The 142,998-nt window shown below is 44.9% G+C and overlaps 2 protein-coding genes across 2 annotated transcripts; one reads left to right on the top strand and one right to left on the bottom strand.

The window, feature by feature from the left end:
- Positions 1-38,566: 38,566 nt before the first annotated feature.
- On the bottom strand, positions 38,567-44,295 carry PTGS2 (prostaglandin-endoperoxide synthase 2). Its single transcript, XM_054286199.1, has 10 exons — positions 44,234-44,295; positions 43,759-43,875; positions 43,507-43,650; positions 42,937-43,080; positions 42,374-42,555; positions 41,501-41,584; positions 41,084-41,330; positions 39,896-40,182; positions 39,588-39,735; positions 38,567-39,444 (listed from the first exon to the last, which is right to left on the bottom strand). The coding sequence occupies exons 1-10, from the start codon at positions 44,286-44,288 to the stop codon at positions 39,038-39,040; spliced, it is 1,815 nt and encodes a 604-aa protein (XP_054142174.1). The 5' UTR covers positions 44,289-44,295; the 3' UTR covers positions 38,567-39,037.
- A 23,810-nt stretch (positions 44,296-68,105) lies between these two features.
- On the top strand, positions 68,106-135,400 carry PLA2G4A (phospholipase A2 group IVA). Its single transcript, XM_054286198.1, has 19 exons — positions 68,106-68,167; positions 83,742-83,844; positions 84,003-84,141; positions 90,429-90,510; positions 102,427-102,575; positions 104,978-105,091; positions 107,526-107,563; positions 109,345-109,483; positions 114,279-114,415; positions 117,647-117,869; positions 119,086-119,200; positions 121,608-121,745; positions 122,089-122,181; positions 123,551-123,622; positions 125,297-125,548; positions 130,422-130,606; positions 133,501-133,696; positions 133,903-134,060; positions 134,861-135,400. The coding sequence occupies exons 3-19, from the start codon at positions 84,109-84,111 to the stop codon at positions 134,993-134,995; spliced, it is 2,259 nt and encodes a 752-aa protein (XP_054142173.1). The 5' UTR covers positions 68,106-68,167; positions 83,742-83,844; positions 84,003-84,108; the 3' UTR covers positions 134,996-135,400.
- Positions 135,401-142,998: the final 7,598 nt, after the last annotated feature.

Raw genomic sequence — 142,998 nt, 5'->3', positions numbered from 1 at the left:
TATGTCTTGCCTTTATGCCTTAAGTTGCTGCAGAAAGAAAAGTGAAGTGAAAAAGAAAAAAGTGAAAATGTGAAAGATGAAAAGTGAAGATGACAGTGATGAATATTTTGCACAGTGGTTAAAGCCTGAAAGAGAATTATCTCCAAAGGGCAGTAGCATTTTCCAAATTGAAATTTTGAATGGTTTTAGCGAAATAGTGGTGCCATTTTCACCCCTTAAAATTATTTTTTAATAATTTTTCAATTTTAAATTTTAAGTTTTTCATATTAAATATTTTTTTCAGCTAGCTGGTAATGCCTGTGGACATGCCTGTGTGTTTCCAGCTATGGTTTCTGCAGTACTGAAATACCAAGGGAAAGTGTTTTCCTTTTGAAGTGGTGCTAGAAAATTCTCTCTTTGTGTAGCTTTATTCAGTCACTCCATCACCAGGGCTTCATTTGGCTTTGTTGTGAGGGGTTCTGTAGCATGTCTGGGTTGTAGAAGACATCCCAGGAGGTTTGGATGGTTTCTCCTATGGGAGAAGGCGGAAATGCACAGCCTCAGGGAAGGTTTTGTGAGGTGCAGAAATGCAGTGCACAGAGCTCAGTGAGTGTTTTGGCATCCATCCCTGTGTGTGCACATCCCATGCAGGGCTGGGGAGAACCCGCTGACCTGCTGTGAGGGAGGCTGTAAACACCAGCTTTGGTGTGTTTACAGATAGGTGGGCTGGATTTCCAGGGTGGTGCTGGGCCAGACTGGGTTTTTCCTTTCCCAAATTAGAGGCTGGATGTGTGGCTGGGAACTCAGCAGAGGCAGGGAGAGGCTCCCAGGCTCGGCACAGGCAGCACCTGGGGGGCAGGACAGGCTCTCCCCAGCCCTGCTCCTCACAAGTCCTGCCCTGAGAGGAACACTCCTCACCCTGAGCTCATGGTCTGGTTTTGGCACCTGCTGTTGGGGTGCTGGCTGTGCCCTGGCACTCAGTGAGCTTTGGAAAGAGACTTTCCCTCCTCACACAATGCTGCCCTGGAGAGGGGATCTTCTGCAGGGCTTGCTGAGAGGTGTGCAAGCAATGCACCCTGCTTGGGATTCAAAACAAGTGCAGTAATTCAATTCTCTGTGAGGAGGAAAGAGAAAGGTGTGAAATGGTGACACAATAAATTGGTGTAGCCACAGCTGTATGTGACTGAGTGCATGTATGAAATGCCTCTGTTGGTGATATGATCCAGCCACAGCCATTCCCTGAGCTGCTTTGCAAGCCAGAGTGGTCTGTGTCACCATTGTTTCTTCTGTGGCTGGAGAGAGTAAATCAACAGGAAATAGCATCATTCTGCTGCTTTTTCAAAGGTTTTCTTTCTAGAGTGTGGCAAGCTGCTCAGCGAGGAAGTTTACTCTGTAGTCACGCTAGCTCTCTCTCTGGACTTTCTTCATTTATGCAAGAGATTGTTTTGCCTCATCCAGAGTGATTCATGATTGGCATTCTGGTGTTTGACAGTCAGAGTGTTGGGAGGCTCTAAGCCAAAGGCTCCCTGCCTTCCAAGGGAATGGATCCCAGATTCTGCAGAGACACTTTGGAGCAAGGAGGGAAAGCAGAGAAAGCTCCAAACAGAAAGTATTTGTGTGTGCTTTCCTGTTTATTTGGGAGCATGAACATTGATGCAGGGAGGAGTCAGCTGGAGTCTGAGGCACAGTTAGCTTCTACACAGGCCTGCGAGACACGTGGATCTTCCTTCATCCACATTTCCTGCCCAGGTGGACTTCCAGCACCTACCTGGAGCGGGTCCTGGAAATCTGTTCCAAAGGCACAAGGGGGAGCAAATGCAGACCATAAAAGCAAGCCCCTCTTTTGCTATAGATTCTAGAATCATCTAGAAACAGGTATTTCTGAAGCTTCCTGGTCTGTTCCAAGGCTGGTTTTCCTGGTTTCATGGATGTGTGTTCAGGCTGCCCAGGGGAAAGATACTAGACAGTCCAAGAGCTGGTGTGTCCTCAGTGAGGGAAAGGCAAGAGATGAGGTAGAGATGGTGGTTTCTGAAGTGTGGACAAGAAGGAAGAAGAAGGGGCAGGTGGAACATGACACTCAGAATTGGGTAGTGTCTATGGAAAAATACACCTTTCCAGTTTCTCTCCAAAGCCTTATGGAACTGGTGCAGAGGCATTTTTCCCCTAAAAATTGTCTACACCACTTCTCTTCTGTATTCACTATATAAAAAGGATCCACCTTCACCTGATTTCTAGGAAACTGGCTTGAAGTTTCTGTCTCCTCTGATCAGTCTGTGCTACTTGGCAGAGTGTGAATGGCCCTACAGAGAAGTTAACAAAAAATAAAGTAGAAAACTTCCCATCCCATTGCCAGCCTTTCCAGGTCTCTAGACTGGTTAATGCATGGCAGCTGCTGGTTTGTCTGCTTGCCTTGGTCCTGCTGTGTCCTGCAGGCAACCTGAGGTCAAAACCATCTGGGTGGGATGAGGTAAACCATCCCAGGAATTATTCAGTCTGAGCCTCGAGTGCCAGGGGGAATGGGCTGTTTGGAAAATACACTTTCCCTGCTAAGAATGAGAAAATGTGGTTTTTCCTTCCCCACTTGGTATTCTGTAATGTGGGCTATTCCTGCCTGGGGCAGAGGTGCAGATGACAGAACGTTTTCCCAGCTGTCCCCTCAGAGTCCAGCCTGTGGTTTGAGGGAGCAGCCACTGCCCCATGTGGAGAAACCCACGGGCACCCAGCCCAGGGCACCACGGCACGTCCACCTGTCCTGCCCATTCCCACCTTCCCAAAGCGAGGTGTGGCCACAGGGATCCCAGGGAAGGTGCCTTCCTCGGGGGTGATGGTGTGCTGGGCACAGGGGGGGCACCAGTGCTGTCAGTGGGGCATAGTGGAGGCTTTGTTTCTCCTGCTGAATGTTTCTTATGCTGTTTCTCGTGAATTGCCCACACCCTGTGCCCACTTGGAATGGCATTAAACCATCTCAACCCCAAAAATAACCACTGAGATATTTCTTTTTTCCGTTCTCTTCTGCCTCTGTCTCATTTTCATTGCTAAAAACGTCTCCTCTGTGTGTGATTCCTATCTGCTGTACAAATGACTGTACAAATGCATGTTAATCATTGCTAAATTTCTGCACATAAAAGAAGAAGAAATGGGATAGATTTAAATGGCAGACTTCACCCAGAACATGATCTGAAACCAAAATATCTTTCCTGATGGCCTTATTTGCATTTTCCCAGGTCTCTTGTTGCTGGAGCACCTGGGTGGGATGATGTTTGTCCACTGAACATGGGAAATGCTGAACCCTGGCAGGGGATGGGTATTTCTGAACAGGATTTCCTGGTTGGTTCAGGTTGACCAGCAAGAACTGTGTAGGCTCAGAAAAGCACTAGAAATGGATCAAAATAGGGCAATGCATAAAACATCTTTTATATGTGGAAGTTAAGAAACTGATACTGATACACAAACCTGTTCCATCCCTCTGCCATCCCTTTCCAGAAAAGAGCCTTTTATGACTGAAATGTGGTGACAGATGCCTTTTCCCCTGTCCTATTATTTCAGACGAGGTACCAAAGTCCAGCTTAGACGTCTATTTATATCCTCTAAAGTCTGTCCTTGTGCTGCACATCCAAAAGGCTGCATCCCCCGGCCCTGTCTGGTCCAGGAGGTGTAACAAAACCAAGAAGCCTCAAGAAACACAAAGGTAAATGTAGGAAACTTAGTTACAAGTGTGATTGGCCTCACACTCTTCTGCAAAGCTGCCTTGCTTCATTTTTTACATTGCTTTATTTTTGGTGTTTTTTGGTGGTTTTTTGTTTTTTTGAGATTGCCCTTTGTCTGGGCATGAGAAGAGCTGCCAGTGTCTGTTCCAGTGCAGCTCAGCACATTTCTCTTGTCTCAGGCACTTTGGTCCTGGATTGCTGGAGGCTGGACCCTCACCCATCTGGGAGCAGGACGAGTCTCAGGGGTGCAGAGGGCTATGGGAAGGAGGGTGTTTGGACAAGCTCCTCAGGAAAAGGGGAGCAGGCACCCAGTGTAATGGGGGAATAGGAATTCATAGGGAAAGCGGTTTGGCACTGGTGACCATGGGCTCTCCTCACGTGGAGGTGTCAAAGCTTCCCTGGAAAGGCCCTCAGCAGCCTGACCCAGCTGTGGGGTGTTCAGAAACATCCCAGTGGGGCCCACCAGGGCCTCCTTCTCATTCAGGATGTCCCACCTGCCACGATGTTTCCATGGATGTCCCTTTGTGCCTCTGTAGTTGAGGAGAATGACCCTGATCATGGCTTTGCGTTACTCCAGGGAAATCCACTGCACCCATGGGATTTAGTGAGGTTCCTGGCAGAGCTGCAGCTCTCCTTTTACACCATCAATCAAGAGGAGTTTTTGGAGTACCTGTTCCAGCAGGATGCTGAGGATGGCAGCTGCCAGCCCGGGATATGAGCAGGTGAGGGATAAGGAAGACACGCTCCTGCAGAACTTCAAAGGCAGCTTGGTTTTCAGTGATTGTGAACCGGCTGCCTTGAACTTTTATGAGCCCATCAAAAGCACAGGGTGAGTTCAGGCTTTGAAGGCAAGTCATCTGGTAAAAATGCCTGTGAGACTAAGGCACAGTAAATAATCCTGCAGCAAAGCATATTATTAATCTATAATGAATTTTTTCTGCTCCTGGTGCTCTTTTTTTTAACATTTCTTAAATGGAAACATTTTGTCTCCTGGGAATTTTGTCTCAGCTGAAGTGCAGTTCTTTACTATTTTATGATTTAGGCATATCAGCATTGATGATTTTTAATAGACAGACCAAATAAAATTAAAAGTATGTTTGTCGGTGCAGCTGATACTTTCAGGAAAAGAAAGGTTTTATAGGTGCTGTGATGAATAATGCAGATGGGTATTTAAATTATAAACCCCAGATACTGAGATTGATGGAAATAACTTTAAAAAGTGAATTTAAGAACTAATAAATGTGCTCACAGGGAATGTGGAGTGGCCTCAGCTGGGCCTCCCTCACCCCTGCCCATGGCCCCAGGCTGCCATTTAAGCTCAGCCATGAAGCTCTTGGAGCTTGAGCTTGAGTCCCAGTTTGAGTTTGATCCCAGGTTTGCAAATTGATTGAGACCCAAAGATTCCTGGGTTTCTGGGAAATGGCTGGAGGGAAAGAAGGTATATGAAGGCCAGTTGTGGCACTGTCCAACCGCTTCCCTGGCACTGCTGGCTGATTTCCCACATTGCTCCCAAAGCGGCTCCTGGGCAGAGCCCTGGGGGTTGGCTGGTGGAAAAGGGCCTTTGTGTTTGGGGTGCTCTGGATGTGGTGGCTGGGGGATCCTAACGAGCTCTGGCTCTCTTAAAGTGGAGAGGAAGTTGGCAAGAATGAGCAATGTCTGGAGAACTTTGATCACTAAAGAAAAATGGAAAAACAGATGAGTTTATGCACAGCTTTTAAAGTTCTTTGAACCAAGAATGTTTTCAATGGATATGGGAGATCCCGAGTCCTGTAACTACAGTTCTGTTTCTCTACACTATATTTTACAGACTTTGTAGCTTTAGTTTTAAGTTGTGTTTTATGGGGGACAAACTTCTAGATCCTGGAGGAAAGAAAGGTCTCTGGGAGGGATTAAGGGAATGGTCTCTGGGAGGGATTAAGGGAATGAGCTGTTCCTTCCTGGCCACAGGCAACAGAGCGAGAAGCTGTGGGTTTAATTTCCAATAGGAAACTCCAGTGTCTGTCTCTGATGGAAGCAAAGCATGGGTCTGAGGGTGTGGTATCTCTGAGGTTTTTATGAATAGGTTGGACCCGCATCTGTCAAATTATTTGGGTCAAACTGATCATGGCTTGGGAGAGAGCACGTCGGGACTCCTTGGAGCTGGGCGTCACTGAAGGAATAAGCACCATTCCCTTTCCTTGGGTGTCTTTCCTCACTTCCAACCAGGACAGCTCTTGCCAGCTCCTTGCTCTCTTCCATGCATAAAAATTTGGCAGAGTCCACCCATCTTGGGTGTTTTATTTCATCTGTTCTTGTCCCTCATCAGAAACCCTTTTATTAGCAACCACAGACCCTAGAATAGAGCATTTCTCTATGATTATGGCTTCAATAGCATAAACTCCCTGGCTTCTAAAAGCAATTTTAAAAAAAATTTTAAAGTGCACAATGTGTTTTTTGAACACTTGAACCAAATCATGGGAATTTATGGGTATGGAGTTCATGGAGAACTCACGCTCCACAACTCCCTGACAGGAGGGTGCAGCCAAATGGGAGTTGGGATCTCGCAGGGAAAAGGGGACAGGATGAGAGGAAAGGGCCTCAAACTGTGCCACGTGACAGTCAGGTTGGACAGCAGGAGGAAATTTTTCATGGAAAGGATGGTCAGGCCTTGGAAGGGACTGCCCAGGGTGGTGTTGGAGTCCCCATCCCTAGAGGTGTCCAAGGAAGGCCTGGATGTGGCACTCAGTGCTCTGGGCTGGGGACATGGTGGGGATTGGGCACAGCTTGGATTCAGTGACCTGGAAAGCTTTTCCAGCCTTACTGATTTTATGGTCCTGTGACTCCCTCACCCTCGGCAAGCCCTAAGGATCTTTGTGAGAACAGAAGAGGCAGTGAACTTCAGAGCCCCCAGCCTGGGGGCCCCATCTGCGTTGAGGGAGTTAGCAAATACCTGCAGGCTCAGATGAGCTTTGTAGATCTGAACACCCTCAGCTTAGCACAAAACTGTTCTCTTAAGGGGAAATGTACCTAGGAGAAAGTTGTCATCCCTTTGGTTTGGGGAAGGCAGAGCAGGAGTGGTTTGGGGAAGGCAGAACAGGAATGTTGTACGTGCAGTGCTGCCTGTGCAGGAACCCTGTGACTGCAGCAGCTCTGGGCTGATGGAGGAAGCATCTGGGGCTGGCCAGTTCCACCCTACAGCTCACCCATGATGTGTTGGGTTGGTTGTGTTGGCAAGGGAGGTGATAAAATAGGGGTTGTCCCTGGATTCCTCTGGCTGAGGGTGCTTCGGTCATGTAGTCACATGTGAGCATCTGTGGGCAAAATGAGTAGGAGAAACTTCCTCTAAAGCTGGCAGCATCCAGCCCTCAGCAGAGAGGCTGAGCTCTAAAACTCATCCTAGAAAACCCATTTTTAAGTCTGCATGCATTCTTTTAAGGGGAAAAATAACTAAAAATTAAAGGAAGCTGAGGAAAGCCAGAAACAAAAGTGTGTCTCTTGGAGCTTGAGTCTGTGGAAAAATAAAGTGAAAAGGAGAAAGAAATAAATTACTTTGAAGAGGCACAGATGGAAGTATTGACACAAGAGTGCTTTGGTTTCAGCAGGGCTGTAACTTGAGCGAAGAACAGAGCTGGGAAAGTTGGACTAATCCTGAAGTTTGGAAGAGCAGCACCTTCCTGTGACTGCTTATTCTTATTGTCAAAGTGGACCCAAGACAAGCTGACTTTCCTCAGCTGACTTCTCCCCCAAACAGTGCTGGAATAGAGTTTTTCTGGCCATGGATAATTTCTCTTTTTTGGCTCTTTGTATGATACTTTAATTTCCTTTCTTTCCCTGGAGAGGAAAGCAGTGAAAGACTGTGAAATACAATACAGCTCTCAGCTGAACTGATGATCCCAACATGGATTGTAATGATTCAAGCATTAGCAATTAATTTTATACAATTAACCCATTTAGTTAATTATTCAGAGCAAAATTAGAACATGACTTTGCTGTCTGTTCAGTGACACAATTTCCCAGTTACTATCCAGAGCTTTGTACGTGCTCAGATGTGAAATCTCAGTCTTGGCCACCTGGCAGAGTGGAGCTGGCGCGGGCTGAGCACCTGAGTCAGCAGCACTTTGGGGGCTGATGTGCTAAATACAGACAAAACTGAGTGCAGTGGGCTTGCTCTCCATGTGGAGCTGTGTGTTTGCCCCAGCGGCACCCAGGGAGGGGCAGGAACTGCCAGTGCTCTCGCTGTGATTCCCAGAGTGATACATCCTGGATCCCATACATGGTTCTGCCTTTCTCGGTGTCGTGGCCTGGGCTCAGCTCTCAGCTGCTGCTTCCTGGTGACATCCAAAAATGTGAGGTGTCCTCACACCCAAAAATCCTGCTGGACAGCTCAGGAGGGAAGGGATAGTTGTAAGCCATGCAAGAAGAGCTTTAATCCTGGTTTTCTACACGTGGCACTGCAGTTCATCCCCTCACTGCTGGGAATCAGCCTTTAACAGGGGAAAACCACCCTCCTTTTGTGTCAGCATGCAGGACAGGCTCAGTGTGCTCAACAGGCCCCAGCAGCATTTCCTACCACAGACATGAAACTTGGCAGTGGGTCCCAAAGGAACTGAAAGAAGGAACTCTGTCACTTCTCACTGGAGACTTGCTTTCATCTCCTAGGAGGCCTCGTCTAAAGCAGGCAGTGGCTAAAACAAAAAACAAGCTCTAGTGTCTTCTTGGTGCTCTGTTAAATCCATTGCACAGAAGAAACTCAATTTCATAATGAAGTGAAGTGATCCCTCACATCTCCTCAAGCAGTGGTGCCAGAGGAGTCCCTGGCTGAGCTGGAGCTCCACATCCACTTGCACATCTAAGTGTCCATAAGATTAGAAACTCAGCCCTTCTCTCCCATGCAAACCTTGAGCCCTTTGGAAAATACATTATTTTCAAATACAGACTAAGAAATAATAAAACTTCCTCCCCAAGCTGTTCCTCTTCTTTTTAATTTTGAAGAGGATGCTCAGTTGTGGACCCTTGGAGCCCTGTGCTGGGCTTAGAGCAGTTCACTGAGAGTAACCCCTTACAGTTGGATTCAAAATAGGATGCTTTGATTACTGAGACAATGAGGAGAACACTGAACCCTTAACACTGTTGACTGGACCAGGAATTGAGAGGAAATTATTCAACCAGCTTTGGTCTTGAAAAACTCCTGCTTCTCCAGGAGCTTTTTGATCAGAGGAAAGTGATGGTGGGTCCTGTGTAGCCCAGTTTGCATATTTAGGTGATTTTAACAGATGTGATAATTGCAGAATTGAGTAAATTTTATGCATCCTAGAGATCTTAATCTGAACTCATTAAGATGGCCAATATTGCTGGAAATCAACCACACAGCTTGTGCATGCTTGTGCATTTGGTATTTGCCTCAGAAATCTTGAGGATGATTAATCCACCTCTGGTAACCAGCACGTGGCACAAATGGAATTAGCCCTGGATTTTGAACAGGCTATTCAGTGATGCTGGAATGCCAATATCTGTACATCAGCACATCTACTGCAGCCTTAAGAGGGGCAAGACTTCACAGGTTTGGGGTGAGATCATGATTGGAGAGAATGAATTTAGTCTATATTTAGCCATCTGAGAGTCTTGTCTAAACGGGGCTGGTACCACACATCACGAACATCTGTCAGTGTGTGGGGTGACTCACCTGGGAGCACATCCATCCCTCATTTACAGCCCAGGGATGGAGCCTGGCTGACCAAACTGCTGAACTTTGGCACTGATAAGGTCTGGAGAGCTGACTCACACCCACATTATTTGCTGAGTACGTTTCTTCCACATGTTTGGTACCTCCAGGTGCCACTTCTGCTGCCAGGGAGTTGATCTGAGGTCTCTGCAAAGCCTCTCTCAGGCAGTGGTTACAGAGCTGCACTTTTAATGATTTAAGGCAGCCTGGAATAACTAAACTTGGCTCACTGGAACAAAAACATCTGTTTTGACCAGGGCTTGTACTTCTCCTCTTTCTCCCTGCAGAAATCCCTCTCCCTGTCTGTGGGGCTCCTCCAGGAAAGGAGCTCAGTGCTTTTAATTCCAGACTGGTGGAAGTCCTGTGCTTTTTGCCTCTCTGGCCAGGGGACATGCAGGGGAGCAGCTGGCTTGGGATGGCTCTGTTTGAAACTGCAGGAAGAAAGGGAAAGGGACAGTAGGAAAAGCACATGTTGGATATCCAGGGAGATGGTGGGAATGCATTGCTCATGTGTCTGGGAAACAGGGACACAGACTTCTCTCATTTCATATGTGGGCTGGAACTCCAGAGTCAGGCTCAACATCTGACTCTGAGCCCTTCCTCCTCTGTGGGCTCAGGGCGACTCTGCGGTGGTTTAAATGATCTCTCTCTTCTCCCTACCACTTAAGCTGCTTTTTAATTAACTTTCTCAGCAGGAAGCTCTGCTTGAGGCACACAACTAGCCCAAGGTGCTTTGTGTTTAATGGTTTCAAGTGCAGACACATAAATTCATTATTAATTATTAATAATGAATTAATAGCTAATTAATGGTTTCCTGCTGCTCTGACCCTTCCTCATGCCAGCTGTGGCCAGTGGAAAGTGTCCCTCCACCAGTCTGGGATGATGTTCCTGTAAGATGCTGTAGGGAAGCCCCACATGCAGCTCATGCCACCAGTTCTGTCCCATTCTATGGCTCTGCATCCCCAGCTTGTGGATCACACCTCTGGAAGCTCCCTGGATGTGTGTTGTAGGTGGAGTCTGCAATCACAGGCTAGAAATAAAAATGGAAGGAGTTTTTATGGGGAAAAATATGGAGTTTCAGATGCTTTTGGTGGGGCTGTGGGAGTGAGGGAAGGTCCTTTTTCAATCTGACAGGGATGCAGGGAGTGTCTCACGTGACTCTGCAAATCCCTGGTAGCTGGGAAGCAAAGCCATTGAATTACCACCAAATCAGTAAATCTGAACTTTGTAAGGTTGGTACAGCTTGGGTTTCTATAGTGATTGTATTTTTGATAGGGTTTGGACAGGTTTTCCTGTGTTCTCAGACCCCAAAGCTTCTGCACCTATACAAGAAAAACAGTTTGTTTCCATAGCCCTGCTCTAGATCACATTGAGGCAGCCTCAACAGTTTGAAGCTTTTTGGTTTTTTACTTTTCCTTTGTGTGCTTTTTAAAGTCAGGTTGAGTGGGTTGGATTCATCTGTCCGGGTAGCTACAGAAAATAAAAGTAAAATCTATTTCTGGATCTACCCAGGTCAGCTCCTGTTGCACAAGCTTGTTTTGGTCCATAATTATATTTAAGTACTCACTTTAAAATTAACCCAAAACCACAAATAAAGCAGACTCCATAACTGCTAACTTCAGCTGGGGGGAAGGGGTGTAGAATCCCCCAAATAAAGCAGAAACTTTAAGTATAACAGTTTGAAGAACTAAAGTGCATTTCCAGCTCCCAAATTTCCTCTTCTGCGTATGTTATTAAGGTACTTAATTTGATGAGCATTGCAAAATAGTTTCCTCCTTCTGTGTGCTGCATATTTCATGAACTTTCATTTTTCTTTTGTCAGAACTCTTCTGTGTAAAGTTAGAGATGTCAGGGAAATATAAAATGGCAAATGGTGCTTGACCTCAGATTTTTCTAGGAGAGGAAGCTGATTTATTTGTCTGAAATTATTATTAGGCTAGCTGGAAATATTTAAGGAGAAATTGTGGATTTTTTTAAAAAATCCTCTTCCAATTATCTTAAATAATTGTAAATTTCTCATGTTCCTTGTGCCTGTTTCATCATCTTTCTTGCTCCTCTATCCCCCATTATTTTACCCCTTGGTTTAATTGCTAAAATCACTCTCAGAAAACAGAAGATGTCATCACTATAGTAGAAAAAAGTGGTTGCATTAAGAAAAAACCCAAACTTCTATTTTGCAACAAGACAATCCTAAAACTGTTACATGTGATGGAAAATTTTTAGAAGGAGATGACCTGTAATTTTCCTCCCTGTTGTTTTTTTATTGTCACATTGAAGTTGAACGAGACCTTAAATAATTTGTACATAATTTTATAATTACTGGTTTCCAGAGCTCTCTAAAATCCTGGGAAGAGGAAAGTAGAGATACAGCACTGACCAGGCTGCAAAATTGGGTTTTGATGTTGGCTTTTGGCGTGGTTTAGCTGTACTGGATTGAAGTTATGCTTGTGGGTGTAAAATGTAAGATCATCTATCAGCACAAATATTTTTTGACCTGGGTTACATCACTTCTTGGTCAGATTTGCATCCATCCAGCTTGTTAAATAAATACAGGTGAGAAGCTTAACCCTGCCCTGAGTTACAGAAGGAAAGGTGACAGGTAAATAAAGGAGGTTGTAGTTCACACTGGCTTGCTGCTTTCCCATGACAGATTTGAGGTCACATTAAGGAGCATTTTAGCCCCTGCTGGCACCTAGGGTTATTCCATATATGTATTTTTTATTCAAATACATGATGAACAGTGAAGCAAATCTTTCTCTTTCACTTTTCTGAGGGCAGGCAGATCTTAATGCTCCATAAATTTCAATGCCTGTGAGTCAGGCATAGTTAGATACAGCAGGAATGTTACACACAGCTTTCTAATCAATTGTTTCATTAAGAAAAAAGTTAATCCTTTGTCTGTTTGTTTCTTTGGGGTTTTCTTTAGATTTCCTGGGGCTTTTGCATGTTTTCCTTAGGGTCAGAGTTCTGGGTTATGTTTTAAAAAGTTTGTATCTTCTGAGAGGATTTGAGAAGAAACCACATCCTGTTTTCTCCTCTTTCTTATCCATCAGAAATACAAGTTGGACTGTTCCCAGCTGCTTTTCGCATTCTGCAGAGCTGTTCAACACAGATTTCCTATCGCAGGGCATGCAGCTCCCTCCTCTCTGATTTTGGTTTTCATTCAGCACAAGGCAGCTGTGGAAACAAACCCTTTTATCTAGATCTTCAGAAGTGGCGTGCTCACTTTCAGATTTGGAAGAAAACCTAGAAAATTTTTGAAGACTGCAGTTGAAGAAAGAAGGAAGGCATCCCAAGGATGATCCCAACCAAAGAAATCCATAATGGAGAAGGGAGACATGATGTTGAGCTCCTCATACCCAAAATAATTCAGGAAAATATGTCAATTCTGAGGGACTCATGGCTAAAGCAGCCAGGGTTTTGGTATAAAACCTGGTTACCTGCCCTTGGGAGGGGGAACCACTGGGAATCCCAGTGATCAGAGCAGGTTTTGGGAAAGCTGTCTTGGCGATGACTGGGAGGCTGGGAACCATCCTGCCTTCCAGTCTGACCACCTGGGTGTCCAGTTCTCAATAGAGCCTGAACTGGACAGGTTAGAGCATCCAGTTCTCAGAAGAGAGCCAGAACTGGGCCAATCAGGGTGTCCAGCTGCCAGAAGAAAGCTTGTGGTGGCGCCTGAAAATAATTGTGTGGTCTTGTTCCCATCTGTGGCTTTCCAAGACCAGGGATCAGACAGCCCCTGGAATTTTGGTTCAGGGAGCTTTGTATGGATGTGGACAATGAAGGTGTGACAGTGACAGTGCATGGAGCTTTGTATGGATTTGGAAGGTGTGCGACCAGTCAGTATTCATGCAGGTGTGACAGGAGTTTCATGTCCCATGAGCCTTTTCCATACTTTCCCCATGTGACCTTGTGGATTTGAGGCTTTTCCAGGCTGAGCCGCCAGGAAGGACCACTCAGGGGTGGGATCTTTTGACCATTCCCCTTTTGCATTTTCAGCATCCCAGAAGCCGTTTTGAGTCACTGTGTAAATCCAGGACAGGCTGAACAATGCAGGGCTGAGGAGGTACCCTTGGGACAGCTGGACAATCCTGTCTGGATTAACAGCTGGATGTCTCAGAAGCACTGTAGTCTTTCCCTCAGTACACACAACTCATGGAGAATGTGAATCAAATCACATAATTAGACAGGTCTGCAGGGTTCCATTGCTCTGGCCACTGAGAAATTGAGTCATCCTCCTGATATTTATGGTATCTCTTTCAAGCACAATGGGAGATGCTGGTGTCTGCAGCTGGAGGATGGGAGTTGCAGGGTAAACCTCAAGGGTGAGTGTGATCCCTGCACTTGATCATTGTAACCCCAAACCAACACTGTGAAAGGGAGGTCAGGATTTCAGCTGCTCAGTCTCATTGAGAAAAATTATTGGCCATGAATTCCACTCGGAGCAGTCTGGGTCTGCAAATACTTTTACTATAAATATTGGGGTTTTTCCATATGTGTCCATGCTTTCATGTTAGACCTTTACAATGAAGGACTGAATTGAAAAGATTCTTTTAAAATAATTACTAATAGCCAACTAGACCTATGTGCATAAAAATCCTTGCTCTACAAATAAGTGCAATGAAAGATAAATCTATTGGTAGCTGCCGGTTATAGAAGCATGAAAAAAAGAAGCTTTTTCTCTTCTCTGAGAGAGTAAAAATGAGTAGAAATAGGTTTGACTTGTAAGAGCACCTGCTTGAGGAGCTGAGGCTGTTTCAGATGTACAGTGATAAAAGCAGACAGCCCAGATTGCTGGTGGGTTTAGAAAGTAAAAGTTATGAAAATGTAACTTTCCTCCTCCCATGCTTCCAGTCCTGAAAGGAAGATGAATGTCTGGTCCAGGAGGTGCAAAAACCTGTGCTGCACTTGTCATGGAGGACTGGCAGTGCAACGGTTCCATTCCAGAGTTAAATTTCTTTCCATATTGTGCTTTATAAAGATGTAAATGCTCTTTTGTTTTGGCTGGTTCATATTCTCCAATTATGCCTTCAAGCTCCCTATTTCAAACTGTTTCAAACTGAAGAGGGAACCCAAATATCATTCATTTGTTTACTGACTTCCTTCCCCAGCCACTGTAGTGTCAGAAACAGGGAGCTGTTGATGGTTAAAATCCATATTTGGCTGTTAATTTTTGAACTCTTTAATGTGTTAAATTAATGTGTTTAATGAGTGATCACTTGTTGATGTGTGTGTGTATTTGAGTGCACTCCATGCTCAGATTGTAGGTTAAAATCCTACTTGTCAGAGATCACAGCCAAAAAACTCTAAAAACCCACAATGATTCAACATATCATAGCATCCAGACTAGTTTGAGTTGGAAAGGATCTAAAGACTCATAGAATGACACCTTCCACTATCCCAGGTTTCTCCAAGCTCTGTCCAACCTGGCCTTGGACACTGCCAGGGATCCAGGGGCAGCCGCAGCTTCTCTGCTCAGCTCTCTGCCCACCCTCACAGGGAACAATTCCCTCCCAGTAGCCCATCTAACCCTGCCCTCTGGCAGTGGGAAGCCATTTCTCCTTGTCCTGTCACTATGGTCTTCCTGGAGTCTTCTCTTCTCCTGCCTGGACACCCTCAGTTCTCCAGCCTAGCTTCAGAGCAGAGGGGCTCCAGCCCTCAGATCACATCTTGATTTTGAAAAGTTCTCAATCTACTTTTTAGTCTGAAGTTATCAGGAGGGCAGCAGCCCAAACAACACACCACAACATAATTTCTGTTTCAGAGTTCAGCCTCAGTGAAGGATTTTAAAGACCTTTCTTATAAAGGGATCTTCTTATTGGAAAAGATTTGCATGAACTGTGGCAGCTCCCAACAATTAGACAGTGGTTTTCCCCTTCTCCTTGACAACACGTCATCCAAGGTGTATCCATGCCCCCACCATGGTATTTACAGCAAACTTCCAGGAATTTTGGGGTTACACTTGAGGATTGTGACATCAGTATCCTACATGAGGTTTTCTGGTGACAGTCGTGTGCAAGAATTTTTCTCCTTGTGAAAACTGTTTGCCAATTAGGGAAAAACGGGTGGAACTTCATGTTCCCAGCAAGGGCTGTTCCTGTGCTGCCCATACAAGGGGATGAGCAGTTTGGAGATTTCCGTTCCCAGTGGGAGAGGAAGGGGATCAGCTCATCTCCTCTTGGTAACTTCCACTGAGCCAGTGCCAAAGGCTTCCTGTTGATTGATGCACAGAAAGCACCACTTCAGCTGAATCAGCCTTCAGGGTATGATTCTCCGAAGCATGGAAGATTTCCAGAATGCATCCAGGGTCTCAGCACAGCAGCTCCTGCTGTGGCCAGCAGGGCAATAGGGTCACTGCCTGTCCAGCTCAGCCATGCCAGAGGTGTCCAGCAGGTTTGTCCTTGGGACATGCTTTACCTTGGTGATCTCTCAACCACAAGGTAAAGGAGATTTTTCTGGGAAGTCTCACCCACCAAATAACCTTTGTAACATGTCTTGGTGTTCACTTTTCCAGGAAATATGTCATAATTTCAACTTTAAGAGTCCTGTGGGAGGTTGATCTGAGGATTTGTGAAAACCAGATCTCCAGGTGAGTCTCCCTTTGTCCCATGTTAGTCTGTGGCTTTTTCTGCCAGGATCCATCTAGGACACCCTTCCGGAGGCCTCTCTGTTTGTTAGACATGGATGCTGTGACATGGACCATATGTAAATCAGATTCACAGTCGTGGAATAACAGAATATCCTGAGAGGAAAGGGACCCACCAGGATCATGTATCCAGCTCCTGTCCCTGCCCAGACACCCCAACAGTCCCACCCTGTGCATCCCTGGCAGCATTGTCCAAACCCTCCTGGAGCTCTGGCAGCCTTGGGGCTGTGCCCATTCCCTGGAGAGCCTGGGCAGTGCCAGCACCCTCTGGGGAAGAGCCTTTCCCTGAGCTCCAGCCTGACCCTGCCCTGACACAGCTGCAGCCATTCCCTGGGTCCTGTCCCTGTCCCAGGGAGGAGCTGCAGCCCCCAGTGAACTCAGCCCTGTCTCCTCTCTCCAGTCTGATTGGTGTTGGTGACAGTGCTGCTCCCTCTGCCTCACCATGGTGCTCCCTGCCCAGCTAAACCTGACAGCCCCCACACTCCTGACCCCTCTTCCCACACAGCATGTTAAAGTGAATGTAAACAGCTGCTTTCTCTCCTCACTGGGAGTCAGCAAGGCTTGGAAGACCCAGGCAGCCCAGGAAGTGCCCCTGTGGGCGTGCAGGCACAGAGCAGTGCTTGGCAGATCAGTGATTGTGCACTGGCAGTGTGTGCAAGGTTCAGACGTCTTGCATCAGCCCCTTGGCTGGCTATAAAAACCCTCTCCAGGAAAGTCAGGGCTTCCCCTTTTTCCTGGTCACTGCTCTCATGCAGCCAGTCTGTCCAGGAACTGTTTATATTTCCCCGAAAAATAAAAATACTACCTTTAACTCCTGTTTGAAGAGAGCAGGGATGATGAGCTTCCACTCTTCTTCTAAAATCCCACTAAAATTTGCATCAGCTGGGTGGTTTGGGGAAGCTTTCCCTTGCCTGTCCCACAGCCCCAGACACGGGAAATGGGCAGATATTTGCTGTTGCTTCCCATAACCTGTTGGATTAAGAGAATATGTGAACTCTGTGCAATGGCAAAGGGGATATAACATAAGGGGAGGGCTGGTTGGCTCCTTTATATCAAACCCTCTTGGTCATCTAGCGATTTCCCTTCAGAGGGCTGGTTGGCTCCTTTATGTCCAGATTCAGTGGGGGATATTTAAAAGCTGGCCCTAACTTGCATTAAGTAACAGAGAAGATTTTCATAATAAAACCAGCCTATTCTGATTCTTTCTGTATCAAGTATTAGAAAAATTTAAGTGACACAGCCTTGGTCAAACATTACTGTATTTGTCGAGCACCAGCAAACAGGTACAAAAACTGCTCAAAAGATCCAAATCACTTGCATTTCCCTGCACTGACTGCTGTGGCTCAGGACAGAGCCAGAGGAAATGGTTTATTGTACTTTTACTGGTGTGTAGAACTCGCTGTGCAAGTTCAACACTTGATATGAATAACTTGATTGAAATGCAGATATTAGGGAAGGAGAACCTTTAATGCCTCTAGGAACAACCTTATCCACTGACCTTATTAAGTCATATGAAGGGAGAGATTTGGATGGAGTTTATGAAATCCTTCCATCTTATCAAAGTCTCAGAAAAGCCAAATAAGTGCAATTGCCGGGTTCAGAACAGTGAGTTCATCAACAAGGAAACACTTCCAGCACTTTATAGAAAGGATCTGAGTGGAAAGGCAAAGTGAGGGGTGTGATACAAACCAGTTCAGTGAATAGCTTGTTCTCCTGAGTAACTTGAGCTTGATAACAACCCCATGTGGGCTTGATATGAGAGCTCGTGAGCCGTGGTGGAGCTGGAATCAGGTTTCATCAAGTTCTGCTGGTCTGTCTGTTCTGAGCCTGCAACCTCACTCAAGGGAACTTTTCCTAGCAAAGAAAAAGGATGCAAGAGTTTCTGGGCCCCCACCATACTTGTGGGTGTAATGTGGGCAGCCCTTCATAAAATGTGTCTGCAGTGGGTGAGGGAGCTCAGTGAGTGCAAACACTTTTCCAATACCTGCTGGAGCCAACCTGATGTCTCAGAGACCCATGTCACTCTTTGGGGCAAATTTCTCCAGGCTTTTGCTTCTGTTGGTCAAAAATGCCTCTGCTATTGGCTGCTGATGTGGATCATATGAACTTTCCACATAGACATTGCTGCAGGAATCCAGTGACTGCAATTCCTTCCCTCTCTTGCTGCTGTCAGGGATCTACATACAGGTGCCAGAGTTTAGCATGGTGTGGAGAAAATGAGGATTCCTCAAGCATTGAAACAAAATATTTACTTTTCTCTCCATGGATTTAGCTATTGCAAAGCCAATATCTATCAGCAAATCATGAGGGCTAAAGGAGCAAAGCAACCTGGAAGTTATCATAGGACCTGTTGAGACCAGGTAATGTCCCTGCCATGAGACCTCTGGAAATGGTCAACATGGGGTTGCTCCTTCTACTCTTAGAGACCAGAGGAATTTTTTGGATTGCAGTTTCTTTTTTTTTTTCTCCATGGGCTTTAAGGGTTTCCCAGATCGTTGTTCATGTACAGAGCTAGTTATAGCAATGGAAATGTGGGTCACTGTTTGGATTGGAGATGAAAAGCAAGATCTGACCTTTTTACAGCTATTTTCCCTGAACTGCACAGAAAATGGATGCACAATTAACAGACCACTAATAACTGTGTGACCAGCACTGGGTATTGCAGCATAGGTTAACACATCCAACCAGTGACCACGTTTGGTCATGGGAGAGGGCTGTAAATCCACGAAAACTGGGGTTTCATTCGTGGAAGCTGAAAGGATGGACGGTGCGTAACTCCTCGTAACTCACCGGTTGTGTAAGTGTGAGGAAGCTGCTGATGTGATCAGCCTGAGGATCCTGCTCCTGGATCATATATCCTGCAGGGAAATGGCTTTGCATAAGTGCAGGAAGTCAGTTGTGTCAAAGATTGGTGACACACTGTGAGGACTGAGTGATGGATGCACACGGGGCACTGTCCGTGCCATGGGATCACAGGATCTCTTGGCCTGGAGGTGACCTCAGGAGGTCCCTGTCCAACCTCCCTCAAAGCAGGTCAGCTCTGGGTCAGACCAGGTCACTCAGGGCTGGCAGCAGCTGGGTCTTGAGAGTCTCCATGGATGGAACTGGCCCTGGGAGCACATTGTACCTTCCTCCTGCCTGGAATGAGCAGTGATGGTCAGCCCTATGGACACTGTAATGCCCGATCCTAATCAATTCCTGAGCTGATAATCCTGCTCAGCCTGGAGAGCCTCAAACCCATCTGAGGTCTGGACCACAAAGGCACTGCTGTTACTCTGCTTGTCTCTTAGGCAGAGTGAATAGATTTCAACAAAACTAAAACTACACTAAAATGTTCTGTGTTTGACCAGCAATAGCGAGAAACCCCCCAAAGACAATTCCAGCCAGGCACTGGTGAGATAGTTGGAAGTTGAGGTGAGAAGAGGATCTGCTTTATGGACGTGACTTCCCTCTCTGTGCCAGGCAGTAGGAATTATAGGAACTTTTCCTTCTTGAGACAACACTCCGTTTTCCCTCTATGTTTCTTTTCAAAACTCTGCACAGTTCGTTTTAAGGAGGCTGCACATTCATAGGCTGCATTGCATAATTCCTATTGTCCTTGCTAAAGCCTTAAAGGAAAATCACTTGAATTAAATATTTTTCCCCTTGCCCCAGGCAGGATGTAAATGAAAACAGATTCCTTAAACCACAGATGGCCAAAGTATTTTTATTTACTTTTTTTATGGCCAGTTTAATTGTCGTCAGTGACTGGTCAAGGGATTAAATGAAATCCACCTGTTTTCAATGCTGCTTGGGGAATTTTTATGTATGAAGAATGTTTTTAGGCACGTTATAAACAAAATAGGGTTGATTTACACCAGCTACTGTAACAGGAAGCATTGCAAAGTGAAATCAATTGCAACATAACACGCAATTGCTGAAGGCAACGAAATTAAAGTAAAATTCATTCTTCTCATTGCAACCTTTTACAGTGCTGTCATTGCTTAAGAAAATTGTGAAATAGTGGGAGAAGTTTCAGGTCTGTTTGAATATTTGAATGTGTTCAAATTGACTGAGGAGAAATTTAGGTTCAATACATGGAAGGAATCGTTCCCTGTGAGGGTGGTGAGGCCCTAGCACAGGGTGCCCAGAGAAGCTGTGGCTGTCCCTGGATCCCTGGAATTGTCCAAGGCCAGGCTGGATGGGGCTTGAAGCAACCTGGGATAGTGGGAGGTGTCCCTGCCCATGGCAGGGGTGGAACTACATGAGTTTCTTAAGGTCCCTTCCAACCCAAACAACTCTGGGACTCCATGATACTATTTACTTTCCTCACCCTCCTTTATCTTTTTGCAGGGAATAGACCCTGGGAATGACATTTGCCTTGTCCATCCCCTGGGTCCTTCCCAGATCTCCATGACCTTTCAGAGGTGATGGACAGGTCTTGCAAGGACACCAGCCAACACTCTGGTCACCACTGGATGCCACCCATCAGATCCCATGGACTTTAAGGGAGAAGGTTCCTTGAGAGACACTGAGTCAATTCCCTTCCAGCACTGGTGGATCCCCTCCTCCTTGAGCCCCATCTCTAAGCTCTGGAGCCTGGACCTTCCTGGTGAGCAGTGATGCAAAGTAGACAGAGTCCCTCATTCCCACCTGCATCAACAGTCGCTAAATCCTCTTCCCCACTCAGACACATTTTCCTTGTCCAGCTATACTGCCCATGTGGGTTTAGAAACTCTTCTTGCTGCCCTTGACCCAGTCCATTGAGCTGTGGCTTTCCTGATGGCACCCCAGCATGCCTGGGCCATGTGTCCCAGTCCCTTCCTTTGCAGACTGTCCCTGCTCCCAGCTCTGTGTCCTCCTTCCTCAGTCTGGACCTCAGTGTAGACCAGGCTGCCATGAACTTCCACATCCCCTGACCAGACTCCCTTTTTTTTGTAAGAACTTGCTTCCAGTTTTGAACAGAGAAAATGTCTCAAGGCAGAAATTTCCTTCTCTCTTTAAACCTCAAAGCACATTGTGACACTTGAATTTCTGCTTTCTCATTGTAGTGGGGGATCTTCAGCTCCAGCTACTGCTTCAGCTTCAGCTACTGTGTCTTCAGCTTCTCACCCGGCTATTAACCCTGTGAAATAATCAAGATGATATTTGGATGAATGTTCTCTTGTAAGTGGTGCTACTGAATCAGAAATTACCAGGTGAGAGTATTTAGAGCTGCCAGGAATGTTTATAGAAGTGAAGAAGCCTAAGAAACTTTGCTTACACATGAAAATAAATTTTAAAAGTGTTTATTCTAGAAGGCCAAGTTTAACTCTGATCTCACTATATGATGTTGTTGATATTCTGCAGGCCTGGGCAGTTCCCTGGACATTTTTGCTGTGACCATGGTGACATTTACACGCCAAGTTTAAGGGGAAATTAATGACATAGACTCATTTATTTGTATACATTCTAGTCTAATGGATTAATCCATGTTTACATACCTGCTGTGTGAGCCACCTGGTAAACACCGAAACCTGAGGAGAACACAAGATATTGGGCGATGGCTTTGCTGAGTTCCTTCTCAGGAAGTAACAGGCCTGTGCTGCTGCTTGGTGCCCAAGAGTTTGATTTCCATTGTAAGGAAATGAACCCTGGCTAAGAAGGAGGTGCTCAAGCACCAAATAGAGTAAAGATTAAAGAATTTCCTGTGCTTTGTTGCCTTCCCTCTCTAGAGGAAATAAATCTTTGGTTCTAGTTCCTACAGTTTTTGAGTATGTGGCCCTTGGACAGATGATTCATATGTTTTCATATACTTCTAGGCATATATTTATTAGCTTCTCAGATATAGAGAATTGAATTAGTTAATTAATTAATTAATTAAGAAGCTGTGGCTGCCCCATCTCTGGAAGCGTTCAAGGCCAGGTTGAAAAAGGCTTGGAGCAACCTAGTATCCCTGCTCAGAGCAGAGGGTGGAACCAGAAGAGCTTTAAGGAAATTCCAACTCAAACCAGTCTGGGATTCTGTGATTTGTGAGTGAGCACATGAGTGTGAATAGGTATTTAAATTGAGTCATTTTTTTTTTGTAACAAATCTTGTTATGAGAGAGTGTAGAGCTGCATCACTGGTATATGACCAAAGCAAGAAGATGATGAAATCTATCAGCAGCTGCTGAAATCCATCCCAGCTGCACTTATTTCATTATCCCTGATGTTGGCATTTATGAAAGCTCTTTTTAGAGAATTTCTAACCTATGAGAACTCTTTAAAGCCTATTTTTCTTTGAATTTCAACAAACCCATGCTGAAAATGTTGGAATTCCCTGCATATTGGAAGAGCTGTTGTTGACATGCCATGTGTGTGTAGTGGGTCTAGAATTATTTTCCCACTAGAATAATTTACTGACAACAGTCACCACAGGACAGTGTCCTATGTCATTTTCTTTACGTGTCTTCACCGTTTCCTTTCTCCTAATTCAGGAGAGAATTGGTGTTCGTAGGTTCATTTGTTCTCAAGCTTTATCAATTGAAACAGTTTTTACAGAGTTTTGCTGAAAGGTTGATCTCATCCAGGCTCTGCATTGGGGAAATCACTCGCCATGGTCTGCACCAACACTGTGAGAGTTGTGCTGGCTGCCAGCACCACCCAACCTTCTCTTCATGTGGCGTGCTGAAAAAATAAAAGCTGCTGCTGCCTTTACCCTTCTGTCCACAGCATGGCTGGCTAAAAGCAGCTGAGCAAAGTTCATTGTGAGCCATGCTGAGATAGCCACAACCACACGGTGCTGCCCCGGCTGCACCAATTTTGGCCAACAAGTCCAGGCCATGTGTCTGCTCCCAGCCTCAGGGCCACCTCCAGCGCCGGCTGTGGGGCCGCTCCCAGGGCTAGTCCCAGCTGCATGGTTGCTCCCAGCATTGGGATGGCTGCAGGCAGCATGGTCTGGTGGCATTGTCAGAAAAAAAAGGACCAGCAGGCTCTGCCGGGAAGAGGTCCCAGCCGCTCCACCAGGACAGGGCCTGGCAGGCTCCACTGGGAAGGGGCCCCAGCTGCTCCATGAGGACAGGGCCCAGCAGACTCTCTGGGAAGGGATCCCAGCCGCTCCACCAGGACAGGGCCCAGCAGGCTCTCTGGGAAGGGACCCCAGCTGCTCCACCAGGACAGGGCCCAGCGGGCTCTCTGGGAAGGGATCCCAGCTGCTCCACCAGGACAGGGCCCAGCGGGCTCTCTGGGAAGGGACCAGTGCCACAGCAGAGCTCGGCCCAGCCCCACCAGGCTGCACAGGCCATGCGGGGCCGGCCTGGCCAGTGCCCAGTTACCTGGTCAAAGGCTGGGAGCAAGAGAGAGCTTCCAGCTTTCTTAAGTGGTTTAACCATGTGTCAATATTCAGAACCAGTCAGCTGATTGGTTCTGTTGGATCTGAGGGAGTTGTTAGCAGTCCTCATGGAGAATCACTTCCTAACTGATGTATTTTCTCTTTAACTAAAAACCAAGCTATGTTAAACCACGACAGCGTGACAGGCTTTTTTTCTCGGCCATGCAACAGGAATGAGTCAGTAATGTGGACAACAACAGAGAAACAACAGCAAGTGATGTGAAAGATCTTACTTCACTGGTATGTGTGTGTGTGTGTGTGTGTGTGTGTGTGTGTGTGTGTGTGTGTGTGTGTGGTGAGGTGTCCAACTCAGGAACCAGTCATTTTTTCAAAGGTTTTCTCTATTTCATGCCCTTGATGGAGATGACTCAGATGAGAAATTTTCTGAAATTTCCCTTGGCAGGTTATTGCACCGTTTTATAGCCTACCAGCATGAACAATACTTTTGTGAAGATGCTAAACCCTTAAAAATATGGATTTATGAAAGTTTTGTATGAGCTAATGTGGGTTCTGCAATAACGTGGTGGCATAAACGGAATTTCCTTGGAATGTAGTCTTGGGGCTGCTCTCATCCAAGGAGGGGCTGTTTGGACAGAAGCAGAGGAGCGTCCTTGCAGAAGGAAAGCCCTGCATGGCACTGGTGTGGTGCTGGTGTCAGTGCTCAGGTCACTGCCTTGGAAAAAGCTTTTAGCAGGCCAGAGTAGCTGAGGCTGCAGACACTTAAATTTGTTGGTCCTCTATCTATGGCAGCAATTCTTATTTTCAGGGTTTTCCTTGTGCTTCCAGCCCAGGCCCATAGCATAAGGGTGACCATACTGACTTACATTTATTTATTGTTACTAATCAATGAATGTCCCTTCTTCCATTAATCCAACTAGTTATTACATGCTTTGGGCTTTGCCATTACACCAAAATGTCGTGTAGCTTTACAAGTTGTGTGGAAAATGTCAGCCTTTTGTTTTAGAATTGCATCAGGTCAGCTGAATGGGCCTCAAGCTGGGTCAGGAGAAGCAGTGACTACTCCAGTGCCAGTCACCTTCCAAATGCCACCTGCTCATGTCTACGTCATGGGTGAAGCTCTGGGCTGGCCCCAGAGGTGACCTGCTTTGAGCTACAGGTTGGACCAGGGACTTCCTGAGGTCCCTTCCAGACTGGGTTTTCCTAGAGGCCAGTTTCTTCCACCAGCTCTCTTCCAAAAATATAACATATAATAAATAGATAATAGATAATCACAGAGCGGCACATTTCCCACCAACTCTTATCACAAATATTCTGAGTTGGAAGGGACCCACAAGGATCATCAAGACCAACTCTTCAGTGAATGGCTGCACAGATCTGCTTCAAAACCTTGGTGTTATCTGCACCATGCTCTGACCAACTGAGTTAATCTAATCTAATCTAATCTAATCTAATCTACATATCCAAGTGTTTCAGGTCCTGGCATGACTTTGTCCATGGTACTTGTCTTCCACACAGATCTTTGTCTACCTCCGCAGGTTGGCCAGCAGCCAACATTGAGATTGGGTCTCCTCAGGTGACAACAGGAGTTTTTTGTCATATTTCTGCCAGACATGCAAGGTAAAACTGATTAGGAAAATTAATTCTGTTGCCAAAACTTTGCCCTGAAGGATTGTTCTATCCTGACAGCATTTCTTCATGTAGACAGTGCTCATGAAGGCAAGGAACCTGGAGAACTGCAGACGTGTCCTGGTGACTGGGAGTAAATTACCTCAGGTCTCTAATGACTTGTCCTGATGATCCTGAAAGGCATTTTTCTCCTTTATCATCAGTTTCAAAAGTTAGCCAGTCCTTGGTATTTCCTTTAGGGATTGAAGCTCATGGAGAAGCAGTTATAGATTATTTCATTTCAGCCTGTGAGATGAACACACAGATGCTGTGCTAATACCAGTGAAATAAGGTTTTCCATCAGGAATGAGAGAAGGAATGTTTGAACAGGCTTCAGGCTTTGGATCCAGGCTTGCCTCATTGTGCTAAACTTGCTTACGCACACCTAAGCTGTCTGCTGGACAGCCCTGCTGTCTGCTTCTGGTCAAAGCAAGATTTGGGGTTGATGATTCATAGCAGGCAGAGAAATCAGTCGTGAAGGTAAAGCTTCTCTTAATTCCGGCTATTGATGCATGCAGTCCATTGACTCAAAACAGGTCAGGAGCAATGGATGACATTTACATGTGTAATTACATTATACACATAATCCACTGCTCTCAGAAACCTTTCAGGTGGCATTGTTAGCAGTCTTTTGTTTGGATTTAAATTGAGTTTATAACATGCCCATACTCTCCATGTTACACAGCGTTACTGTGCTCCTCATTTACAGTACTTCAGGTGGGGTGGTAATTGGTAAAAGTAAAGCAGAAAAATCACATTTTGCCAGGCAGCCACGATCAGCTGGGGTCACTACAGGCTTTCATTTTCTTGGGCGGAAGGAAAATCCTTGTGTGGAGCGTGAGCTGAGTCTGGGTGTGCTGCGTTAGCACCACGTCACTGAGCAGAGCAGCGCATGGAAAACCCATCCGGCTGCATCCCTGCCTTTCCCAGGAACTCACACTTCTTCACCAACCAGCGCCAGGCGATGTCAGAGTCCAGGAATTGGAAAAAAAAAGGCAACAAAAGAAATCATTGGTGCTGTTCCAAAGTGCTGGAACAAGAGTGGAGTTACACCACTCCTCCAGAGCTGGACAAAGAGGGATGGGGCTGCGAGAAGCTTTCCAAGCACTGTGAAACAAATCCTGGCTCTTTAAACCTTTCACAAGGTCCTCCTAAACTCGCTCTCATAGCATTTTGGCTGCAAACTGCAGCGATTTCACTTTATTGGGATTCTCTCAGTACTTCTGGCTTGCAATGAGGTGATTATGCTATTCTTCTTTATTCACCCCATAAAGTATTTCACTCTGGGTACTTTCTCCTGGCATGAGTGACAGCATGAGAGCACATAAACAGTTTCTGCCTTCATAATATTTATCTTTTTTTGGTTATTTTATAAATTCAAATCTCTCTAAAAGCCAGGAAAGTTACAATTCCCCATTATGTAGAATCATAGAATCGCAGAATATCCTGAGTTGGAAGAGACCCAAAAAGCTCATAGAAGTCCAGCTTTGATGTAATTCAATGTAATGTAAGGAGGAACCATGAAATTTTCATTGTATTCTGTCACTACGAAGTGCTTCAGTCGATATTTCTCCCTCTGCTTTAGTGTAAGTCACAAATGATTTAGGCAGCCATAGGGAGCTTTACGATTTCAGACGATTTCAGAAAATTTTCCAAAAATTGCAAGGTTTTACACATCCAAGTGGTCTGAATCATCCTCTGTAGGTGCACAGCTCTGTCCACTGACTACACTGGGGAGAAAAGACTCTTTTTTTTTCTTCTGAGTCACAGCTCAGTTGTCTTTGCAAAGCAACCGGAGAAGGATCAGACAGGAGGTGGGCCGTGGGTTTGCCTCCTTCCTCAGGGGTAAGAAATTCCTGGGATTTGTCAAAAGGAGCCATGCTGGCCCTGACAGACAAATCTCTTTGGGAGAGCCACCAGAACCAAGGGCTGTTCCGTAAAAGGGAAAGTAAAAAAAAATAAGGAGCAAGGAAGAGCTGGAAAGCAGAGGCGGTGAAGCGAGGGTGGGAATGTCCACAGTGGCTCTGCAGATGTGCCGGGTGAGCCGGCCCAAGAGGGCTGTCCTTGGGGCAGCTGGAGATCATGGGGGGACAGTTGAATGTCCACATCATATCTGCCAGCCCTTTCTGCCCCTTTTCCTGATGACCTTGCCCAGCTGGCAGTGTACACATGGTGCGATGCCCACTGCTGACTGTTCCTGCTTGGTGACTGTTTGCCCACTCTCAAATGCCTCTGCTGTTTATTCCTTCCCAGAGCCTTCCCCTTCCTCCATTGCCCTTCCTCCTTTGCTGTCAGCATCTCCTTTTTTCTCTTCTTCCTATGCTTTCTCTTCATCACTCCTGTTCCTCTTCTTCATTTGCTCCATATTCGACTCTGTCTCCTTGTAATATTTTTTTTTTCCTTCACAAGGAAAGCCACCACACTTTGGATGCTTTATCTCTCTGCTGAGTTGTGTCTTTCTGAAAAGGATGCCCTTCACATGAAGGTCTGTGTCGCTACTTTTTGTTTCTGGACCACATGAGCTGCTGTCCATGGAGGCCTCTGGGCACCATGAGAATATGAACAGTGATAACTAATGGAGGACTGCATGCATGGAAGAGGTGGAAGAACTGATGACACAGGGCTGATGCTTGAGCCCCTTAAGGAAAGGATGCTGAGAGATGTTTCTCCAGCAGTTGTGGAGCAGTTCTCAATGCGATGCCCTTTCCCATATCCTGCTTCTAGAATATCCCCACCTCAGAGCTCTGGGATTCATCCCCACACTGTGGTGATGGGTCTTGAGCTCAACTAAGTGAGCTCGTGGAGCTCTTCCAAAGGCACTGAGCCAAGCAGTGAATGCTGGCCACTAAAATGTGTGTCTGATCAGCACAGCCTTTCCAGGAAACTTATACAGGTCTTTGTGCCTGCAGATAGCCCTGATAGAGGAGAGGGGAGTGAGGAACCACTGGAAAAGGCAGGAGGGAGCAGGGAGCTCTTCTGCCCTCATCCAGGAGGTGCCTCCTTTGTCCAGGCTCTTGGAGCAGTAGTCAATAATTCAAATAATTCAATTTAAAGCTCCACAGCAGTTGGACTGCCAGTCTTGCTGCCAGGACACCCGACGACAGCCCTGCTGACTTTAGGCATCTGCAGGGCTTTTATCTGTGCTTCTCCCCCACTTTGCTGTTGTTCATGAACCCCTGGTGATGTGCTTAACTAGGTGCCCTGTAGGGGTGATCTTTGAGAGGTGCACAGAAGGTGCCAGGGGTTTCCTCACACTTGGGATGTGCTGGGGTGACCCTCCCACTATGCTGTTCCCAGCACCCACTGCCCTGTGGTGGGAACCCCAGGGACCATGGCATCACACAAAGGGCTGGGTTTGGTTAATATTCCCAAGGGTCTCATAACTCTGAGATCTTTTCTGACCCCACAGGCAGCTCAAGTCTCCCTTTCCTGTCACACCACAGACTGCCCCGCTCCCTGTGCAGGGACCACTCTGTGACCAGGCTCTGCTTGGTGACTCCAGGGTTGGGCCCATGATTGGTTGCATCCCCCCAGCATTCCAGGGCTCTGGGAAGGAGGGGAGGAGGGAGCCGTGGTGCCATAGCAGAGCCTGCACCCCTCACGTCCTGCCCTCCTGGAGTGCGTCAGATGCGCCACGTAGGGCTCGAAAGTATGAACGGGTTGGTGTCTCTATCTACACACGCCTTCACAGGCTGACATCAGAGTCAGAACAAACAAATAGGTAGGGTTTTCCCTACCCAATTTAAATTAATTTAGGTTACTTCCCAGAGGCAGTTTTGCTGTGCTCTAGCATGACTTTTTGTGCTTGACAATGGTTCCACTTTGCATATAGGGGGAATTTTAAAACCTTTCTCCTTGTCCCAGTTCATTTGAGGGCAGCATTAAATATCTTAATTTTCCTTAGGCTTTCAAACCCCAAACAGCTTATACATACCATGTTAAACATCTTTTTTTTTCTATGATAATGGATGAAATATGATCCAAGTGGTGCAATCATAGTTTGGCCTTTTGTTTCCTTTTACAGCATCGTGGTGCTGGGAATACACTGCCCAGGTGATGTTTTCTCTGCCAACTGGGCCAAAGAACTCTGCTCCAGGACTAGTGGTAAGCAGAAGATCTGTCATCCTACAAAAATGTTCCTATTTTATGATGGAAGAGAAATGGAAACTTAAAGTCATGGGGTTTTTAAATGAAAGAAAGGAATTGATGGGGAAAGAGTGACCCTGCAACAGTGATTTTATTGGGAGTTAACGTACTTACCTGGAGGATTGAGGTGTCACAAAAGCTCATCCCAAGCACTGGCCCAGGAGTGGTTAAACCTCTCTGCTCTCTCTGGCAGATGGAGGGGAAGGGGAAGGCCTCAGCTGTGTTTTGACCAGCACATTCCTTGCTAGACCTGAGAAACACTTCCCAAGGACACTTTAGTTGAACTTGGCTTTTCTCCAAAGTATTACGTTCCAACAAAAGACAGATTTGTCTGAAAACTTCCATGGGCTCAAGCTGAGAGGTTTCCTTGCTTCCCAGGACACAAAGGAGATGGAAATGAGCTCCTGTTTGCTCTGGCGGGGCGGGGGCAAAAGGGGATTCCAGCTCTGGGTGAATGCGGCTCCACACGTCCACTCCTTACTCATCCTGAGGCCACTTGAGATGCGTAATGCCAGAGCAAAATAAACTTCACCTTAAAGATGCTTTTGTTGGAGCTCAGGAAAAGTCCAGGGCCCAGCTTGAGCCCTACGGAGTTTCCTCAGCACTGGCTGTGGCCTATGACATCTGAACAGAGAACAGAGCAATTCTGTCCTTGTGTCTGCAGACAGTGCAGGGGATGGAACAAGAAGATCCAAATCATTCCATGATCCTATGACTTTGTGTTTAGGGATGGGAAGGTTAAGATTTTGGCTGGACATGCAGGGACATTTTAAGGAGATAGTAAATATTTTTTTACACAAAGGAAAAAATTAATTTGAGAGTAAAATTCCACATTGCTTTTCTCAAAGCTGCACTCAGGCAGGGGAACCTCAGCACTGCCCTCCCATGGATTTTTCCTATTGTGTTCCCCCGTTATAATTTATGTATTTATTTATTTTAAAATTGGTTTCATTGCACCTCTTCTGATTTCTGATATCATTGTGAAGTATGGCTTAAGCTGTTTATTGCCTGACATGCAGTTCCTTGTCTCAGTAGGTCTGTATTTCCTTCAAACTTAACTTTCATTCATTGCAAGATCTCCATGTTATATCCTATTCTAAATAAAAAATGTTCTTTTTCTTATAATATAGTCCTACTTAAGTACTAAATATATGTTCTTGTTTAAATACTAAGCAAGAAGCCTAAAAGAGGTAATATCATAGTCTGCAGAGGAGTATTTTATATTATGACGATCAAAACTTGGAAGATGTTTATTATAACTTTTAATACTAGATTTGGAGACACGCTCCAGCTCTTACCTAAAAAAGCAATAAACACAAAGCAGCTCTCCCTTTCCCCTGGGAATGGTCCCCATATTCCTCCTTTAAGAATAGGTCTGAGGATAGAACTGGAAAAGTATTGTCTGGAAAAAAAAGAAAAAAGAGAGGCTCCAAGTCCAAATTTTCACATTTTCAAGCTTTTAGATAGATTTTAGATTGGTGAAAACTAACTCAATAAAATTAGAAAGCAAAATTTGCAGAAAATTTGACTTGTATGAACTTATTTTACAAGTAAATGCACTTTTCTTCTTATCCCCTTGGAGTCTGTGCCCTGTCAGGGTAATGAGAAGCAGGGAGGAGAAATGAGCAGGGGGCTTGTTAGGGGAATCAAAGTGTGCAGTCATAATTTTTGATTAAACATCACCAATGGAGTAAGAAGAGCTTGATTTGAGGAGAATTGAGCCTGGCTGTGAACTGGAAGGTGGGGCTGGCTTTGTGCAAGTCAGGCAATGATGGATTGCTCTGTCAAAGTGTGTGCATTTATGGTCCTTTAGTAATAAAGAACCTTAATCATAACCTCCCATGTTGCCTACCCATTCAGGTGCTGTTCATGAGTAATGTAGCTTCTTTTTTAAAGGATGGATCTTCCTGTGAAAATGGGGCTAGAGGCAAATAAATAAAAATTTTATTAGTCACTCAAGATGATTTACCTGACTTCCAGTTCCCCCAGTAAATTTTGTAGTTACTGAGGATGAGCAAACAGATTTAATGTGATGGGGAATGGCACATCCTTCTCTCAATGTATTTTTTTTGTCAGACAAACTATTATGAAATCATTCCTCCTTCTGTCTTCTGGTTCCTGGTTTCTAAATGAAGAGGACAAAAAAGTTTAAAAATAATTAAAATTCTATTTTGGAGTTTATTCTTGAGATATCTGTCTGAAATCAGAAGTGACAGAAATCTCATGGGAACCTTTTCTAGGGAGCTTCCCTGTTCATTTTTGCAATGTCAGGAGATGCAGACAAGCTCTTGAGTTTTTCAGAAGTCAGTTCTAAATCTGATACACAGCTGCAGAAGAGTTTTTCAGGTTGGTTCAGAGCACCGAGTGTCTCAAGGTGCTGGTTTGTGTCAAAACACAATGGCACATTTTCAGTCTATAACAAATTCCATAGGGAAAAGGCTTTGCATCTCTCTTGCCATTGCATTCGCTGAAGAAGGAGGGTGGGAAGTGCAAATTATGTTTACAACAGGCCAATGTCATGCAAATCATGTGCAGTTTCACCAATGCCACCTCGAACAGCAGAAGGCACTGGAGAGCTGGCTGTGGAATAAACAAATATTATGGAAAATGGTGGTAAATGTTCACTAATTTGCAGAGAAGTTTTAAAGGGATTTACGAGAAATATTTGCAACAAAGGGTGAATGAGGAAGTGACTTCAAAGAGGAAATCAACTTCCTAAAAAAAAAAAAAAAGGAACCCTGGGGATTTTTATTCTCGATTCACATGAGAAATGGTTTTATTTTTGCTGCTGCTTTTAAAAACATGGCTTGCTATGAACCATTGCCTGCCCTAATTTTTCTTCTATTTGAAGGGATATTTTAACTGAAAAGCCTTACACATTTGGCACCTCCTTCCTAAGTGATCCAGAAAACCTGCCTGTGCTCTGGGGGCGCTGTGGACTTCACTGTCAGACAGAAAATTTCCAGAGATGCTTTCAGGAGTTCCCTGGAGTTGCAGAAACCAAACCCCTGGGCTCTGCTGAAGCAGAGTCACTTTTCAAAGTCTCATGTCTCCTTGAGTGTTCTGATATTTGTTCTGCAGTTATGGGAGACATTAACTTCATGGATGGTGTTCATATGCCCCTCAAATTTTCCTGAAAATGAGATAAGGATATTTTTTTCTTTCTTCAGACTGAGGAAAAACACATGGAAATTTTGGATCAATGTTTTATCCATGTCCGCCTACTGAGCTGGAGATTCAATTTATAATAGAATGAAAATCATTCCTGATACAGAGTGGAGACTACGTAGAACATACAAGGTTTCTTACTAGACAATTATGTCATCTTCCCTTTGGAATGATGCTAAATCCTTTTTTTCTTTTGTAAATAGGTCTTCCTCTTCATGATTAGGTTGGGAAATCATTTTTCCCCATCCAGCCTGGGTCAGTTATGATGACTAATACTCAAACACTTGACCTAGCAAGCAGTGAAAAGATGGTTCACTGACCCACTGCCAGAAACACATCCTGAATTTGCCTGAAATTCTACCAATTCATTGGACACTCAGAAAACTCAGTCCGTTTCTAATTTTAAAATGTTTTCTTTTTTCATGCCTTCACTGAAATTCTCCATGCTATAAAAATCCCAGCCCTGATTTAGTTGGAATGGTCTCTCCCTCCCTGCCTCTCTGGACGTAATAGCTCTGGATGTGATGGCATCACCACATGGAATATCCCTGCCTTGTGTAAGAGCTGCTATTTCACCTCTGTGCCAGCTCAGCCACGATTTACTTTAATGAGTACCCACCACTGCTACTTAGAAACTCTGCCATTATTTGTTAGGCGGGATTAATTAATCTCGTCTAGGCAACAAGCTGGAAAGCCACAACTGCAAGGACACTGAGCTGTCTCAGCTCTCAGGGCAGGGTTTTGGAGCTGCTGGAGAACAGCTGTGTTTTGTTTCTCTGTCATGGCTCACTGGAGAGTTTCAGTGCTTAAAATCATATTAAAAAATTCTTTTACTGGGTTTTTACCACAAAGTCCTGGTGCTTCTTGTGGTATTGGCTTCTCCTCCCACCTCTAAGGATCTTCCAGCATAAATTTGGGGATATCCCTGTTAGCTGAAGCCTGTGTGGTTTGCACGGTGTTCCCTTGATGAATGCCTATGGAATAATTTCCTTGGGTAGATTTTCTAAAGGGAAAAGGAAGATGAGACCATTTGGGGAAAAGGCTTTCCCATCTCCACAGCTGCTCAATGTCCTGGGCATTGCTTTCAGTCTTTTAGCAATTTTGGAGTGCATGTGTGTGTGTGTTGCAAAGGTTTCAGGTGCTCTCAGAGGAAAATCAACCTCAAAAGCAGCGCTTTTGGGGCAAAAGAATGGGTGTTAAAGTTCCCTGTCAGCAGGGCAGGTTTGGACAGGGATGCTTGCACACACCTACATCCACCACGGAGTGAGCCTGGGCTACACCTGGTTACTGTGAGAAAATAAAATACAGAGCAGGAATGCAGCTCCCACAGTGCCTTGGAAGGACTGTGGGCTTTGTCCTGAGATGCAAGCATGAGCTGCTACTTTGATCTTGGATGTCTTTTCCAACCTTACTGATTCTGTGATTCTATTATGTAAAGAGGCACTTGCAAGCAAAGCAGGATGCTCCTGGTTGTGTGACACTTTGTGTTTTGTCAGTGGCCTTCTGGTAACTGTTAAGTAATTTACATTAAAAAAATTTATGCATATATATATATTAGGGTTGCAGTTGGTTAGAAGATGCAAAGTATTTTCAGGTTTTTGTAGATGTGCCCTGCTATGGGCTAGGCAGAATCATAGAAACTCAGACTGGCTGGGGTTGGAAGGGACATTAAAGATCATCTCTACCCCCTGCTGCTTCCAGGTGTCCAGGTTGTTCCAAATCTCATTCAGCCTGGCCTTGGAAACTTCCAGGGATGAGGCATTGATGCAGAGATCCTCAGTGGGTATGCAGTGGGTTAGTTTGAAAGCAGATGTTTTGAAAATTATTTGCCTTCTCCCCCCAGGTTTAGGGTTTCCCTGCCTTGCTTTCTCTCCAATGAGGAATGCCTGCTGGATGAAAAGTAACCAGCATGAGTCAAATTCAGAGTGCTCTGTACCCTGCCCTCTCCAATGGCAAACTGGTGAGATCTCACTAGCTTTAACAGGTTCCCTCTCCCAAAGCTGCTCAGCTCCCAACTTGCCCAGGCCACCTCTGGTTCTGCTTTCCTGAGCTTTAGCTGCACGTGATCGCTGAGATTTTCAGTGAGGACTCAGGATATTCAGACAAGAAAATCACAGAATGGAAAATTGGGTTGGGTTTGATTTTGGTTTTGATCTGTATCTTGCCAATATTAATAAAAATATCTAGACTTTTTCTGTAAGTAAGCACGGAACTCCCAGGTTTTATGCTAATAGGAAAAAAAAAAACCCCAGAGGATCAGAGGAAAGAATTACAAATTGAATCCAATTCTGCTGCTCCTCAGTATGTTATTTACAAACTGAAATCCTAGATTAAAGGAAGAGGAGCACTCAGCTCTTCCTAAGGAGGGCTTTTCCCCTATGATATTCCTTTGGGATATTGCTGCATTTCTGCCTTGTGTGGCCCTTTTCATGCATTTTAGCAAAGGGGGTAAGATGTCTCAGATCACCTCCTTTTCCACATTTAGAGCATAGAGCTACAGCCATCTCTTTTCTGTCCTATATGTACATTCCTACAACATTTTTGTGTTTTTCTTCCCAGTCTTCCAAAGGGAAGAGCACAGATTTGCAATTTCCAGAATTGTTCACTTATTTCATTGGCTGTGGACAGGCAGGGAACACATGACAGATCCATTCCCTCCCTCCAGCCAAGACATCTATTGACTTCTCTGGATTGATGCTGAAAATCAAAGGATTATTTTCTTGCAGCTCCTTGTTACAGGAAGATCCCCTGGAATCTGGAAATTGGAATCTGCAAAGGAATCTGCCTTGGGAGCTCAGCTCAGCTCAGGTGCAGAACCCAACCTGGTCAGGTGCCTGCAGGGCTCCAACTCAGCGCACGCAAGGAATTCCTACACAGTGGGCAGAGAGGGAGTGATGCTGGGGAAAGCCCTTGGCAGGGATGAGAGGTGACCTGCTCCCAAAGCACGGAGCTCTCCTGAGCCTGGATGGGCTTCCTGCTGAGCCCCGTTCCTTTATCACACTTCCTAGGGTGCAACAGTTCCCTCAACCCAGGCTGGGGAGCAAGAATTTGGCAGGACAGGGAGGGAATGTTCCTCTGGGGAACATTCTTGTCTTTTGTGTCATCAGGACATGCCCCTGCTCAGAGGGAAGGAGGAGCTCCTCCTTGATCAAACTATCTCAGCCATTGTGCTCGAATCCATTCAGGCTAACCCTTCCCTAATTAGGGCAGCAGTCACCCAAACCACCTTCTCCATGGATGATCCTGCAGCCTCCTGATTGCTGCTCGTCATCTCCCACTGAAACCACCGGCCTTGTCTTCCGTCCTCCCTTGCTCAGCTTCTCCCCAAACAAGGAAGTGGCAATTCACCTGTGGGGAAAATGAGCTGACTGGTGTCAAAGGAAAAGAGCCCCACATGTGGTCTGAACCTGTCCCCATTCACCCACAGCTTGGAGAGGCACTGAAGTGATGCTTTTGCAAGGGTCCTCAGGATATTTCGTTTCTGGGACTGAAGATGGTCACTGAAGTGATGAGGAGTGAGCGGTGAGGAGAATTGCTGGAAGAGTTTAGGTGCCTGGGTACAGGAGAAATGCAAAGGAACTGCACATCTGTGGAGATGGAAGCGAGCTCCAAAGCAGAGGTAGAACGGTCACACTCTCAGGGCTGGAGAGCTGTTGGGAATATTGAACTATGGGACACTGGGATGAGCCTGGACCAGAGAGGACTTTGGGTAGCTAGAAGGAAGGTGACTCTAGGTAAAGTACTGTGGCTCAGGGGTTGAGCTCTAGGCAGAGGCTGTGAGAGGAAAGGGCACCAGTACTGTGATGGGGGAGTACTGGGAACAGTCAGCAGTGGGATGATTGAGGGGGACTGAGGTGACATTTGCTCAGAGGCTGGTGCAGGTGGTGACTGACAGGGAGTACAGTGATCCTCTGGGATGTGTCCTTCTCAGCTTCCCCTCATTTCTCACCAGAGGTGAAAATGTAGGGAAGAGGCTGGGTGGCCCCAAAGGTGCTTTCACTTCAAGAGAGGGATACATTGTCCAAGCTCCTGCTCCACCTTTCAGGAAGCACAGCCTGCTCTGGTCTAGTGGTCACTTGCATCCCAAAGCAGTTTCCCCTTCTGGAGAATGCCAAGCATGAAAGGAAACAGCTCTAGGCCGTTCTAGCCTGGGAAAAGGGAAGAGAGGAAGGGAAGTCAGTTACACCAAAGTGGTGTTGTGCAACTCCAGTATTGTACTTTCCCTTTGAAGCTGCCAGGGCTGTGCTGGCATCTCGAATGTAGATAAGAGGAGCTGGCTACTCCAGGGATGGGATAGTGAAATCCCTTTTCATTGAGGCCAAAGAGAAAAAAATTACTGCATCTGGGTAATTTAAGCTACAGGCATCTTGGGTTTGACACATCAGAGCATTTAGTGCTGCTGGTAATACTTTGTAATTCTCCATGTAATCAATTAAAGAACTGTTCCACCCTAAATACTGCTGAAGGAAAACACAAACAAAGCAGCACATAAAGGTAAAGTTTTCAATTTATTTATATAAACAATTGCATTTTAACAACATTGTTGTCCTACAAAAATAAAGTGAAGAACAATTCACAGAATTTTAAATAAATAATCTCAAACATCCACATTTAGCGGCTGCAGAGTACAGAACACAGAGTGCACAGGAATCCTTGCTGAAGCAGCCTGTAACTTAACTCAAGTGAGATGGTCTGAGGAATTCCTCTGTGCCTACCCCAAAATAACTCAATCTGTCCAGACTTGTCTCCCTTTGACTCTGCCAAACCCTGCTCCTGGGTTGATGGCAGAAGGGTGCCCAGAGCTGGGTCTGATGGACAATTTGCATGAGGAACAAATGTCCAAGCAGTGTTCACTTGTTAGCACATACAGCACTGACCACCTTTGGATACAAGGGGAGAGAAGGTTTTCCCTTCTTCGTGCTTCCAACACAGAAAGGAAAACAAATGCCCTTCTTGCTCTCACAGCATCCATACCAAGGACCACTCCAGATGAGTCACTGGTATCGATGGCTGCAGGAGAACTCGGTTCTGCTGTTCATGGCCACAACTACAGCCCTACCCAGCACGAGGCATGGCTGCCTCTACACAAATCCATGGAAACAGAAGCCACAGACAAACTACTCTGCTGCCAGAGCTGGTACAATGCACAAGCCTCTACAAGTGCTTAAGAGTTCAGATGAAATAGAAAACTCAAGTCCTTTTCCACAAGTAGTCAAGTAATTTTGGGCAGGGGCACAGAATACCCGGTTGCTGCTCTATTCCAGTCTGAAGTGACATTTTCTTTTTCCCTATAGTTCCCCAGCTGCTTTTTTGGGAGGATCATCTTCTATATTTCCTCTCTAGAAATTAAAAAAAGATACCCTTACATGCAAAGTCTGAAGTCCTATACAAGATCCTGTGTAACCTATGTGCCCAGATGAGACTAGATATTTTACTGCTGGATTAGAACAAATATGTCTAGAAGATTTTGCGCTTGCCAGTTTTAAAGAAGCTTAAGACACGTAACTTAAAATAACTCTGTTTATAAATTATAAATAAAATATTATCCCTCCTTTCCCCCCCCCCCCCCCCCCAATAAATAGAAGTACAAATTATATGTACAGCTTGTGCACACAGGCAGAGCTACCTCCTGTGCCTGGAAGTGCTGCTGAAGCTCTTGTGTTCAGTTCTCTGTGTATTTACAGAGCTACTCAGTTTACAGCCCCCCTGGTTTTGGGAGCACAAAGCCACAACACACTCTAACTCCAGCTATACTGTCCTCCTGTCCTTGGAGTAACAGACATTAAAATTACATTTTCAAGTAGACCAGAGAACTATAGCTATGAAAAGAATCCCAGTGCCTTCGGCCAAGTTTAAGACCTCCCCAGAGTTACATAATAAAAACATCCCTATCCAAATGCAAACAGCCTTGTATTGCAGCCTGAGAGTCAGTTACTGCTAAGCTCAGTATCTCATTTTCACCCCCTTACACAACAAATACATCCGTCACACTTCCTTCAAAAAGAAGTAGAATCCAGGAAAAGTACTATTTTCTTAAATATTTAAAACATTATAAATATTTTTTAAAAAACTTGTAAAAAAATTTACTTTAAATACTTAAAACATTAAAAACATATTTGTAAAAAGCTGTAAAAAATTTACTTTCATCTAAATCCAGAAGTGGATTTGTACATAAAAGACAATAAGTTATGATACAAAGTGCCCTCTCTGCAGTGAGGGAGAGGTAGTATCAACAACAAATGCAATGCATTTTCTGACCTTATATAAAGAAGTGAATCTCAAGTATTTCTTTGTTAATTTTTGAGTGCTCATATGAAATCCATAATCTTTTCTGGCAGTTTTCATTAAGTCAGATTTTTTCTTGTACTTTTAGGTCAATAGCTACTTTCAACTTGCTGAGAAAAAAAGTTGCTTTTGTAGTGTTATGTGACCTATGAAAACTGCCAGACAGAATCACCACCAGCCCCCTTCATCAAGTATTAAAACAAAAAGAACTTGGAACCTTTATCCACTTTGGAATACATCATTCTGTTACAGAAGATTTTAAACAAGGGATTCACCACTGTCAAGCTGAAACACAGAAAATCCCTTTCGTAAATGGAAGCCTTACTTCAGTAAGGAATTTAAGGCAACCCCCACAATGAAGATGCTCAAGTTGTTTTTTTAAATACTAAGCCATAAATAGAATAAATAACACAGTTAAATAAATAAATAAATAGAGAGATAGCTGGATTCCTACAGCTCGGCAGAGCGCTCTTTCAGCAGGAGTGTGGGGTTGATATCTTCCATGGCAGTTTTTGAGGTACTAACGTTAATGGTGGCCTCGGTGGGCTCAGGAGGCAGGATATGGAAGGCGGTGAAGGGACAGCCCTTCACGTTGTTGCAGATGAGCTTCTGCAGGGAGGCCGTGTTGACGATGTCGAAGCCCACCTTGCCCCCGAAAGTGCTGGGCTTCCAGTACTCGGGGGAGCAGATGGCGTTGCCCATCAGGCCCTTCAGGGAGAATGGGGCCCCCATCTCCACCATGGTCTCGCCAAAGATGGCCCCGGGCCGGGGCTTCTCCACCAGCAGGCCTGGGTACAGCTCCATGGCATCGATGTCCCCGTACAGCTCCTCCAGCTCCGCTGCCATCTCTTTTTCTCCTGCAACGATTAAAAACTGTAAGTGGAAAATCCCCATTTTCTGTGCAAGACTGTCCTGCTCAAGCCCAGCAATGACACTGCAGGGCTCTGTGGGCATGTTAAGGCAATGTCTCTCATTTGCTGGGAAGGATGAGGACTGTTACCTGTAAGCTCTTCGAAGGATCGGAATGGTTTCAACATGAAGCGTTTCCTGTACTCGTTCAAGGACTGGTACCTCATCTGCCTGCTTTGGTCAATGGAGGCCTTAGCCACTTTCTGCACTGCCGCAGGAACATTCTTCCCACCAGCAACCTGTACATTAAAGAGGAAAATCTGTAAGATCTCCTGATATGAGTCACGAGGAAGTTGTGCCTTTCCAGTGATTAGTTTTGAATTGCTTTATCCCATTCCCTTGTCCCACCCACAGAGGCTCATGCCTGTCAGTTCACCATCAACTTGAGGAAGGACCTACCCTGCCAGCACTTTGCTTGGAGAAAGATTTGACCATATGGGAGAGTCCATGCTCCAGCATGATGGAGTTGTTGTAGAGGAACTGCTGGAAGGTGTACTCCTGGTCATGGATCTGGAAGGTGTCGGGCAGCAGCGGGTGCCAGTGGTACAGAGTGTTGAACTCGGCTGCAATGCGGTTCTGGTACTGGAACTTCTGGTTGAACAGCAGCTCAGGGTCAAACTTCAGCTTGAAGTGGTACCCACTCAGGTGCTGCACATAGTCCTCTATAACGATCTTGATTGTCTCTCCTGTTGGGCAAAGGAACAGGAGAGAATGTAGGCACTGTTTCTCCTCAGTGGCAGGGAAAACACCATTTCTGAACTGTTCTAAAATCTACTACAGTGATAAGGACAACAAACACTTTTCTGTAATCTCTCCTAGAAAGCAATTCGTGTATTTTACGTGACTAAGGGGTGGAATAGTACTTCAGATCCCAAGAGTTCCCGGCTGTGGGTAGTGAGGTATTTTCTACAGCCTGCTTTCCCCTCCCAAGACACAATTCCTTGCACCCTCCACAGAACAGCACACACCAGTATTTATACTGTGTTCAGCTATACAATATCTCTAGGACAGAGGGAAGGGATAATGATGAAAGTTGATGTCTTAAAACAGATCTCAGCTTCCGAACTACGTAATACAATTGTCTTGGTTTCTGGTTTCAGCTGGGGCAAGGTTTTTTCCAGCTTAGAGGACATCACCACTTACATAAGATGAAATATCACTGGGCATGCAATTAAGACTGGAGAACTATGCAGAGTTACATTTTACATAATCTTCTGAACTTTAGCCTTAATCACAGCCTTTCTTTTAAAGCATACCTGAGCTGACCCAACCCTAGGGGAAAAAAAACCAAAACCCCAGATCAGAGAGCCTGAGGTCATCCAGCCTCCCAGGCTTTCTCTGAGAAAGGAACCTGAGCTTCCTATCTTTTCACTGCTTTCAGTTCTGCTTCCCTCAGATGAGGGAACTGACTATCCCTGAGTTTTCTTCAGTTCCATCTTTAGCAGAGCTGGGGCAAGCTGCGCCTCAACACAACCCCAGCGACAGGCCACGAAGGAGCCACTCACACCCCAGTTTAGGGGATAGCTTCCCCCTCACTTCAGCCATGCAGGCTGGAGCTGGAGCTGCACCTAGCAGCAGGGCTCTCACCGATGAGAATGAGCCGGGCGGTCTGGAAGAGCTGCTCGTCGTCCCACTCGGGGTGCTGGTGCTTGAGCACGTCGCAGACACGGTTGTGCTCGCGCAGCCAGATCGTGGCGTACATCATGAGCCCCGGCACCAGGCCGAACACCTCCTGGCCCACGGAGAAGCGCAGGTGCTCGGGTACGTGGGGCGGGTACAGCATCTCTGCCTGCGTGTCCCGCACTGTTGGAGGGTACATTTCTCCATCGATCATCTGTGCCAGGGGGAAACAGCAGGAGCTGTGAGCTACGATGCTTTGGTTAAGCTCTGTCCACTCTCTCAGCTCTGACTCACACTTTAGATCACCTACACCATTCACACAGCACTAATTTAGGAAATCTATGCCATCCTGTAAGAAGGCAGGAATTCTGAGCTAAGACATACCTGGTATTTTAGCTTTCCATCCTTTCGAAGCCTCAGTTTAAGTTGTCTCTCCAGAGTCTCTCCATAAATGTGGTTCAAGTCAACCTATAAAATAAAAGCATTTGAGACATGAAGCCAACCTGCATTTTTTGCTATTTTAGGATAAGTCCCTGTTCTATGGATACCAACAGGAGTTCACCCCCTAGATGTTTACCTTTCAATTATATTACTGCTACCTTATAAGTATCATGCACCGATATTTAAGACGAAGCCAAATTATTTCCTGGCAACTGGAGCCATCTCTGCATAAGAGGAGGTTGTTACATCAGCAATATAAAAGGACTCTGTTTAAAGTGTCAGCAACTTTTTATTACGCAGACAGCTTTCTATATATAGACACACAATTTATAGCTTTGGTTTGGACATAAGAGTGACACTTACAGTAAAGGACTCTTTGTCCAAAGGATGCCAATCTTGTAGGTAAAGATCTTAAATCCAAGTCTGCTTGTGAAGTTCTTTGTAAACTAAGGCTATTGGCAGTACATAAGCAATACTTAAGTGCTGGATACAGCTCTTTGGAACTGACAGAGTCCAGAGAAGTTTTGGATACTCACTACACCTAACATGCTTTAGATGAAAGCATATTTTTGGGAACAATAAGAGATCACTGGGCAGGTATTTTAAACAGAACCACTTGTGCAGAGCATGTGGTTCCGACTTGGGAAGAGATGCTGCCGAACACTGGAATTTGGCCTGAGGAGCAGTTACAGGAGGGGTAATCCCATGGACTGTGGCACAGTATGTGCACAGGTGTCCCCTGGATACCATTCTGGCCATTCGAGGTGCTCAGCAGCTCCCGAAGAGCACGAGCCATGTCCCCAGCTGTGACCGTACCCCGTGGCCAAGCGCTCTGGTGAAGGCAGGGCCCCGCTTCTGGTCCGTCTTGAAGAACTGGTGGGTGAAGTGCTGGGCAAAGAAGGTGAACATCACATTTGTGCCTTGTGGGTCAGGAATAAACTTTCTCCTCAGCAAAAACTTCTCCACGATCAGCTTTGAATCTGGGAGCTCTTTCTTCCCTGTGGGAGAAACAAACAGTGTGATACTCAAGACAACTCTTTATGCAATACTGAAGTTTATTCCTAACAAAAAGGCATAAGAACTTTCAGTGGAATATAATGACAGCAGAACACAAACAAGGGGAATTACCTACTCATCTATGCTGACTTTCTTGATTTTATCAGAAATTTCTAAATTCCCTGCTTTTAGCATCTAACTCAATAGCAAGACCCAGAATAATATCTTTTAGATCTTTAAACAACATATCCAAAACACAGTTATTCCTAAAGTCAACTACACTGAAAAAAGGCTACAGACAAGCAGGTCTCATAGGAACTACTACTTATTTTTTCCTCTTAGAAAAGACCAAGCAATCATTACGTGTCTGGTTTATTCCTCACCTTTAACACCCATTGGTGTTGGGCAGTCAAGTCCTACTGGTGGAAGGCTTCTTGTGTAGTAGGAAAGATTGGAATAAGCTTCCCAGGTTTTGTAATTGTAGTCACTATTGTAAGTTGGTGGGCTGTCGACCAAATGTGATCTTGCTGAAAGACAAATAAATATTTGGTTATTTTTAACTGTACATATTAGGCTCAAAGAGTAAATCACAAAGCCAGATCTTTTGCATATATTTGGCAGCAGTTGTAAATTCCAAACATATCAGTTACTGATGGTAAATTTGATTACAGTAACTGAATAACAGGACTGGATCCTGGCTGATCAGCTGGATCTCACTATTAACACAAGCAATGGGGTGACAAGTTCATGCCAGCAAAATCCTGAATTCTTGCAGAAAGCAGAATCAAGCTGCACTTCAGCATGTTTCATACCAGCCTGCATCATGCAGAAGTCTTAAATTTTGATGTTTTAATTTCAGTGCAATTTAGGCTTCTTGGTTTGTCGACAGATCAGTTCATTGCAATATTCTGGAGTAAGCTTTAAGGGGACTGGAAGAGACAACTGACACTTACACGTTAGTACATATCTCATAATAGTGTCCCTTAAGAAGGGAATGTTGTTGATGATATTCCAGACTCCTTCGAAGTGGGTGAGGATGTAGTGGACAGTGTTTGGAGATGGTTTCAATGTTAGCTTCAGCCACGTGAAGAATTCCGCTGCAAACGACAATAGGAAGGTTGTTATCAATTTGCTTATGGAAGATAACCTGCAATGCTGGAACTGAACTATGTGTTTCATTTGGGAGAGGGGTGTGGGATACTCACGTGTGGTGCAGTTCTGCCCATAGAAGCCTGTCCTGGTGCAGTCGCACTCGTAGCTATCTGGCCCTGTGGTCATGCAGACGCCTCTGTTCTGGCAGGGGTTCGAGCAGCAAGGGTTGGCTGCGGGGGAACCAGAGCTGGGGTTAGCATCTCTGCCATACAGTCCCACCTTCCCAGGGCTTTAGACAACCAACGAGAACGCCCTGGAGTTTAGGGCCGATCAGGCATCACAGCGACCATCCATCCATGCATCCATCCATCCACAGAAACCCCTGGGCTACCAGGGAGCAGCTTGAAAAGCGCAGGAATTCACCTCTTGTCTGCTGCCAGCAATAACCCCCCTCAGAGGAGGAAATCATCCCTCACAGGCCGGCGGGGACCTGGCACCCACAGAGAGCAGAGAAATGCCAAGAGAGCGAGGAGCAGGAGAAGCAGAAAGGCAAAGCGCGCGTTAATCCGGAGCGCGGCGCGGACTCACCGGCGCGGCCGGCGGCCAGCAGCGCGGCCAGCAGGGCCAGGGGCAGCAGCGGCATGGCTGGGTTTGGCTGGGCTGTGCTGTGCTGTGCTGGGCTGGCGGTGCTGGCTCGGCAGCTCCAAGTGTGCCGGCCCCTGCCGCACATCCCGTATTTATGGCAGTGCGGAGCGGAGCCGGCTGAGTCACAGCCGGAAGCATGAACGGAGAGGGAATTTCTCCGCCCGTCCCGCCCACCCCGGGCTGGCCCCTCTCGGGCAGGTGCGAGGGACGGCTGAGGGCACGGCACGGGGCTGCTGGCAGCGCCGGGCTCCGCTGAGTGACGCCTCACTGTTGGTTTAATTCATTTAATTCATTCCGCGGCAGCTCGCAGGGCTGCGGCGCGCACGGGCTGCAGAGCACCGCGCTGCGGAGCGCCCCGCACAGCGGGAAGGAAGGAATGAATGCTGGAGGGAATTAAATTTTAGTTTAGTTTTAGGGAGTTTAATGTGTCTGATAAGACCAAATCCTGTTATTTGGCGTCTTTGGGACAAATAGTGGCTTTCCCCCCAGCACTTTTCTGTTAAATTCTCCATCACCATTCACCCCTAACACCCCCCCCCCCCACCCCTTTGGCTGCGCTGTAAACAGATTTTCCCTAATTTCTTTGAGAATACTTTATCTTTTGGTCATAGATTATTTATGCTTTGGTACTATTTTTAGTGCCTTAGTGCGTGAGGAGCGACAATGAAAACAGGAGGATGTCATGCGGTTGTGCAACCCAGTGTGGAGCTGCACTTTCGCCCTTGATGGATACCAGCATTAAACACCAAAACCCCATAGTGGCATTTGCTGATGTTTGAACTACAAATCTGTGACTTGACAGAAAGTGGATTCAGGCCGATTTAAAAATAATCTTATTTTTGGCCCCAAAGTGTATTGTAGTCAGTGAGTAACTAGTGTGCATCAGTGGTGGGTCTGCCTGGATGTTTTAAGACTGGTACACAAAAAGTTGCATAATCAAGAGAAGGCATATAATATTTCTTTATACATTTGCATGCAGAAACCACAGGCTGGATCATACAGTTCAGCAGAGGGTGTCTCCGTCAGCCCAGCTGAACCAGGGGCCTGTGGCCACAGCCACGTCTTGCTCAGTCTTATCAAGTGTAAAAAAGGTGATATTTTTTCTTCCATAAGCCAAATCAATTAAATATGGAATTTTGGTTATCCAGTGGATCAGGCTATGGCATGCATAGCACCAAGGGTCTACACACATGTTCATACATTTCATTTGTCCATCTCATGCTGATTTTGTTCAATCTCACAAAGCTTTCTTGGATGCTGTCACACAATAAGACTTTACTGCAAACAGCAGGCAAGTGAGACCTTGTGTTTCAATAACATGCATAGGAAAATGTTTCCAGAGTTGTTTCCAGCAACATTAAGAGGAAAACTGAATCGAGACAATTGCCCCTAAAATGATAATACAAAGATAACTGTGCTATGATGTAGAGGACCCTGGAGATAGAGATAACTGATGATGCCTAAAGTTTTCAATTATTATAATTAATCAATATGTAAACCAAGAAACAGGGCAGAACTCCAGGCTTTGGAGAGGATGTTTCCCCTTGAGAAGCAGTACTTCTGGAGCTGAAAAACCAGTCAGCACCCCTCACTTTCCACTCAATTCTGCAGTCAGTGTGACGTGAGCTCTCTCAAGTCTGATTTTGGCTGGGAAATGTCACTTGTGTCACTGTCAGCTGCAGTAGAATTGAAGAGGTCCTTCAGCTTTTCAAAATAATGAAAAGTCAGGGAGATACAATAGTGCTGCTTCTCAGAAGGCTGCCCTTCCGTACTTTTTCCTTTGGGATTATCTCAGGAAAAGAACTGGTTATATGTTGGAAAGGGAATTTTTCTCAGAAATGAAAGTTTGCTGTGGCAGGATTCACCACCAGGTGGAGATTTTATGCATCAACAAAGTGCTCTTTTCGTTTTTAGCACATAAACCATCTTTGCTAAGAATTAATGTTATTTTTCTTTCTGTTACTTGAAGTACCTTTTGGCCCAGGTCAGAGCAGCCGGTGGAACAGAGAACCTTCGTCAACCTCAGCCTTTTTGCATTTGCTGACATTTCTGCAGGAGGCAATTCCCCGAAGCTATTCCTGTTTCTATTTTAGGTTTAACTGCATAAATTCACGCTTTTCCAAGGCAAGGGTTCAGGACAGAGGATGCAGTGACCTGTAAGGATTGATATGCTTCAGTAATGCCAACAAAAGAAAGGGAGATGGAGTGGCAGCAGGGAAAACATTGTCTCTTGGCACTGATGCTGCTCTATTTTGCAGTGGGTCAGCTGAACTCAACTGAATTAGCGCTGAGTTTATCCTTGAGCCTTTTTAATCTGTTTGAAATATTTTCCCTCCCTTTGTGACTGTGGCAATCTCATGTTTTACAGCGCAATAGTTTCCTGGGATGTGAATCAGTTTCATTTGCCCTGTGCCTTTTTTGCTGCTCTTTCATGGCAGAAGGAGCTCAATCTGAAGGTTGCTGTCTGCTTGGATACGCTGCTCCCAATGCAAGCACACTCCGAGGCTGATCGGACACGGATAGGACAACAATCCTGATGTTCCAACAATGTTCTTCAGAACTGAAGGACCTCCAGGGGAAGTTGGTTTCTTTAAGCTCCCGTTCTGTGTCTTTTGCAGTATTAGAACTCTATTAACAGAAGGGTTTGATTATGAAATTCCTTTGTGCTTTCATGGGATCACCCTGGCTAGACAGCTAGTCTCTACTTTCCTGTGTCTTCCTGCTGTGTCCTTATGGAGCACTCTGAGCATTTGGCTCCCTGTTTCATTGGCACCCTGGGTTGTGCTGGAAAACAAAAGTACTCCTTACCTTGTTTGGAGACAAGGGAGGTTTGCTTCTTTTCCCCAGGAAAATTTCAGTAAAAAGGTGCCTTGTTTATGGGGTTTCCAGGCTACCACAATTTTGGAATTGTTTGGAACACAATTCCGGGCAAAACTACGTATGAAAATAGAGGGTGTGAGAGCTGGGAGCTGGACTGCCTTGCCCTCAGGAGAAATCCCAAGGACAGAGATTGGCAAGGAATGCTTGTGCATGGGCTGGGGCTGCTGGCACACACCTGTTGCAGGGGGACCAGGAGGGTGAGCTGGGAGCTCACCTCAGGGGGACATCAGTTATTGTTTAGGGAAATGGAGCATACCTTGTTATCCAAATCAGCTTCAGTTGGGGTTGTTTATATTCCTGGAATTATATTTTTAAAAAAATGTGTAAAAAAAAAGTGGGTGGCATAAAAATCTACATCTGACTTAGGCAAGACAGAAGCAAGTTTGAGTCTCCCTTTTTTTTTTTCCTTTTTAAGAGCAGCTTGCCTTTGGACTTCAGCTGCTAGAAAACCACATAAATCCACAGCTTGTGTTTTATTTGCAAGCCAGTAAGAGTTTTGAGGAATGCTTTCCAATATGATAGATTTTATTTTACCATTAACATCTGCGTAGAGTAAACCCTGCTCAACAAGCCCTTTCCAAGCCTCTGTTTTTAATAACATCTCTGAGTTCTTGTTTTAATTCCCTGGCATTCTTGACAGACTCAGTTACGAGTCAAAGGCTGTAATGAAACAGGTGAGAAGAGTGACTTTACATCAGATTTACCTGCAGAGATGAGATGTGAAATGAGATACCTGTGTAGTCATGTGTGGTGCCCAGGTTTCTCCCAGGTCTGTTTACTTTGCAAATTCTTTGCCAGGTACCTGTATGATATCATGACTACAGGGCATCTGCACACTGCCTGGGACACATCAGTTTGAGAGGAAAAGAACACAAAAATGACTCCCTTTTGCTCAGCCTAAATGCAGATCTCCACCTGATCCAAAGCAAGGCTGAGCACTTTCCTTGGGAGGTGCCCAGACACTGAATCCCCATGAATTTAAATGAAAGGGAATGAATGAAGCCCCTGCAGAAATGGCTTTCAGAACTGTGTTTTGTTTGTTCAGATGAAATGTATTAGATGATTCCTTTCCTCATTGGCACACTTGGTAGTCACAACTTCAGTCCTGCCTGACTAGTTCCTGACAAATAAGCCCTAAATGACTTAAACTCAGCTTGAAGCTCTCTAGGATGACCTTTTTCCAAGGAGTGTAGATGAATGGAGGATGAAGCATAACCTTTTTATCCTATATGGTGGTTTGAGGCAGAGACTGACCGAAAATTTCATCCCGGCTACAATCTGTCCCATTTTTAATTTTTTTTTTTTAGGTCACAAGACTTTAAATTCCTTTTTATGGTGAATTTAAAGGGGAAGGCCATAAACATGAACTATTGGATAAACATAACATTTTTGGCAGCCACACTCTGGATTAGAGTTGTATGTTTTTTAAAACTTTTTTTAAAATTTCAAATAATTTTTCAGAGACTTTGTTTGGATACACTAATCTATGGGTTTCTTTTTTTTCCTATATAAGCTGTACCTATTAAAATGGAAAATATTTTTCGTCATTTCTTGACTGAAGAAAAGGATGTTTTCTTTATTGGCAATTGTTATTGGTAATTGTTACCAAAGTTAAGCCATGAACCTCCCATGATCCTGTTTTTTTTTTTGCAGAGCCCATTTTTCCCCACGCAGCCTCCATGTGTTTCTGATGTGGACATTTGATCACAGGCAGATCTGAAATACGTCATGAGATTTTGTAACTGCCTTACATAAAGAAACGTCAGCTGACATTTTATCTGCTTTTGGTCACCAGCTGCAACTCACATTAAGGTAATTGCTTCTGCTGTTCCATTTTTAGTAAGCATTGTATATTGAAAGGCTATCTTTCTGTGGGAAACCTGCACAGAATAACCCGCCTTAGAGAGATTTCCAAATACTTCCCTCCTCAATGCAGATGCTTGAATTTTCTTTTAGCAACTTCCTGCTTAATGTTAGTGAAATCTGTCATCCAGCCTCATGCTCTTTTGTTGTGCAAATACAATCATGTGGAATTTTCCTTTGCTTCAAACATATGGACATTAAAGTGGATAAGGGAAATGGAGATAGGTTTTTTTGAGTGGAAAATTATTTCAGTGTAATGCTTTCTTATATAAAACATGCCTTTGGGTATTGAAATTTATTTAGCTTTATTCATTAAGATTTTTTTTTTTCCTACAAGAGCATTTACCAGACCAGTTTACAACAGTACAAAACCTGCTGTTCTACCAAGTAAGCTCTGCTCTGCAGGCTTTTGTAAGTTTGTCTGTGAATTCAAGGTTTCGTGGAATTACAAAATCGCAGAACGGTTTGGGTTGAAAGGGACCTTAAAGGCCATCCAGTGTCACCCTGTGCCATGGGTAGGGACACCTTCCACTGTCCCACGTTGCTCCTGTCCAGCCTGGCCTTGGACACTTCCAGGGATCCAGGGGCAGCCACAGCTTCTCTGGGCACCCTGTGCCAGGGCCTGCCCACCCTCACAGGGAACAATTCCTTCCCAATATCCCATCTAACCCATCTTGCTGTCTGGCAGTGGGAAGCCATTCCCTGTGTCCTGTCGCTCCCTCCCTTGTCCCAATTCCTCCTCCAACTCTCCTGGAGCCCCTTTAGGGACTGGAAGGGGCTCCAAGGTCTCCCCAGAACAAGGCCATCCAGTGCTTTGAGAAGGGGGACTCTGCAGCTCCTTGTTGTGACCCTTCCCTCAATGCCCACAGGGAAGGTGCCACCAAAGTACCCCATGGCCCAAAGGGGATTCAGCTATTGATACTGAGACACTGAGTTCCTTAAAACTGACTCTGTCTCTTCCCAGCTGGAGGCTGGAGGAGTCATCTGGTGTCAGCCAGAGAAGAATGTTCCATGACACAGCTCCTGTGGCAGCCCTTGGATGGACAGTGCCTGCACAAATTATGGCTTTGGCTTGAACCAGGGTGGGGAGGCTCCTGGAGCAGGCTCTGCCCACTGCAGCATACCCAAACTCCCAGGGCTCCTCTCTACTCATCTTCACTAACAGAATTAAATCAGGACTGTTTTCCAATGGCTTGTCAGTTTGCCACACTTCCGGCATACCCTTACAATTAAAAAAAAAAAATAGGAAGAAATTAAGAAGTAAAAGGGATGAAATTATTTTGAATGAGCTGGTTACTGGTGAGGGAAAAGGACTCAGCCATCAGATTAAAACTATGCCCCGTGATCCTTTTCCATAACAGCCCTCCAGAAGCTCAAATTATTTGTACTTACCAGTGGGAATTGAAAGCACCTGAAGAAATACTGTGAATTAAACTACTCAGGTCAGAACAAGATCAAGACAATGCACATCTCAGGAGATACAAACTGGAGAAATTCCTGCTTTATTCAAAATTAAATTAGATTACTGGGAAGGAGACATCACATCATATTTTGTCTTGCCAAGACATATGACTCTAAGCAAAAGCAAATAATCTGGAAGTTCTTCAAATACTTTTCTGCTTTTTGAGATGGCCAATTATTCAATGGCATAAAAACCTTGCCAGCTCACTGGGCTTAAAATCCAGCCTCCAAGGAAAACTGTACCCTGGGGATGCTCATCAGGAGATAAAGCCTTGCTGGCTTTGACTCCTCTCCCTAGAATATGCAGTTAGGGAAAATGTATAATGATCAAAATTACAGAAATAGAAAATAATTAGGGATCTACAAGCCCTGCAGTGGTTGTTAGAGGTCAGACTCACAGCCTGTGTTTTTCCTTATATCTGTAAGGAAAAACATCTCGTGTCTCTTTTTGCTGCTGGAGCTGTGTCAGTCATCCTTCTTCAGGAATGTAATCCATTTATCATTGCTATCTGGATGTCTTGGGGAACCTGAAGCCAGCCAGGTGCTACGTGTGCCTGCAGAAACAGCCCTTATGCAAAGAGCAGAACTGGCCATCACAGGATCCTTAAAACTGGAAAAGACCTTGGAGACCATCAACTCCAACCATGACTTGCAAGGGGATGTGTTCTCACACAAGAGTGTTTGTTCCTGGAGATGAAGTGTCCAGGTTAGGGACTAACTCATGGCTAGATGAATTACTGTTTTTACAAGTAAAGTGTGTGAATTTATGGTTGTTGTTACTGTCCTTCACACAACTCATATCATGAATTTTGATGGTGTTTCTTTGTGGAGCAGGTGTAAATTTGGTTTAATGTTGATGAGTCTCTCTTCTACTATTTTTCTGTTTATCCAGAGGCAGTCCTGAGTATACTTTGGGATTTATTTCTCATCCTGACCTCCGGTGCAGAAGAGATAAGTCATAAAAGCCCAACAGAAAAGATCAGCTTGTCTGGTTCTGTGGTTTCTCTGGAAACTCTGTGCTGGTTGCCTCTCTGTTCATTAAGTAAATGAGGGCTTTGCAGCGTTCTGGCCATGTGTTATTTTGGGGTTTCGTTCCAGGTGGCATTCTTCCAGGGATTGTTGTGGAGAGAGTTGCCAGCAACCTAGGGCCAGTGGGCTGGAGGCCAGGTTTAGGTGGAAATAGCAGGGTTTATATCACCAGCACAGAGCTCTATCTGGGCAGCTAATTTTGGGCTGGTGCTTCTTTGAGGCATCGGCAGTTCCTGCGTGTCTGGTTCCAGCCATCACAAAGGCTGCCACAGCCTTGGCCAGGCCAGCAGGGGTGCCCAGGCCAGCAGCCAGTGGCAGGGCTGGTGGGAATCGCAATTTCCTGCTGTTCCAGGGAGCTTTTCTGTGCCTGCAGCTCCGTGAGGGGTCCAGCTCTTCCTGGGGAAAGAACACCTGACTCTGTGCAATGCCTGTGTTTCATCTTGATTCGATTTCTGTGGGAAAGGCCTGAGCTGCCATGCAAACCACTCCCCGTGGCTCCTCTCACCACAAACACACTCCTCCACCCTCTCTCCTGGACTCCATGAACTGCGATCATCTGGGGTCGGGCCTGTGTGGGGTGGCTGGGAATAGAATGTGGATGTGGCAAGAGAGACCTTGTGAACTTCCACTGGCTGAACTCCTGTGAAAGGCTGGAGTTCTTGCCCAGATCAATGAAATATGGGTTGCTCCACACACTTCAGAATAATTCTGAAGTGTTGCAACTTAGTTCCTGGGGATTTTAAATGTTTATAGACTTTCCAGAGGGTAGGAAAGAGGGGAAATATTTACGTGTAGATAATTTTTGTTATACTTGAGGAATAAAAATGCTGGGCCCCTTGCCCAAGGCTCCTTGCTCCCTGCTCTGCAGCACTAATGAATGTAAATGAATAAAGGCAGGCCTGTGAGCAATGCTGAGTGGAGAAAAAGCCCCCAACAAATGCAAAGCACAGCAGGAATCACCAGATAACCACCTTACATCCTTTTCTGTGTGCTGCACCCACTGGGCGTGCAATATTTTCATATCAGGTGATTTGTTAGCTGCCCCAAAACAAGTCTCTGCAGCCCCGTGGAGATTTACATTGCAACGATTTGGATGCTCCATTTATCCTTGGGCTGGAGTATTTTAGTGATCGCCAATTACCTAGAAGTCCTCCTCAGCACAAGGCACTGCAAGATCAGTGTGAAATAAAGAACTTAGGCACAGCATCAGAATCTGGACAGTTAAAATGTTCATGGTGGGCAGGAGTGAGACAAGCCTGTCTGCAGAACTCCTCAGATCCAGTGGTTTCATACACTGCTGGATAACACTTACCTAGCTAACTTGGAACCACTTCCTATGCAAAAAACCATATACGACTTCAGGCTTGCAGCCATCAAAAATGGTGTTGATTGAGATAACGTGTTTCATTCCATACCCTAAGGCTTTTGGATTTCATACAGCTGAACATTTCAAAACATCTCCTTCCCAGGTGTTCTGGTTCAAACTTAATTAGGAGGGTGATTTTAATTTTACTCTTTCTCAGCTGTTCCATTTTGCTCTGATACATAACCAAAATATTCATAAAATCTTCACCTCCTCTGCATTAAAAATTGGCTTTTCCACCTGATACAGCTCTATCCTTGAGGTGAATCTTTTTCTCTCACTTTGAATTTCACATTTGATATAGCCATTTCTAACCTACTTTTTAAATTACCAGTATGTGGAATCAGTCCTGATTTTGGGATGGAGTGCTCATCCCTGAGCTCTAATGCCTGTTGTGCCTGGGATCAGGCATTCATGAGCAGGAGCACTACTAGAGAACATGTCTTTAAATACAGTCACCCCAGGCATATCCATATCCATTTCCAGGTGTGGAGTAGTGTATTTGAAGCTTGTGGCAAACAATGTATTCCATGTTTGCAGAATTTTTGTTTAAAACACAATGTTTTTTCCTGAGGATATGCAAAGTGCTTTGTTTTGACAAGAGCTGAAATTATTAGGGGACTCACCCCTCTGCCCTTCCCATGCACCTGGGGTGGGTTAGAAGTGTGGCTTCCTAGAGAGGTTTTAGAATCACAGAATCATTCAGGTTGGAAAATACCTCCAGGATCATCCAGTCCAACCTGTGACTGATCACCAGAGCACTCAGCCCAATGAACTTTTATCAGACAGACCACAGCCCTGAGTGCCACATCCAGTCATTCCTTGAACACTTCCAGGAATGGGGACTGGGCAGCTCCTTCCAATGCCTGCCCACACACAATTTTGAGTTAGTAAACTTGCTGGGTATTGTGGCTAGGGAGAGATGCAGATAAAAACCTCTGGGGAAAAAAAAAAAACACATGGAAAAAACCTTTATTTTGCTACCCTCAAAGCTGAAAGGTAATAATTAACATGAAGGTAACCAATGCTAACAGAAAAAAATAGTTTGTTTAGTTACTGAATAAAGTGTCATTAGGCAAATGAGATGACAAATTTGAATTGACGTGCATCCTAAAATAATCCATACAAATTTTGCAGGAGCGATAGCCACTGCTGTCGTTCTCTGAGGTCACACCTCCTCCTTTTATCCACATGACGTAACGTGGGCTGGGAGCTGTGTGAGCCTTGTTTGCCTTCCTGTTACAGGAGCTGTTCTGCTCCCTGAGTTCGTCATAAACCCCTGAAACCTCCTGAAAAGTTTTTTGGGGGATTTTGAGGAGCTGCAAGCTCTGGAGCGCCAAGCTATCCCTGTCTCACTGAGACTGTGTGTTCAGTTCAGAGACTGGTTTTAAGGAATAACGGCCATGGCTAGGTGATCATTTTTGGCTTCATGTTGTTCTTTTGTTTGACCAGAGAATAAAGGTGAAAATGTAGCAAGACCAAAAATAATCATCTGTCTTTAGTTTCTCACTCCCATTGTCCTCCCACTTTGTTATCAAAAAGGAAAAATGTTGGTTTTCAAAATAATTGCCGACTGAAAATGTCTGGCAAGTTGCTCTCAGCTGGGTGTGGACACTGATGTGATTCAGTCCATTTTCAGAACCCCAGAATCCCAGAATGTTTTAGCCTGGGAAGGAGGACCTTAAAGCCCATCCAGTTCCAGCCCCCGCCCTTTCCACTATCCCAGGCTGCTCCAAGCCCCATTCAGCCTGGCCCTGGACACCTCCACAGATGGGGAGTCCAAAACCTTTTCCTGATGATGGTGAGAGTGTGCAAGCCATGGATAGGGATGTGCATTATGTGCCCTGTTCTGTCTCCTCTCCCTGACTCTCACCTCAGCATTCTCCTGGCCAGGTTTCCAGTATTTTTGTTTTATGAACTTTACTAGATAAATATGTGTAAGGCATAATAAAATTCATTTAAACAGAAAATAATACTAAACAGATCAACATTTTGAAGACACAAAATTTATCCACATATCTGGTGAAATAGTGACTCTTTCTGGGCTGTCTTCTTACAACTTCAAAAATGGGAAAGGTGAAGCCAAAACAATGTTGGGCTTACCAAGGATTTTCATTTAATCCTGTCTGGTGAATATCTATATTGCAAGTGGCACAACCTTGTGCCCATCCTTTAAGGCACAGAATTATGATGAGGAAAAGTGGACTCTGATGTAGTCACCTCTAAAGAGCCATGCTGAGGAGGGGTCTTCAAGTGAATTATTTTTCACCTGTGGAAATATTGTACTCGTGTTTGTTCAGGTCTATCCATGCTCAGCCCCAGCTTATTGGGTTTCCAGACATGAATCCGTGACCCCCTTCTCCAGGATGAATCTTGCCCATGTGCTCTTAGTTGCTTGGCATGTTGTTGGCTGGCTATGACCTCAATTCTCTCAAAGCCAGCCTATTTCCAGCTGAAGTTTCAGGATCCTGATCCCATTCATTGATCCCTAACCATCCACCTAGCATGTTTTAGCTGTATCTTGTACCTCCTTTAGTAAAAACCACCACACAGTGGCATTTGTGTCTTATGTTTCTTTCTGTCACTACTCAGAAGATCAAATTTCCCAGTGTTTCCAGCAAGCAGAGACACAGGATTGGCTGAGCAGAATCACAACTGTGAGTTGTCAAGATAAATCAGCAGATAAATCATCTGAGAAGAGCAGAGAATTAGAGCTGATGATTTAGTCAAGTTGGTTTTTTTTTTTTTCACAGAGAGAAGACTTGGGCAGGTCCTGTGAAAATACCCAAGAATTACAGCTTTTGGTTAGCAAGGTGAAATTAAATCTGGAATCAACAGCGATGCAGGGACATTTTTGCTGCATAGAGGAGCATCTGGCTCTGGAGTCCTGCCACAGGGTGCCCAGAGAAGCTGTGGCTGCCCCTGGATCCCTGGCAGTGTCCAAGGCCAGGCTGGATGGGGCTCGGAGTGACATGGGATAGTGGGAGGTGTCCCTGACCATAGCAGAGGGTGGGACTGGATGGGCTTTGGGGACCCTTCCAACCCAAACCATTCTAGGATTCTGTGAATTTGTTAAACCTGAGCATGTCCAGTTGTATAGAGGAAACCTCAGTAGGTTGGTATTTCTGCTTTAGTTTCTTTTGCCTTTCTTGGTTGGCAGTAATGGATATTACCTCAGTGTGATGCTGGTTGTGTTTGCCTTGCTTTTTGTGCCTGTTTGTGGCTCATACCATCCTGGACTGATACATTTGTATAGATACAGAATGTGTGGAGGTATGCTTGCATACATGACACATCCAACCATATAAACCTTTATTCAAAGGGTTTTCTGAGAGCCCACTGTGAACAATTTATTTGAAGCTCTAGACTTAATTCCAATCAAGCTAAGAAATCTATAGCATGTGCATTTAGAGATAAAATGTAGATAACATTTTAGATAAAATGTAGATAAAACCTTACTTAACCAATATAAGAACTTGCAGACTTGCAGTCTTGATTTAGATGTAGATTATTTCAAGTGGATGGCATGTCTGCAGAGGCTTTGTGTGGTGCTGATAGGTTCAGAATTTCACCATGCTCTGTGCACCCTGTTTGCACCAGGGGCCTGTTGCACTCAAAGAAGATAAAAATAATAATTGCAGATGGAATTCCTGGTCTTCCTTCTCACCCTTTGCTCCTGCATTCCCATCCAATCACTTGGGGCTGTGGATGGGGAAAAGACAGGGATATTTCTCTAATATGGGAAGGGAGTTGTGGACTATTTGTGTGCCAGGCACAATCCTTGGGATTGCATAACTGCAGTAAAAACACAGAGCTGTTCTGGCACTGTCAGAGTTGGCATGGAGGAGGAGCAGAGTCCTTTGCTAGAACAAACAGTTCCCAAGTCAGCCTCAGTGCAGGGATCTCCTCCTTGGGATCCTTTCAATTTTGTGGAGATTTTTTAAACTGTGCTGAGTTGAAACTGGAAATCATTTCCATCAGGCAAGGAGCAGTTAGTTTTTTCTACCTAATCTTTCCTTGCTAATGGCCCTCTGTGTCTGCTGGACTACTTGGGATTTTCTGAGCACTATTAACCTGGATTTATGACCTGAGGTCAGTTAGAACTGCAAGCACTGGGACCTTCAAAAATGTTAGAATTGCTGCTCAGTTCTTAGAAACAATAAAGCATCTGGATGTTTTCCACTGAAGGATAAAAATTTCAAAAAGAAAAGGTCTGGATCCAAGATAGCATTTTTAGGACTTCCAAAGTGAATCAAGCTTTCAAAACTTCAGGAGTTTTGTTCAATTTGGGATAAAAATGACTCTTTATACCCAGGAATAGCAATGTGCCCTTTCAAAATTCCAACATCCGTTCCTAGGAGAGTTTTACAAAACTAATGGCTGAAGGGATGGCAGCTTAGTAACAGACTTTGAGTGAAAGCATTGTCAAAAGGGGAACAAATGAAATTCTGCCATCTCAAGTGCAAAACTCCTTGAAATTTCCAGCAGGTTGATAATGGGTTGAATAGCAGTAAATCAAAGATGCTCAATAATTATGGTTTCCTTACAGAAGTAACTTCCCAGTTATTAGGAAGTTAACCTAGTATGATATTGAGGCTGGTCCCATCCCGTACCAGAGTGGGATGTAATGTTTTTAAGTGCAATTCCACCTAGATCCTATCATTCCCTTCTGAATATAGAAGAGCTGGAAGAAGCTCAGACCCAGAAATAAACCAGGTAAGTGCCTGGAAGTCTGGAGTTACGAGAGTAATAAAGTAGGTAAATATACAGCACAACTTGGCTCCATGACAGTTCACCTTCTATGGACACACTGTTGGGGTGAGTCCATAGAAGAGTTTCAGGTGTCTTTAAAAATAGCAGATGAAGTAATGGAGGAAATATTTGTCTGGATACAGGGGACAGAATCCTTAGAAATCCTTAGATCTTGCAGATCATCCCATTCTCTCTCTGAGAAGTGATAGAAACATTGGAGGGTGCTGAGCAGCACATGAGGAATGGGGAGGGGGTAGTAAGAAGCAAAGCAGGCACAAACTGCTTTGTGAGAGGCAGGGTGAGAGATGGCAAACATCCTGTCCTGTTCTCTCCTTCTCCCAGGCATGCTGGGCCAGTCCCCCCAGTGCTGTGCTGGGAGTGGCTGCTGGAGGACAGCATCCCCCTGAGGAGCTGGGGCTGTTCCTTGTGCCAGAGCCTCTCCGAGCACAGCTGCTCTCAGGGTTTTAGCTCAGCGCCTGAGAATCCCTGCCTGGAACGCACATTCCATCCCAATGACAATGGGATTGTAGGTAGCAGGACACACTTTAATTCCCTTTTCTTGCATGGTTGGTAGCAGAGAGTTTTGATATGAGAGCTTGAGTTCAGGGCTGGTCTAGGAGCAGAGGGGGATGTGTCCCACAGAGGAGCCACAGCAAGGAATTCCCATTGCCTGCAGTGGTTCCCACTAACTGGGGAGTCATGCCCTGACAGGAGCCAGCCTGGGAGAGCTGGGGGTGTTCACCTGGAGAAGACCTCAGAGCTCTTCCAGCTCCCAAAGGGGCTTCAGGAGAGCTGGACTTGGGACAAGGGATGGAGAGACAGGACAAGAGGCTTCCCAGTGCTAGAAGGCAGGGACAGATGGGATATTGGGGAGAAAGCCTTCCCTGTGAGGGTGGGCAGGCCCTGGCACAGGGTACCCACAAAGCTGTGGCTGCTCCTGGATCTCTGGCAGTGTCCAAGGCCAGGTTGGATGGGGCTTGGAGCAACCTGGGACAGTGGAAGGTGTCTGTACCCATAGCATGGTGTGGAACAGGATGAATTTTTAGATACCTTCCAATCCAAACCATTCCCTGATTCTGTATATTCCATAACTGTTAACATTCCATGTCTATTCTTTACTGATAGGTGTTGGGGATTTTGTTTCTTTTTACTTTGGGAATTTTCTGCCCTAAGTTGCTGGGAAACACTAACAAGTGGGTACTTAAGAGAAACAAAAGTGGTGGCCAAGCTGAGGGGAGGAGGGCATCTGGTTGCATTTCTCTTATGTGGGAGTTTCTTTCCGAAGGGTAGAGATAGCTAGAGATTTGGGGTGGTAAAACACAGGGCTGGGCCAGCTGCTCTCTCTCTATCTGTTTTGGAGGAGCATGGTTGGAGCTGTGCTGAGAACCACACTGGAGAGGTGGAGTATGGGTGGAAAAGGCTTCTGGCATCAGGACTTTTTTGGTGACCTTTACCTCTCAGTAGTGTTATAATAAATCCTAATGAAACACATAGGAAATTGGATGTTTGTAGCAAGCAATGGCCTGGAAGAACAGCCTGCAGCCTTAGGCAAAGCTGAAAACCAAAGACGTAGCAAATTAATCATTAAGCACAGTAATGGTTTGTTTCCAACACTTTATTGTAAGAAATGTAGGTTTTTATTGTCAGGTACTCATGCTTTATGATTTTCTCCTGGTTAGATATAGGATAGTTTTTACGTAGAGAATGCAGAAAGGATTTGGGCTTGGAAAAATGAATGTGTTAATGAGAATTATTTCCCCTGATGGAAATGATCCCATAGAATTCAGAACAAATAGAGAAAATGGCCATTTGTGACCCATTTCAGACCAGCCTTTAAGCATACAATTAAAATTAAGCATATGTTTGTATTTCTTTGACGTCAGTGGAACTTCAACAGGGCTTAAGTGATGTCCTGACTAGAGAAGCTTCCATCACCTCATTGTACTGTTGATTTAAACCTGGTCTGAAACAGATGTCTTTAAAGCTTCCATGCATTTTTATGTGATGTTCAATCCCACTGGCAAATGTGTTCACAATAGAATAAAAATGTAGTGCCAAGTTGTATTCAGAACCAGAGCTGGCTGCAGGATTGATGGCAAGGTTTTATACAGCTTTGTCACCATTTGTCTCCACAGGAAGCTTTGTTTGGGGGTGTAGAGGGAGAGGTCTCATTAGGGAAAAGGCAGCGGGGAATATTTTTACATTCCTTGAATAAGATGCCACCCTCCCATGTTAAAGGGAAGAGGTAGCCAGCAAGGAAACAAGGGTTTGTTCTGATAAGCAAAGAGCTGGAATTAGCTCTGTGTGCTTGGCATCACATGAGAGGGGATGCTGATGTCAGCTGTGCTGGACCTGCTCTCAGGGCTGTGTGCTGAGCTCTGGGTATTGACAACGATTGGTGAATGTTGGTTGTAGTTTATGATACTTCTGTGTTTAAAAACAAAAGGCAAGCAGAGCAAAAGGAGAAAGGTTGGGTTCTGCAGGCCCAGGAGTGGAGGGTGCAGCTGCAGGTGAGGGCCCTGCTCTGCAGTCAGCGCTGTTTCACCAGGGCAACTGGGATGAATTCCCCCAAACAAAAGATGGAACAGAGAACAGAAAAATTCTGCAAATTTGTCTCAAGCACAAGAACTACTTTGTTCCCCTTATTTTCTGCATCTTGGCTACTTCTAACAATTTGCATACCTGAGTACCTCGTTGCCATGATGACTCTTCACCAGACAATTATCAATATTATCTGTGACCTGTTTTCCTCATGTGTTTCATTCACTTGCCTGATCCTGCAAGTGGCACAGGACTGTGTCCTTCTGCCACTAGCAGGCTGGTTTGTCATACTGAAACATTCCCATATCACATACTGACAAAAATAAAGTTTATGCTTCAATCGTTGGGTATTTTTTCTTCAGATGTTTTACTTGGCACCTCCACGGGAGTAAGCCCTGTTGGACTCACGGTAAGTGCAGAGTTATGTCCCTTCACATAATTTATTTTGGGAATATCCAGGAATTGAAATAAGTGTAATCATTGAAGACTAAGCTCAATGCACCCATTTAGTCATTAATAAAAAAGGATTATGCTCAATCAAATAATAACATCCTCTACTAATTCCTGTATAAAGTTTGTTTTCTTTGGAAAATTGCTATGTGTTCTTTTCTAGTAGATAGTGATACTTGTAAGGGGTGAGTAGATAAGGCATGAATTACTGGATCAGAAAATATTCTGAGTGGGCCCACAGGGTTCATGGAGTCTGACCCCTGCCCTGCCCAGACACCCCAACAATCCCACCCTGTGCATCCCTGGCAGCATTGTCCAAACCCTCCTGGAGCTCTGGCAGCCTTGGGGCTGTGCCCATTCCCTGGGCAGCCTGGGCAGTGCCCAGCACCCTCTGGAGAAGAACCTTTCCCTGATTTCCAGCCTCACCCTCCTGTTCTGGTGTTCTGCACTCTGATCTTTGGTGCTCTCCCAAGGCAGTGGGTAAGTGAGACAGAGATGGAGTTAAATGCAGGATTGTGGAGAGAAGCCCTCCCAGAAGAGCCATGGCTTGTGGGGAAGGTGCTCCCTTTTTTCACAGAATCATAGGGACCTCCTCAATTTTTCTTACATAACAAAAAATACCTTATCCTGGGAGGGTCCAGTTCATTACTGTGAGAACAATAAAAATCCCAAGGCACAGCTCATGTTTAAGGAATCATCCACCACAGAGATTTTAATTCCTTAGGAATTTAGCTGCCTTAGACACCCCCCAGACCGTCTGTCCCAGCACAGAGCACTAGTCCATGGAGCTACAAGGATCACAGGGCTGGAAGCCTTTCCTTGCCTCATACTGCCTTGAGCTGCAGCACCAGGGATGCCAGGCTGGGGCCAGCAGATCCTGAAGTTTAAGAGAATGAGGTAAGAGATAGGAAAATTACCCAGAGTATTTCTGTAACCCCACACTGTGCAAAAAGTCTAACTGGGATAGTCAGGTCCTGAGACACAAAATTATTTTTTTTTCTTGTGGTATTGGAATGCCCAGGTATGTTTGTAGAGTTGTAAAAAAATCCTTCTGCATGCACCATGTATTTATCCACTGCTCTGTGTTATCTCTGTGTGATAGTGACGTTGAATATTTCCAGGTTTTACTTCTGTTTTTTAACTTCTACTTGCAAAATGATCTGTCGGTTTGTTATTGTGGGGAGAGTGATGGCTTGCTGCCAGGCAGGGTGGTGTGGGTGATGTTTGCTTCATCCTGATGCTTTCCAGCTATTTCTGGGACCAAATGTCTTTAATCACAAGGATCCTCCTCTTCAGAAATAAATAATGGAAATATTCATCACTGTGTAAAGTGACTGCCAAGGATCAACCTGATAAGGAACAGCAACTCACAAATTCGGCTGTCAGTGAGAAATCTTTAGGTTTGCTCTTACTCCAGAGTATCTCTGACCATTTATATGACACAGAAAAGATTTCATAGTTTCTCAGGGAGAGATGTGCAAGTCTGTACAGTACCTGAGAAATAGCTGGCTCCTGATTTCCTTGTTTTTATTTGTATATTAAGGCAAACATGTTTAACTTCCACCTGATCTATTCCTCAGTGTCAAACAAAAAACCAGGCTAGAAAAAAATACAATTTTCTCATTCTGCAGATGTAAAAAATTTTTTACTTTTCTGGGAATTCTGAAAATTTGGACTCAATTCCTCCTGAAACAGCAGATTGGGAGATTGTTCAATATCAGACTTATTTTTTGACTATTTTTGATTGTTTTTTATTATTTTTTATTACTGTGCTTGGTACCAGACTGAATCAGTACATTGAGGTTCTGCTGCTCTAGGAGTATTTTGAGAACTTAAATTCAGCCTCAGCACACAAACATATCTTTTTTCCCTGATAGAAAAGGACTGAGGGTCCATAACTCCTACTGGTTAAAAACTTGTCCTGTTTAACTTGTTTTACAGTGTGTTTCTTTGTGGTTAGGAAATGTTTTTATGTGCTTTGCCTTTGTCATAACAATAGAATAGATTTAGGGCATTAGGGAATAAAGTTTCCTGATAGTAAAAAACTTTGATGGTATCTAGGAATTTCCCTGAATGTTAGGACATATTTAAAATAAACCAGCCCTCTGCTTGGTGTAGTGTCTCATATCAGCCTTTGATGTGGGGTTTTCATGTCTAACTCAGTTTATGGGTGTGAGACAGAGTAAGAGTTTGGAGAATGAGGACAAAATATCCCAAAGAGATGAAGGCAGTGTTTGTCAACAGAAGATGCAAAGCTCAGCAAACACATTTCTCCGGAGCTTCTCCTTGGTCTGTCACACCTGGAGTTTGGCACTGCTCCTGGATTTCCAGGATAATTTCTGATGTGGAACCAGGTCTCCTGTGGTCACAGCAGAGCTCAGATTGATTTTAGTCAATGGAGAAGCCAAAGAGTAATGGGTGCATGGAAAGAAAAGGAAGGCATTAGAACAGAAATGGCCTCATTTGGGAGAGGAAATATCCAAGTTACCCTTTAAATGGAGTGTTGTCTTTGAAGAGCATGAATGGACCATAAAACCAGTGACCCGCGGTGTTAATAACAGAGTGTGAAGTGAATGTTGATGGTGCCATTACTCTCAAAAGGGCAAACAAGGTTGTCTAAACATCTTCAGCTATTTAATGAAAATAGATCTCTTCAAAAGTATATCTCCAATATAGTCTCTTGGTTTCTCTCAGTTTTCTTGTGATACTTGGGGGAGTTCTTTGCACTTCTTAGGAGTGGGGTTGACTTAATTTCTTTTGATTTATGTATTGAACACAAGGACTTCATTAGTTACTGATTTTTAGTTTGAATTTCAAACTGAATTCTATTCCTTGTAGCTTTTTGTTTGCACTGACTTTTTCTCTATTAATCATTACAGGACAGAGCTGACACTTCTGGATCTGTGTGTCCTCACTTCTTCCAGGGAACATTAAATTATATCTAGAAATATGTGATAACCACATGATTTTTTTCAAGGAGAAATCAAGGGGAAACTGCTGGGCACGGTTATCAACAAGGCACTGGGCAAGAAGGCAGGTGGGAAATGACAGTGAGGACAACAGATCTTCAGAATAATGAACTTCTTGGCATTCATGTTCTTAAAATGTTTGGGGTTTATTGTCTATTGCCTCTTTTAGTGACTGATTTTTGTTTAGACTGAGGCAACTTCATTTGCATCCATAATGTTAGTGGTACTCCTGGATATAATTTAATAAAATATTTGGTCCTGTATTCATCTCATTTAAAATATCCAAGTATAAATAGGATCAGTCTCAGTATAAAATTATTCTAATTTGTTGAAAAGCCACAAGTCAAAATCTCATGAAAAGCCAGTATCCTGTCATGGAAAGCTGGGAATATCAAGCCCTGGGCAACCTGGTGTGACCCCAGAGCTGCCTCTGCTTTGAGCTGGAGGTTGGATAGGAGCCCCCTGAGGTCCCTTCCAGCTACTTCTCCTGTGAGCCCATCATTTTAGGAGGACACACACCATAGATCCAGTAGCAGGCAATTACAGGGACTGACTTCTCCCTTAATATGAAGGTTTCCCCCGACATGCTGCACTTCAAGCACTCAGGGGATATTTCAGGATCATAAGGATTGTGACTGAAACCTGCTGTTATTTCAGCTCTTTATGTTTGTTTCCATAAGTGCCATGGGTGGCTTGGCCACAGCCCCAGAAAACCACCTTGTAGGTGGAAGCAGGGAGAGAAAGGAGGAGAGGAATATTAAGGAATCAGACACCTGACTGAGAGCTCCCTCCAGAAGTCCCTTCTGGTGCAGTTTTCTCATTCATGGTGGAAAGTCCTCCAGAATTATGGCTTATTTTTTTATGTCATAGGGGAAATATTTCCATGTGGGAGTGAGGAAGTAAGGGCAAAGGCAAATTGGCTTGGAGGAAAAGCCATTTTTCTGCAGTCCTGATATATCTGATAAATGGTCTTAAGGAGTAAAGTGGTAAAAAGGAAATGCATTTACTCTGCTAGATGTCAATGATAGGAGGCAGCAGCTTGAAAATCCTGCTTTAGGCAGAACCCCAGCTAAACTATGTCAGGATATGCAATGGATAAGCAAATGGCTAATTTTCACTTGGAGAAATCTTAATAGCAAGTTTACAGTCCCCCCCCCTCACCTTATGGTGCTGTAGATAATGATTTGCACCACAGGAGGAGAGGTATTTTATCTTGACAAGAGCAAATGTCAGCCTTCCATGAACACCTCATATTTGTGAGCCTGATCAAAGAATGATTTTTCTCTGATACATGGTGCAATGTCTGGAAAAAAGCAGTGGGTCTGTGTGAAGTATCTGACAAAATACCTCTTTTTGTTTACTTAATTGCGTGTTTGTCCTGCTATCCCCACTCTCCCTTTTCCATGGTCGGCCTGAAGCTGTGCCCTTGAGGACACACTAAGAGGGGCCCTGTAATTTGGCATGGCTTCCTTTAAAGTTCTGCTTCAGGGGAGATCTCTTTGGTGCCTCTGAAGGCGCTTTTCCACACCCTGTCATTGCCTCACCACAGTCCAGGGCTCGTTCCCACTGTGGAGAATCCCAGGAAGGGAGGGAAGCCAAGGAGGCAGCGCAGGGTCTGGGGGCTCCGGCAGCTCTGGACACACACAGGGACACTGCAGCAGGCAGTGGGCTGAAACAGCCTGAAATTAGAACAGCAAACTTCACATAAAAGGCAAGGCAAAGAGGTTTCTTAACCCATTCCAAGGTTAGTTGGTGAAGCACCCCGCAGCACACTGCGTGGGGGAGAATGAGGGATGGGGGAAGGCAGTTGCTAAATGTCCTTTGTCACAGGGGAAAAAAATAAATCATGAAACACTACCCATAATTTTCTTGAAGAAACAGGATTAAGATTAAAAATAATTATATGAAGTAACGTGAACAGTCACAATGTAGAAAAAAAAAGGTTTTTATTTCTCCTTGCGTCAACAAGAAGGGAAGAGGAATTTTTGACTTTTAGTTACTCAGCTCTTTATCAGGAGTCTGAGCTGTTTCCTTGACCAGGGAGAAATCAGAGTTTTGATAATCAGAACTGACTCTGGGAGTTCTAATGGAAATCCTGGAGTTCCCCTGCTTGCTGGGGGTGGTGTTTATTCCAGCATTTGCTATCTGTAAAACCACAAAATCTATAACCAGAGCCGTTCCCTGGGAATCGCGCTTTGGAGAGATTTCAAATGCCGAGAAGGAGAGTCAGAGATAAAGCCTGGGTTTGCAGATGCCCCCTCCTTGGCAGAGTTCAGGGGCAGCTGATCAGGCCTGCGAGCAGCACGTGGCTCCACACAGGTCTGTGGCTGGAGCAGCTGTGCCAGGGAGAAGGGGGAGCAGGGCGACCCCAGGAAGTGGGCTCACACCTGCTCTGGGCACTCATGGAGCTCTGGGAACTCCTCTTGTGCTCAGCAGGGCATCTCTTGGGTGCTTGAATTAAGTGCATTTGGAGGATTTAGAGCACAGATGATGGGGTCAAACTCCCAGACTTGCTGTCAAAGGGGAAAGGGTAACTACTCAATGAGAACAATTTTATTCATGTTTTTGTCATCTCTGCATGACTCCAGATCAGCACTGAGCTTGTCTGACACATTTCAGAGTCCTTTCCTACCAAGAGACAAGGTGAGGGGGTCTGCAGACAGTGGTTGACGTGGAAGACAAAAGGACCCAAATAATGGCACCACCGTGGATTCTCTGCATTTTTCTGGTCAATGTTCCCTCAAATGGCACATAGAGGATGTGGAGGAGGAGGCTGCCACATCAAACAGGCGCTTTCTGAGCTGGCAGTCCTAGGCTGGCTTTCTAAACATACACTTGCCCTTCTTTGTGACAGTATTTACAGAGGGCAGCTCTTCCCTACCCTGTGTCCCTACCCTCACCAATGAGACAGACCACCAGATCATCAGTGGTGGCTAGGGCAGCTCAGCCCCTCAGTGCATCACAGCAGGGGACCTGTAAGATAATGGAGAAAATGAGAATTCTGGCTTGCTCTGTGCCGAGGAGTGGCTTGCTGCCCTCTAATTGTGGCTACAGCTTTGCCAGACACTCGGCTTTGTTAATACAATGTGAATGCCACCTACGTGCCCCTCACCGGCATCCTTCGGTTTGCTGTGCTTTGAGGAGGTCTCAGCTGAGTCATTTCAGCCTTTTCTTCTCCCCTTTATCTTTGCTTTTTTAAGACCACGTTTTTCAAAGAATTGAGTTCCAATTTAGGCACTGAATTTGTGCAAAGCCCCAGTGTAAAAATGGGTCTTTGACGTCAACATTGAAGTAGAACTCAGTCTCATCTTTTCATGTCTGGAGAAGAATTGGCATCTTTGGGAGCTGTCACGTTAAGAGTGCAGGTTATGGGTGAGCAGCAGCTGAGGTTTGAGCCTGTCAGACTCTCCCACTGACTCACTGTGAGCTCCAAAAGCCCAGGTAGGAAATACTTGTTTGGACGTTAATCAAAGGATCATAGACTCTGGAATAGTTTGGGTTGGAAGGGACCCAAAAGCACATCCAGTCCCATGGACTACCATGGGCAGGGGCACCTTCCACTATCCCAGGTGGCTCCAAGCCCCATCCAGCCTAGCTTTGGACACTTCCAGGGATCCAGGGGCAGCCACAGCTCCTCTGGGCACCCTGTGCCAGGACCTTCCCACCCTCACAGGGAACAATTCTTTCTTAATCTAAACCTGCCCTCCTTCAGCTTAAGGCCACTCCCTGTTTAGCAGGAAACAATGCAGCAAATAATACAATACCATTTAGAAAGAAATTTACCAATTTCGGTATATTTGAAAACACTTCAACTTAAAATCTGCTAAAGCAAAACAGAAAAAATGTGAGTGAATGAATGGAAGGGAATTCTAAGGTAATCATCACAAAGGGTGAAAGTGATAGAATTAATAATGACTTAAAATTCCACTTTTTGAATGGAAGTGTAAAGTGGAGCAAAGGGGACTGAGTGGTCAAGCCACACCTTGGTGGACCTGGCCGAGGTTCACAGGGCACAGTCACCGCTGTTTCAACACCCATCCTTTCAAAACCAAGAGTCTGTAAGTGAAAGTGTTACACGTGCAAACATTCACGAGGTACTTGAAGAGCATGAAAGTGTTGTGTGGACACATCTACTGAATCAAACACCTTGAGAGAAGCACATTCCCACAGTAACATCCATCGCTGCCGCGACAGCAAGGGCTTTTTAACGCAAGGGATATTTTAATGCATATTCCATTTATCTGATTACTGTTTTCTACCACATTAGTCGCTCGCTCCGGCTCCGGCCAAGCGCTCCCCACGGCAGCGCTCGGGGCTCCTCCGTCCCCTCGGCCCGGGCACCGCAGCGCCCGGAGTGACGGAGCCGCCGCAGCCCCGCCGCTGTCCCCTCTCACCCCTTGTCCCCGCACAGCCCCTGTCCCCCTCTCAGCTCTGTCCCCACGGCCCCGGCCGCCGCCTGGATCCTCCTTAAGAGGCGGTGGCGGCGCGGGCCCCTCCCCGCCCGGAGCGCGGAGTGGCCCGCGGCGGGAGCGGAGCGGAGCGGGACGCGCCCGGCGGAGCCCGGCAGCCGTAAGCGCGGGGTGGGAGCGGGGCTCACCGCGGCTCCGGCGGTCGCAGGGCGGGCGGGAGCGGAGCCGCCCCCGCGGCGGGACGGGACGGGGCTGGCGGAGCCCCCGCGGGGAGCAGTCCCTGCGCGGACAGCCCCGGCCCGCTCTGCTCTGCTCCGCGGAGGGGGCTCCGAGAGGTACGGAGGCGGCAGCGCGGGGGAGCGGGGCGGGAGCGGGACCGCGGGGTCCCTGCACGGGTCCGCAGCTCCATCCCGGCCGGGGCGGGGGAGCGTGCCCGGCCCCTGTTCCCGGCTGGCACGGACACTGGCAGGCGGTGAAGCACTCGGCCGTGCGAGCTGTGGGGAAGTGCGGCGGGGCGGCTGCAGAGGGAACATTTCGCAAAGTGTCTGCGAGAGCAGCTTTTCTCTTGGGTCCGATGCGAGACGAATGTCTGTAAGAGTTCCTGCTCACGGCCTTTAGCAGGTTTCTGTTCACTTACATTGGTGTGGTCACGGACCAAAGTCACGGAATGGTTTGGGTTGGCAAAGACCCTAAAGCCCATCCAGTCCCACCCACTGCCCTGCGCAGGGACACCTTGCACTACCCCAGGCTGCTCCAAGCCCGGTTCCATGGGGTTCCCTGTGCCTCTTTGGGATTCCCACACTCACACGTGCAGGGTATTTGCTGTGCCCAGCCCTGCTGCACCTGTGCAGCGCTGCTGCCCCAGCGGTGGGATCAGTTCTGTGCTCCCCCAGCTTTGCATGGGCTTTGTCCCCTCCCTGGTGAGCGGGAGCTGCTGGGGCTGCCTGACCCCTGCCCAGAGCTCGACCTTGTGCCTTCACTTTGGGGAAAATCCCTTCGGCAGCCTGAACTGCTGAGTGCGGAATTTCCCATGTGGATGACGGGATGCAGACTCTGGTTCCAGCTCCAGCCCCAAGGGAGGAGCAGTGCTGTGGGTAGCACCTGTAACTGCAGTGGATGTACCTGGCAGAAGATGCTGTTCTGCAGCTCAGTAGGGTGAGATGCACGTGAAGCTGTTGATGCAGGGGATCAGCTGCTTTGTGGTTACCCAGAGCTGTTCAGCCTGCTGAGGATTCCAGACAGAAAGCATGAATCTAAAACTGATGTGGTTATTTTCATTAGTGAGAGGTTTTCAATATATGGTGTAGAGATAAATGCTCTTCTAGCACTGTCATCTCTCCAAACCTTCACGTTGGCCCTGTCCACCTTTCTGCACTCTCGTGTTCTCCTATGGCAGGGATCCATAACAAAAGAGAAATGCAAATATTGATTTATGCTTGAATCACATAAATTAATCTCTCCTGCATGGCCGGTCTGCACTGGAAAAACACCAGTTTGACTCTTGGCACCAAGTGCTGTTTATGACTTGTTTTTCTTTAAAAAATTAGAAAAAAAGCCAAAAAAAAAAAAAGTTCTCCAATGCTAGTGCATCACTAGGGTTGCATATTTAACTTGAATATGTTCTATTGAACATTGTTATCATGATTATAATTTTCACAGCACTTTGAATAGGTTACTTCTGCCAGTTGGCCTAAACCAGCTAGTATGGGAAGTATTTCAGGTTTTTCCCTAGTTTTTCCCTTCAGTTTGTGAATTTTCATCCTACAAAGGGGAAAAATCACGAGCATGGGGTGAGCACTGAGTGTTTCCCTCAGAAGTATTCCTGCAAAGCCATTGAGCAAACTTCAGTGACACTTTGGATAACCTCAATTCTTCTGACAATGCCAAGGGCTGACACAAGTGCAACGCAGAAATGGCCTTCTGGGTGCACATTGCTGCAGGAATAATGGGAATGGCTCCATTGGGGTGTTTGAATTGATGTGCAATATCCAGGGATGTGGCAACCTCGGTGACTTCCATGGAGGTTGGAACGGGACAGCCTTGGCAGTGGAACTGGAGATTTGGGAACTGAGAATTCAAATCACATGAAGTTAATTGAATGGCTTGGAAAATACCAGGGAGAGCAACAAATAGTATCCAGAGAAGGAGGTGTCTCCCTTGTATCCAGAAGTTCAAGTGTATTAAAAGTGACTACAAAGTATAAGAAAATACTTTGTTGTCCCTGGAAAATTTCTAGCCCAGGAGGTAAAAGCTTTACAGTATGGTATGGCCTGTGTGAATATGGAGTTGAGAGATTACATTCCAATTTATTTTTTACCTGACACATAACACTGCTGTGGAGCAGAGTCTCCCTATCCTTCAGGGCACGTATCCTCCATATCTGAGGACGGGGAGTGGTCTTGAGGGAGCAAAACTGAATTCTTAACTAATTGTTTAGTTGACATTGATGGGCAAGTTGGTGTCAAAAATATTGGTGCCTTACAGTCTGGACATGATTTAAACTATAAAAGCAGGTCCTTCCCTACAGCTCTGGTTCAGCTAAGGATTCAGCTTCCAGTTAAAGCCTGGGGGCCACTCATGGAACACACTTTTAAACTGAATCTGCCCTGGTCTGGTTTTATTTCATTTGTCTCTTTCCAAGGAGAAGCTGCACATAATTTGTGGAAGAATTTGTCTTTGATTTGGTGGGCAGGGGCAGCAGGATCTTGCTGTGAGGTGATGAACTCTTGTCTGGGTTTGCAGTGGCACTGATATAACTGTGTCTTTCTCAGTAGTCTGAAAAACAAATCCCAGAACCTGCTTTGGTAATGGAAATGACCTCATTGCTGCCCTAGGTTATAATAACGTGATGTAGTAACAGAATACTTTCAAAAGAATTCTTCCTTTTTTAAAAATAAGAAAAAAAGCAGCCCCTCATCACCTTGGTATTCAGACTTTCCTGAGGATTTTCATTTACTGTTTACCTCAGAGAGATGACCCAAATTTCCTGACTGTACCAATTTCCAGTAGCCTGTGTGTCAACGTCTGGAGCAGAGTTACTCAGTCCATGAGGCAGGGATGGGAGGTGGGCTCTAGGACAGGGGAAAGTGGTCCCCAAAGCAGGACCAAACTAAACACCAAAAGCTTCCAATATTTTTTAATAGATTATGGGGAAAACAAAAGGATCTAGTGAACATTTAAACTTTACTCTAATTTTTTTTTAATGAAAAATATTGTGGTGATATGGCAAGTGAGACTCCATGGACTTTTTTTAGAAATATCTATTAGTTCTCCCATTTGAACATATTGTGGAGGTGTCCAAGGCCAGGTTGGATGGGGCTTGGAGCAGCCTGGGCTGGTAGAAGGTGTCTCTGCCCATGGCAGGGGTGGCACTGGATGGGCTTTGATGTCCATTCCAACCCAAATCACTCTGGGCTTCTGTGATATTTTATAGAATGACACAGTTTCTGTAAAAAATAAGCCAATATTTTTGATGAGGGGAAAATACCAACCATATATTGATAGATGTGCAGATTTGACTAATTTTCTCATGGGTTCATTGTGGGCTGCCAGCAGTGGTGCTTCCTCAGCCTGTGCTGGTCCTGTCTCAGCTGGCAGCAGTGCCAGGGGACACAGACACTGCAGCTTTTCTCCCAGGTGTTTTCCTTTGCCAGAGAGTGGGTTGTGGGGACGACACTTCCCTCTCTGCCTACGCTTCTGCTGCGTGCTGGTCATTCCAAGACTCTCAGCACATGTGGGGAAGGATGTTTTTGGGCTCTGGACTGACAAACAGCCAGAGTGGGAGTCAGCGTGGGAGTGTCCCAGACTCTTAAAGCGATCCCTGGAGGAAAAGCAGGTGCTTCCATGATAAAGTGATTCCAAACAGATATCTCTCAGAGCACAGAGGTGATGCTCTGGGAGCGCCTTTTGCTCTGTGCAAGGGCACAGTCTCTGGGGTTGGTGCTGGAGCTGGCTGAGAGGGGCCTGTGCTGTCTCTGAGCACTGGGCTGCTGTCCAGGCTGCACAGCTCTGCTGGCAAACCCTCTTTAGTTGTGATGTTTAATCTCCTTCCAGATGAGTGGTAGCACTGGTGGCTTGTAGAGAAAAATACAGAGCCGCTTTTTCTCCTGCTAACAGCATTGCTTCAGCGTAGGATGCTGAAAGTATTTAAAAATACAGCTAAGCCTGCAAACAAAAATAATTTTCTTTCTAGCTTCCCTAAATATGCAGCTTTAGGAAGGAGACACAAAACAAATGGTCAAAAGCTTTCACACGCACAAGTTCTGAACTATTTGAGATGTATCAGTCGCATCTGTGTTTTTTTGTGGTTACCTGATAGTAAAGCTGTTGAACTGACTCATTTTTGATATTCATCTGGTATTTTCCTTAGAATGATTTCAGCATAAATCAGTAAGACTAATTTCTTTTCCTATTAATATTACCAGTGCTCATATCCTTTGCCAAGATGGGTAGGAATGTGCACTTCTGTAATAAATTATCCTTTTCTATTTACTGGGATTATAAAGGTCCTTATTTATGCACACACACAGATCTGTACAAATGTATATTTCTTCCAGTTAGGGGCAGTCCCAACCCCCAAGGGATTGCATTTTACTAAACATGCATGAAGGGCAGGACTGATAAGTGGAATGTTGGGATAGGTGGAGTAAGATTTGGATGCACATGTCCAGGCTGTCTCATCCCATCTGCTCCATGGCCTTGGCCAGACCATGAAATAGAAAGATTTAGCCTTAACATTTGTTGTGAAATTACTTTTAATTTGTGGTGCTTCCCTGCCCCTCTACCATGTCTATTTCTCAAGGGTAGCGATTATAAATAGGATTTAATTACTAAAACTGTGTTTCTCATGCATTTGACTTACTGCACTGTCAAGTGGATGTTAACAAACAAATTCCCCCAAGCAGAGGTTTCATTCTGTCCCATCTCAGGGGAAAGCAAACAGCACCTGTGGGTGATTGCACTGATCAGGGAGCATCTCTGGCTGTGGCATACACCAGCACTTTGCATGCTCCATCCCAAAAACTGTGCCTTTGGACCTCACATGCAAAACTGGAGCTCTATGCAAAGCCAGCAGCTGCTGCCTGGTCTGGCATTACTGGAAGGAACAACATAGAACTAGATTTTGGGGAGAAGGTGGTTGTGGAATGTGAGTAAATGGAAATTTTATGGTTGATCCTCTTGTGTTTTGTTTTTCAAAACAGAAAGAAGCCTATAATTGAGAATTTTGAAAGACTTTTGAGGCACATCTGTTCTTTAATTTAATCAATATGGGTGTGTGTTGAAGTGGACATTGCAATAGTGGCCATCTCTTGTCCTAGACAATTTCTATAAAATACAGAACTAACTATTCATGTGCTGCTGTTCTGAATCCTTTTCCTCCTTAATGCAAGCAGATGGATAATGAATTTCTAATAACACCCCTTTATCTCCTGATAAAGGTAGGACTCTAATTTTCACAAGCCTGGTGATTTCAGACTGTTGTATTGTGAAGAAAAAGTAGTTTTCCCTGTGCCAAAGCCCTACAGCTGTGACTTAAGGACAGTGCTGGTGAAAAACTTTAAAAAATGGGAGCAGAGCTTGTACAGCATCTGAGAGAGTGTGCTGGCAGGTCCTGGCTTTCCCTAAATCCAGAGTGTTTTTATAGGTGTGTGTTTGTTTCAGTGATGATATTCTCAGAGTCCCTGCTTTTCCCAGGCACTGTGAGGTTCTCTTAGGGAGCTGCTGTGAAGCCTGTGCTGATGGTAATGAGAACCAGCTCTTTGCTAATGGCAAAGCCTGCCAACATGTTGCATTTCTCTGGCATTTTCCACTTGGAACAGGACATGTCCACACAAGTTCTTTTGGTGAGTGATTGCAGTCAGCTGGGACATGCTTCCAAGTGTTGTTTTGCTTTTTAAACTTAAATTCCTTTTTCCAAGAATCCCAAATTCATTGACTCAGTGTGCTATTCAATGAGCTCTTCAACTCCCCTGTGGCCTGGAGAATGCAGGTTAAATTTTTATAAGGGTGTTTTTGAAATACAGAAAATTATATTGGATATTATAAATCCTTCCCTCTGAGGTGGGCAGGCCCTGGCACAGGGTGCCCAGAGAAGCTGTGGCTGCCCCTGGATCCCTGGCAGTGTCCAAGGCCAGGTTGGACAGGGCTTGGAGCAACCTGGGATAGTGGGAGATGTTTCTGCCCATGGCACAGGGTGGCACTGAATGGGCTTTAAGGTCCCTTCAAACCTTCTATGGTTCTGTGAAATTAAATAACTTCTTCCAAGGCATTAAGTCAAATCTGATTCAAAATCACCATCTGAAAGGAATGGTGTGGGCAGGGCAAGGTCTTCTCCCCGAGCTGAGTGACCTTTCCTGGCCGCTTAGTGGTTGTTTTCATTTAAGTGCTGATTTTGGGGTTAAACTCTCCCCCAAAGAGTTTTATTTAAACTGATGTAGCTCACTTCTGACAACTTTGTGCTTTGACAAATGGACATTTTATTTATAGAAAGTTTCTTGAAAAGTGGTCAAACACCTTCACTCTGAACACTCTGCCCTGTAACGTGTCGGTCATTTCCCTTTCACCACAGAGCCAACACATCCATGGGTGTTTCATATGCTGAGAGAGAGTTTGAGTTGGCAAGGAAGGGAGTAAGCCCTCGGTGTCTTAAGAAATAGTTAAATTAGAAGCTTAGGTAGTTTGGTAAGAGAGTAGTCATAGTTCATTTAAGTTTCCCGAACCAATCCCCTGTGGCTCAGAGAGGAGCATGAAAGTCCCCCTTGTGTCCCAGATTTTGCAAAGCTCTTTTAACAAGGGGATATGTAAATTTGGGGTTTCTTCCTCCCTTTGATTACTGTCCTTTTACTTTTGAAGTCATTGCGGCTCCTTAGTGATTGAGAGTTATTGTATCACTCTCCTGAAATCCATGTTTAAGTTACTGTGTTTTTATGGGTTTTGTTACTTCTGTGGGTTTTTTCTGTTTTGTGTAACCACTGATGGAATTTACCTCCTGGTACTGGTGGAATCACATTACAGTAAAGAGAATTTTTTTTGTGTGTGTGTACTATAGAGAAAATTTTCCAAGAATTGTGTAAAGATATTCTTTTCAGTCTTGATCCATCTCCAAAGCCTTAGTTGGGAATTTGTTTGTAGTGTCTTCAGTCCTCCTTCATCCTCTCAGGGTTTGACTCTGTGTGTGTGTGGATAAGAGTTAGATTGTTATCTAAAAATGAAGTGGCACCTGACTCAAAGCTTTCCTCCTAAATCATCAGGGGTGGCTTGTAGCTCGTGCCACAGCTCGGTGTTCTCCCTGTTGGCACTCTGAATCCATCTGGAATGGTGGGGCAGGAAACAGAAGCCCTTGGAACAAAGCAGGAGCAGGGTCTGGTTGGCAGGGCAGGGCAGGGCTGGCAGAGCTGCCCAGGACCAGAGAACTTGGGGAAGTTGTGAGCCCACGGCACAGGAAGAGGAAGGAGCTGGGGCAGGGGCATGAGGCGCCGCTCCCAGTGTGGTCTCTGAACAGGAAGGTGCCCCTGCTCGCCCTCTCCAGCAGGACAGGAGGGTGGAGGAGAGCCTCCACCCAAGCCTGGTGCAGAAAATCAAACCCCTGTGCAAATGTTGTGCCAAGATGAGGTTGCCTTCAAACACAAGCTGGCAGCTCAGGAGCTGCTTGCTCCTGAGAGTTGGGGCTGCCCCATCCCTGGAGATACCCAAGACCAGCGTGGATGGGGCTTGAAGCAAGCAGGGATAGTGAGTGGCATCCCTGTGGGTGGAATGAGATGGTCATTAAGGCCCATTCCAACCCAGGCCAGACTGGGATTCTGTCTAACAGCTGGCTGAAGGTCTGCTTGGCTCTGTGGAGCCAGGTGGGGCTTGCTCCAGGTCTGGCTTTGCTCAGCAGCCAAGAGTTGGATACAAGACAAAGATCACTGTTATGGAAGTACTTAATTTCTACTCTCAAAAATGTAATATATGTGTTGGGCATGTCTATGTTTGTCTTTGTGTCTGTGTGTAAAACATATATTTATGCTACTTACTCAGACTCCAGCTTGTCAATAGCCATGAAATATTTCCATATAAATTTTACTCTCAGCATTTAAAGAGGTTGAAAAATGTCAGCGTCAGAAGTTTGTTCATCACTACTTTTACTAGAAAGTCCAGACAGATTTCCTTGAGTCACTCCAATTTTGTCATGCTTTAAGTGCTGACCATAGAGACCAAAGGAAGTGCTGCACAATTGTCCCCTTGGCTGCAGATGGTGACCAGAGCTCGTGTTTGGAGCGAGGAGCCCAAAACCAGAAAGTTGAGTCACGTTGTGCAGACATGACGAGTGGGAGATGACAAAACATACCTTGTGAGTGCAGCCCTTCCTCCTGCCTGGCAGTGCCAGCAGCCTGGCTGGGGCTACAGCCTGTGCCCAAGTGCCAGGAAATCCCCAACTGAACTGAAAAAGATATTGAAAGAAAATATTGACCTTAAGGTCAGCTAAATTTGTTTTACGTGCATTGCTGACCAGAAAGCTAGCTGTTAAATTTTACCAGCTTGTTCCATTTTTAGCTGGTTTTTGGGGGGTTTGTGTGAAACCGCTGCATAACTGTAGTGCAGAAGGACTATCAGCTGCCTCAGTTGAAGCCTGAGTGCATCAGGCACCTTTGCATATTGGATTCTCCCACAAAACCCAATAAATACTTAAATAAAAGCTTATTCTAATGTTTTCCCTAGAATTTCTGTTTTTAAACCATTCCTACTTTAGAGCAGGGAAGGAAAAGAAGGGGAATGAAGGTGTGGAAAAGTTAAAGATATGCAAGAAGCAAACCATCATGATTTTAATAGAATCTTTAAAAGGCATTGGCTCAGAAATACTTAGAAGTTGGCCGAGCTCGGTGCTGTCCCCAAGGAGCAGGGATGGGTTTGGAATGAGATTTTTGGAGGCTGATTCTAGAGCTCTAAATCATGCAGCAGCAGTTCTGCCACGGTACCAGTGAGGCTTCTGGAAGGGGGATCCTGAGGTTTTGGCAGGCAGCAGCTCTTGACCACAGTGTAGCAGAGCAAGTGGAAAGTTTTGCCAATACTCCAGGTAAGAAAGGCAGGCAGGGGAGTTTTTTTCCCTCTCTTTTCCCCCTTCACATGAGCTTTAAAGGAATATAGTCAACAAAAAGCTCTGCCCAGTCAGGTGTTGCAGTTGAGATGTCTATCTTTAGTTTTAGGAGTTCTTGCATAAGTGTTTGCATTCTTGGCAAGACTTTGGAAGCTGCCATTGGCAGTGAGTTTTTCCATTTCAGAGAGCCTGGCTCTGGATACTTGGGGCACCCAATATCTTGAAATTCAAAAGTGAGCCTTAAGCTGGGCTTCCAAAAGTGAAAATACTCCTCAAAAATAACTGTCAAACATTCCTGGAAGTGTCCAAGATCAGGTTGGACAAGGCTTGGAGCAACCTGGGATAGTGGGAGATGTCCCTGCCTGTGGCAAGGGGTGGCACTGGATGGGCTTTAAGGTCCCTTCCAACCCACATCATTCCAGGATTATATGATGGAAAGTTTATTTGTAGAATAACTAGGTCCTAAATTCCTACTGTATAGAAATGTTGGGCATTTTCCCATCTGCTTTTCCTAATTGCACTGTGCTCATAGTAAATTACCTGCAGAGGTGGGTTTGAGTAGTGCATTCTGATTGGTTTAGGTCTATATCCTAATAATTGTTTTTAATGGAATTTCTGTCAGATTTTTCATGTTTCTCTTTGTTTCTTGGCTTTCTTGCTGGAAAACAAGTGAGCTGCTTCCCACATAAGCCTGACCCACGCAGTGGGGATTACTGGTCAGCTGCCTGAGGTTTTTTGACCACTTTTGAGACTCTGCCTTGTGGCTTTGATTTCCGTAGCAAAGGATAGTGATTGTTGCCATTTTTAAAGAGTATTCTTGGCATCTCTCAGCTGAGTTTGTTGTTCTTTCTCAAGGCTGTTTTTTTATTTCCACTGCAATTTCAGTTGAAGTGAAATATGATGTTGAAGAACAGTTATTTAAAGGTATAAACTCAAGGAGCTCTTTCATTCCTTGAATAAATGAACTCCTTACTTTGAATTTACTCAGTTCCACTTGAACATCCTTCTGTGAGTTTGCCATACAGCGAGTTCACATATGGGGACATGGGTTTTTCTCATAACCTCACAGGCTGTTGCAGCGAGTGGTTCTTGTTAAGTCCCCTTTGCGTAAGCAGGATAATTGTAACATAAACCATTCTGCCCTGAATCAGTTGCCTCTTCCTCAGACTTGCAGATGCTGCCTATGGGGAAACTACAGCACTTGGCTTGGTTTTCAATCCAGGGCACTTCCATGGCCAGTGAGACACAGGTGTGGGGATTCAGGCAGAGATGCTTCCAGCCTCTAGAATATTCCTGTTGGGGAGGCCATTCCTTGCGGAATATAAGATAAGGAGGATGGTTTTAATCCAGCCTAATTCAAGTTTATTAAAGGACCATGTCTGATGCCCTTGACTCACCAAGCCTTGCATCGTGTGTCATGGAGTGTATCTGTGGCCTGATAATTTTGCAACTTCTGTTTTCCTCTCTTTTGACCTCTAAAGTAGCCTTCAGCACTAGAAAAGGAGAAACTTTACACTGGTGGTGATTGTTGGGACTTTTCCAGAGTTTCAGCCCTGCTAGAGTGTTTACAGCCCTCCCTCCACTGTTGCTGTGTCACCTATACTTTCAGTAATTGCTAACAGGCCGACAAGTCATCTTTAAAAAAAGATTCGCTATCTCTTCATCTATTACCTCCCCTAGAGCAGGAAGTCAGATCTTAAAATCTCCTGTCTAGCTATGCTGTGTCAACTTCCTTGACAAGCTTCACCTCACAGTGTCCTTCAAAAATGTGCCACAAAGGTTGAACTTTTTGCCCCTCTGCTCAGAATCCTTCCTCCCACCCACACTTCCTTAGCATGGGGACAGCAGTCACAGAACTACGGAATCACTGGGGTTGGAAAAGGCCTGTGACTGATCCCCACCTTGTCACCAGCCCAGAGCACTTCCTTGGGCAACTCCAGGGATGGGGACTCCATTCCAATGTCTCACAACCTTTTCCATGAAGGAATTCCTCCTGATGTCCAACCTCACATCCTGAGGCCGTTCCCTCTCCTCCTGTCCCTGTCCCTGGGAGCAGAGCCCGACCCCCCCAGCTGTCCCCTCCTGTCAGGAGTTGTGCAGAGCCACAAGGTCCCCCCTGAGCCTCCTTTGCTCCACCAGCTCCCTCAGCCCCTCCTGGTGCTCCGGACCCTTCCCTGGACACGCTCCAGCCCCTCAAGGTCTCTCTGGCCACGAGGGCCAGAACTGGACACAGCACTCGAGGTTCCTCAGCAGGGCCAGCACAGGGCACAGCCACTGCCCTGGGCCTGTGCCCACACCAGGGCTGGCACAGCCCAGGGGCCACTGGCCTCTGCTCCACCTGGGCACACCTGGGCTCATTTTTTAATTCTGTCCCCAAGACCCTGAAGGCCTCTTGCAACTTTCCAGCCACTCTTCCCCTCAGCCTGGAGCTGCAGGGGGTTGGGGTGACCCAAGGCCAGCACCCAGCACTTGTCCTTGTTGACCCTCATCCCTTTGGCCTTGGCCCATTGGTCCACTTGGCATGCCAGCAGAGCATCTACTTTTCCATTTGTGGTGGAAGTGGAGTGATGGGGGCTCTACATGGAGCAGAGGTAATCCTTCCTCCTTGTGTGGGAAGTCCTAAATTAAGAAATAACATTACAGTGATTTTCCAGGATGCTAGACAAAGTCATGTAGAAACAGAGTATTTGTTATTTCTGTTATACAATCACAGGATCAATCTAACCAAATAAAATGCTGTAATCTGATTTGATAGAAATGGAGGGTGACATTCATACAAAAAGTCTGAGTCATTACTTAGCTTATTCTCTACCCCTTACTCTTCTGATGGATTGAAAGTTAATGACTGTGCTGGTGAGTCACACTTATTATATTTAAAGTTGTTCCTGTCTTTGAATTTTAAGAAGAATTGGACAGCTTGATATAAACAACCTCCCTCTAATGATTTTTCTTACACTTGTGAAGACGTATTCTGGCAATGATATTTATATTATGCTGTGTTTACTCATTTTCAGGACTTTTCCACTTGGTGAGACTAACTCCAGAGTAAGCTTGTGCTCAGCTTGGGAAAAATCCCATTATTCTTATCTTTTGACATATCCTGTACAAATGAATTATCTGTAGGAATGTACTGAGAATGAAAATGTTCCAGTAATAATTTCTATCTGTGTATGTGTGTGTGCGTGTGTAGCTTCTTTTTGCGAGTTACTGTGTTATAGTTGGTCTTCCAAGAGAATAATCCCTTATCCACTTCAATCTGTCACCTCAAGTGAGTGAGTATGAGCTGAGATCACAGAAGACTATTGACTCAAGGAGTGATCCAGCTATCCACTAATAGCTTGGTACTGATGGTGTCTGAAAATGTGCCTGGCGATGAAACACCCTTGTCCTGGCAGAGGTAGAGTTCACTCCTGGGTGTAAGTGAGATTTAGGCACTTTGGGAAATCCTGGCTCTCCATGACAAGGCTGGGATTTATGGCACTGGGAGAAAGGGAAAGACTGCCTCTCCATGACGGGGCCAGGCTAAACTGTGGCCTGTTTGCTGTGTAATTTGTAAACTTGGGCATTGACCAATAAAACAGTGAGAATCAGAGGGTCATGGAATAATTTGGGTTAGAAGGGATCCAGTGCCACCCCCTGCCACAGGCAGGGATATTTTCCCAGGTTGCTCCAAGCCCTATCCAGCCTGGCCTTGGACAATTCCAGGGATCCAGGGGCAGCCACAGCTTCTCTGGGCACCCTGTGCCAGGCCTGCCCACCCTCGCAGGGAAGAATATCTTCTGTATGTCGAATCTAAATTTCCCCCCAGTCAGTTTGAAGCCATTCCCCCTTGTTGTGTCACAATTCCTGATGCAGAGTCCCCCTCTGGCTTCCTTGTAGGCCCCTTCACCTGCTGAAAGATCTCCACACAACCCTCTGTTCTCCAGTTAACTTAATCTCTTCTTTGATTACCTATAATATACAGTTAAACAGTTAATGGTGGTGGTGCTGCCTTGAGGTGCTCTTTCTTTTGTAAGGAATGCTGTCAGCCCCAGGAACAGCACAGTCACAGATGGTGTGACACCACCAGGTATCAGGGAAACAAAACAACCTGTGTTGGTAATGTCACAGTGTCCTTGAAGATGTGTTTGGAGGCACTGCTTCCCCTGCATCTGCCAAGGGTGGGGCTCAGCAACTCCAGCTCAAGTGCAGGACTTTGTGTGTGCTTGTGATACAGCCCTGAATTATTATGGTCAGCCTGGGGAGGAGGAGGCTGAGGGCAGAGCTCACTGGGGGCTGCAGCTCCTCCAATCTCTGCTCCCTGACCAGGGACAGGACCCAGAGAAGGGCTGGAGCTGGGCCAGAGGAAGGTTTTCCTGGATATCAGGAAAGGCTCTTCCCCAGAGGGTGCTGGGCACTGCCCAGGCTCCCCAGGGAATGGGCACAGCCCCAAGGCTGCCAGAGCCCCAGGAGGGTTTGGACAAAGCTCCCAGGGATGCACAGGGTGGGATTGTTGGGGTGTCTGGGCAGGGACAGGAATCAGACTGGATGATCCTTGGGGGTTCCTTCCCACTCAGGATGTCCTGTGATTCCATGAAGTTTTTCCCATTAGGCAGTGTGGGATGGACAGCATGTAGGGGAAAGTGTTAAGCAAGATAATTTTGGGATTACAGCTCTGTTTGCTGCAGATGTTTGCAGTAAACATTCTTCAAGACTTTTTTCACGGCTCTTGATGAGGATCAGGATTTCTTGGTTGCTCTGTATTTGGCTCCTCTGCCACACAATTTGCTTTACCCAAACTCCGTGGGTAATTCAGTGCGAGCTTCCAGAGGGCGTGGTGTAATTACCTGATCTGAATTAAATCCACTGTAAGGGATTAAGTATTCATGTCACTTAAACATCTGCTTTCTCTTGAGATGGGCTCTGGGAAGAGCATGGATAGCTGTCCCTCTGCCAGCCCTGGGGCATGAAGTGGCACTGGTGCCTGTGCTTGGGTACCTGCCGGTGTTTATCACATCCTGAGAGACTCTGATTAACACAGCCAGCCAGGAGCTGCCATTTGGAGTACCATGGCATGGGCAGGGCTGGATCTGCAGTGCTGGTGGTTGGAGCCCTGTGGGACCCCGAGATCCCAGGCTTTGTGTGTGAGGTCTCCTTGCTGCCTGGCCCTGCTGAGAGCCCTGTCCGTGGCCCTGCGCGGGTGTTGGGATGCAGTTGCTGGTGACGTGGTCGTGTTTTTGTCCATCTGCAGGATCCTTGCCTCATCCATGGAGGGCAGCTGGCGCTTGGGGACTCTGCTGGCCCCGCAGCCAAAGAAGCTGTTTTGTTGTCTGCAGCATCACCAATGCGCTTCCTGCAGATGTCGAAACAAATGAGGCGGGGGGTTGTAGGGAGAGAGAGAGAGCATGATCTCATGTCTGAACCAGTTGAGGGATCATCTGGGGAGCTGGAACTCTGCCTTTAGGATGCAGCACGTTAACTCGAACCAGGCTTTTCATCCTGGGTCTAACCTGTTCTCTTATTTCCCCAGACAGAGCAGTAACCTCGTCTTGGTTTTGTGTATCCTCTCAAAGCAAGTGTGGTAGTTGACTGTGCGCTTCAGGGAAATGAGTATTTTCTGGTTTTATAAATTTCCTCTCTGTTATGGTGATTGGGTAGCTCCTGCTGTTCCCTTTCCTGGATTGCCTTCCAAGATGTCAGCAGTTCCTCCAGAAATTATATAGCTGGGTGCGTTTACCATGATTCTCCAACGCTGAAGTCTTTCTTATTCACACTCCCTCAGATAACAATGAATAAATAAACCCAGGGTGATTCCTAGCCTCAAACTATTGTTAGGGCTGACAGGAAAGGGTGGTTAGGCATAACCAGGGAAGTGATGGAATTGCTGTCTCTGGAAGCATTCAGAAAACGTGTGAGTTATGGTGTAGTGGGACATGGTTTAGTGATGGACCTGGCAGTGCTGGATTAATGGCTGGACTTGATGATCTTGGAGGGTTTATCCAGCCTTAATGATTCAGTGATTAAAGAAAGGACATTGTAATGTTCTAGTGATCATAATGAAACTAGATTTTTATTGTTGTGCCTTCATGTAGTTGCTCAAGAGCAAAGGTTTGGGAGTGATATATAGAATTGCTTGGGGCTTATCCTGCTGTTTCAGAATTGAGCATTAGGAATCATTGCCTTGTGACCAAGCCCCTAATGGTGCTTCACTTCCTTTCACTTTGAAATTTCTGCTGATGGCTCAGGTCTGATGATGGTCCAGCTGGATCTGAGAACTGATCCTGTCCAGCAGTTCCCTAGGTTTTTTTAATATGCAGACAAGAGTAACCTCTGGTACTTGGATGGTTAAAAACAGTTCTGACTTTGAAGGGCTCTGGTGGCCCCTGATCTTCACTGAGTGCTCAGAAAGCAGTGGCCTGTGGTGAGCCTGTGGGAGAGCCATGAAGTCCTGATTTGCAGTTTGCCCCTCCAAGCCTCTGGAACATGTCCAGTCAGTGGAGGTTGGCCAGGAGGTTACATAGAGCTCCAGCTGGAGTTCCCTTCCTGGATTTACAGAGGGCAGTATTGCTGCTCCTACAGAGCTTGCAGTCACAACTAGCACTGTAATGCATGGTAGCGTAAATACTACAATATAGTTACAGAATAAATATAATTCCTCTCTTCTTTTGTTTATCTGCAGAGCTGCTAAAAACACTGGCATGACTGGAATTTAAGATACTGGATTCCTGCTCTTACCCTGAAGTAGAGGAAATAAACGTGAGAAATTTCTCCAGCTCAGGCAGGTAAATACCTATATCTCCACAGTTTATGGGAAATTAGGTTCTTGGTAAACAAATTAATTGTGAAAACCTTCCTAAAGAGGAGTAACTGATTTGCTCTGTAAAATATAGTTCAGAAGGAACAGATTAATTTTAATGATATCTTCTTTTTTATTTATTAGTTAAAGGACCTATCATACTGAACTCTGCTTTGAGAAGAGGGGAAGCCTCTCCTGTGTGGATTTGAAATAGATAGTTGGCAGTTGCCTTGAATAAACTAAGGCAAAAATGTCTATCATAGATCCTTATCAACACATTGTGGTAAGTAGCACTGAATCTTATATATATATATATCTATATACACACTATCTTCTCTGATATATATACATTGTCTTGTATCATGACTTCTCTGCTGGAAGTTACTCTATATAAGGACATAACATTAGAGTTGTTACTATTTCCTTGAAGAAATGGTATGTCTACTTTTCTTCTTCACAGTGCAGGTTTTTTTTTGGGGGAGTGGGGCAGGAGGAGGAGGTTGTACTCTTTTCCTTTTCATTAGTATGAATGTGAATGGAGAGATAAGTTGGCATTTTGGGATATTTAGATCTTAAACTGGTGTATGTCACTAATGTTGGTTCAAAGAGAATCCTCACAATATATTGTGCAAACTCAGAGTGAGATGATCTGTGCCACTCAGCAGCACACTGTGCCCCTGCTCCCTTCTTCCTGCTTTATTCCAGTTTTCCTGCTGCATCCTTGTCCCAGCTGTCACACCCTTGGGATGGCAGTGAGCCAATGGATCCTGCTGAATGAGCAAAAAACCTGTTCAATACAAAAACAGACAAAAATTTCTTAGGGAGAAATCTTTTCCCTGTGAGGGTGGGCAGGCCCTGGCACAGGGTGCCCAGAGAAGCTGTGGCTGCCCCTGGATCCCTGGAAGTGTCCAAGGCCAGGTTGGAAAGGGCTGGGAGTAGCCTGGGCTAGTGGAAGGTGTCCCTGCCCATTGCCTGGAGTGGCACTGGACGGGCTTTGGGGTCTCTTCCAGCCCAAACCACTCTGGAATTCCTTGGAAGGGTTAGAAATCCCATTCTGTGCTGTTGCAGCTGGCCCAAGGTGAGTTCAGCCCATGGATGTGTAGAAGTAGGAGGAAGGAAATGGAAGCAGAACTCCCTTCAGGGGCTCAGCAGCCTCTCAACCTTCCAGCACAGCTGGAAGTGAGTTTCCAGAGCCAACTCTGGGATGGCATTTCCTGCCCAAGCCAAAATCCAGAGGCACACTGTGGGTGTTCCTATCAGGGGCTTCTCGTGACAGCACTGGGCTGACAGCAACAGTGAGGTGTCCCCAGAGATAGCTGCCACACACTTGTCACAGTGTTTTACTTTTACACAGCTAAAAATACTCCCTGTGCTTCCTACAAGTGATCTCTTATCGGCCCTGTGGTTTGTGCCCCATGCGCTCACATCCTCCACGCCAGTGTGCAGCCAGCAGATGTCAAACTGGCTTGTACTCCCTGCCCAGTCCTGGGAGCTGCTGGGAGGGAGGACAAACCTCAGGGTGATGTCTGTGTTAAAACAGTGCTGGCTTAATTCCTCCCAGCATCAGTGCCCTCTCCTGGATGGATTGCTTGGAATGATCTGTATCTTTATGAGAGAGGTTTCTGAGGCACTCGGTTATGTATTTTAATAAATCTTACTTGCATAAAAGGACTTTTTGATACCGATAATCAACAAAATGGAGCTGTCCTACATATGTAATATAATAAATAAAAAGTGTGTGTAGTAAATGTAGTTATAGCTCCCTGGGAATGCTGAACTGTTGCTAATTCCAGAATCAACACTGTTTGTGCAAGAGCTGATCCTTTAATTGCTTGGAAAGTGAATGGAAATCTTAGAAGTTTTTTTAACTTGAAAACTGAAATCCCGTGGAAAGTTTTTATTGCAATTTTGATCAGTCATGGGCAGCAGGCTCACATTAATGCAAAAATACTGGATTTAAATAATGTTTGGCATTAAATTACTCAGAAGGATTCTGCATTTTCCAGAAGTCCTTGTCCTGGCTGTTGTGTGTGTTTTCTGAGCTTTTTTTTTCCTCATTTTATGAAAGACTCTGAGGTATAAATTAGGATGTTTAGAAAGCTGCTGCAGGTGCAGACAGAACTGACTATTCAAAAAATGCAAAGAATTAAACTGTGTAATACCTCTTCATTTACTTTGATATGGGGGATAAATATTATAACAATGAAAAAAAACACTTCAAGATAAAATTTTTGTGTGGGCACTGAAGTTTGTCTTAACTATAATACCCTGTGAAAGAAGAGCATGGGCTCCATGAAAATCAATTACTTAAGTAAACAAGCAAATATTTTCATTTGTCCAGCTCCTTTGTTAGCTCAAGTGTCCTTAACATGAAGGAAGTAAACCCATTTAATACCTGTGCAGTCTGCCTGCCTGCCTGGCTCACAGAATGCCCGTGTCCTGGTGGAGCTGCGCTCTGTGACTCAGCATTCTGGAATATGACAAATGTGATTTTGAGCCCATGCAAATCCCTGGCTGGCCGGGCACGGCCGGAAGGGCGGCAGGCAAAACCCGCCCAAAAACCGTGTGCCTGGAGATCCTGGGGCTCTGCCCCTGGTGGGAAGGGGTGTGTTGGTCTGCAGGGACAGCCAAATGAGAGCAGCAAAGCAGATAATCAGGGAAATTTTACTGAGGGCAAGGAAAGCGCTCAAAGGTGTGAGAGGAACAAATGAGAGCTGAGGTGTGAAAACAGGAGATGCTGAACTGTGGCTGTGCAGTCATGGAAAATGTAGATTGAATAGTGAACACTGTCCACCTGAGTTTCCATAACTCAGAAAACCCCTATTCAGACAGAGCATGGTGAAAACTTTTTGATTTTTCTCTTTTCCTCTCTACATTTATGGAGAAAGAGGAAGTGAAGTGAAACACGTGCGAAGCGTGTCACTTTGGACAGTGTGTTGAGTTTTTTAAATCTGTAGAATCCCAGAATGGATTGAGTTGGATAGGACCTTAAAGCCCACCCCACCTCACTGCTATGGGCAGGGACAGCTTGCACTGGAGTTAATGGTGAGCTTTTGAAATTTGTAACCTGTCCTAGATTTTTAAAGGAATGTGGATGTTGCTCTTCTCAGTGTTGCAACGTTTAAGTGATTTATTTACCATAATCTGTTTTTCAGAAGTACTTGATGTATTTGTACAGATTTTTATCAAGACTTAAGGTGAACGTAAGTCACTTGAGAAAACGCAGCTTAGTCATCTGAACTAGCAAGGACTGGATTTGTAAGGGCATTCAGAGTCAATACATTTCTCATTGTGTTTTCAGGGGCCTTCATCAGAGCTCCTTCTGAAAAACTAATAAAAAATGCTTCTGAAATATGGACATTTATGCCTTTTGATCTCCTTAGAAACTGCATCCTAAGTGGAAAATTGCTCTAATTTCCACTTGCATTTAATTTGCAAGAAAAACATTTATTGTAGGGTAAGAAGAGATGTAGACTTTCAAGCTTCCTGTGTGTATCTGTGTATTTATTTTTTTTACTAAGAGGGAGATTGTTTATTGCAGTAGTGGCAAATTTCTTCCAAGTGTATGACCATGGCCAAATATTAATAACTGTGTAAAACTGTAATCCTCAGTGTGTTGTTTTGGGTGAGGCACAGGGAAAGAAGATACTGCTTTTCTGTTTTGCCAGGCCTCTGTGTTTTCACATGCCTTTCAGAAGATCCCAGTCTTAACCCAGACTTAATTTCCTTGGCAGTGCAACAGCTGGAATGATGGACATTGCTGTTCAAGTTAATAAAAAGCAATTTTTGTGAAGGCATTAGTAAAACAGTTACAAACTTGTAATAGAAATAGTGGCGTTATCTGTGCTGCTGGGAAGAGAGCAAGCTGGGAAGTGGTGTCTTGGCCTTGCTTTGATGGTAGGCATAAGAATTATGGGCATATAAGTTTAGCCGTATGGGAGATGCAAGCAAATTACTTTACAGAGTGCTTGTTGTCAGGGAACATTGTGTAGTACCCCCCTTTTCCAGCCAGAGCTGTGGGACATCAGAATGGCACATGAACTTCACCTATCAGCTGAGGACTAAACCCAGCACACCCATGTCCCATCCTCGTCACTTAATTATAACTCCTCTTCACTGTTAAATGCTCAGTGATCTCTGATTTGTGGTCTCCACTGAGGACAAGCTCTCTCTTGACAGCTGAGAAAAAGGAGGAGGGTGGTGTGTTTGTACTTTGGGCTGTTTCTTTTAATTACAAGGTAGGATATGACAAAGGAAATGCTTCAGTCTGTATGAAGAAACTGAGGCCAGTTGTGAAACCAACTATATCAATCTGGCATACTTGGGAGATAATATAATGGGAGATAATAAAACAGCTTTGGACAATTTCAGACAGCAAGCTGGAAATAGGGGGCAGTGAGAGCCCATGGATTCTGGGGAGTCACAGCTTGTAAAAGTTTTTGGGGCAGGGTAAATGTCAGAGCTGGGGTGACTTCACACAGCTGTGTTCCTAGCCCTTCCCAGATACCCACCAAAATCCCCATTTACCCTTCTGTGGAGGAAAACTCTGGACTTCTTTTTCCCCTCTGGCAGAGGCAGAAATTTGTTCAGGGAGAAGTCTCATCCTCCTTCCCCCTCATTCATCTTGGAAGCTGCAGTGCAGAAGGGGATGGATGTCACTCAGTCATTGGGATGTCTTCATGTCAGCCCGTGCAAGGCTGTGAAATACATGTTGCTCCTTAGGAGCTCTGGGTTCCCAGAGCTGAGCCCTCTCTGCTGGGTCTGATGTTTTAGGTGAGCAGCATCCCACTGGGAGTGTTGGGTAGAGTCTGAATTCCCTTTTTCCTGTGGTGCTGAACCACTTGCAGTGCCATGACAGTTTCAGTGCACCACAGCTGGCATTGCCACAGTTTCCTCCTTGCCTGCTCATTTGGTCTTGGATCCAGATAACCCCTGTGGCTGCCAGGGGAAAATTCCAGAGCCAGGCAGACTGTCCTGGCCGGATCCTGGAGCAGCTGGCACAGTGTGGGGGTGATTCCAGCCAGATAAAGCTGATAAACTCAGTGTCTGGGTCAGGCATGGCTGCAGTGGAGTCATCTGTGGCCACCTCTATGAGAGTGTGGATGTTTTCCACCCACCCTGCATGGCTGTGGGTGTTTTCTCCTGGAGCCTTTGCCACAGGGATGTGGCTGTGCCTTGGCACACCTCAGGCTGCTGCAGGAGTTGTGTTGCTGTCACTGGAGGTGCTTTTTATTGACTCCTGACTCAAATGCCACTTAAGCACTCACAAGTCACTTTGCTGTCTTTAGAAGATTCGTTTTGGCCTTCCTTTTTTCCCTTTTTTAATTTTTTTTCCAGAAAATTCTATGTAACTTATGAGATGTTTAACTTTTTTCTTTATTCTTATGAGAGGGATCCAGTTTGGCTCAGGTCTCTGGGTGTGAGCTGTAGACACAAAATAAGGAGGTTTGGCTGAAACAACCAGTTCTGGGAAAAAAAAAAAAAGGCATTATCTAGATGAAAAAATACCAGGAAAACACCAGGCAGAGTGTGACTAAGCATGTCCCATAGCAAGGGTATTGTCTATGATTTTAAATTAATTTCAGTGAATTTCCTGATGGTGGCCTTCTCCCTGGTTGTTTTGGTCCCAGTGAGTGAGTTTATTTTAATGTACTTCACAAGGTCAGTGGGTGGTTAGGAAAAGATAGAAAATATACAATGGTGTGAGACCTGATCCTGGCTTTAATACCTCACTTTTCCTTCCAATCTCTGTGTCCCTGTAAAGGCAGTATTAGCTGCCCTGCAGTCTGCACTGGTGATTCTCAGTGGTATCCAGCAGGTTGGTCAAACTCAGGGCCATGTAGATAAAGCAACACTACAGCCAAGTTAGTGACCTCTTTTATTAAGGCTTTTGCTTTTTGTTTCTTAATTTCATGTCTTTTCCTACTTCCCTGGTTTGCTGAGGACACACCTGCTCCTAGGCAGGCAGCTCCTGCTGTGTGTTTGGGCTTTGCAGGAAACAAGAACCTCCAGAAAGTGCAGGAAAGGTGCTGGTGGCTGTTTTGACAGCTTGCTTTGCACCTTCCTTACATTGTCTTGAGGCTGCTTTCACACTGAATATTGATGTGTACTAGAAAGTACAGCACTAACTCTTACCCCTTGTGTGTGCACTGTGCATTTATCTGCTCCAGAACACAGACTTTGAAGTAATTCCTCTCATTCTTTTTAGCAGGGGAAGGCAATTACCAAGACAAGCTGTAAAAAAGCCCATTTTTATTTTTCCCTTGCCGTTCTCAGTGGTTGCTGCCTGACTAAATGCCTCGGAGCAGGTTCTGTGGTGAGAGGGAGTGTTGTTGGTTGAGATTAGTAGGTGTGGCTGCAGGAAAATCCAGCAGCCCCAGTGCAGGTACCTCTTGGTAAAGCTCCAGGGTGCAGTTCAGCTTTAGGATGCTCTATCCAGTATGAGTTTCCCTTTTGTTTTGACTGGGTGATTTCTCTCTCTCTGTTTTTGGACAAAATGAAAACTTCTTTTGAGAGATGGGGTGTTTCTTGGTTCTGGATCTTAATCACCTCTCACTCTCTGACTTTCAGGTGGAGCACCAGTACTCACACATATTCACTGTGACAGTAAGGAAAGCCACAAATGTCACCAAAGGAGCCATTGGTGACATGCGTGAGTACATCTCTTTCTATTTTGCTTTTCTCCTGTGAGCCTGGGCAGGGAGGGGGAGCTGGTGACTCATTGTGCATTAAGTGGTTGCCAGTGGGGTGGTGGTGGAGTTCTGTCTGTCTCTCTGTCTGTCTGTCTAAAGCAGTGTCCCCGTGTCAGTGCTCACTCTCAGAGAGCAGATGTGCCGCTCCTCCTTTCATTGATCCAGGAGGGCTGAGTGAGTTGTAAACGATTTGCCTACAAGCCAGCAACACCTACAATTAGCTTTTTGGCTGGGTCAGAAGTGCTGTGTGAGTGCAGTGAAACTGGAAATTGCTGCCACCTCACTGGGCTGTGGTTTGGTGGGGGATAAAAAGAGCCTCAGCTCTGCTGAGTCAGTGCAGAAAGCAGAAAAAAATGTAAGTCCATTAAAAGAAAACCCACCCAAACGGTCCAGCAGATCCTGTGGTGGGGAGATGGATGGCAACAGCACCTCTTCCTCTTTCTGGGAGGCTGCTGAGCCTCTGGACTTCACAGCTGAACAGGAAACCACTAGGAAGAACAACTCTGCTCTGCTCTTAAGGAGGGAAAGGGAGAGAATATTAGCTGAATCTGCAAAAAGAATATTCCTTTTTTCCTTATGTCTGTCTGCTTTGCTGCCAGGCTGCCTCTCCCTTTTCCCAGTGCTTGCAGGCTGGGGCAGGGAGGATGAGTATGACCTTTGTCTCCTGCTCTCCCATCCAGCTGATTGGACATACAAGTGTTTCCCAACTCCTGGAAACTACTTTTGGGTCAAAGTACATCAGCTGCTCTGACCCACCCATCCTGCACTTTGCTTCAGGGGGTTTTCATCACTGAAATCTGCTGTTGTTGCTAAAATTGCAGGAGGGTTACTTGAGAGGGGGATGTTCAACAGCCACAAGTACAAGGGAAGAGAGGGGAGCCCTGGAAAAGGGGAAAAGAGGGAGTTGTGAGCCTGTCATCCCCTGTGGGGTGAGGGGAAGCAGCACACAGGGAAGATGCAGTGGTGTGTGGATACAGATATATATATAATTTCATACATATGGTGGTCTTTAGATAAGAAGACCTCAGGAGAGGAGCTAGAAGAGTGGAACAAGGAGCCCATGAGTTTGTGTGTGTAAGAGAATGAGTTAAATGGAAAAACAAAGGCTTTACACAGGTCTTGGATGCAGGTGTCTGTCATGAGGCAGTGTGGGCAACATGGGCAGGGAAAAAAAGCCATGGCAACTTTGTGCACTAGATCAAATATGGTCCTATAGTATAGACTTTGAATATTATTCTTCAATATAATTGTATTTTTTTTCTAGAAAACAAAAAAGTCCTCTTATCTTAGCAAGTCATCAAAATCAAGCAGCTGCTCAGGAAGAACATTTTATTTTGATAAAACGTGCCAGAGTGATGCTGTAGGGCCACTGAAACCTGCTTGGCTTCTTGTCTGAGACAACTGCCAGAGCTCAGTAGCCTGAGGCACCCCCAGGCTGAGGCATCTCTGGGTGAGCTTCAAGGACCCAGGGCTGGTCCTTGGGGTCCTGGCAGATCCCCCAAAATGAGAAAAAACAGATTGTTGCGTCTTTTTTTTTTTTTTTTTTTTTTTTTGGGAAAATTAAAAGTATTTTTATTCCCTGTCATGGGAGCCTGGCAGCTACTTGATGAAATTAATGATTGTGTTAATTACTGTGGGGAGGTGCTTGAAGCTGAGAGTGTAGAAGGGCTTTACAGTTGATTGTGCCTATCTATCTATCTATCTATCTATCTATCTATCTATATTTGTTTTATTTGATTTGCCAAAAATTAAACTTGTTGAGGGAACTGCTGAACTTTTCTATAGGTTTTTTGTCTCAAGGACAGGAAGATGGCTGTGACAGACCATGTGTGAGCCCTGTTTGGGGTGGGTACCTGAATTTCACTTCCCTCACGGACACTCCCAAGCTGTTGACCCTTCTGAGGAGTTCCCCTAATTTTTTCTGTTGTTTTTGGTCTAGGTTATGAACCAGAGGTGCTCTTGGAACAATTTTAAATTGTGGTGTGATGGAGGCCTGGGGCAACATGAGGGATCAGCCTTTCCAAGACTTTCTGGAACAGCTCTGAGAGATCTGAGCAAATCTAAGTTTATGAAATATGCTGAAGTGCTTTGTGTGACATTTTTCATCTGGAGGCCCTGAACTCTACCTGTGCTCAAGGAGTTTTAGCTGGCAGGTCTGGTGTGTGTGGTGCCCCCCACAATGGGTGGCATGGAGGCACTGACTCCTCTGGCATGGCCATCCACACCTCTGTCTCCTCAAGCCTAGGCTGGGCAGATAACCAGTATTTCTAGAAAGTTTTCCAGGGTTTCTTGAGCTCTTCATGAATGGACAGTGTAAATGGTTGTGTCATCCTCAGGCCATTTTGTCATTCCTTGAGTCTGTGTGTGGGAGTGATAAATGAGATTTCCTGTAAGAACTCCCCACCCAGGGTGGTGGGAAGGGGGCAAAAGAGGTTTGAGGGTAGACCCTTTATTTCCCATCAGTTCATTCAAGTCCCTTCTTATTTCAGGTGTCTGCCCATTACTGTTGTCTCTATAGAAGTCCTTCCTTTATTGGTGTCACTTGTCTCAGTTTTATTGTTCCCTGGGAGTGGGAGTGATAAATGTGACTCCCACACCCTGGATACCTCGGCTGTACAAAGGTTTAAATCCTGGTTTGGAGGCTGCTGCTCTGGGAGGTGTGCTCAGCTCCCGAGGTTTATGAGCTGAGTAAGTGCAGCAGGTGGGTGCTGGGTGACCTTGGCTGGCTGCTGTCACTCCCTCTGTCAACAGCACAGGGAGAGAACATGAACAAGAGGGTCACGTGAGGACAGGGACAGCTCTCACCTCTCACCACACAGGCAAACAGGCTCACTCAGAGAAAATGACTGTAATTTATTGCCAGTTAATTGTAGCAGCCCAGGACAGTCCGGAATAAAGGAAAACCCACCTCCTGTACACCTTTCGTTCTGTCCTGCTGCATCCCTCTACCAGCTGTCATTGGGATTGGGGTCAGCCAATGCACCCTGCTGAATTCAGAAACACAGTTCAATGAAAAAGAAGACAAAAAAAATACATTAAGAAGGAATTGTTCTCTATGAGGGTAGTGAGGCCCTGGCACAGGGTGCCCAGAGAAGCTGTGGCTGCCCCTGGATCCCTGGCAGTGCCTAAGGCTGGGTTGGATGGGGCTTGGAGCAACCTGGGCTAGGAAAGGTGTCCCTGCCCATGGCAGGGAGAACTTTACAGCCCCTTTCAACCCAAGCCATTCTAGGATTCTATGCCCCTGCTGCCCCAAACCTGCTACATAAAGCTGTTACAAGGTGGAAAATCAGGAAATCTGCGTGGCTTTGGTGAAGATTTCATTATCTTAATTGCATAGCTTGCTGCTGATTGCAGACCTTGTAAAATCACTTGTCTGACTGGACCTCCTGAAAAAGACTTTCCCTCTAGCCCAGTGAGTTCTCATATAGTAGATATGTAGTTTTGAGTCTACTCAGATGCCACCCAAACTGTAGAACCCTTCCTTACTTCCACGACAGTACAAGAAGTTGTAGGAAAAATCCCAGAGTCCAAAACTGCAGCATTGTGGAAGAGAAATGCTTGCAAACTCGATCTCCTTTCCATAACATCTCTCTCCCCTTCTGGACTTTCAAGGATCTTGGTGGAAAACTGGGTCAGAGAAAGCATTGTAAAATTTGTCTTCTATCTTTAAGTGTACTGGCTTTCACAACAAATGGTGATATCTACGGAGGGAACCAGTTGTGTGACTCTGCTCTTAGCGATCACTCATCTTGCTTAATCCTGTTTGGGATTTGCAGCTTTTCCTTGCTTCATCTTCTTTTGATGCTGTAGCAATGAACAGTGTCATTCCAGTGTGGGGGTACGAGTCATTGGTTTCTCTGGGTCTGGATTGAAGGCACTTGAGACAGTAGTTCATGATCAGACTCAAGTGTTTATTATTTCTTATCAGTAAAACAGTCTCACTACTGTGAGTTGGGCAGCTTTTCATTAGAAGGCACAAAATGGCCAACAATCTCTTGTTACAGGGTCTTTTAAAACTAAACTATCAAATTAAGAACTGACACCTAGATTATTTTCCCTTTTAACCCAATAACTGATCCCAAAGAGCTGCAATGGGACTTTTCTGCCCAATTACAAAATGCCACCCAAACCCATGGAGAAGAAGGAAGAAGAAGCATGAAGAAGAAACCCAGGATGACACCCTTCTATCTTGCTTCCATCCACAACATACTAAAAACTCCAAAACCTAAATTTCTCACCAAGTGACGCACCTACTCTACTCTCTATAATCTATTTCACGCTTTTGTGGATTCTAGTTTATCTTGTAGTCTGGGAAACTTTCTCCATGAATGAGGGTCCAAGTCAGTGCTCCCCCGAGCAGACAGAGAAATATTCCCAATGCCCTGGGTTTCCACATTCTGGGTGTTTTTAGGAAAAAATTCCCTTTTTAAAAATGTTTAAAGTTTGCTAGCTTGCAGCACTGGCACTCAGCTTCTCTCCCAGTTGCTGCCCACCCCGTTGGAATCAAGGATTCATCTCCACTGCAGTTTAGCTGCTCAGATGAACAAGAGCTGGGAGCAGTGCAGTCACCAGACCTCAGCTCTGGTTGCAAAACTTGGCCAAATAGAGCTGGGAAGCAGCTCCTGGGTGGCTTTTGGCATGGTCAGCCCATGTCACTGCAGCCAGCTGAGTTCAGGAGATGCCCTTCCTCATGGCTTCCTGCATCTCCAAAGGAAACGGGGATGGGAACACACTTTACCTGTCTGGTCTTGGGATCTGGGAATGAGGAAGGGATGTCCAGCATGCTCTGTTTGTCCCTCACACCCCTGTCCCCTGGGGCTGTTCCCTGTGAGCCAGAGCTCCTGGGGTTGGAGCTGGCTTGTTTAACCAAGTCATGGCAGTCCAGACAGGTGTGAGCAGGGTTTTAAACCTGGCCTAGCTGAAAGGAAGCAACTGGAGATCTGTCTGCTTGTGTTATCGTTTGTGTTAGAGCAGCTAATCCAGGACTCATCCAGCTGTTGTCTGGACTACAGCTGGCCAGTCCTGCACCCTGAATTAGCTACAGTGCACTTACCTGGTGCAGTGCCATCAGATAAGGCTCTTCCTGCAAGGCCCTGGAGCAGCTCCTGGTTTTTGCAAGGGGAAAACAAGCTAAACTGCTCCCCTTTTCCAGCCTAACAGCATGGGAAAAGTAGGTCAGAGTTGGCCAATCCTCCACATCCTACAAGCTGCATATGCAAGTGTTCATGTGGCTGAAATATGGATCCATAAAAGACGGATAAAAGAAAAAAATCTTAAATGAACGGTGCTGCTAACAACTGCTCAAGATGTCTGCTGCAGATTTCAGCCTAACACTGAGGCAACCAAATGCTAGATTTCAGTTTCCTTGGCACACCCAGTATCCTTTCCCTTTTGTGTGGATATCCAGTGCTGGGAGGTGGAAGTTGTGTTAGAAATGGGCTCTTGTGTTCCACAGTGAAATTGATCCAGATAATGTTGCTCTTCCCAGCTGCAAAAATACGATTTTGATGAGACATTCTGTCTGAGAGTGCTTGCCATGGAGTTACCAAGGGAGGACCTGTTTCTGTGAGACATTGGTGAAAACTCATTCCCATCCTTACGAAGCTCTCCTGTGACTCTGTTATGCTGTGATGGTGCCATGGAGCAGTGCTGGCTTAGGCCTAAGATCCATCTTGTGTGGCTGGAGAGCCCTCTGTCCCTGCTCCAGGCTGTGACCAGCCCCAGAGCTTGGCGGGGAGCTGCTCCTGTCCTGTAGGCACACAGTGTGTGGTGATTGGGAATGGGCCCAGCCTCATCCCCAGTGGGTGCAGCTGTGAGCAGCAGGTGAGCAGCACTGACAGCAATGAGCCATGGAGTGCCCAGGGGCACTGAGCAGCCACCAAAGGGAACAGAGGGCACACAGGGCAGGGCACCAACAGGAGGGGATAAAAGGTTGAGTTAAAGAACAGGAAGGGTGGATGCTTGCAGCCTTCTGAAGAGGTAAGGTGGTGCTCTGGATATCATGGCCATCTCAGTTGTGACACTGTCCCATGTGCTGTTCTGCACCAGGCAGAGCTTCCTGGTGGGGCTCCCCTCCAGGACCTGTGGATGTCACTGTCCTTCCAGTTTGGGCCTTTCCATTTAGCAGGAAGCTCCCATTTGTCCCCTGTGATAATTTGACTTTTTCTTGCTTTTGATTCTTTTCCCTCTCATCCCCTGTCCCAGGAGTGCTTTGAAGATGTGTTAGGGTTGGACTAATGCTTGATCCATGGGAGAATTGGGAAGAACATCAGTCATAGTGAGATGTAAAGAAGGAATCCAAACAGAGTAAGAGTGTGACACTTCCCACTGATCCTGTCCTCTCCTTGGCTGCCTTCACTGAGACTCCCTGAGCTGGATGTGCCTTTGGGGTCATCAGCTGTCTCTGAGTTTCTCTTGCAGAAAATTCACTGGTTTTCCTTCAATCCACACAGGTCTTCTCCTCCACAGCTCTTTGGGTAAGGAGTTCTACAGGTTGCTGCCTGAAGGAGACTTTTAATTCATTTTGAAAATGTTACTTAAAAGCATGAGCTGAAGAATCTGAACTATATCAGTTTGGGGCCTGTGCAGATAACCTAGAGAAGGCAGTGATTCTTTTCCTCTTGGCCCTTCTACAAATGTGGTTTGACCAAAAGCTGACTTGTTTGGGATTTTTTGCCCTTTCAAGGCTGGATCAGTGGAAGCACTGGTGTCCTGCCTCAGTGAACTGGGTGATAGTGCAGAGCCTGTGCTGGGAGCTGGTTCTTTCCTCCACTGAAGTAGTGCCAGAGATGAAAAGCACTGTCATAAAAGGCACAAATAATGTTTAATGAAGGTGTTACCTAATCCCAGGATTTCTCATAGCATAGGTGCAGCTTCAGAGGTGCCTTGTTTCCCTTGGAGTCACCTTCCGCTCACGGAATCTGGCACTGCATCAGCCCTTTGCAAAATCCCCAAAGCCACCAGCCCTGGCATTCCCTCTGGTGCCTTAAACACGAGCAGTAGGGAGTACTCCTGGGGTTTTTAGGTTGCTGTGGCCTTCTGGCAAGTCTCCTAGTATTTGCATTATTGCCAGGCTATGGATTTGTCTGGAGCATTTCAAGTATCTGTTCCATGGTTGGAGGGACAGTTATTGATTAGTGCAGTTTTTAAGAATTCCCTTTTTAAGAACTGAAAAATCACATGAATCTGGGAAAACCCACGATTTTAAAATTCATTACTTTTTCTCCTGACCGTGGCAGAGACACCAACTCATATTTCTCTGCCACTGTGAGGCCCCAGCAAATTCACAATTTGAGTAGAAATTCTGTAATTGTTTAGCTTCCTTCCCCTTTGAGGAGAGAGAGGTCGTCCAGCAATTCCCATTATTGGCTTGACCTCAGCCAGGCTACTCAGCTGCATGTGCTGAACAAGTTGTAGTGTGGGGCAGCAAGCCAAAAAATGGTGGGAAATACACAAAGATGGTCCTTTGGGACCTAGTAAGTTTTTATCAATGGGATTGCGTTTAATGGTGGATAAATTAAGGGTTATTACCACTTTTTATTTTGAGATAGATATGTGTCTATCTCAGTGTTATATTTGAACAGGCTTTCTATAGTTTCTTTATGGTAATTATGCTGTTGAAGTTATTGAAATTGGAATGACTGAAATATAAATCATATATCTGAACTATTTATCATATTACTATAGAGGCCTGATGACAGCCATCTCACCAATCTTAATAACACAAGATCAAATGGTTTGCAGTCATTGCAAAAAATTTTACAGGTTTCCCTAATAGCCAGATTGCTTAAAGTATTACTCATTTTTCACTGTGAAAACGTTTGACCCTAATTATTGTCCACTGTGTGTTTCACTTGGTGATTCACAATGTAATTTAAAGGGAGAATCCTATAGCCATTACTTAAATAAAGGAGATAAATCAGATGAGGAAAAGTCAGTGAATCCTTACTTTCTACCTCTCAGCCATTCCCAAAGCAGCAGTTTAAAACCAGCAGAGGGGATGCTGGCTCTGCTCTTGGTTTTGGATGTGTGTCTTCAGCCCCTGGAACTTTGGGTGGGAGGGGGCTGTAAATCTGGATTATCACCAACATTTTGTTAATTACCCAAGACCTCATCTGCCTCCAAGCTGCTAATTGCAGGACCCTCATTGGCATCAGCGCTGAAAGGCTTAATTGTGTTTTTTAGAGGGCAGGTGGGGTTTGAGATACTCATGCTTAACTGTTGGTTCAGCCTGCCTTGTTTCTGAGAAATGGTGATGGAGCAGCAGGCTTGCATAAGGAACAGCCTCAGGGCTGAGCTGCACAGAAACTCTGCTTTCCTCAGAAATGTCCTGGGAACAAGTGCAATTCCCCCACGTGGCTGCTGCTGAGGCAGCTGCTGCAACACAGGACCAGTTCCCCAAAAGAGGAACTTTCCTTAAGGTTGGAAAAGACATTTAGGTCATCAGGTCCAGATAGAGATCATTCTCAGACATAAATAATTCTCTTGTCATGATTTAATGGCAGCTTTTGACCCATACATCATAATGATTCTTCCTCTTAAAAACAAAATACGGATGGCAGCCTTCCAGTGCCTAAAGGGGCTCCAGGAGAGCTGGAGAGGGACTTGGGACAAGGAATGGAGGGACAGGACACAGGGAATGGCTTCCACTGCCAGAGGGCAGGGATGGATGGCGTACTAGGGAAAAATCCTTCTCTGTGAGGGTGGCACAGGGTGCCCAGAGAAGCTGTGGCTGCCCCTGGATCCCTGGCAGTGCCCAAGACCCGGTTGGATGGGGCTTGGAGCAATCTGGGACAGTGGAAGGTGTCCCTGCCCATGGCAGGGGGTGGCACTGGATGGGCTTTAAGGTCCCTCCTAACCCAAACCATTTGGAGGTTCTGTGATTACAGGCTGATCAAGCTGCTTTTAGTTACATTTTCAGCTTAGTTTTTTTTTAACGTTACCTAGCAAATCAATTAGCAGAAGCCCAGGCAGGAATGCTGAGAGTGCACGCTGGCTGTTTAATGTACATTTGATAACTTCAATGTTTTGAAATACATTAGCTAAATACTTCTGTGTTATTTGCCAGGTTGCTAGTAGTTTTTGATCCCCATCCAAGGATCCAAGGAGTTAGATTTTGATTCATATAATATATCTTAAAGAAGTATTTAGTATTGCTTATAGCAGTATCTTAATCAGAGCAAGCAGTCTTCCCATATATTTTCATCTAAAGAAGGAAGTTAAAAAAGAATAGATTTTCATTTTCTTAGCTGAAAAAGCTCCAAATAAACTTTCAAACATGAAAGGGCAGGTGATTAAATCTTTGCCTTTGGTTAAAAAGCTAATAAAGAGATGGAGTGAGGTGACTTGGCAGTACTGAACTACCAAGGCTGATTTTTCCAAGTTCAGTTGATCCATGCCTTGGGTTTAGTTTCTGTTTCAACACCTACTGGGGTTTGATTGACAGAAAGGTAGTGGTGGATCTGCATGTCAGAGGTCTGGGGTTTCTACATGCTTTGGGATTTTAAATATGGATATTGGAAACCATTTGCTGTTTGTGTTGATAAGAAAAATTGGATTTTTGTAAGCATTGGGACTGATCACACAGCATGATCTGAATGGAGAGGGAGGCACTGATCTTTTGCCCAGAGCTCTGCTCAGCCATCAGGATTTTGTCTAAAATCCAGGTTTTTGTAGGCAACTTCAGTCTCTTGGCTGGGTAACCCTGGGTGTTCATTGCCAAAGTCATGCTGGATATCAAGAGTTAGCAAGACCTTGCCACTTTATGGGTTTTTAGTTTCAGAGGTTCTTTTCTTTGTGGCTGAGCTTTGTGTAGTAGTTGGAAGGAATGGAAAAGTTGGCAAGTTGGAACATCTGCCCGTGAGGAAAGACTTGGGGCTTGATCCCCCAGTTCCCCTGCCCAAAATGAAGAGACAAGATCAGGCATAATTCCTCAGGAGCTAATAAAAGTTGCTATTTAAAGTCTTTCCTCACTGATCCCCAGCTTAAAATAGCGGCTTTTTCATTACTCAAGGAGCACTGAGACCACCTCAATGTAGCAATTAGCTGAGCCCCACAGGTATGGAGCACAGTGGAAAACTCCTTGACAAGCTGGATTAGGATAACACTGAATAGGATTTGCCTGGGGACACATTCAGAACCTCCCGAGTGGTTTCCAAAAGCCTTTTTTTTGGTTGTTTGGTCAGGGTTTTTTCCCCAAAAGATACTTGATTTGATTTGAAATTACCCAACTTCTTTGTTATCTTCTTTTCCTTCTTCTCCCAGTAGGAGGGAGAAGTGATTCTGGTCCTCAGGAATCTCATGGATAAGGTCTTACTGAACTCCCACAGTTTCTAAAATTTGTCTTTATTGGAAAAAAGTAGCTTTAGACTGAAAATGTGTACAAGGAGAAATGTTTGAACTTGCTTTTTCTCATGATAAGATTTAATTTGGGCACTGCCCAGGCTCCCCAGGGAATGGGCACAGCCCCAAGGCTGCCAGAGCTCCAGGAGGGTTTGGGCAATGCTCCCAGGGATGCACAGGGTGGGATTGTTGGGGTGTCTGGGCAGGGCCTGGAGTTGCACTGATTGATGATCCTTGTGGGTCCCTTCCAGCTCAGGACATTCTGTGATTCTGTGTTTCAGTGTTGGAAAGATGTGGGTGTTTCACCACAGCAGAGGAGGAAACTTTTCCTGATCCACCGTAACCACAGAAATAACTTCCTTTGCTCTCCTGGGAGGCTTCTGAGCCCTGGCCCCATTTGACACAAACTCCCCCCCTCGTTGTACAGAAAACCCCTGCTTTCACTGTTAGAAAGTTCATTTTTATGGCAGCATTCTGTGCTCTCGGGAATGGCTATTTTTAGACACATCCGATGGGATATGTCAATGTTTTCTTTTCTCCCCCAGTAATTCCTATCAGCTGCAGTTCCCATATCTCTGTTTCCAGTCAGGGTTCTGCTGTGTAAATGAGATGTCCTCATCCTGTGGTGACTCCCCAGGGCTGTGGTGGTGGCAGTGTTTCAGAACTGAGTGCTCCTTATGCTGTGTGCAGCACTGCAGCGCCGGGACAGATTTCCTCCATTGCTCCCAAACCAGCAAAGGTGAAAGAGGATCCAAAACCCACAGCAAACTGCTTGTTTTCATTATTTTGTGGGATACCTGCTGCTGTGGCACGAGCCAAAGCCATTAAAGGCTAGAAAGAGAGGAAGAAGTAAAAGCTTTTAAAAACACCACTCTGGCAGATGGTTGCATATTCTCAATAAACTTGACTCAGTTCCTGTGCCCTTCTGTTTGCTCAAGGCTTTGCCCCTCTCCTCCTAAAACCCTAATGTTTATTTTGGGGGGATTGTTGGTGTTGTTTGTGACAGTGTTCACAGGGGTCCGAGGAAGAGGGAAGAGATGAGGATCTGACTCCATGTTTCAGAAGGCTTGATTTATTATTTTATGATATATATTATATTAAAACTATACTAAAAGAATAGAAAAAAGGATTTCATCAGAAAGATAGCTAAGAATAAAAAAAGAAAAGAATGATAACAAAGGCTTGTGTCTCAGACAGAGAGTCCAAGCCAGCTGACTGTGTTTGGCCATTAACTAGAAACAACCACATGAGACCAATCACAGATGCACCTGTTGCATTCCACAGCGGCAGATAACCATTGTTTTTGCATTTTGTTCTTGTGGCATCTCAGCTTCTCAGGAGAAAAAATCCTAGCAAAAGGATTTTTCAGAAAATATCATAGCTACAGTTGTTGTATCATTTTTGTCATTGCATTTATGTAGCTTAATGAGTTGCATATCTTTCTGTCCTTTCCCATGAGTGGTACACAGAATTGTACCAATTTTTCCAGCCCAAGCTGGAGTTTTCCCTTGCCTGACCTGTGTTGTGCTCCACAGTTGACACTCCAGATCCCTACGTGGAGCTGTTCATCCCCACTGCCCCTGACTGCAGGAAGAGAACCAAGCACTTCAACAATGACATCAACCCTGTGTGGGATGAGACCTTTGAGTTCATTCTGGACCCCAATCTGGAGAATGTCCTGGAGGTAAATCCCATGGCTGGGCTGGGCAGGTGAAGGGTAAAACAACAGAGGCTTGCACATGTGTGGCATTTGATGTCTCAAGATCACCTCTTTGTTTAAAATGTTAAACCTGGGTTTAGCTGTGGTGCTAAGCAAGCAGTGGTGGATAAATTGAGTTATTCAAGGAGTAGCCTGAAGAGTCATTACCAGATATGCCTGTGAGTCACCCTTGGACATCTCCTGAGGGATAGTAACTTCTTGTTCCTCACATCAGCTGTGGAGTACTCCCTGCTTCCTACCCTGATTCAGCCCTTACAGATAGGGAATAGGTGGGGCTTAAGTCAAGTCTCTGCCCAAGCAGAGAGAGCAAAAGGCTGGTTCTGCTGTGTTCTCCTTGCCTGGAGCCCACCCAGGGCTCTTCTGCACACTCCGGCCTTGTTGGCCAAGCCACTGTTGAGTCTCTTGTGTTAAACTTCTCCAGGCTGCACACAAGAGCTGCATGTTAGCTGTGAGTGTTTTCTGAGTGGGCATGGCAAAGATTTAAGGTTAGCTCTGGTCCTTTGTGAGCTCTGTTTTTCACAGAGGATGGCCCTGCCACCTGCTCTCTTCTGACCAGAGCTTGCAGAGTTCAGTCTACATTGGCCAACTGGGACAGAGGCTGCAGCCTGTGAAGGTTTTCCTTGAGCCTGTGACCATCAGACCTTGGGTCTAAAAGGGAATTGTGCTCCTGGGGAAGGCTCTGCTGTTTGAGCATAATACCCATTGCTTGTTGGATCTGAAGAACTATCCCGTGCATCCTAGAGACAAAAGATATTAGGGAATTCACAATGATTTCCTGGGCATCAGTTCCTGCCTGTTCCTCTGTGCCACTGCTGGGTCTCCTGGAGCAGAGCCTGGGCCCTGCTCTGAGCTCCTTTTCACTGAGGCAGGTTCTCTAGGAATGTTTCAATTTTTTGAGGACGAAATTTGGTTCAAGGGTTTTGAAAAGGATAAAATTATTACAGTCACAAATACAGCAAGATGGATTATAGGTAGAAATGCATCTTTACAATAACTAAAGGCTGTTGCTGCTTCTGAGATAGTGCAATAAAATTCCCTGATAATTACCCTCAAAGAGTAGATGATAACATTTAATAATGGTTAATTGTGGACCTGGCAGAGTAGGAAAGAGCCTTTGGATTCTGCAATGGAGTGCAGTGTCAGAAATATGTAAAGGCACCTCCCCACCCAAATACTCTGTGAATTCTGAAGCTCAGACTCCACAATCCTTGTGACTCCTTGGATTGTTTCAGTTTGCATCTTTAACTCTATCCCAAGGGTAATTTGCCTTCTGAAGTGTAGGCAGCTCTTCAGAATCCCACTAAGAAGTTTTTGCTTTTGGTTTTAAGAGACAGAACTCAGAGATTGCAGGAATGGGCATAAAGTTCTCCAAGGAAACAGAGCAAGGTAAATACCATTAAAATAATGAGCTCTGTCCTAAAAGAAAGAGAATTCATAATTTCAAAGGGTTGCTTGTGGCACAGGATGAAGAAAATTCTTTATAGCTGAGAAGAGGCTGATCCCAGATGTAGCAACTAATTATTCAAGTGATTGTATCTTGATTCCCTTTGTTTTCTACAAAAGATGCAGTCCAAGCCACGAACATGTGATATTTTAGAAGATATAATGCCACAAAGTGGAAAAAGAACCAGTAAATCAAATTAGTCTGGAGATCTCATTTAATAAAAACCATGTAAATGAGAATTTGAAATTCTTTCTATATATCTTGAGGACTTGGAAAGCAGCCACTGGGGAGAAAAAAAGTCTGCTAAACATAGATCCACATGGATTAGAGCAAAAGCATGGAATGGTGTTCTGCCATATCCACATCCTTCTTTGGATATTATCACATTTTTGAAAGGTCTCTGCTCCAGCATGGAGGGTATGAGAAGAGACTTGAAGGTCTGACTGGATACAGAGAGCAGCTTTGTGTAAATTGGAATGCTGCACATTTTGCCAAATCACTGCTGTAACAATCTTGGTCTGTGGAGTCAAGGCTGGGGTATGTGGATTCCATCTTCTCTGAAAAGTTGCTGGATGTTTTTTATAGTTAGAACTATACAAGTTTCTCCATAGGGAAATTTTACTGACTGGAAATATGAAGGTACTGTGCTTTGCTTCTACTGTATGTGGAATTTGAAGGTATTGGAAGGATGGTGAGATTTGCTGCCGTAAAGGTGCTGAGATTAAAATCCTGTTGTGAGTAATCCTGGTGTACTCCTGCAGTTCAGTTCCTTGAAGTGCCACCTCCACTTATCCTGGTTTAAAAGAAATGTCAGTTGGCATTGGGCATTGACAGCTGGGTTCGGTCAGGCCCATTCTTCTTCCATATAATTTTTTGATAGGATTTCTTGCAGTGGAATTGAATATATGGATATCTCTTCCAGGTTACTCTCATGGATGCCAACTATGTTATGGATGAGACTCTTGGCACATCCACGTTTCCCATCTCTTCTCTGAAACTGGGAGAGAAGAAGGAGGTCCAGCTAACTTTCAATAATGTAAGTTGGACATTCATGACTTTGCCCTGGTCAGAAGTTTTCTGAGCATTCACTGTTGCCCATGGATGCCTAAAGACACTTTTAAGCCTTAATTATCTATCTTCTTACAGCCCTGCTGAGAGGAGAATTAAGCAAAGCAGTGCCACTGAATGCCTTGGTGTCCCTGCTGGAAGAATCATCTTTAAATGTCCAGTTTGGGACTTCCTTTGCCTAAAGCAGTTTCTTGCACACTCAGTGCAGTTTAGTTTCATGGCCTCAGTCAGTGTGGGGTTACTCAGAGTTTGCTGGTCAGTGCATTGCCCCTCCTGCTGCTGCCTGTGGCTTCCAGAAAGCTGCAGGAATTCTTTTATCATTACATGTTTCACTTTCTGGAAGTGGCTTGTTGTAACACAGACCTGCTTAACATGCAGTGATGCAGGTGATGCAGTAATTGGATTATTCCCTTTAAACATGTCTGCAAATCAGATGGAGTCTCTTGAACAGGGCTTGTCTGCCTGTACTGTAACTCCTGGAAACTGTTGTTAAAGCTGGATGGAATTAAGCTTGTTCTACACATACTGATATCTATAAATACCATCTGCATTTCTGGTTTGGGCTATGGTTTATTTTTTGATTAGAGATCTTGATTTGTCACCACTCTGTTGTTTTCCATGTGATACAATTTTAAAGCATAGTTAACAGCAAATAACTGGTTAAGGGCCTATTTATTGGAAACTAGAGCGCTTCATATGTTTTTGAAGTTTAGCATTTCATTTGGCATAGCCTTAGGGCAGTTGGAATTTTTATACCTTCCATTATTTTTCCTTTTTAAAATAACAGCATTTTTGAAGTTTCTGCATATTTATTTCACTACATTTCAGTAACCCTTTGGCTTCCAGAGCATGGGCTGAGAGCAGATCCTGGTTCTGCCAGGCATGAGGTGGGGCAGTGAGAAAGAACTGATGAATGCGTTTTGCAAACACAGTTCACAGAGCTCATTCCATTAATACAAGGCCTTGCCTTGCTTGAACTTCTCATCAGTGTTCAGCAAAGCTTGGTAGGGAGTCACAGGGCAAAAAACCAGTGCATAAAAGGCAAATACACTCTGAAATCTATAAGCAAATGCTTAAGGGGAGATGAAGTCAGGTGGAGCCCGATGTAGACAATGTATACACAGAATTCCTGAAACTGAAAATGAAATAATATTCCTGAAATGTCTGTGGCAGTCTGTGTAAGGTATAGAAAATGCCATGAAATCTCCCTGTTGGAATGCTTCCCTCCAAGGGTTTCTTTCATCTGCATACATTTTTATAAGCATTGGATCACTGCATGGTTTCAGGAGTGCTTTCTAAATTAGTAATGCCAGGTGGGGAATAGTGTAATTGCTTCCCAGCCTTTGAAGTGCTTCCTCAGTGAGTCTTCACTGTTCCTTCACGTCCTCCCTTTGTTGTTTCTCTGCCTGTTCTTTCTTTCTCCCCGCACCTTGCTCATGCCCTGCCTCATTTGCAATTCCCATTTCAGGAATTGGGAGTCAGAGGCAGCTGTGCATCCCAGATCCTTCTCTGCAGTCTGAGGGTCAGGCAGCCCTTCAGTGTGGGCTGTTGTGGCTCCATCCCTGGTGCTCACATGCCCCAAGTGAGGAGGAGAATCTGGTTTTACACAGAGGACACACTGAGTCTGTCACTCCTCCAGGGCTGCAGCAGCAAGGCCATTGCACAGAGGGAAGGTGAAAATACCCTCTCCATTCTGTCTGAGTTCCACAGCCAGTACTCCTGAATTGTGCCTGACAGGGAATTGGTGCTTTAATCATTGTTTTTTAACTTCTTGCCTGCAGGCAATGCTTTCTGTGCTCAGTGAAAGGCAGAGGAGGCCAACCCATAGCTCATGGCCAGGCAGTTCAGTGTGGCTGGCAAGTGAAGCCATTGTGCAGTGACATTTATTGCATTTTCCAGCAAGCTGGAAGCAGTCACCCTTCCTGACTGCTAATTAAGCCATATTTAGCTGTGGAGAGACACTTGGTGGCTCCTGTGGGACACAGAGCAGTGATTCCCTCACACAGGTGACACTTAGGTGTGATCCCCTGGCTCTCCTGCCAGCCATGAGTGGGTGAAGAGCATCAGATCCCCTCAGGACAGGGATGAGCTGCATGTCAGAAAGGGATTAGCAGTGCAAGAAAGGCAAGACAGTGGGATCTGAGGAATGAAAGCCAGCACTTACCAACATTTTCCACTGTATTCAATTCTAGTGGTGTATTTTGGAATCACACTGTGTGCTTTAAAATAAAAATCCATAGAAAAGGATCTCATTTGTAGGTGCCAAAAATACCCTCCTTTGAAAAAAAGTGAAGAAGAAAGAAAGAAAGAAAAGTTCTGACAGTAGTAGTTGGTGTTCCAGGTGTGTTTGTGAGTTTTCCCTCTCTAAGTGCTATAACAATATTTAAGTATTTCTTGTTTAGGTCACAGAAATGACTTTGGAATTGTCTCTGGAAGTATGGTGAGTATCTCATATATTTTTTTTAAAAACAGATGAAAATATACCAGCAGCAAAGGATTTTTTTTTATTTTAAACTGTTCATTAAAATGTTCATGGAATCACAGAATATCCTGAATTTGAAGGGACCCATAAGGATCATCCAACTCCTGGCCCTGCACAGGACACCCCAAGAGTCCCACCCTGTTGGGATTTTCTTAAAAACATGTGAAATAGAGTGCAGAAATTCCCTTTTGTAGCGTAGAAATACCAGGTACTGTAAAAGTGAGGAGATTTTACAACTTTGGTTTATTTTCACGTTGTAATTCTGTTATTGACTAAACACCCTCACTGGGACTAAGAGGTGTGATCCTTCCAAATGTTTGCAGGAATGAGGCCATCCCACATGGATCTCCCAGCCTGGTTTATGTGAAGGCATTTCATTCTTTCATTCAAAAAAGGGCTTTGTTTCTAAAAAATCCACAGACGTCACTCAGGTGCAGCTCTATCCTCACTGTTTTACCTTCTCTGGCAACTTGGTCCCTCACATTAACTTTCAGCTGCTGTTACAGAGCTGCTCCTCAAGTGTATTTAAATGTAAATACTGCACAATGAAGCTTTAGGTGAAGATTTAGGGCTAGGAGTTCTCCATGTAAAAGCTAAGCAGATGCCTACCTTTATTTGTCCCTTATGTTTTTTTCCCCTTCTCTAGCTGTCTTTCCCCCTCATTCTTCCCCTATCCTGGTGAAAGACCATAAATCATATTGAGGCATAAGCAGAACAATACATTTCAAGTCTAAAAATTATTTTCTGAGAGCAAGGAATTTAAGGAGTCATTTATTGTCTGTAGCTATAAATAGGAGCACTGAGCCCTGTAATAGTCAAGTTATTTCCTGATTACTCCGGATGACAAACATCCCCCAGGGATAATTTCTGCTCATCATGTTGTACTAGGAAAATGCATTTGTGGGTGGTCCTTGAGACCACCCTGAACAAGCCAGGCTTTGTACTGTACAAATATTTCATATCTCTGACATTAAATAAACACAAGATGCTTGGCTCTGTCTTCTTAGGCTTTGAAATGTAAAGGATCTTATCAAGTTCTGCTGCTATTCCCTGATAGCCATGCAGATTGTGGATATCTTCATGGAACATTGCTTCTAGGGACTCTTTTTACCCCTTCTCTTAATCCTATTATTTTATTGCATAATAGGTTGTTTTAAAAATAGGATAATTATTATCTGAACCTAAATGGATCCATTCCACCAATCTGGGGAGTTATTTTCTGAGCCTAAACAGATCCATTCCACCAATCTGGGGAATTATTGTTTGAGCCTAAATATGCTAAATATTCACCACCATATGCTTTTCAGTGGGACCAGGGTGGATTTGTCCACTCCTCTTTGCTGTCCATGGGAAGTGGCAGCTGAAGATGTACCTTAAGTACAGCCCTGAGATCCTTACGCAGCCTTGTGTACATTTTTTATCCCACAACGTAGAGAAAAATACTGAGAAAAGGGCTCAGTTTTTCCTGTGCTGTAGTTTATAATTGTATGTGAGTGCAGATAATACTTGCTGTATTTAATTATTTGCTTTTAATGAGTTCTATATAAAATGCACATCTTAAAGACACATTGCTCTTTGCCTCCATCACTCTAGAGCAGATGGATGGCGTCACATGAAAAATACAATTTTATTTCATCTTCTGTAAGTGTGTGAGGATTTTCTGCTGGTTTCCCAGGGAGGTGTTAGTGATGCTGTTTGGAACTGAGCCCCTTGTGACAGGCTGTCCCTTTCCCAACCAGCTCCTCCACGGACCTGCGGTTCAGCATGGCGCTGTGCGACGAGGAGAAGAGGTTCCGGCAGCAGCGCAGAGACAACATCATGCACAGCATCAAATCATTCCTGGGGGAGAAGAGCCACAACCTGACCTCTTCCCGTGATGTAAGTGTGCAGAGTTCCCAGCAGGAACTGTAGCATCCCCTTTGGAATCCTTCATTTGCCTGCCAGAGGAAAGAATGAGGCGTGCGAGGTGGAAGGGTTTGATGGAGAAAGATTATAGGTGATAAAAATCCTTTTCTTCTGTGAACATAAAATATTTAGCCTGGAGAGTAATTTTTCTTGGCTCTAAATTTAGAAATTAAAGTTTATGACTGGGGGAAACTATAAAAGGAGAGATTTAGATTAGATATTAGGAAGAAATCCTTCCCTGTGAGGGTGGGGAGGCCCTGGCACAGGGTGCCCAGAGAAGCTGTGGCTGCCCCTGGATCCCTGGAAGAGTCCCAGGCCAGGTTGGACAGGGCTTGGAGCAGCCTGGGCTAGTGGAAGGTGTCCCTGTGGTGGCAATGGGTGAGCTTTAAGGTCCCTTCCAATGAAATCATTCTGGGGTTCTGTGATTCATTTGCCCCTTAAACTGCTCTGATTTTTCCCGTTTGTTAAGGTGTTGGCTGTGAGGGGAGATTGCCATCTGAAAAGTGCCCCAGGATGTGTGAAATACCTGCTGAATCCTGCAGTGGCTCTGGGCACTCATCCAGCACATAATATGCCCCTGCATGCCCAGTACCCATCCCATGCTCTGTGACCTTCATCTCTGAAAGACTAGACAGGAAATGAGCTGGTTTAAATTTAGAGTCAGCTTGGAAATTAGTTTATTTCTTCCCTTCCTTCTTTTTCTTGAGCCAGTTTGACTGGATTAGGACTAAGAAGTTTTATTTCTTTGAAACATGAGGAACTGCAGCTTTCCTTGACTTGCTGGTGCTTAGGACCAAGCCAAGAGGAAGAGAAGCCAGCAGATCACAGTGGGCTGGTGGTGGCTTGGGACATTATACAGAATCAGGGAATGGTTTGGGTGGGAAGGGGCTGAAAGGATCATCCTATGCCACCCCCTGCCATGGGCAGGGAGACCTTCCACTAGCCCAGGGTGCTCCAAGCCCTGTCCAGCCTGGCCTGGGACACTTCCAGGGATCCAGGGGCAGCCACAGCTTCCGTGGGCACCCTCTGCCAAGGCCTCACAGAATGGTTTCATAAAACACTTCATTATTTAGAGTTAATTAAGAATCCACTTGGTACAGATCTACTTATTTTGTTGGAGCTTTCCCATCCTCTTCCTTCCCTGTCCCTTCCCTCTCTGCGCTGCTTCCAGAATTGTGACAGGAACACTTTGTGCCTGTGGAGGTGTCAAGCAATGAACAAAATCCATGAATTAATCTGGATTAATCCCTTCATTGCTCTTGATTCCTTTTGTGCATTTTTAATATAAGGAGAATGTGACAGTCTTTTGTAGCCAGCACTGAAGAGTATCTTTTACATTTCCCTGAAGTTTTGAGCAGGTGGTAAATGTTTTATTGTAGTGTACTTTTGAACTCTGTCTTGCTTAATGAAACTTTCTGCGGAACATGAAAGAATTTAACAAGAATTGTACATATTTTAATTGGACTGGGAGAAAATATGTGTGTATTGAGAAGGAACATTTTCAAAGTTTCTTAATTTTCAGTTCAGTTATTTTAATCTTAACACATGCAGATCCTATCAGAGTAGGAATCTGTCAGTGTGACATTGGTGTGACCTGGAGCAGAATAAGATCTTCCACAGAAAGGATGTGGTTACTCTGCCAAACTCCAGTTGGAACTGGAGTGATCCTCAGTGCCTCAGGTCTCAGTTCCATGCAGGTGGTATCTGTGCATGAATTACTACAAAGGACAGCTAAGATTTCTTATTCTTTGTCATCATCTTCCCTTGGTATCCCTCACTGACTCCAGTAGTGAAATTATATCAGTTAAATTGCATCTTCCCAGACAGTAACTGTAGGTATCCTCCCATTTTTCATATGCCAAATGTGTATTTCTAAGCTTACAGAGTTTTTATCTCTTTCTAGCAATGAAAAAACCCTTTTTGTTCAAATTAAACTGTAGTCTTACTTTTATTACTACAGATGGAAGGTAGCAGGAGGATTTATGGGATGTTTGAAGTCTTAACATGAGGTTGGGAGACATTGAGTAGTTTTAGCTGTATGTGGGCCTTGTTTAATCTTGGACAAGTCACATACTCAAAATTCACCTAAGTTGCTTCATCTGTGAGTGACTTGTGCTTTGCAGGGATGCTGAGAGACTTTAATACCTCTGAATTTATTATACATGTCTGCATGGGGAAGTGAGTAGTTCCAAATTTCCTAACTTAATCCTGAGGCACGTTCTGGAAACACAGAGGTAGAGATTTCTCGTACTTCTGTTATTGCTCAATTTATTTTTTTAATTTTTGTTGCTTCAAGCAATTTTCTAAAAATACCATAATCTTCCAGAGAAAGCATATAGTTCTCTATGACTGGATTTGCAGAACAATTTTTTAATAATCATTTGTGTGCCCTATGGCATTCTTTTCCCACCACAGATATTCAGACTTTGTGCACTGTGTTTGCAGGGCATTTGGATAAAGACATCTGCACTACTCATTCCCAAAACAAGATTTAGTATGGTTTAGCTTTCTCTTGCCTGATTACTGGAAGATAGGATTAAGAACCTTCTGGTTTGAGTGAACTCATGTGCTGGTGGCTCTATACAAAGGTTTTGGGGCTCAGTAGAGGAGTGTGCAGCCCTTGGTATCCTCTTTTTCTCTGTTCTTCATCAGGATGTGGTTTCTTGATTCTTGGCTTTGGGTGCTCTGGGTGCAGCTCATTCTCCCCCTCCCTGCGTCTGCCCTATTTATCCCATAGAGCAACTTGCAGGTTGGGTGTCTTTCATTTCAGTTTTTACTGTTTTGTGCCCTTAAACATGTCAGAAACTGAATTGGAGTTAAAAGCTGATGTAGCAAACCTGACAGGAGGGGACAGCTGGGGATGGTCAGGCTCTGCTCCCAGGGAACAGAGACAGGATGAGAGAGAATGGCCTCGAGCTGTGCCAGGAGATGATCAAGTTGGATATTAGGGAAAATTTCTTCATGGAAAGGGCTGTAAAGCATTGAAAGGGACTGCCCAGGGCAGTGGTGGAATCATCGTCCCTAAAAGTATCCAAAAAGTGTGTTTGTGGCACTTGAGGACAAGATTTAGTGGTGAACATGGTGGTGGTGTTGGGCTGATGTTGGGACTTGATGATCTTGGAGGTCTTTTCCAACCTCTGAAGGATTTTGATTCCATAATCCACCTTCCCATTGCTGTACCCACCCTTCCCAGTGCAGGAGCCTGGGATGTCCAGACTGCCTGTGGATCAGGAAGCATTTGCAGTCAGGATGTTGGTGACTCTCCTGGGCATTCCCAGCCCATCTCCACAGTGGATTCCTCTGCCTCCTGAGAGACTCTCCCATTTTCTCAGTGCTAGTGCACTGGTGGGTGGAGCAGTGGAGCTCTGGGAGTGTTCTCACATGCCTTCTCCAGGCTTGCACCTGCAGGTGACATCTCCATCCTGTTGGGATGTGTCTGCTCAGGCTGAGTGGGCAGTGCTCCTGAGGAGCTTTCAAAGCCTCCCCAGGTGATTAAAGGAGGGATTGCTGACATGGCTCTTCCTTCAAAGCAGCTACTCTGTTATTGGGGTGTTGGCTTAACAAAACATATCCCAAATCCTTCCCTGGGCTGTGTCATTTTTGGGATAGATCCCTATCTCTGGAGCTGCACCATGAATACCTGTGGTTTCTATTACTAAAGCTGAGCACTTATGAAGGAGGGAACAGAACAGTCTCACTGCATCAAGAATAAGCAGTTTTGGGGAGTGGAAGCCTCAAGAAACATCTTGAGTGCCTTGGTCATTGTTCATGGGCATTTCCTTGGGACAGTCAGTCCTCAGGGGAGTTTCATGGCTTGGAGCATGGAGTCTGCAGAAAGAACAGGATTCTGTCATCACATGGATCCTTTTCCTGTCACTGATCCTGTCCATTGGCAGCTGGAATTGCCTTTCAGGGAGATTTTTGACAGATTAGCAGTTTGATCAGATACGGGCTTTCTGCACAGCTGTGTAATTCTTTTTGTGCTCAGTAACAATCAATAGGTGGTTCCTTTGTCACCCCTGAACAGTGGAAAATTCTCCTGGATTTTGGAAACTGGGCCAAAATTCCTGGGCTGTTACTTAGGCCAAAACACATGATGGTGGGAGCAAATGAATTTTTATTTTATTTTGTCTACTTTTTAGATACCTGGGGAAGCTGTGCAGTTGAGGGGAACAGCCTGGATGTCAGGGCTGGGCAGTAAGAAGGAGAAAAGTGTAAAATGAACCCCTGTGGGCGCAATTTTAACCTGGTGCCATAATAAACATGGTTCTGCTCACTCCTCTCTTGATAGCTGAGGAGTTGTCCAGATCCCCATGAATTTCCATTATCTCTCTGATAGTTTTTGCAAAGTGGTGGTAAAATTGAGACTGTCTTCATGCTTTGTAGTAATAGTGGATGTTTTTCTTATAAAACTTGTTTATAAACTCCCAGTCAAAATATTATTTGTCTCTGTTCTGTTTCTCATTAGTAAATGTTACTGCCTTTGGCTCTGTCACAATGATACAAATTGGATTAAAGCTGGTGTTTAGATTCCTTTAAAATTCCCAGTGGTTTTGTAAGTGAAAAGTTCATTTAATAACTAAATTTAATATCTCCTCTATTTTGCATCATGGATAAGAAGGACAGATTTATTTTATGCTGCAAGTGGTGACCTGTAACATTAAATCAATTAATTCTGATTCTTGTTGGGGTGTGGGGTGGATGCTGGATGCTCCCAGGGCGCGTCCCTTGTCCCTGATGTGGTGCTGGTGTTGTCTCCTCCCTGCAGGTGCCGGTGATCGCCGTGCTGGGCTCGGGAGGGGGGTTCCGGGCCATGGTGGGCTTTGCTGGAGTCATGAAAGCACTTTATGAGTCAGGAGTCCTGGACTGTGCCACCTACATTGCTGGGCTCTCCGGATCCACCTGGTAAGGCCTTCCTCTTGCTTATCCTCAGCTTCCCTGCTGCGGGTTCTGAGGGAACTGTCACCAGAGCTGGCTTCTTTCTATGGTTATAATTCACAGCACGTGTTACACATCCAGGTCTGCTGGGGGAGGTGTTTTGGATGCCCCAAAGGGCAAGGACAACTCCAGGTGCTTTCCCAGGAGCTTTGAGAGCAGGAATGGATGGAAAGAGGTGCCACACATATGCACCCATATTTCTATATCAACACCTAATGTGTGTTGTTTCATTTTCCTTATGAAAAATGAAAAACCAAAAAAAAAATATCCCTTGTGATTTGAAGCTGATGACTCAATCAACACAAAATCTGTTGTATGCTTCAGGAGGGCTTTTAGAGCTCCTCAAAATCACTGAAAGATCTTCTGCTTCATTTTACAGCCAGTGTAAAATCCTGGTGGATTGACTGGGGATGGGTGGGGCCACCCTGCAGGGCATCCCTCTGTGGATTACCCCCCGTCTCAGTCCCACTGGCACTGTTTAATTTAGACAGTGCATCAGGTTTTAAAATAGTTCATTTAACCTTGAGGAGCAGGCACAGGCATTGAAAAGGGATATCTTATTGTTATCTTCAGTTCCTGATGAGTAGATGTGAAGAACACAAATTATTTTTGGAGATCCTTAGGGAAAGGACAAAGAGTAATTAGATGAACTCTTAGGGGAATTGCTGCAGTGAGAGTGGCTAAGCAGGGGAATGTGTTGAGCCATCCTCAGGCTGACTCAGTGCTCATGTGAAAGCTGAACTTGACTGAGCACCAGGAGGCTGGAGCAGAGACCTGAGGGTCCTTTTAGACTCAGGGATGGGATTATACAATTGTCTCAATTCTTTGAGAGAAAAAGACTTGTTGTAGTATGAACAAGCAGGGAATCTGCCTGGGATGAACTTTATCACCTGGTTTAGCTCTAAGGAAGCACATGAATTTTAATTCCACACTCTAACCCCAGAGTTGACTCTTGAAGGAGATGATTATCAGTTCTATTCCATGTATGGGGTTTTTTTGTCAATTATTTTTCATTGTGTGAAGATTGCTTCCCCCTCTCCCAGACTAGAGGGAAGCTTTCAGAATGCCAGGAGGTTTTGAAATGCCAGAAGTATCTGTGAACTAGAGTAAATTTCTCCTTTAGATTGGACTATAAAAGGTGGCAAACTGTGTTTTCTGTCTCTGGTGGTGGGGAAAGATTTATCACTGTCCATTGAGACAGATGGATGGACCTGTGTCACAGCTGTGAGAAGCAGAAGGTGGATGAAGAGCACTAGACTGTGGTGTTAAAACATTACCTGTGTTTCTAGGGGAGGGTTTGCAGTCCCTGCTCAGGACAGACGTCACTTTGCTGGCTGTGAGGTCCTTTTTGGGAAAAACCCAGGGGTGAATGCGTAGGTGATCTAATGTAAACCTATAAAATCTGAGTTAAAATAGTGAGATTATAATTTATATTAGATTATCTGAACTGCTCCAGTCAGAAACAGATTGGAGACAGTTGTGTTTGCACAAATTTGTCTTTGCTCTCTGATGTCATCCTTCAGTCTTTCCTTGCTTGATGAATAAATAAATTGACACTTTGGCACTCCCTTCCTTTTCTTTCTTTTCCATGTAGTCTGTTTTTTGGGAATAATTCTCTTTTCTTTTTTTTCCTGGTGGGACAGGCAGGTTTTTACTTGTCCCCTAAGCTGCATGCCTAACCTTGGAGCAATGCTTTCCTGCCATCTTGCTTCAACCTGGCTCCTCCAGCTTCATCCCCCTTTCCCTGCACCCAGGAGCTCACATGGAGCCCTGGCAGCCCACGTGGGACAGGGCTGGCTGTGCTGTCACACAGATGGCTGGGCATGACCTCAGGGCCAGGCTGACCCTGTGTGTGTCTCAGAGCTGTGCCAGGAGTGTAAGGCATGTGTACCTGGGCCAGGTCACTGGGTAAATAATAGTAAATGAGCCTCTCACAGATTAGAAGGGCCTGTCTTGGTGTGACCTAACGCAACCAAGTGGAAGCCAGGGCTGCCTGCACGTGTGTCTGAGCTTTGTTTGCAGTAAAGTTAAGCTTGTTTCTTAGTGACAAACTCATGATTTACCTCATCCTCACAGCCAGCCAGCTCTCTGTGCAGGTTGTAGTTACTGTGCTTCTGTTGATTATGGAAGCAACATATCCTGGGAAGTGGGGCCATATCCAGGCCAGAACCCCCTTCCCTGGGCTGAGCGCCAGCCTGGGCAGCAGGGGAGGGATTGGGATTGTGCCCCTGTGCCCCTGAGCTCAGGTGAGACCCCACCTGCAGAGCTGCCCCAGCACAGGGAGGAGCTGGAGCTGCTGCAGAGAGCCCAGGGGAGGCACCAGGATGGGCAGGGGGATGGAGCAGCTCTGCTGGGAGGGAAGGCTGGCACAGCTGGGATTGTGCAGCCTGGAGAGGAGGAGCTTTGGGGTGACCTCACTGGGGCCTTGCAGCGCCTGAAGGAGCTGACAGGAACCATGGAGAGAGACATTTTCCAAAGGATGGAGTGACAGGACACAGGGAATGGCTTCCCACTGCCAGAGAGTAGGTTTAGATGGGATATTGGGAAGGAATTGTTCCCTGTGGGGGTGGGCAGGCCTTGGCACAGGGTGCCCAGAGAAGCTGTGGCTGCCCCTGGATCCCTGGCAGTGCCCAAGGTCAGGCTGGACAGGGCTTGGAGCAAGCTGGGACAGTGGAAGGTGTCCCTGCCCATGGCATGGGGTGGGACTGGATGGGCTCTAAGGTCCCTTTCAATCCAAACCATTCTGGTATTCTGTGATACACTGAGATATTTTAGGAATTTTTCAGTAATGGTAATGAACTGGAGGGCAGAAAGGTAACTCTTACAGGGAGAGAGCTGCATGTGTCCTTCTAGCACCTCAGTCTGCCACACAGCTATGCTAATTGAGGAGCTTCTTTCAGCTTAGCATGTTCTGTCTGCTATCCCTTAAAGAGAAAAATGAGGACTCTTTAATCATTTGCTTCATACACATTACGGAAAATGCATGTTGAGTGTATGATCCTGTGCTTATATTTAGAACATACTGCTCAGCTTTCTGTGCTTTGAGGAAAAGGAGACTAAAATTTCCTGTATAAATGGGGAGTTAATTAACCTGATTTAATCAGTACCTGTATCAGCTCATGTATGAGCTTCGTGTAGCTTCCAGGCAGCTGACACTGCAGCAGGTTTGATGCTCACAGAGCCTGTTTGCCCTTGCAGGTATATGTCAACTCTGTATTCCCACCCTGACTTCCCAGCCAAGGGCCCAAAGGAGATCAATGAGGAGCTGATGCACTCGGTGAGCCACAACCCCCTGCTGCTGCTCACCCCGCAGAAGGTCAAGCGCTACATCGAGGCCCTGTGGAACAAGAAGAGCTCAGGGCAGCCTGTCACCTTCACTGACATCTTTGGCATGCTCATAGGGGAAACACTGATCCATGATGTGAGTGCTCATTTAAGCTGTCAGACTCTCATACGATTCCCATTGTTACTATTTTTTTTAAATTACCTTAGTTGCATTTAATAAAGGGTGGACATTTTTCTATAAGAAGCAACATTTGCTTAAAAAACTACTGTTTGATGCTGTTAAAGCTGACAAACTCTTATATCATTCCCATTGTTACTATTTCTTTGAAATTACCTTAGGGACATCTAATAAAGGGTGCACATTTTGCTATAAGTGTGATGGTGTTTGCAGGGGTCCCAGGATGAGGGAGCAGACGAGGATCTGACTCCATGTTTCAGAAGGCTGATTTATTATTTTATGATATATATTCTATTAAAACTATAATAAAAGAATAGAAGAAAGGATTTAATCAGAAGGCTAGCTAAGAATAGAAAAAGAATGATAAAGGCTTGTGACTGACCGAGACAGTCTGAGACAGCTGGACTGTGATTCACCATTAATTAGAAAAACCACATGAGACCAATCACAGATCCACCTGTTGCATTCCACAGCAGCAGGTAATCATTTTTTACATTTTGTTCCTGAGGCCTCTCAGCTTCTCAGGAGAAAAAATCCAAAGGGAAGGATTTTTCATAAATATTGTCATCCTGTGACAATAAGAAACAGCATTTGCTTTAAAAAGTACTAATTTCAACGTGAAAGATCCCCTTGGTTTTGTTTGAAAATAAGACAACAGGAGAGCTTCACACTGTTGTATTCTATAATTAAAAATTCCTAATTGGCTGAATCAAGCACAAAGACTTCCAGTTCAAATGAGTCAGGTGAGCAGAAGCTGGATTTGGTCTTGTGGCGAGATTGAAATGTGTCAGTAGATTTGCAGATGTGTTTTATACACTTCTATCCCTATACTGATAATGAGTTTTAAACAATTTAAAACACTGAAAAAGAGGCAACACAGCATTTAGTGGCAGATGTATAGAATTCTGATGCTGAAGGGGTGTTAATGATTGTGTGAGGTTGGTTAGAAGTCCGTGTGTACCAAGGGATGAAAAAAATGCACAGATGTTTAATTTAAATCAGAACCTGACGCATCAGTGAGAAACTTTTCTTATCAAATTTCATTGACAGGAGGAGACTCCCAGATCTTTATATAAAATAAAAAAATGTGATATTTACCTTTATATATATATGTATATATATGAGCAGGCCTTTCCAGGATGTGTTTGGGACCAATGTCTTTCTTTCCCTGCAGAGGATGGACACCACTCTGAGCAATATGAAAGAGAAGGTCAGCAATGCCCAGTGTGCTCTGCCACTCTTCACCTGTCTGCATGTCAAACCAGATGTCTCAGAGCTGATGTTTGCAGGTGTGTTCCCAGTCTGTGTTGAGTCACTTGTGGCAAGGAGGGAGGTGTGTGGCTGGTTAAAAAACCCTTTTTCTTTTTAATGTATCTGAGACTAATTGCATCTGACTTCTGGGAATCTGACAGGGTGATAGGAAGTTACTCAGGGATAGGTGATGACATACTCAGGTAGGAGTGCCAAGCCAAAGAGAAATCTGGTGACTTCAGCAGGGGAAAAGATGTTTAAATTAGGATATCAAACAGGAAAAGGAAAATATATCTTCAGTCACCTTCTCTTTCAGAGAAGGGTGACATCAGCAGTTAGACTTGATGATCTTAGAGGTCTTAACCAACTCTAATGATTCTGTGATTAAAATTGGACAAACAAATTAGGTATAATGCCTCTTTTTCACTTCTTGCCCAGTGTGAAGTGCTGTTGGTAACACAAAAAAACCCTTTTACTTGTATTTATTCCATAGGTTTTAATCCCCTCTGGTAACTTCAGTTGAGAGTGGGTCCAGTTGTGGGAGATGTACACTAAGATAAGGATGTGTACATCTATAGTTATATACAGGAAAGGGAAGTGCCAGGTGGTTTGCCTCATTGTATTTCCTAAAATATCATTGTCATTTGCCTAAAATACAATGTCATTGTATTTCCTAAAATAGTTATTCGGAGAAGTGGCTGTCAAAGTTTGGATTGGAAATGAAAATGAGGAATTGTAAATTAGGCTGAATATTTCATGGGAAAAGGTGTCTTTAACTTTGCTACTTAGGAAACTGATACCTCTTTGTTTGAAAGTAGGAGTATTTTGGGTTTTAGATGAACTTCTGTTTTTCAATATATTGTAACTGGATTACTGTTTTAAAACCAAAATGATCTTTTCTTAATAATGTCTTTCTATAAGCAAGATCAGGAGCTTTACTTTGCTCTATAGAAAGATATTCCCTGTGCCAGGGAATATCTTGGGTTTGCCTTTTGAGGCTGACATCTCTCATTGCAGAGGGTGCTGGATCTTGATTGCTTCTTATTTTAAGATCTCTTCCTCCTTTTAGTTTTTCCTGATGTGAGAGCTCTTGTAAATTTTGAACAGAAATATTTACACTTCCTAATTTACATTGATTCTAAGGCAAAAATTTTGTTTCCCTGAGCAGGCTTTGTGATTTGAGAAATCTCCTTCAGTGCAAATGCAAGCTGGAGATGGACTAACACAAATTAATTCTAATTCTCAGTTCAACTTTGCTGTCACCCTGGTTCTGCACACATATCTGCCAATTCATGTTTATACAGCTAAAAGGAAATATGAAATTCCTGGACTGGGACTTCAGTGGAATTACCTTCTGTTCCAGTGAATGTGAAGATTTGTGGGTGACTTATTTGGAAAATAGGATGTTGTATTTGACTTAGCTCAGATAAGCATTGCCCTTACCTGAAATGAAACTCCCAGCAGTCATGATTAAATCTTTCCTTTTTGGGACAAGTGTTCACCTTCTGTTCCCCACGTCAGCAGGAATATCCTGAGGGTGGATGACATGTGGGGATATTTCCAAGCTGTCTCTTTCACCTTTCTGTTTCAGAATTACTTCTGGTTTATTTCCAGTCAAATCAACCCCTGCTAAAAATAGGGAAGGTGAAATAGATGAATGGGTGAAATGATAAAAAGGGAAGATATGTTTTGTTTGTTATTTGCTCCCTTTTTGAACTGAATTCTCTGATGGAAGCAACTCCACTGGTATAAAAAAAAAAAAAAGTGTTTCCAAGTCAGCTAAGATCCATTTTCAAAGGCCTCCATTAATAGAATCCACATCACTTTTGATATTTTCTGCTAAGATGAGAAAATGCATTTGAACGTCTTATTCCATATTTTTCTTGAGCTCTCTGTTCAATAAAATGGACTTTTAAGGAGATCTTTGGCAATGTTTGAATTGATAAGTTTATCAGCTGCCTCTCAGCCTTGCTTTTGATATTGGCTTTTGCACAAAACTTTAGGTTTGGGTAGAATCCAAATGCCTCTGCTAGAATATTTCACAACCCTTGGGATATTCAGTAATTGGTTTTGTGCCACCTCTGTCACTGCTCTCCATTTTTGGTGGAATTGCAGTGAAGGAAAAGCAGCTTGGAGCTGAGACCCACATGTGGCAGGGAACCATGCTGAAGCAGGGGATGAAAACCAGATGTCACTGTGTAATCCTCATTTTTGATCTCTCCTTTAATACCTCTAGTTTTCCAACCTCATTCTTTTCACCAAAGTTTATTGTGATAAGAGAAATGAGGATTGTTTCCCTGCTGAAACATCACTGATCTTCATTTTATATTCCTAATGGTTATTTGGCTTCCCATGTCACTAAAATTTCTTTGCTTGCTTCATTTCTCCATCATTTTCCTCCATCCCGAGATTTCTGACTGAGCAGTTTTGTTTCTGACTTTGCAGACTGGGTGGAGTTCAGTCCATATGAAATTGGAATGGCCAAGTATGGCACTTTCATGTCTCCTGATCTGTTTGGAAGCAAGTTTTTTATGGGGACAGTGGTGAAGAAATATGCTGAAAATCCCTTGCATTTCCTGATGGGTGAGTATGTGACAGAAAGAGACTTAAAATGAAAAGCAATTTCAGTAGTTCATGGACTTTTAAATGAAGTCACACAAAGTGTGGAGACAGGAAGTGGAGCTCTCAGTTTGTTGGAAGACATAATTTGAAAGATTTCACAGATATGGATTGGCATTGTTGATTTATTTCTAATTTCTGTGGGGTTTTGTTGTGATTTGAACATCTGAGCTTATGATTTGGCCCGCTCCAGACTCGGAGGTGTGTTCAGAGAGCAACCAACTGCTTCAATAGTGCTTATTAAAATATGTGGAGTTTATTTTCCTTCTGCCCATCACCATTCAGTGTTTATTTTTTTCTCTTTCAGGTGTCTGGGGCAGTGCATTTTCAATATTATTTAACAGAGTCCTTGGTGTCTCCAATTCTCAGAATAAAGGGCCCACCATGGAAGAAGAATTAGGTACTATTAGTAAATAATTCCAATGTGCAGAGCAATTACTAGCAAGATTCTCCCTCTGTAGAAGGATGGCACTGCTTGTAGTCATTTAAGAATGTGGAATTAATTACCTTTAATTGCTGGCACTGCTGGATGCTGCTGAGGTGGGGAAAGAGCATTGGGAATGTTCTTTCCTTTCTTTCATTTTTGTTTCTGGTCACTCAGAGCTGCTGAAAGTCACATGAATCTATCAAGCTCTTTTCTGGTAGTTAATAGAATCTTCTCTTCATGTTGTTATGTGATTTTTGAGAGCAGAAGCTGACAAGTATTTAATAGTTACTCGTATAGTCTTTTGACACTGGGCTATTGAAGGGTTTAGCAAAATGCACCTGAATTTTCTCACCTCTGGGTTGTTAAATTTCTCCATTCTAACCACAGCCTGTTGGTTATCTGGTCCTTTGCTTGCAAATTGAGTGGTTCTGGTTTCACTCCTGGTAGAGAAATGACAAGGTGACTGTAAAGAAAGAGTTGTGGCTTGGTTTGGATGGACTTCATTGAGTTTTATCTGAGAATGTAGTTAACGATAAAAGGCTTTTCATACTTTTGCTTCCTGTTGAAAAAACAGCATTACAGGGGAAGATCTGACCAATAAATAAATTGTCCTAGACAGCCAGAGCTTTCTGAAGAGCAAGAAGAGCAAATGTAGATTGAGATAGTTTTTAAATAATAACCTCTGTCTGCCTCCTAATGGATGGAATTCAGCTACTTGCTAATCTCTTCTTTGTGGATGAGAATGAGACCAGGTAAATCCAGGTTCCGATTTCTGGTACAGCTCCTGAGTGTTAACACCTCCTCGTGGAGGATCCCTGTCAATAACTGTGATCATGGAAAAGTTTGGTTTTGAAAGATAGTGAGACACAGAATGTTATTTGTCATCTGTGATTCATTTCACATATCATTTAAAAAATACTCTTTGAAGTGGGATCAGGTGTGAAAATATTTATGTGACTTGAACCACAGTCTGGAGCAGAGCTGGAGATGTCCCAGTGCCACCTTGGCACCACAGTAACATTTTCCTAGTTCAGTAGGAGCTACTGAGAGGACAGAAGCAAAACATCTACATTTTAATGAAGGTGAATAAAGTGTGTCAGGTATGCAGAGGGGAGTGGGAGGTACTGCTTTAGGGTTGCATCTTCTTTTCCAGGCTAAAAATTGCAGGCTGAATCCAATACCTGCTGCTCACATTCTAATGTCCACAGCAGACCCAGTCTTCTTCAGATGTATTTTCTGTTACAAAGACTGAGAATTTTATGACTCAGATTGTTTTGAAATTCTTAACTGTTCTGCCAGTTAAACCCCAGCAGTTTAAAGGAATTTATATTTCTTTCAACAGAAAATATTAGGCTAAAGCACCTTGTGAGCAATGACAGCTCAGACAGTGAAGATGAGTCACAGCATCCAAAAGGTAAGGAAATGCTCAGATTTCATTTCATTGTTTCCTTTTTCCATCAGCTTTTGTGTGGCTCAGCAAAATAGAGAACAGGAGACCCCAGGAGGTACTGGGCTTCTCTTCATGTCTCCTGATTCTCTCAGCTGTCTGTAATTCCACATACATCCCAAAAAATGTGGTTTGCTGGGCCAGAGTTCCTCAGAAGTCTGTTTCCAGCAAACTGCTGAGCTCAGAGGCACCTTGGAATTGCTGCCAGCCCTCTAAACCAACACTGTTCATTGTTTTCAAGGGTTTAGTGATCAAATATTTACCTGGGAATGGTTTAATGTGTGTTTCCATCATTCACAAGTGTCTTCTAGCACCTTTACAAATGACATCTGATACAGGAAATTCCTCATGCATGGCACAGTGTTTGTAACAGTGCCCAAATCCAGGTGCCCAGAAGAGGCACAGCCACAAAAGGAATGTTGGGCAGTGGGAAGAAAAGATTCTGTTGACAATTGCCTCTAAGAACCTAAAGCACCTGGAGATTTCTGGTGCCTTAGTCAGCTTTCTGTATTTGATTATATTTTTGGGGTGATTTTCACCTGCAAAAATGGAGTTTTATTTCTAGCAAGTGGAGCAAAGTTGAGAATGCAGCTGTTTGTGATTTCAGGATCTACAGAAGAAAAGACAATCCTGTATGGGGAGACAGGGAATTGTGTCATTAGCTCAGCTCAGTGATTGCTTCTTCAGCTCCTGCTATGTGTAAAACCGTAGGTGGTACCAGGTTTTGTGTTTATTTGTGGGTTTCCTGTTTAAACACTACAGCCAGCACCAAACACATTTCTCTCCTAGTTTGTAGCCATAGTGAACAACCAACAAATCTGGGATTGTAAAACACTTGGAAATCCTTCTCACTTCCATAGGATGTTATTGGACAGATGTTGGACTTCTCTGATGCTTGTTTTCTCTCTACTTATGTAAAACTCAGCTCCTTTAAACCCTGGCTTAAAGAGGCTTTAAAAGTTTAAAAGCTCAATTTAATGTATCAAGCTTGAGCCTGAATTATTTTCTTATCCAAAACACCCTCAAAAACTCAAGTATTGGCAGGTAAATGAATGGAGAGTGGTGCCAGTCCAGCTCATTTTTACTGTGAGAGCTCCAACTGTAGACATCTAAGTCTGGCTCTTTCATTGTATTCTTTAGTTAATTAAAGTCAGATATTAATTGTAGTCTACAGTTTACTATAATGATAATTTCAGGTATTTTAGAATTCCCATGCTACAGTATTATCCGTTATGCTGATTAACTCTGCTTTCCTGAGCAAAGCTGGATTTCTAACCGGCAGGAGAGATGGAGAAGGCTATCAATGCACATCCAGAAGAATTTATGTCTACATCAAGTATGGATCTTATCAGCTCAGGTCTGTCCCTGAGCTTACAGAGAAAGCCGTGCTCTGGTCATCTAACGTTCCCAGTTATTTTCCTGATGGACACATCCACACTATTGAGGTGTAGATGAAAGGTTTCACTGGGCTGTGAAGTTGAAAGGATGAATTCTCTGCACTTCTCTGAAATCATTGTTTCAAAGCTCCATCATCCAGCCCCCGGCTCATTGAAAGAACTTTTGTATTTTCGTAGCTCCTTTGTTTTATAGCCACTGCAATGGTGGGGTTACACTGCTGGGTGTTTCCATTTTTGTGTGCAGGCACGGAGGGAGCTGAGGCCAAGCAGGAGAGCCAGGGGAGGCTGCAGGAGAGCAGCCAGGAGAGCTGGGTGCAGCGCATGCTGATGGCCCTGGTGGGGGACAGCGCCCTGTTCAACACACGCGAGGGTCGTGCCGGCAAGGTGCACAACTTCATGCTGGGGCTCAACCTCAACAGCTGCTACCCCCTGTCCCCTCTGGCAGAGCTGCTCACCCAGGAGTCCCTGGAGGAGGAGGAGCCGGCAGCAGTGGCAGGTCAGTTCCCAGAACACTAACTATGGTTATTCATGAAGGCAGAGGCGGCGCGTTCCCAGCGCGGTAATGTCACACCGGGAGGGCCACAACAGCTCCGTGGGCATTGTCCAGCAGTGGAGCTTGTGAGGGGACTGGGAGGCTCAAAGGGCACCATATGGTGACTTCTGTCTGCTCCCTGCCCTGTCCCTCGGCACAGCGTGTGGGACAGCCACTGGAGGGACAGTGGCTCTTGGTTTGGCAGAAGGGAGCCAAACTGCTTTTGTGCATGGTGCCCTTTGTTACATCTGCTTTCTCACTGTCTTGGCCTTCTCCAAAGGGTATCCAGGTTGTTCCTTGGCTCTTATTGATGCTAAGCCTGCTGGTGGAAATTAAACCTTTCCTTGTTCTCCGGCAGGGCTTCCCTGTTGCAAAACCTTTGTAGCTCATCTGCTTTGTGTTTTGAAAAACCCCTGGAGGTAACACACTTCTTCACTTGTAGGATCACAGAATCAGTGAATTTTGGAAGGGACCCACCAGGATCATGGAGTTTGACCCCTGTCCCTGCCCAGACACCCCAACAATCCCACCCTGTGCATCCCTGGCAGCATTGCCCAAACCCTCCTGGGGCTCTGGCAGCCTTGGGGCTGTGCCCATTCCCTGGGGAGCCTGGGCAGTGCCCAGAACCCTCTGGGGAAGAGCCTTCCCCTGATCTCCAGCCTCACCCTCCTGTTCTGGTACAGGTGATAGATTCTTACTTTGCTGCCACTGTGTTCTTCCCAGTGTGACCCCCCCCGACAAACCCTCCCATTCCAAGGTCCCTGATGTGCAGGTGCATCCATGTTTCATGTTGGCTTAAACAAGAATGCTGATAGACAATAAGAATTTCAGAAAAATAGGAATTTGCAAAAGAAGTTCATAGTTTTCCCTCACTCTGTGAGGGATGTGGTGTGTGGAACAGTAGCTGTGAAGAATTATTGTGCTTGGTTAGGATTTTGGAGCCTTTGCTTTAGTGTTCACTGCAATCTGCTCAGTGAAAGGCAAATTTCTCAGTGTTCTTCTGGCACTGGCAGTGTCCAAGCCCAGGCTGGAGAGGGCTTGGAGCAACCTCGGATAGTGGAAGGTGTCCCTGCCCATGGTAGGGGGTTTCCCTGAGTGATCTTCAAGGTCCTTTCCAACCCATGATTCTGTGATCCATCAAGCAAATAACCACTACACCTCTCTGAAGGGGGTGTCCCTCCAGGCTGTTCCTCCCAGCACAGCCCAACCAACTATCCCTAGTGACAGCACCATTCTCCTCAGCCCTCATTTCCTATGCAGAGGAAGGAGATTGTCCTAACTGCTAGTTAAGCAACAGTAAATACCTGATGTCATTTAAAAGCTTAAGTAGCAGCCGTGCTCTAATGTGTATTTGTTAATGTAACAAATCCCTTGCAGGGCTTGAGGAGTAATTTCCATCTGGACTCCACTTTCTAAATATTTCTGTCATCTCAGTAGTGTTTACAACTGGTTAGTCTTAATATTTATAGTGCTTGGAAAAGAGGCAGGAAAGTGGGTAGGAAATTTATGGTTGGAAAAAATGACAATTGATGAGAATTTTGCATAATTAAGACACGTGGATAGTCTTCAGAATCAACTGTCAGCTTCCTGAGATTTGATTTAGATGGAAATAAAATGCTGGTTTGACAGAACTCTGCACCTCTGACACAATTACTTTGGAGTGCCTGAAACTTCTGTGGGTTAAAATGGGAAAAGTTTGACATGACTGCAGTTTTTTGCTGTTAGCCAAAGCCCACATTCATAAACCTGCAGTTACAACTCAGATCTGACAGCTGTGAGTGGTTGCAATATTGTAGTCAAAAATAGTTAAAAACCCCTTGAAATGTCAGTAGTTAATATAAAATGTAATCGTTCAGTAGTGTGATGAGTGTATCTACATTTTAAGGCTGTGAATTTTCCTAATATATGGAAGAGCTGAGAAACCCAGACGCTCAGATAGAAAGGAGACTGTGGTGTAAAATTTAAATCCTTAGATTACTGTGGCACTGGATGCATTTAAGTTGTGCACATTTATTCCTAGCACTGGCAGTTTACCTGTCAGCTTGAGTGCAGAGGGAAGTCTGTATTGCTTTAAGACTTACTCTCCTTTATTGCCATACACTCCGAAGGAGAAATAAGTGAATCAAAAAGGATATCAATAATAGTTTCCATCTCCAGCTGTCCCAAACTCTACAGAGAATGAACTGTGGCTGACCTTGGGCAGTCTTACAGTCATTACTGAATTTAGGGTCTGCAATGCCTGCAGCAGAGATCCCAGCTGCTTGGTCTGGAAGTAAAACCCTTGGCTTTGCTTTTCCACAGATTCTACTTGTGGAAATCATGCTAAACATTTTCTTATTTCATCAGGAGTGATTTCATTGTGACCTCTGAGTTGTTCTGTTTCTTTTCTTGATGTTACAACACACTAGAACAATTTGAGAAAATGCCAAGTGCATAACAATGGGGAAAAATAACCCCTAATCCCTGCTTCCTTATTTCAGTATTTATGGAAACAGTTCTAGTGGATGGACGTCAGTAGCAAGTGCCCTTCTGATCTGCCCTCCTCCCACTGGAGCTGCCATCTGTGGCAAATTTGGTCTCTAGGATGTGCCCTCTTTATTACTAACAAATATCTGTCTGTGAATCCCATTGCTGGGAAGCTGACAGGACTGAGCTGGCTAAACATGGAGCTGGGCTGCTAAACACAGACCCACAGAGTTGTTAAAGCTGGAAAAAGCCTTTAAGATCATCAAGTCCAACCATTAACCCAGCACTGCCACTAAACTCTGTCCCCAAGTGCCACATCCTCCCATTTTCTCCCACTTTGCTGTTTGAGGGACTGGAAGGTGCTGGTAATAGGAATGCATCTTTCCTAAAAGGCTGAAAATTCATGTCCCAGACTCTGGGATTCTATGAAGACTGTGATTACCAAAACCCATTTATATGGCTGTTATAAATTTATTGACAGCATGAAGATATTTTCTCCTTTCAAATATAGTAAGATTATTTTGATAAATTTGATTTATCAAAAAGGGTCATGAGGGCTGTAAGCAATAGGATCCATCTTACTCTTTAGTGTTGGGAGAAAGTTTGTGTGGCAGTAATAACACTCCCATCACAAACACTGTTATAGCTAATGCTGCTCTTGATTAAAGGATCTTTCAAATACAATTTTTATAACATAAGAAAAGATGAAACATGAACAAAAATATTTTTGCAATTTCTTAGAAGTTCTAGTGAGAACAATTGTTAAATTGTGTTTGACTTGTTTAAACAAGAAGAGGAAAAACAAATTGGTCTACGTGTGATAAAGGGAACTGTAGTCAGTGTGGGTTTTTTCCTGTTTTTTAAGTTGTGATGAATTTGATAAATACTGATACATTTTCATTCATTTATGCTCATTCATGATTATGAAATATACCTAAAGTAAGTCCTAAAATAAGTTTATAAATACACTTAGCCCTTTAGCAATAGGCAATGATTTAAAAGTGTTCTCTCCTTTAGAAATCAAGGCAAATAGTGGGAAATGGTGCCTTATTATTTAGGAAAGGATCCTCTTCTAAACAACAGCAGAACTAAAAAAATAAATAATCTGTTTTAAGATTTTGTTTGGTCCTCACAACATACTGCTTCTGAAATGACAGGAACAAGAGTTAGAATTATTTTTGATAGATTTTCTTTGCTTCAAAAATACCCTTTTATTTCCCAGATTACTATCATTGTCAATAAGTAGGTACCAGGACATTCAATTATAGCAGAAATAATTATATTTTTACATTTTTTTATCCAGCATTCCTTACATTACACTGCCCTCTACAGATATGAGAAATAGATTTTTTGTTAAAAAGCAAACCATGCACTGGAAATATTTGTAAGGTCCGGAACAAGAAAAGACTGTCAGGGGAAAAGTTTTTAAGTACAGCAGGGATAGTTTAGTAGTGTCCAGAGACCTGGACAACTGTGAAGACACCCAGGGAAAATGGATTGGGTTTTCCTGAGCTGTACCTGAGGCAATGTTGGGGTTAGAGGGAAACATCATCAGGTTGGGCTTAGAGAAAAGAGTGGTGGATACCACGCTGGGACAGCACCAGCAGCAAATGGCTGACAGGGAATTCTGTCCAGTGCCTGAATTATGGATATGGGTCACTGTTTCTCTTTTTTCCTGCTGGAGTGGTGAGAGTGAGGTCATCAGGTCTGGTGCAGGTTGGAAAACAAGACCTGATAGTCCCAATTTAATGAGCAGAAGCAGGCACAGACAAGTGTCACAGGAGGGCAGAGCCACATTGAGGATTTTTGGGTAAATTTGGGAGAGCTGCGCAGGATGTGGGGTTGGGAGGGAACCTGGGAGAACAGGTTTGGGCCAGGCAGCTGTTCAGGGCTCTGCACCCTCCAAAGAAAGAAGTTCTTCCTTGTGTTGAGGTGGAGCTTGTTGTGTTTCAGTTTATGGCCATTGCTCCTCATCCTGTCACTGGCACCACTGAACAGAGTCTGGGACCATCCTCTGACACCCCCATATGTCTCTTGACATCCCATACACCTTTTCCTTTGTGTATGGATTGTTTGGGATGATGGAGTGAAGGTGGGAGGGCTGGGATCAAACCTGGGTGTTTGTCCCCTTCGGTTCACCTCCTCTGGGTCTACCTAATGAACTTTCTGAGGGCCCTTCCAGTTCTGGCTTTTCACCTCATTCTCCAGTTTTCAAGAGTTTTAGTTACACTTGAATTCATGGTGTGTTTACCTGGGATACACTGTGCAGTTCAAACTCCATGCTGTCCCCAGAATCTGGGGAGAGCTCATCAGAACCTCAGTTCTTAACTCAGATGTCCCTTCTTGTTTGGATTTTCCATGTTCCATGCAGATCCTGACGAGTTTGAGAGGATCTATGAGCCCCTGGATGTGAAGAGCAAGAAGATCCACATTGTGGACAGTGGGCTGACCTTCAACCTGCCCTACCCGCTCATCCTGAGGCCCCAGAGAGGTGTGGATCTCATCATCTCCTTCGATTTCTCAGCCAGGCCAAGTGATTCCAGCCCTCCTTTCAAAGTAAGTGACACAGGCCCTTCCTTTCATGCATTCAGGGGTTTAGGGTGACTCAGCTCTATTCCACATGGTCCCAGAAAGGCCTTGGTGCTGTTGTATCTGCAACTTTGGAATATTTCTTTCCACGTCAAGGCAGAATATTGCCCTGTACCTCAGTTCCTGTTTACATGCCTTCCATGAGGCAACTGGCACAAAGAGGGATCATGAACTTGCTTTGAAGCAGGAGCTTGGTTGTTTTTATGCAAGTTTTGCTTTGGCACTGATTGCAGAGTTTTATTTTCTGTCAGAATTAAACAATTAAGTCATTTTCCCTGCCGTCCTCTCCCTCCACCCAGTTGCTCTCCTCTGTGTGCTGTGATGTAAATGGATGGTTTCGTGTCAGCATCTTGCAGAAATGCCTCATCTCAGGATTGCTAAATAAATAACCTTTTGGAATCAGGGCTAACTGTTCATTTACATCTCACCAGGATAATCCTGGTTTAAAATCCATCTTAAATTCATCCATGTTAAATTCATCCAGACCAGAGCAAAACGGCAACAAGAAAACAGGGAGTAAGTGCCATGGCTGTTTTCTGCAGCAGGTGTGGAAAGCACAGCTGTCAGTCTGTACCACCTGCACATCCACACAGCTCCAGCTGGTCCCAAAGCCTTTACATGGATCATTTTTGGTAGCTGCTACAGAAAAAGCAGCGCTTCAGAGACTGCTGTGAGGTTCTTAGTTTGTGCTGTGGTTTAGTGGGTATGGTGGGATTTGGTTGATCTGTGTGATCTTGGAGGTCTTTTCCAACTCTAATGATTCTACCATCCTCGGAAAAGAGGCATAGTTTGTTTCAAACCCAAATGGATTTTTAAAATAATTTTTAAGGGAACTCACTTTTAAGGGAACTCAAACATTCCTGTTTGAAAAACAGTTGGCATTCCTTGTTGCTTTACAGACAAATTTTAGTTACGACAAACGGAGAATTCTTTTCCTTCAGCTGCTGTGGAGTGACAAAACTCCCAAAACAACATTAGAAGGCAACAGCAGTAGGAAAATGAGCTTGAGATCAGTGCTGCCAACTGCAAAGTAAAATTACAGGAGAATAAAAAGGAGAAATTCCTGTAATCTCTAGGTCTCTTGGGGCTACTGGGGAGAATAGAGCACTGAGAAGACTTCCTAGTGTTTAAGTTCCTTTGTTTTTCCTTAAATGACTGAATCCCAGAGTCTGTTTTTCCTTTAATACTCTGTTTGCGTAAGAATGTATCTCCTTTTTGTCAAGAGTGTTTGCCCCAGCAGCTAAATTTTGCTGACACAGCACTGCCATTGCCTCTGAAAGATCTTTTCCCTCCCTTTTTTAACATTCCACAGGTGGAGTCTGTGCAAAAAGCTGTATATGGTCACCCCTGCTACCCTTAGCATTCTGTCATTGTCAGCTGCAATTTTCTGGGTTGTTTTGGGGAACATGGAGAGATTAATGAGCACTCAAGTGGTATCCTGAAGGTTTTTCTCTAAACCATAATTTTTAAAATGGAAAAAATCCCTTAACATGATAAAAAATGGTGGGAAAACTAGATGGTGCCTCAGGTTTTCCAGAACCTCTCTTGAAGGGAATTATTTCTGGAGCACAAGTGGGTGTGTGCTGAGGCAGACACAGGTGTATTCCTGAGGCACAGGACAAGAACAGGAACCAGTTCTGTCCCATTGGTGCATTGCAAAGAGCAAATGCCACTTCAGAAGTGGGCCTGTATCTATGGTAGCACTCTAATATTTTACTCAATGACTCGAGCCTTGGTTTACCATTTTACACCCACTATCTCTTAATCTCTTGCGTATCAAAACAGCCGTCCAAAAAAGGGTCCTATTTCATTGAAAATCAAGATTAAAGATGTTTAACCTTCCCTCTCCTCCCTCTCACACACCCTCATTACATGCTTTTGAGTCATTATTTACAAATTATCTTGTTTACTGGGTTGTCATGAGGAAACAGAAGCCTGTTCTCCAGAGCTCTTCACACGGTGTGCTTTGAGAGGCCCCTGAGTGTGGGAGTTAATTCTGAGTGCAACAATGTGTGGCAATGTGTACAACAAGGGTTTAGGAGCTCTCAGTGGTTGCCACAGCACTGGTGCTGCTTTGCAAAGTAAAATTATGGATGGCTTTTCCCTCACTGTCAGCTCCGTAAATTCACCCCCAGGTTTCTGGGGCAGACCACGTTCCTTCCTGTGACTCATGTGGCAGGTGGCAGAGCCTGGGCAGGGTGAGTGAGGTGCTCACTTGGTCCTGCTAAGATCCACTTGATTAATCCTGAAAACCACAGAGTGGTTTGGGCTGGAAGGGACATTAACCTCATCCCACCCCACACCTTCCAATAGCCCAGATTTGCTCCAAGACCCATCCAGCCTGGCCTTGAATGCTTGCAGGAATCCAGGGGCAGCCACAGCTGCTCTGGGCACCCTGTGCCAGGGCCTCACCACCCTCACAGGGAACAATTCCTTCCCAATATCCCAGCTAAACCTACTCTCTGCTAGTGGGAAGCCATTCCCTGTGTCCTGTCACTCCATCCCTTAGAAATTGTTTCTCTCCATGGCTCCTGTCAGCTCCTTCAGGCACTGGAAGGCCACAGTGAGGTGTCCCTAAAGCTTCTCCTCTCCAGGCTGAACAATCTCAGCTCTCCCAGTCTTTTCTCCCAGCAGAGCTGCTCCATCCCTTTGACCATCCTGGTGCCTCCTCTGGACTCCCTCCATGTCCTTCCTGTGTTGGAGATCTAATTTATGGATTACATTAACCGTCCTACATGATCCCTGTCTCTGCAAACCTCCTGACTTTGCAGTGGAAGCTCTTCTGCCACCTGAGTCTTTCTCCTCTTTCCAGGAAAAGAAAGAATCAATGCTGCATAATTTAAACATTTTCCTCTTTCCAGGAGATCCTGCTGGCTGAAAAATGGGCCAAAATGAACAAGCTTCCTTTCCCCAAGATAGACCCCAATGTGTTTGACAGGGAGGGCATGAAGGAGTGCTATGTTTTCAAACCCAAGGACACCTCCTCAGAGAAGGACTGTCCAACCATCATCCACTTCGTGCTGGCCAACATCGACTTCAGGAAGTACAAAGCTCCAGGTGAGCTCACAATTCCTGATGCTGAATCCATCTGTTCCTCTGGAATCACTTGGTGGTTATGTACTGGGAATGTTTTACCTCTGAAACAACTCAGAGCAGCTTTGTCTGCAGTCCTTAGGGAATTAATTCAGAGGAGCCATTAAAAATAAGGTAATAAATCCTCAGCCCTAACATTTGGATGGAATTTTTGCATTTGTCCTGTGCAGGTGTTCCCAGAGAAACACAGGAAGAGAAGGATTTTGCAGATTTTGATATTTTTGATGATTCAGACACACCTTTCTCTACCTTCAACTTCCAGTATCCCAACGAGGCTTTCAAGAGGCTCCACGACCTCATGGAGTTCAACACCCTCAATAACATGGATGTGAGTATAGGGGGTTAAAGGGGCTGGATTGTTACAGGGGGAAGTGGGTGATATGAGGAAAGCCCTAAATCTGCCCTACTGAAGGTACAGGGCATTGCCTCAGTGTTTGCCTGATCTTCTCATTCAGTTCATGCCTTGGTTTTGCCATTTTACCATCCCAGTCCATTCAGGATAACTGAGCAAAGGGCACTGTTAAAGATGTAAACATGGTGTGCAGGACTTTACACTCAGGGTTTTTTTGTCTAATTGGACAAAAAGGACACAGGAAGTTTCCTCTGAAGGAAATTTCTTTATCAGCTAACTCAGTAATAATTATTTGTAATTGATAGTTGTTGAGACATGACATCATGATCGCAACATCTGTGGACTGACAAGTGTAATGATCATCCCGGATAAAGATACAGGGGTTTTAATCAATACAGTGAAGAAAACTTGTTACATCAGCACAAAGGATTTAAAAGTGAAGATTTAATCTTTCTCAACATAATAATTACTCTCTACATCCTTGAAATATGGATTTTCTCAATGTTTGGATTTACCTTTCTGAGTTTCACTGTGGCTTTTTTAAATACTGTGTGTTTTTGTGAGACTTTGGTGTTAGTGGCCTCCCTTATATTTTTACTAACCACATTAAAATTAGTATTTTATATACTCAAGAAATACTATTTGTGCTAAAACTCATCGATCCCTCTGCTCAGTGATGGAGGGGAGCTAAAAGTGGGTGCAGCAGCTATTAATGGGAGAAGGGCTGTTCCTGTCCATTTCAAAGTGTTCAAATTGAGCTTTGCTGCTGGCTGCAGGTGATCAAGGAGGCGATGGTGGAGAGCATTGAGTACAGGAAGCAGAACCCCTCTCGCTGCTCCGTGTCCCTCAGCAGCGTGGAGGCCAGGAGGTTCTTCAACAAGAGCAACCTCAACAACAACAACCACACGTAGAGGCTGTGCACGGCCCTGCCCTGCCCAGAAACTGCTCCTGCCTTTGGAACTGCAGGCAGAAGGACTTGAGTGGAGCATCCCTGCTCCTCACGGGGCTGTGCGACACTCCTGAGAACGTCTTCTTGTGAATGCATTTTGTACTGCTGTTTTGGGAGCTGAAAACATTTCAGTGGGCTGAGATCCTTGTTTTTAAAACTGTGGATCATTGGGTTCAGTGTCTTTGTGTTTTCTTATAGAATTGGAAACACTGTTTTTTTTTGGGGAGGTAACTGATTTTTAATTGGTGTAAACTGGGCGTAGCTTGAAGGGTAAGATGGAATTAAAAAAAAAAAAAATTGAAATCCACTTTACTGCTATATGAGAATGTCTGTACCACTCAGCAAAAAACGAAACCTCTGATACTTTCTTTTTCTTATTTGATCCTCGAAATTATATTGCTTTAACTCCTGAGCTACTGGCAGCCATATGTTAAATTATTGTCAGTTTGTGTATTTCTGACCTGAATGTTTCTTCATAAATTGACAGTGATTTTGCATTTGAGCATGATTAAAACAACACATTTCTGCAAAGGGACAGTGGCAATGTTTACTGGGGATTGGTAGAACGTGCCCAGGTAACAATGTGAAGCCTTAAGAGCTATTTTAAAAATATATTCTTAGTACTTTGATTAATGAAAGACTGCGTAGACAGAGATTATTTTAGTACCATCTCAACCAGTATTGCTGTAACTGTAAATGCACAGAAAATGCAGCTGCACCTCTGAAAACTTTAATTGCTAAAGTCAGAAAATCCCTGGGAAGGGGAATAATTACAATGCATTTCTTTAACAGCCACTGTACCAAAGAATTGTGGAATGGTTGATTCCACTCTCTGCCATGGGCAGGGACATCTCCCACTAGTCTAGGTTGGTCCAAGTCTACATGCAAAGTTCTGTGGTTAAATAACATTTCCTGTATTGATCAATAGGTTTTATTTCTGTTTGAGTTAGTGCATGTTTAAAATCAACAGAGAAAATAAAAGTAACTTATCTTATTGCTGCATAATTTAAACATTTTCCATAAATTCTGGAATACAGAAAGGAACTGGTACCATTATATTATTGTAATATTTTCTTTAAAATGTCATCTTTCCTTTTGGTAATGTAATATTTGTGGTTTTTATTTTATAATATGTACCTACTCTGTTTCATGGAAGAGTTTTATCATGCTTTATACAGTTTATATTATCACAGTGTTACCAGATGATAAAAAATAAAACTATATTTGTCACCTGCTGTTTCCAGACAGTTTTATTTTGATAATTTGTGGGCTATTTTCAGTTTTTTAGTGAAGATATGTGGAGCAGCTCGATGGTGAGGGGCAGCTCAGAAGACTGACAGTGCACAGGATAAGTCTTTGCTACCTTTAATCTTGGATTCCTTATAAAGCAGGGAAGTTCCTTAAACATTATTAAAAATAATGTGGAAGGAGAATAATAAAGCAGGAAAACCCCTCTTCTGATACATAATGTGACACCAACCACACAGAGTTTCCCCATACTTAGAAATGTAATCCTTTGTTTCTCATTTTCCCTCCCTTTAATCCAGGTTCTTCTGCTTTGTATGTACAGTATTTTTTCCCAACCCAGCTGTGATCCCTAGGAGGCATAAGAAGGTGGATTTAGAAAATGAATTATTTTAGGCTTCAAACATCACTGTAGGGAGAGCACATGGGAGATCCTTCAAGCCTGAAGGACATGGAAGTGCCACCCTGCACTGGTGAAGGGGGTGAAGCCTTGGGGGTGAGCTCAGTTCCTGGAAAACAGCTCTGGTATGGTCTGGAAACCAGCTCTGGTGGGCTCTGGAGAATGGCTGTTATGGACTCTGGAGTCCATCTCTGGAAAACAGTTCTGGAGACCAGCTCTGGTGTTTTCTGGAGACCAGCTCTGGTGGGCTCCTGGAGAATGGCTCTGGTGTGCTCTGGAAAACACCTCTGATGGGCCCTGGAAAACATCTCTGGTGGGCTCTGGAGACCTGCTCTGGTGGGCTCTGGGACACCCAGCACTGAGGGTGGCCTTGAGCTTCTCTTCCTTGGGCCCTTGGGGCAGGCTGCAGTGCCAGGATGGCCACTGGAAATCTCTGCCTAGCTTTTCCTTTACCAGCAGAAGAGAATGCTCAGAATAAATCCCACTGATCTGGGGAGGTCTGGAGCAGTGGCCTTGGCCTGTTTGTGTTGGTGAGAAGAAAACCCATTTTGGCAGGGAATGGGGCTGCAGCCAATGCCCTTCCCCATTCCCCTGGGCATGTTTTGTCAGTGGGATCACACCTGAGCACTGAGTGATCTCCTACAGAGCACACAGGGCTGGTTTTCCAGGAGATCTGCCTGTGCTCAGGAGTGGATGTGGCATCAAACAGCAGATTGTGCAACCCCTTGTGTTGACATAACAGGTTTAGCTCTGGTGCTCACTGGAAGCAAAGCCGAGCAGACGTTTCCTGGAGCTGTAAATTCACCCCTCGCTGGCTGCTGGCTCCCGGGGTGGACAGGTTTGTGTGGGGATGTGACTCAGCCAGAAGGTTACACAGGGCCCTTCTCACGAGGAGGGGTGGGAGGCAGGGGCAGGAGGATTCCCAGGAGTTCCCCATGGCAACACAAACACAGCCCTGCTGAGCACGCGAGGAGCAGGCCCTGGGGCACGGCCAGGACACGGCAACTCCTTAACCTTTAGAGAAACCAAACCTCACAGGAACAGCAATTCTTCTGTGGCTGTGTAACCCATGAGCGCCCCACAAAGCTGAATTCAGACAACAAAGGCCAAGGCAAAAGACTCCTGGTTTTGTCAGGAGATGTTTGGGAACAGAGCTCCCTGAGCAGGCAGCCATGAGCTTGGAGAGATCCATATGGTAGGGTGGATGTCAGGTGTGCCAGGAACACAGCCAGGTCTGAGAAACGGGGACAAATGGGGCACTGAAAGGGGAACCCCAGCTGTGGTGGGGTCACTGGTGCTGGGCTGGGTCTGTTGTCTGCAGATGGAACTGTCCTGCACCACCTGGGGCTTCCCTGTCATTCCATCTCACCTGGAGCCAGCAGGAGCCAGAATGGGATGGCCCATTCATGAGGCCATCCCAAGACCTGTCAGAAAAACCTCGGGGAATTTAGCATCGAACCACCTTTATACTTAAGTATTTTGTCTTTAATCAGTACAATGCTCTTCCAGTGTGTCCTCCTCAAAGGCTGTGGCCAAGCTGGCCACAGAAACCTGGGAACCTTGAGGTGGTTTTGGCCTTTGTGTCTCTCTCAAATTCTTACCCAGGTATATGGTTTTAGCAAATCAAAACTGAGCAAGGGAAAAATAGGCAGCTCTGGGCTTATTTGGGAGTGAAACTGTAACTTCTGTCTTGAAGAATACACTAGACTGGTAAAGCTACACCTCCCATCTCTGGCAGTGTCCAAGGCCAGGTTGGACAGGGCTTGGAGCAGCCTGGAATAGTGGAAGGCATCCCTGCTCATGGCAGGGGATGGCACTGGATGGGCTCTAAGGCTTCTCCCAACCCAAACCATTCCATGATTTTATGATTCTAAAGTTATATAATTTGTTTGGTTCCGTTCTGTATTTTAACTGCATTTCTGCTCCTCACGCAACTTTTTGGATGGACTAGGGATGCTGGGCCAGCACTGACAGCAGGGGACACGGGACTTGTGCCAGGCAGGCTGCAAATTCTGGGATGAGGAGAACGTAGGAGACACCCTCCACATTCCGCTGGTGCTTAACACCTCCCAGACGTTTTCTCACAGCTCATTTAGGGCGTGTGCCGGAAAACACAAACCGGAATTAACGCCACGGCTTCAAAAGAGACTGAGGGAAATGTTTCACTAGCGTGTTTGGGAAGCAGAGACTCTGATGCTTTGCAGCTGTGGATTCAAAGCAAATCCTTCTGGTCCGGTTTCACCAAACCCCGGGGATTTGCCTGAGGGCATTTTTGTGTGACGGGTCAACCCCTGCTCCTGGCACTGATTAATCCCAGGATGCTGCCAGCACAGAGAGCTGGGGTCGGGAAGGTCTCTGTTCCTCCTTTGGAACTGCTCTGTCCCTTTATAACCCTGCGAGGAAGCTGTTTTGAACTGATGCCTTTCTGACCTTGCAGAAGCCCAGAAGTTAGCAGTGCTGTTTAACTCTCATTTGCCGTCCCTCCCTCAGCTTCAAGCCTCTTTTAACACCTTGTTTAAAACCATGTTTTAAACCCATTTTTAGGTAAAGAAATTTATTCCAAGGTGACACAGAGCAGGTTTCAATACCCCACCAGACCATAAGCCTTTTGCTGGTGTTGCCTCTGTGTCTTTTCTGTCTCTTTTTTCAAGAGCTGCCAGAAAACAAATTAGAGAATAATTTGACATCTGAAATCCACTGTGTCTTTATTGCTCACTTCCTTTTTTATTTTGGAATCTTGGGATCATGGAACCATTAAGGTTGGGAAATACCTAACAGATCACCAAGTCCAACCACCAGTCCAGCACCACCACCAGGTTCAGCATTAAACCTGGTCCCCAAGTGTCACATCCACATGGTTTTTGAACACCCCCAGGGATGGGGACTCCACCATGCTCCATGACATGGCTGTGAGCTGGGACAGCTGGAAGATCCAGCAGCAAGCAATGTTGCAGTGTAAATTGTTTGAAACACAGGAAACACAATCTTCTAGATTAAGAATACAGATATTTATACAGTTAAATATATGTATTTGAAATTTATGTTCAACTTATGAACTGTCATTGCTCTAGACCAAACTCACCCCACTTTTCCTCTCACCCATGGGGTCAGTGCATGTTTCCAGCCAAAGGAAGTATTTAAAGTCCCAAAGATCATTGTCCTGCTGCTTGGTCCCTATGTGAGGAAAAGGCAGCAGGATTTGGGTTGGTCTTTGTGTTTGTAAATGATTGAGTACTAGTGGCAAGGAGGGTGAGTTGTGCAAGCAGCAAAACGTGATGAGAGTGACCTAAATTTAATAAAATGGCTAAAAACGGTGAGGATGTGAAAAGTAGGTGAACACTGAGGGACACTGAGTTGCCTTTGTAAGCTTTACACACTCCCAGAGTCAGAAAGCCTCTCTCTGTCCTGAAGACTGCAGCCTCGGGTGTTTTATACAGCACACACTTTAATGTAGATGTTTTTCTTCGAGGCGGTGATAACTGCTCACAATATCAGCCAAATTCCTATCAATCTGAGAGAAAATTGTAAAGCACAGAGTTTAGTCTAACACTGAGTTTTAGACTATCCTTCTGCTGTGAGCTCTCCCTCTGCCCAACCAAGGCAGTACTGATCTCTTGTAGCCTGGGACATGAGTGGTCTTTAATCAATGTCTTATGGTTTTCCCTTTTATTTCATGTTTTGTTTTAGAACTTTTGTTTGGTGCACTGATTTAAAAAGATTTAGTAGGAGAGATCTGGGCTGGGCCAATGGCATGGCTGATACACAGAGTAGAAAACAGGTCAGCAAATGTTATAGAATCACAGATGGGTTTGGGTTGGAAGGGACCTTAAATTTCATCCAGTTCCACAGGCAGGGACACCTTCCACTATCCCAGGTTGCTCCAAGCCCCATCCAACCAGGCCTTGGACACTGCCAGGGATCCAGGGGCAGCCACAGCTTCTCTGGGCACCCTGTGCCAGGGCCTGCCCACCCTCACAGGGAACAATTCCTTCCCAATATCTAATCCAGTGTTGGTGGAGCTGATTGAAATGAAATAAACCCACCAGATCCGTCTGATTCCTTAAACAGATGTTAACAGGAAGGAGCAAGGTCCAAACCCAGCAGCCCCCCTTCTGGGTGTGTGGCTGGAAGGGTGAGGCCAAAACTCCTCATGTGGAGCTCAGTTTGGTGAAGTTTGAACGTTTCACTCCAATGTAAAATTCCAACATTTGTGCTCTGCAGTGTGACCAAAGCCAACTCTCCTGCTCTGTTGTGTAATGCAATAAATGTCAGCTTGACAAATTCAACTTCATTGAAAGAGTTTTTTATAATTGCCTGTGGTGTTGTAAGATGCACTTCACAAATATTTGTTGGCTTAAAGGATGTCACTGAATCACTGTTCTCTGGTGGCAAATCCTTGCAGTGGAAAACAGCCCTTGTTCATGTTTTCCCAGTTCCCTGTGTGGTGGGACACCGAGGAAATCTCTTACAAAACAGAGAACTTGGTGTTATGAATCCACAGGTAATAGCCAAGCAACGTTATTTCACCATCTAAATAAACACAGGGTGCTTAGGAAAAATAGAAATAATGTGAAGATCCAGCCCTTGCTTCCCAGCAGGAGCAGCACACAGAGCTTGAGTGGCTCCCAGATGGGTTCCTTGGTGTCCCCATGTCCCCAGGCCCCCTGACTGTGGGCTGAAGGTCCTGGCAGAGCGATGTAACCCGGAGAGGAAGGGCAGTTCTGGCATCCAGGGGCTGCTTCCTGCAAAACATGGGCCGTTCCAGCCTCCCTCAGCCCGCAGAAGTGAGAAAGCCCTCTGCCAGGCCAGCACCAAGTGATAAATGCTGTGATGTACAAGGCCAGTAAATGGGGATTTAATGATTCTTGACATTCCTCCCGGATGCACAAACGGCTTTTTGCAGGACATTAACACCAGGTGCCTCTGAGCAACCTGGCTGTCCCTCAGGCAACCTCTGCAACCCAATGAGTGCCTCAGGGACATCACAGTCAGTTCTTCAAGCTGCAAAAAAAGGTGATTAACCTTGGAATAGAAATCATTTCAGTGGAAAACTGGACAGGTTTCATTCGTCCCTTACAGGAAGGCTTAGCTGCCCATTTATCATCAGATTTTCCTCAGCAATCTTACCCCAAAACTTGCTTTTCTTTTTTTCTACTTCTCAGTGCTAATGCAGGAAAAATAATTGGAAGTCTTCTCTTTTCTTTTTGCCTGTACAAGGCAATATGTCTCATATTTTGCTCTGTGCCTTATTGGTTTTCTTGCCTTTAGGTATTTTCACCTGTAAATACCTAACAGCTAAGTAGCTCATAAATTCTTATCTATCACTCTGAAAAGGCAAGAAAGAAAAATGAGACTCTTTACTTGGGCTTAGTTTTAAATAGTTTTTGATGCAGATAATCACATATATTTATTTATAGCAGTTGTTCTTTAGAAACGACACAGCACACGTAACATTCAAGATGTGTCAGATTTAACAGCAAATTTGAAAGAATCCCTGGCTTTTTGTGAGCTTTGGGTTGTGTCTTGGGTAATGTTTTCTGGGTGTGCTCTACTGCAGTACTTCAGCTGCTGTGGTTGACATTCCATACATTCATCCATAAAAACCCCAAAATGGTTTGGGTGGGAGGGACATTTAGGCTCAATCTTGTTCCAACCCTCTGCCATGGGCAGGGACACCTTGTAGTGGATAAGATCTGTTGGTTCACTGTTTAAGGAGGAAGACTCAGATGTAGTGTAGAGCATGCACCTGTGCTGATAGCACGATGATGGGAGGTTTGATCTCAACCCTGATTTTTTTTACCAAGAGCAAAAATTCATCCCACTATTTCCTAAAGTCCCATCTTTATGAATGTGAAAGTCCTGAGGGTCACCCATCCCACCACAGAGTGGCCTCTGGCACATTTTGCATTTTGTAAGCAGCAAGGGGAAATCTCAGGTTAAACATTTTCTGTGTCACAATTCCATAGTGAGGGGACTCACTCAGAGGCAGGACTGGGGGAAGGTCACTGGCACAGGGTGCCCAGAGAAGCTGTGGCTGCCCCTGGCAGTGTCCAAGGCCAGGTTGGACAGGGCTTGTAGCACCCTGGGATGGTGGAAGGTGTCCCTGCCCATGGCAGAGCTGCAATGGGGTGAGTTCTAGGATTCCTTCCAACCCAAGCCAGTTCTATGAAGAACAGGAGGAATGGAGGCTCCAGGAAAAGAGAAGACATTTCAGCATCTCTTCCCCACGTTGCCATGGACATCCCTAACAGCCTGACTTCCATCAAAACACCCCTGGAAGTCATCCAGCCTTTTTCTGCAGCTTTCTGTGGCTGGCAGCA

The sequence above is a fragment of the Melozone crissalis genome, unplaced genomic scaffold, assembly GCF_028551555.1.
Source record: "Melozone crissalis strain CALT ecotype California unplaced genomic scaffold, PUWL_Pcris_2 ptg000045l_1, whole genome shotgun sequence".
NCBI lineage: Eukaryota > Metazoa > Chordata > Aves > Passeriformes > Passerellidae > Melozone > Melozone crissalis.
Note: the sequence above shows the minus strand (reverse complement) of the source record. Positions and strands in the feature narration are given on the sequence as shown.

Excerpts from the sequence above, each read along its gene's own strand:
- PLA2G4A (XM_054286198.1), top strand. The coding sequence starts at position 84,109 with ATGTCTATCATAGATCCTTATCAACACATTGTG. Across the intron at positions 84,142-90,428 it reads ATCCTTATCAACACATTGTG|GTGGAGCACCAGTACTCACA; the intron begins GTAAGTAGCACT and ends TCTGACTTTCAG. Across the intron at positions 107,564-109,344 it reads GAATTGTCTCTGGAAGTATG|CTCCTCCACGGACCTGCGGT; the intron begins GTGAGTATCTCA and ends TTTCCCAACCAG.
- PTGS2 (XM_054286199.1), bottom strand. The coding sequence starts at position 44,288 with ATGCCGCTGCTGCCCCTGGCCCTGCTGGCCGCGCTGCTGGCCGCCGGC. Across the intron at positions 43,876-44,233 it reads GCTGGCCGCCGGCCGCGCCG|CCAACCCTTGCTGCTCGAAC; the intron begins GTGAGTCCGCGC and ends GTTCCCCCGCAG. Across the intron at positions 43,081-43,506 it reads TATGAGATATGTACTAACGT|CAAGATCACATTTGGTCGAC; the intron begins GTAAGTGTCAGT and ends TTTGTCTTTCAG.